General features: G+C 38.4%; 1 non-coding gene across 1 annotated transcript; it reads left to right on the top strand.

Annotated features, from left to right (window-relative positions):
* Nucleotides 1-115,686: 115,686 nt before the first annotated feature.
* On the top strand, nt 115,687-115,793 carry LOC145122964 (small nucleolar RNA R71). The gene has a single exon (XR_013714847.1). It is a non-coding gene; the product is annotated as a small nucleolar RNA R71 (small nucleolar RNA).
* The last annotated feature ends 28,386 nt before the right edge of the window (nt 115,794-144,179 follow it).

The raw sequence follows: 144,179 nt of genomic DNA, 5'->3' as shown, positions 1-144,179 counted from the left end.
AATATTGAGTGCTTGAGCAGTATTTAAAGAACATGATGACCTAAGGATCTTCTTTACCAGCATCCCTCTTGTCCCTAAACAGCCTCCATGAAACCCTAACGCCATTGTTGAGTGTTCTTGAGCTTGGAAGGTCTTTTGAATGCTTTTTGGTGTGTGTTGTCTCGTTTTCAAGGAAGAGAAGGTTGGAGCAAGGTGGTAGTTCATGGAGAAGCTTCTAGATCTGGATTTTCTGCTCCATTTCTAGCTTGTGCAAGGTATAAAGTCTTGATCTTGATCTTTAGAAGCTTAGATCTCCATGTTTTAGCTTTTGGACCCTTTTTGGTCCCATTGATGAGCTCTTGTGGATTAATTCTGTTTTTGAAGCTTAGAGTTGCCACTCTTGGTTTTCATTGGGTCCTAGAGTTAAAAAGTTGCAACCTTTGAAGCTTAAACCCAACCATGCATGAGTAATGGCCATTTTCATGGAAGTGGATTGTCATATTTTGAGTTTGGGCTCATTTGGGGCATGCAAAGCCACCAAGTTGTCGACTTTATGAGTTAATATGTTGTATATGATTCAGATTTGTGTTTGGGACTCCTAGACTTAAGTGGTTAAGGACTTAATGGAGAAAGGGTTTAGTGGGTGAGTACGCTTGGCGTACAAGCTCGTACGTGCATCGTACAAGCCATGCAACGTGTACGCTTAGCATACAGCCGAATACGCCCCGCGTACTCTGGCAGTTGGGCTTGGCGTTGTTTGGGCCTCGGTTTGGGCCGTTTTCTTGGAGCTTGTTGCTTTGGGCCTTAGTGGGCCATCTGAAATGAAGCTTTTGGCTATGAATATGATTAGGCTTCAGGGTAAGGCCCATTTGAGGGGTTTGGGCCCAATTTGGAAAATTAGGCTATTAGTGGGCCATTAGTGGGCCTTGGGAGATTATTTAGTGTTGGGCCTTTTATATGGTGGATTTGGGCCTTAGTCATGGATCAAATTAGGCCAGGGGTAAAATGGTCATTTTGCCCCAAGAATGGATTATTGGACATTATTGGAACGCAAGTATTGATTGGGTGTTATTTTGTACAGATAGCTCGAGGAGTCGTTAGGACCGCACCTAGGGATTTCTTTCTGTGAGATTCAGCATTTGAGGTGAGTTTCCTCACCAGGATATGGCGGGTCTAAGGCACCAATGTCGGCCCTTGTTGATATGTTAGGATGCTAGGAGTCTGCATGACCCTTTCATGTGTATGTGTTGCAATGTATACCGGGCGGGGCTCGATGCCAAGCGACGCCTGAAGACTGGAACATATGCTAGAGTTTATGATCATTATGCGTATTAGCATGATTATATGATATTGATTGTATGTGTATAGCGGGCAAGGCCCAATGACAGGCGAGGCCTGAGAATAACTGATCTGTATACCGATCGAGGCTCGATGTCGGGCGAGGCCCAAGGTCGGGCGGGGGCCCAGTATGTGATTTATTATGTATGGTATGGGGTATGTTGGGGAATTCACTAAGCTTTGTGCTTACGATTTTCAGTTTATGTTTCAGGTACTTCCGGTTGCAAAGGGAAGAACTCGGGTTGACTGCATCGCACACACCATTGGGATTCTGCATATGATGTTTTACTCTGGCTTTATAAGATATTTGATACATTGGTTATTTGAGATGTATGGATGATATTTGGAAATACTATTTTATCTATTTGAAAAATGAAATTTTTGGGACCATATTTTGGGATGTTACAAGTTGGTATTAGAGCCTTGGTTTGAGGAATTCGGGCACACTTTCAGGTGTGTCTGAACTCAAACTGAGGATTTGGTAGAATTTTCAACAGAAAAACATTTTATAATAAGGATTCCCAAAAGAGATAAAGGGTGTGGTGCATGCAATCGACCGAGCTCAAGTAAGTTTTCCCAAAATACCCATACATGTTATTTGATATGCTTGAATCTGTGAATCTCATGCTAGCTAGGGCTAAGGATCTGCTCAGTTTTGCAAAATAGAATGCTAGGAGAGATGCATTTGTATGCATGTTGTATGAGCTTGTAGACTTGCATTCTATAACTGATTAGTTGGTGATAGGATGGCTTGATTAGGTTATGCTTGGTTCTGGTACTTGATGCTCGAATGCTGCTTGCTTTGTGCTTTTAGGAGTTCTAACTAGCTTCAGTTAACTAGTAAACAAATATGCTAAGTTACATATCATGGGAACTAAATAATTTTAGAAGGTTAGGTTTTAACTATATTGCGCAACTCTTGTTTGAGTCCAACCGTTGTAGTGTGAGACCTATCATTTGAAGAATTATCTAGTTTTAGTGATATGTAATGGTATTCATGAGCTAGTTAGAGGAAGTTAGCGGGAGTTCCTTCTGCAACTGGTGGTGGAGAGTGGTGTGGAGTTTGCCCTAGGAAAACCTAGGATGAGATCTAGTGCTGGGAGCCTTATCTGTGAGGAAAAGTTAGATCGATTTAGAATAACTTGGTTGAGTCAAAGCAATACTTGAGGAAAGTACGGATAGATATGGAAGGTAGTATGGGCCCGTACTACTAGAAGCATAGGATCCGTACTCGATTCAAGAAGGGCTGCGATGAAATGAGGGAGCTTGTAGGGCTGTGGTTCCTCGGTATTTTTGATGCGTATTCTGATGGTTTTATGGTATATTTTCAGTATGGTGGTGTTGCGAGGCAGACCAGTGGGCAGTTCAGGTGTCGGGGAGGGTTCAGGCTCAGGATCTGGAGCCGGTTAGCTTGATGAGCAGACTAGGCAGTTTCTCTCTTCAGAGAGTACTCGTTGCATTCTCGATCAGACTCTTGCGATCTTCGGCTCGGTCACAGAGGGTATCATGGAGGTTTTGGAGGAGCGGTTGAGCATGTTCCGTTCTGAGATGATGGTTGTTTCAGGAGCTCGATCTTTGACATTCAGGGAGTTCCGGGCTTGTGGAGCTCAAGACTATCATGGGGTGAAGGACCCCATTACGAGCATGCGTTGGTTAGCAAATATTACTAACGCCTTCCGCACCAGTCGTTGTCCTGAGGGGGACAAGGTCAAATTATTCTCCTGCCTCCTGAAGGACAGGGTGTGGGACTGGTGGGAGGAGGTTGGTAATGTTGTGGGTGATGATGCTATGGATGGGATGACTTGAGATGACTTTTTGACCAAGTTTTGAGCTGAGTTTGCGCCGCTTATCGAGGTGCAACAGTTGGTGCGGGACTTCCAGGATCTCCGCCAGACGACTGAGACGGTGGCCGAGATCACCGCTATGTTTAGGGAGAGGGCGCTTCTGGTTCCGCAGTATGTGGCAGATGGGGAGATGAAGTAGGCCCGATATCATGAGATGCTGAGGAGCGACATCTGGTAGTTTGTGAGCCGATCCAGCTGCAAGACGCTGAAGGATAAGATCACTCGAGCCAGGGAGAGGGAGATTGACCTGGAGATGGAGAGGAAGAGGAAGGCAGATGAGGTTCAGACATCAGGGGGTTCGGGAAATAGGCCCAACGTATCAGATTCCAGATCGAGGGGCCATCAGGGCCGTAGCCGCTGTGGCAAGTGCGGCAGGACGCACAAGGGTGCGTGCAAGAGTGGTAGTGGTGGTGGTTTTGGCTGCTTTAAGTGCGGCCGGACCGGTCATTATATCAGGGATTGTACTGCTACCACCACCCAAGGATCAGATCTGATTCGCTTTCATTGCAATCAGAGGGGCCACAAGAAGGCCCAGTGTCCGAGTTTGGCTGCAGCAGGACCGGTGTCAACACCCGCTCCTGCGACTTTGAGGATTACTGACGTCCGTCAGGTACATGCAGACGCGCCTGCAGCGAAGAGCAGGGCTTTCCAGCTGACGGCAGAGGAGGCGCGTGCAGCTCCTGATGTTGTGGCGGGTATGTATCTTCTCCTTATCTATTTATGTTGAATTGTTGCTTATGTTTATGTGTTTTATTTTAGGATCGTTCCTTATGAACGGTATTTATGCTCTAGTATTATTTGATTCGGGGGCTACCCGATCTTTTGTGTCGCTTGCGCTTAGCAAGATATTTGTTGGAGCTCCAAGGGAGTTGTATCGTCCTCTTGATGTGTAGATTGCTGATGATAGGACGGTTAGGGTTGCGAGAGTTTATCGGGATTATACTCTCTAGTTGTTCATCGAGCGGTATCCGGTCGATCTGGTTCCCATTCATCTGCATGGGAGCAAGGTCATCGTGGGCATGGATTGGTTGATCCCTAATGAGGAAGTGATTGACTGCAAGCAGCAGCTAGTGCGGGTTCGGACCCCAAGTGGGGAGAGTTGGTGATTCAGGGTGAGAGACCGCAGCATGGGTCGGTTATGTATTCTGTAGCGAGGGACAGACGCTATCTTCAACAGGGTTGTTCGGGTTTCGTCGCCTATGTCATGGATACCCGTGATAAAGGTAAGGCAACCGTGAAGGATGTGTTGGTCGTACGGACTTATCCGGATGTGTTCCAGGAGGATTTGCCCGGGGTACCTCCAGAGAGACAGGTGGAGTTGATTTGGTTTCAGGTGCGACTCCGATAGCCAAGGCACCGTATCGGATGGCTCCTCCCGAAATGCAAGAGTTGTCTACATAGCTGCAGGAGCTGTTAGACAAGGGATTCATTAGGCCGAGCAGTTCACCTTGGGGTGCCCCGATTATGTTTGTGAAGAAATAGGACGGGTCTCATCGTATATGTATCGACTACCGGGAGTTGAATAAGGTAACGGTGAAGAACCGTTATCCCCTTCCGAGGATTGATGATCTTTTCGACCAGCTTCAGGGTGCATCTTGGTTCTCCAAGATTGATTTGCGATCCAGTTATCATCAGATGCGGGTCTGGGATGAGGATGTGCAGAAGACAACTTTCCAGACTAGATATGGGCTTATGAGTTCGTGGTGACGCCATTTGGGATCTCCAATGCTCCTATCACGTTCATGGATCTCATGAACCGTGTGTGCAGACCGATGCTGGATCGGTCTGTGATAGTCTTTATTGATTATATCTTGGTCTATTCCAAGACTCGGGAGCAGCACATTGAGCACTTGAGGGAAGTGCTGGAGACATTGAGGAGGGAGAGACTTTTTGCAAAGTTCTCCAAATATGAGTTCTGGTTGCGCTAGGTGCAGTTTCTGGTGCACCTTGTCAACTAGAAGAGTATTCTGGTCAATCCGAAAAAGGTTGAGGTCGTGCTGCAGTGGGAGGTTCTGAGGTCTCCATCTGAGATTTGGAGTTTTCTTGGTCTGGCGGGTTACTATCAGAGATTCATCCAGGATTTCTCCAAGATCGTTGTTCCCTTGACCTGACTGACCAAGAAGTCGGTGACATTTTGCTGGAGGCCTGAGCACCAGGAAACTTTTTATACTCTTAGGAAGCGGTTTGTGCGAGGTGTCGATTCTGACCCTGCCCGAGGGTGTTAATGATTTTGTGGTTTATTGTGATGCCTCGATCACGGGTTTGGGTGCAGTGTTGATGCAACGGGGGTGCGTGATCGCTTACGCTTCAAGGCAGCTGAAGCCTCATGAGGTGAACTACCCGACACACGATTTGGAGTTGGGGGCTGTTGTTTTTGCCCTCAAGATTTGGCGGCATTACCTCTATGGGGTTCGTTGTACTATTTACACTGACCACAAGAGCCTGAGGTATTTGATGGATCAGCCAAACCTGAATATGAGGTAGCATCATTGGTTGGATGTTGTGAAGGATTATGATTGAAAGATCGTTTATCACCCACGAAAAGCCAATGTGGTGGCCGATGCTCTCAACCGCAAGGCGTTCACGGCTCCGATCAGAGATATATTCTTGATGATGACAGTGATTACTCCATTGTTGGAGCGGATCCGCGAGGCTCAGATTGAGGCTATGAAGGAAGAGCATCGGAAGAGTGAGTGCATTGTGGGTTAGGTGGTTTCCTTTGATTTTGATAGTCGTGGATTGTTGACCCTACATTGGAGGGTCTGGGTTCCTTATTGGGGTGGTGTATGCCAGGTTTTGTTGGAGAAGGCCCACAAGTCAAGGTTCTCCATCCATCCCGGGGCGACGAAGATATATAGGGATCTTCGTCCTGATTATTGGTGGTCTGCATGAAGCAGGACGTAGCATGGTATGTGGAGCGGTGCTTGACCTGCAGGAAGGCTAAGGCCGAACATCAGCGACCTCATGGCAAGATGTAGCCGTTGGAGATTCCCGTATGGAAATGGGAGGACATCACCATGGATTTCATCACGAAGCTTCTGAGGACCGCACGCAGAGTGGATTCTATCTGGGTTATCGTGGATCGTTTCACCTAGAGCGCACATTTCTTTCCGATTCAGGAGAGTATATCTGCAGAGAAGTTGGCTGAGATTTATGTCCAGGAGGTAGTGGCACGTCATGGGATATCGATATCAGTGGTTTCAGATAGGGATGTTCATTTTAATTCCAGGTTTTGGAATAGATTTCATGACGAGATGGGCACTCGTCTCCTTTTCAGTTGAGCATTTCATCCGCAGACTGATGGTCAGAGTGAGCGAACTATTCAGACTCTTGAGGATATGTTGCGTGCGTACGTGTTGGATTTCGGTAGGAGTTGGGATACGTATCTTCCGTTAGCGGAATTTTCATATAACAACAGTTATCACGCTATCATCGATCGACCTCCTTTCAAGATGCTCTACAGGAGGAAGTGCAGGACCCCGATTTGTTGGGGTGAGGACGTTCAGCGGGTCATGGGGAGCACCGAGGTGGTGCTCAAGTCCACTGAGCTGATTCAGCAGGTTCGGAGTAGGCTCCAGACAAATCAGAGTCGGCAAAAAAGTTATGCTGACAGGCGCCGGTCAGACTTGGATTTCCAAGTGGGAGATATGGTTCTCCTGAAGGTGTCGCCTTGGAAAGGTGTCATACGGTTCAGGAAGCGGGGCAAGTTGGGCCCCAGGTATATTGGTCCCTTCAGGGTTATGGCTCGGGCGGGCCGAGTGCATATCGTTTAGATCTTCCAGCCAAGCTCAGTCAGATTCACAACACATTTCATGTCTCTCAGCTGCGGAAGTGTTTAGTGGATGATTCCGCAGTTGTACCTTTGGAGGATATTCCGGTGGATGAATGCCTGAATTATATTGAGAAACCGATGGCAATTTTAGATCGAAAGACGAAAACGTTGAGGAACAAGGTTGTGGAGCTGGTGAACGTGCAGTGGCTGCACCATAAGGGGTCAGAGTGGACTTGGGAACCCGAGGAGGAGATGAGGGAGCACTATCAGGAGTTGTTCGAGACGGCGGACTTCGAAGACGAAGTCTGATTCAAGTGGGGGAGAATTGTAATGCCCGATAATTTTCAAGGTATTAATAATTATTTTGATTAATTAGTTGTTATGTTTTGGGCCTTGATCCATTGGATCCTTTCTTTTAGGGCTTAGGGTGTAGTATGCGGGGCGTACCACCTAATGTACGTTGGGCGTACTGGTGAGGAATGAACGCGGGTGCCATGCACGTACGCACTGCGTACAAAGGAGTACACGCAGTACGTGGCCAGTCCCTAAAACCCTAATATTTAGGGTTTGAGCACTATTTAAAGAACATGATGACCTAAGGATCTTCTTTATCAGCCTCCCTCTTGTCCCTAAACAGCCTCCACGAAACCCTAACCCCATTGTTGAGTGTTCTTGAGCTTGGAAGGTCTTTTGAGTACTTTTTGGTGTGTGTTGTCTCATTTTCAAGGAAGAGAAGGTTGGAGCAAGGTGGTGGTTCAAGGAGAAGCTTGTAGATCCATATTTTCTGCTCCATTTCTATCTTGTGCAAGGTATAAAGTCTTGATCTTAATCTTTAGAAGCTTAGATCTCCATGTTTTAGCTTTTGGACCCTTTTTGGTCCTATAGATGAGCTCTTGTGGATTAATTCCGTTTCTGAAGCTTAAAGTTGCTACTCTTGGTTTTCTTTGGGTCCTTGAGTTATAAAGTTGCAACCTTTGAAGCTTAATCCCAACCGTGCATGAGTAATGGCCATTTTCATGGAAGTAGATTGTCATATTTCGAGTTTGGGTTCATTTGGGGCATGCAAAGCCACCTAATTGTCGACTTTATGGGTTAATATGTTGTATACAATTCAGATCTGTGTTTGGGACTCCTGGACTTAAGTGGTTAAGGACTTAATAGAGAAAGGGCTTAGTGGGTGAGTACGCTAGGCGTACAAGCTCGTACGCGTAGCGTATAAGGCATGCAGTGTGTACGCTTAGCGTACAGCCGAGTACGCCCCACGTACTCTGGCAGTTGGGCTTGGCATTGTTTGGGCCTTAGTTTGGGCCATTTTCTTGGACCTTGTTGCTTTGGCCCTTATTGGGCCATCTGAAATCAGGCTTTTGGGCTATGGATATTATTGGGCTTTAGGGTAAGGCCTATTTGAGGGGTTTGGGCTGAATTTGGAAAATTGGGCCATAAGTGGGCCTTGGGAGATTATTTAGTGTTGGGCCTTTTATATGGTGGAGTTGGGCCTTAGTCATGGATCAAATTAGGCGAGGGGTAAAATGGTAATTTTTCCCCAAGAATGCATTATTGGACATTACTAGAACCCAAGTATTGATTGGGTGTTATTTTGTACTGATAACTCGAGGAGTCGTCAGGATAGCAGCTAGGGATTTCTTTCTGTGAGATTCAGCATTTGAGGTGAGTTTCCTCACCAGGCTATAGCGGGTCTAAGGCACCAATATCGGCCCTTGTTGATATGTTAGGATGCTAGGAATCTGTGTGACCCTTGCATGTGTTATGTTCTGCTATGTATACCGAGCAGGGCTCGATGCCAGACGAGGCCTGAAGACTGGAACATATGCTGTAGTTTATGATCATTATGTGTATTAGCATGATTATGTGATATTGATTGTATGTGTATAGTGGACGGGGCCCAATGACAGGCGAGGCCTGAGAATAACAGATCTGTATACCGAGCGGGGCTGGATGTCGGGTGGTGCTGGATGTCGGGCGAGGCCCAAGGTCAGGCCTGGGGCCCAGTATGTGATTTATTATGTATGGTATGGGGTATGTTGGGGAATTCACTAAGCTTTTTGCTTACAGTTTTTAGTTTATGTTTTAGGTACTTCCGGTTGCAAAGGGAAGAGCTTGGGTTGACTGCATCGCACACACCATTGGGATTCCGCATATGATGTTTTACTCTGATTTTATATGATATTTAATACATTGGTTATTTGAGATGTATGGATGATATTTGGAAATACTATTTTATCTATTTTAAAAATGAAATTTTTGGGACCATATTTTGGGATGTTACAGCTCCGTTCGACAACACCATTTTGTTGCGGTGTGTAAGGAGATGAAAAATTGTGTGAAATCCCTAATTCAGCCAAGAATGAATCAAGAGTCTGATTCTTGAATTTTGAACCATTATCGCTTTTGATTCTTCTAACTTTCTTTCTCAAACTTAATTCGATGTTCTTTATGAAATCTATCATCACTTGAGCAATTTTGGACTTCTTACGAAGAAAGAACACCCAAGTAAACCTAGAAAAGTCATCAACAATGACCAATATGTACTTCTTCTTATTGAGAGTTTCAACAGTCAAAGGTCCACAAAGGTCAATGTGAAGAAGTTGCAGAGGTTCAATGATCTTTGATTCGATGACGATGGGATGACCTTGACGATGTTGCTTTCCCTATTCACATGTTGCACATAATGAATCGTTATAAAATTTTAAACAGGTAAGCCACGTACAAGATCATGTATAATCAGTTTGTTAAGATTCTTGAAATTCAGATGAGAGAGTCGACGATGCCACAGCCAGCTGAGATCTGATGAGGCTTTCGAAAGTAAACAAACAGAGGGAACTTTCATGATCATATTCATGATTCAACTAGTTGAGCATTCTAAACCACAATATGAATCTTGGAACATAAAGAATATTGTTGGTTTGAAAGTCAGGAAGTCTAAAAAGGTTGAGGATTTTATAAACATTCACTTCATAGCTGTTCGTGGTCACAATCATGAAACTGATGAGTTTACTATGGCTGGTCTTCCAATGATGAATCTGTTTGATTGGATTTCAATTCTCAACATTCTTTCAAGAGACCATGTCAAGTATGAATCTATTTGTCCCCATATAAAGAGGTTGGTTAAGGTGTATATTATTGAAATCGCAAAGATTGATGAAGAGATTTCATCTATTTTGAACAAAAGGCCTATCATGAAACCTATGGATCCTCCTTAAAAATCTTAATTCTATGAAGGTTGGGTTATCCGAAAACAAAAACCGGGGAGTGGTGTTCAAAGTGAAAGAAAATGAAGTTCTGAAGGAGTGCATGTTTTATTTAATTGATAAGTACTTGTACTCTTCTGTGGCTTTAAATCAGATTTTGTCAAATGCTAAAAAGTACAAGAAAAATTCTTCTGATGATGTGAGATGTGTTTCCGATCTGATCAAGTGGTGGATCGGTGTTCTCTCTATTTTGTAGAATATGATGCCAAAAGTGTTTGAATTTGTGAAGAAATCGGAAGTAAAGACAACTGCCGTAAATTGGCACAAATGGCGAGATTGTAGAGTTCATATTTTTTGTTGTGTCATTTTGTAATGGGTATGTTCGTAGTTTGATATTGTATTTACTTTGTGTGAGTCATGTTGCGATCTCGCAAATTTTTGTTACCTTAAGTTCGCAACTTAGCTGTTGACTTGAGATGCCTTCCTAATATTCATGTGAAGCCTATATAAAGGAATATTGATTAGAAGAACGGGTAAGAGTTTAGCGTATAGAATGATTCTTTACTATTGTATCGAAATATTTTGACTTACTCGGGGCATATAGTTGAATTCAAGTCTCTCCTGGATGACTATGTGAAGAAAGATAGCCCTACAGTTACATACAGAGACAATAGCAAGGGAATCACAAAAGGTTATGGTACAATCAAGTGCAAATGAGTCAAGTTCAAAAATGTATCTTATGTCAAAGGTCTTCAGTACAATCTCATCGCAATCAGCCAACTGTGTGATGCTGAGTATGAAGCTCATTTTAACAAAAGGTAAGGAAAAGTGATTGATCAAAAGAATGGCATAGTACTCGCTGCAAGTCACAAAAATGTCATCAATGTCCTGGACATGTTTTCTGCTGACAATTCTCTTAGGCGTTGATTCATCTCTCGTTCACCGTCTTATCTGAATTGGTTGTGGCACAAGAGACTCTCTCACCTTAACTTCAAGAATATTTCCAAGATATCTGGAAATCAACTTGTGATAAGGATACCTAAGATGAAATTTGAAAACGATAAGTTATGTTCATCGTGTGAAAAAGGGAAGCAAACAAAATCCTCATTCAAGCCCAAGTCTTGTTCTTCTATCACTGAACCTCTTCATCTTCTTCATATAGATTTGTTTGGTATTGTTCCTATAAAATCCAAATATGGAGATAAGTTCACATTGGTTATTGTTGACGATTTCTCGAGATTCACCTGGGTTGCTTTTCGAGAAAGAAAAATCATGTCGTTGAAGAGATCATCTCCTTTATAAAGCAGTACGAAGTTTTGTATGGCCACAGAGTCGGGAAACTGCAAAGTGATCATGGAATTGAGTTCATGAATTCTACTTTAGAGGAATTATGTGATGCTACATGTATTTCTCACAAATTTTCTGTTGTCCGGACACCTCAACAAAATGGTATGGCTGAAAGACGAAACTAGACTCTTAGAGAGGCTGGTCGAACTATGGTTGTAGAAGCTAGTCTCCCTCTATCCTTCTGGGCTGAAGCTATTAATACCGCATGGTATACTCAAAATAGGTTAATCATTGTGAAGTTTTATGGGATGACTGCTTATGAGTTGCTTAAAGGAAGCAAGCTTGATATTTCCTACTTTCACGTTTTTGGGTATGTCTGCTATATCTTGAATAAGAGGGATCAGCGATCAAAATTTGAAGCAAAAGCTTATAAAGGTTTCTTTTTGGGATATTCAAGTGAATATGAGGCCTTCAGGGTCTTTAATCTTTCAATACAAGTCATGGAGGAATCGATTCATGTTATATCTGATGAAGACTCTTTCATTCAAGATCGAAATGATCATCCTTCAAACATTCTTGAAGCACTTGTTCTCAGTCCATCCGAATCTCTTTCTGAGCCAATTGTCCCAAACATTGACCTTGGTCACAATCTTTTATATGATGTTAAGGACCCAACTAACGTTGATGCTGAAGTCCAACCTCATAATGCTAAAAATCCAAACCTCGATGCAACTCCAAACCATGAAGAATCTCTCCTTGATGATGAACCAATCAACAATAATGATGCAAATCACAGATTTCATCGTGATCATCGTGAATCTTAGATCATTGGAAACTTTAACTAAGGGGTTCTTATTCGTAACAGAGCCACCAACAATTTTTGCATGTTCGTCAATTTCATGTCAATGATTAAACCCAAGAAGGTGACAGAAGCATTAAGAGACGTTGATTGGATCAAAGTGATGCATGATGAGTTAAATGAGTTTAAACGACACAATGTGTGGATGCTGGTGCCGCACCCTCACGGGAAGACCATCATTGGTACCCGCTGGGTGTTCAGAAACAAAATGGATGAAGATGGGTTTGTCACAAGAAACAAGGAAAGACTAGTTGCTCAAGGTTTTTGTCAATTGGAAGGATTGGACTATGATGATACATTTTCCCCTATAGCAAGACTTGAGGCAATAAGATTGTTTCTTACATATGCATCCTTCATAAAGTTTAAAGTCTATCAAATGGATGTCAATAACCCCTTTTTGCATAGTGATCTCTAAGAAGAAGTTTTTATGAAACAACCATCGGGCTTTGAAAGTGAAGAATATCCAAATCATATGTATCGTTTGGACAAAGTTGTATATGGACTCAAACAAGCTCCCAATGCTTGGTAAAACACACTACCAACAATCTCTTTGAGAATGGATATAAGCGTGAAACCAATGATAACACTCTATTTATCAAGCATTCAGGGTCTCATATTATTCTTGCTCAGGTGTATGTGGACGATATCATTTTTGGATCCACTAATGAGACACTAGGCACTGAATTTGCTGAAGTAATGGCCAATAAGTTTGAAATGAGCATGATGGGTGAACTAACATTTTTCTTGGGTCTGTAGGTTAAGCAACTCACTAATGGGATTTTTATTTTTCAATCCAAGTATATCTCTAACCTCCTGAAGAAGTTTGGTTTCTCTGATTGTAAACCATCAAAGACCCTGATGAAAACATCTATGACTGTATTTGTTGATCCAACTGGCACTGACATTAATGCAACAATGTACATAGCAATGATAAGCTCTCTGATCTATCTCACTGCCAATTGTCCAGATATTATGTTTTCCACCATATTGTGTGCCCACTATAAGGAAAATCCCAAAGAATATTATCTCCTCGCTGTTAAAAGAATCTTTCGTTATCTGAAGCATACATAAAATCTTGGGCTATTGTATCCACATGACTCAGAATTCTTTGGATTCAAAATATGCTTCAAGATTATGGATCCTCATTCACCAAGACTCCTATTTTTTTGTGACAATAGGAGCGTTATCTTGATGATTCGGAATCTAGTTCAGCATTCCAAGACCAAACATATCGACATCCGTCATTATTTCATCCGTGATATTGTTCAGAAAGGAAAAGTTGAATCGTTCTACATTCCAACCACTAATCAATTGGCCGATATCTTTACCAAGATACTGGATGAGAAGATATTGAACAAGTTGATTGTTGAACTCAGAATGCTTTTAATGACATGAGTTCCATTTTCTTATTTCCAAGATACGTTTTGTGTATTCAACATCCTCTCTCTTATTTCTTGTTTTAATGAATTGCAACTATGAAACTTTTGACAATCCTATGTCCGTAAAAGCATGATGCTATATGTGCATAAATCTCTCTAAGTATCTCATCGGTGAGACCATATGCTGAGATGACATTGAGTCACCCACTCACACTGACTTTTATGAATTGACATATCTTTCAGCATGAGTCTGCCTAGTCCATATCATTTTTTACAGGGTTTGGGTGGTTATTTTCTTGGTTAAACATATCTTCCCTGACCTTGTCCCTAGAAGCATGCTTGTCGTATGCATCAAGTCACATGTTCTACTGAAACATCGAGCATTACCCAGTGGCTTACCCTGATTGCATTGTCATCAACGTAAGAGATACTTGTAAGGTCCTCTATGGACAAAGGTTTACTTCCATTATTCTATAATAGATCTTAAGGATTCATTGTATACTGTCATACACTGATAAAAGTTTGAAACTCTATGCCGATGGTTAGCCTGTGTATTGTAGTATATCACACACACACCAATCCTTTCTCACCCTGTTTTTCTTCTTAAAAGTTTTTATGATTCAGTGTAAGATGCCAGACACTTATGAAAACTTGAAAAATATGTGTCGATGGGTATATCATGTATTGTGGTATATTTTACACGCACCTACCCACTCTTGCCCTTTTTTCTTCTAATAGAAGAAGTTGATGATTCAACGTTTAAGACCATATGCTGATGAGACTTCACAAAACTATGTCAATGATCTATAGTATCACAACATACTATTAGGAGACATCACCACCTCATCCCCATTCCGCTGCAAATCATGATACCTTGATATCTTCCGCTGCAACTTGTAATACACTGTTTTCAAATGGTAATTCCTCAACGGTAACTTTAGATTAGGATAAGAATGTTAACTGTTACCTTAGGATTCGAGATTTTTATGGTATTTTTCATCCACAATGATTATGTGAAAGCTGGGGGAATTTTTGAATATAAATAGTGGTTTTCTCTCTCCAAGGTCACTCCATTTCCCTTTTCAAGCACACTCTCTTAAAAACCCATTTTGATTATCTCCATCTTCTTCAAAAGTTCTACTGCCTCAGTTCAAGTTCTTCAAAGACATCATCAATGGCTCGAGTTCTATATACTTTCATTCATGCTGCAAATGTTGTCAAGGCTCCAAATACCCTAATACCCCCATTGTCATCCAAGCCAACAATGTCGCTTTCTCAAACACCATTCCACCACAAAATCAAAACTTAGGCATCTAACACTTTGTTGAATATTTGAAGTGATGCCCTGTTCGCTATGCCCTAATTGACATTCCAAATACATTCTTCCCAAAGCAAGTATGTGAGCTCTATTACTCATATAATTTTGACACAAATGCTCAAACAATCTTTGGAACTATCGGAGATGGTCATTCAAGGATCGACATATCTCCAGCCTTCATACGATAAGCTCTTCTTCTTCCCCATTCAGATGCATATGATGAGACTCCTTCTGAAGACATATGCAGATCGATTCTTCCTTAAATTGGGTATAATATCTCTCTTCAGGGGTAAACGAGACCCTACAAAATATGTTCTTCGCCAATGTCTTAATGCTAACTGGAAATATGTGACGGGGGTTATAGGGAAATGTCTGGGGCACAAAACTGGCAACTTGGACCAATTAAAATTTTTTGAGTTATGAATTATATATGCTCTATGTCGTGACGAAAACCTATATTTTAATCAATTTTTCTTCGATCAGATGATGGAGTTTATCAGTGGCAACAAGCATCCCACATATGTGCCATATCAATGCTGGATTGCTCTTCTTTTGGCACACAATGGAACGACTATAACATCAATCACGGGGCAACTATTCTAGCTCCAATTCTCTCCTTAAAAATAATCAATGTAGACCCTGAAGAAGTAGATATTCAACTATTTCAGCAAATGCTTCTTTGGGTAGAACATCTGTATAATTATGAGGACGTAGAAGCTGAAGAAGATGAGGATGAAGATTCCAATAATTCTTCTAGCCAGGGTGAAGATGAAGAAGAACAAGCAAACAATTCTTCCAACGAGAGTGAAAATGAAGATGAAACCAAATCCTCCAGTGTCTCAAGTGGCTCTTCCCCTTACGATAGTGTAGACACTAAAGTAGTTCCTATGGCTGATCAAGAAACAAAGGTTATCACTCCCACACCTTATTCAGTTTGCACTTGGAGAGAATGAAGATGAAGTTGAAGGTCACTTATCTGACTCCCTAATGTCAACCAAGGTTTCTCCTCCAAGACTGAATAAACACATTAGTTTTCACTATCCATCTCCCTCTCCTTCTCCTGAACCCATCACACAGTGTGAATCAACTCCTCTACAAACTGGTCCATCCTTTCCAATTACATCTCCATCCAAACCCATCCCACAACATGAGACAACACCACCACTCGCTGATACATCTATTCCCCTTCTTACCAGTATCATTCCTCCACGGTCATATCCACTTCATGCGGATGCTAATGGTGCTACTTCTACATAGTCTTCTCCCCTTCAAACTGCTGCTACCTTTCAAGGGGAGTCTAGTTCATCTGATTTCCATTAATACATTCTCTCCAAGCTTTCATTGTTGGTCAACTTGACTGAGTCATTGGGACAGTGTCTGAGTAATCTTGAGGCTAATGTGGTTCACATTAGAGCGGGCAATGGGTCGACCTGGGTTCGGTTCGGGTTCAACCCATTTATTAACTGGGTTGGGGTCAACCCATTTATTAAATGGGTTGGATTCAGGTTCAACCCATTTAACTTAATTGGGTTGCAAATCTCAACTCAACTCGCTAATTTTGGGTTGGCTTCGGGTTGGGTTAGTGGGTTGGGTCGATTTTTGCCAGCTCTAACTCACATAAAGTGAACCATCTCCATGGTAGAAGACACTGAAGATATGGTTGATTCTCCCTCTGGTTCTCATCATGATGATCAACCTCCTCCACCTCCTCAATCCCCACCTACTCGTAACAATCCTCAAGCTCCATTTCAACCACCTCCTCCATCAAATCCTCCTCCTTCAACTCCCTCTCCACCTCTCAGAACTCCTCCAAGCTCTCTTCTAGAGTCTTCTCCACTTCATGATGATGCCAAAAAGGGGGAGAATGATAAATCAATTAAGTTGATTATCAGCCTGATACTGATACTGATGATGATGAAGGATTTCTGGATATGAATTTCATGTCACGAGCTGTGCATCTGAACATTATTTATCCAAAAACTAATCCTGAGAAGGAGATTCCTAATGGCACTGATAGTGATGTTGAGTTTGATGATGATCACCTCATCACAAAAAAGGAAGACCACCTCCAGAGGGGGAGTTCATGACGCTGGTGAAGGCTCCTCTGCTTCTCCCAACAAGAAAAGGAAGCTCACGGTCAATCTAGACACTTTGGACAGGGACTGGAGATTGCCAGTCGAGGAAGTCTAGCAAATTCTCACTGAGCATAATGCCTCTATGAAATAGGAGAATGATGAACGTCGTTCCTCTAATCTTGCACTAAGTATGCTTCTTCTGATGGAGGCATCAATGTACAACTGTCAAATCTCCATCGATTTAACAATTTGGTCGCCAAACGTAAAAGGATCTCGGAGCTGAATGATCGTATTGACTAGAAGAAATTCGAGAATGTTCTAGCTCGAAGAATTAAACCTGATCCTAATATCAAGGTTATTTGTACTAAACCCAAGGATCAAACACTGAAGATCCACCTGATCAGAAAGAAAGTTGACTATGAATACACTGAAATTGTGTTTGCTCGTGAATTAGTCAAATATGGTTACACCGACTGGACTCAAATTCAAGAGTTAATTTCTTAGCATAAAGGTATTCATGCTCACGAGCTGAAATTGGCACTACAACAAATGATAAATAAAGTAAAGAAGCTTAATTTAGTGCCTTCAGCTCAACCTTCTCGACCTTCTACCACAACGTCAGCCCCAAAGCAAAGGCAATCAAAATATTCCAAGTTCCTTATTCATTTTGGCACTGTCTACATCAACAATAGGTTGCCAATGGGTGTTGACCCGATTCAACACTTGTTTATTCGAGAGCCTGAGCATGCTATTTTCTATCTTGATGGACAAAATCAGATGTGCTTTCAACACACTGAAGAACTTTACGCTGCTCCCACTGAGCATCTGTTTCATCTTCGACTGGAGTGCATGGTGCATGAAGAAGTGGAACACGATTATCACTGGTTGATCTCACTAGAACTTAGCAATCACATTGAAGAGCTTAAGAGAGATAGTTTTCAGTGGATGAAGCAAGAAATATTGGATGAAGCCGACGAATGCAATTAGAGTTAGTTTTGACATCATCGGATACGGGAGATTGCAAGGTCGAACCTTATAATCTGATGAGTCAAATACACGCTGACCATCAGCTCCAGCACCAACGCCAGCGTCAACTTATGAACGTCACTAGCGTCAGCGTGTGATAACTAGTAGTAGTGTATTTACTTTGTATTATGTAATTATAGTAATAGTAGCTATCGGTTAACTGTTCCTTAATCTCAGTGATTAGGATCAGTCTGTTTACTTAGATTAGAATCAACCCATTAATGTCGGGATTGATTGTTACTAGTGTTACTATATATTTGTGTAATCGGGTTGTGCTAATTGTAACCCAAATCGCCACTTTGTGTCGATTCTCTTTGTGAGGAACACTTCTTAGTGAAAACATCTTTGTGATAACTTTGTTCTTAGTTCTTTCTTGTTTGTATCCGATTAAGCGAACCTTCAGCTTTAATTAGGTATAATACAAATGGTTAAAGTAATGTAAGGAAAAACATAGATGCCATGGAAGGAAAAAAAAGAATGGTTACATTAAAAAAATAGGTAATAGAGATAAACAGATTGCCTTCTTGTATCAACATTTGGAATTACATCCAACACACACAATTATAAACCACCAAAACTCAGCTAAACTCATGTAAACACAATTATAAGAGATAACTTTGATTAAATACACATATGAATAGGATGGTATAAATTTTACCTTGAACCCCGAGTCCCAACTAATCTTCACACCTTAAAACTGCTTTCTTCCGCCTTTGTGGCTCACCATTTATCCAATATTCTAGCTTCTTGAGAGTGTAGGCTCTGTTATCAGAGAAAGGTGTTCCTTCAAACCCTAATAGAAGCTCACCAAGCTTAATTGAATAAAACAAGATTTACCTGGGAAATCTTATAGGATTGCTGGTGATGTAGGCCACATCTAACAGAAGAAGAACTTATAATAAGGAGAATTTATAAGCGGTATTTCATCTTTCACTCTAACTAAACCTCGATCTCTCAAAATTCAATCCTTAAATAGTTTTTTCTTCGAATTAATTCAATTCTTAGTTGCCAATTGTGTCCTACCTATATGAAAACAATAAACAAACCCACGATAAGCCCTAATTTGGAAACGCAAAGCACCACAAATATATAGAAATATACAGAGGGCATAAAAAAACATAAAATACAGATGAATGTTGCCTGACATAGGCTTTTGGCAGCAGTCAACAACCCCTAAAAGAAGAGAAAGTCGTTACCTGTAACATGTAATGTTAGTCCCAAAAACCATAAACATTAGTAAATGAACAAACTGACATCAAAAGCCAATCACATAAATATAATGACATCAACTATGAATAAAAGAGAGTCATGATTTCTCAACCTAGCATATAATCTAGATTTAGACATTGTGTAGATTTTTTTGTCGAGAATTTTAAAATCCATGATCAATAATTTATAAACAAATTGAAGAAAACATAGAGAAGGGGAGAGGGGAATCTTACATCAAGAGTCCAATTTTATATTTTGGAAACGTTTGGATTTTTCTTATCTAATGTTTTTATCAATTGATAGATTGTGTGCATGAAGTAAGGAATAATAAGAACTTGTACTTGTGTATGCTACAACCAAGATGGTTCAAGAATATAAAAATAAAAGTCCCCTTAATCATCAACCCTGTGCCTAACTGAAAATTGTAAACTAATTAAGATATTGGGTTAGATAAAAAGAGGATTTTAAAAAACATCGAGTTTCCAAATTATTGACGTTTAAGTTAAGTCTAAAACTTGTATAAACATGCTCCTTGACAACCTCATGATTCATAAATGTGGATGACTTTGCAGTATCTTAAATACATTGATCAAGAAATCCAAAGAGAACAAACAGGGTTGAGGCCGAATTGTGGAGAATAAGAAGTTGCAAGATGCATTAAAAAAATTGTCTTCTCTGTCGCTTTTCCCTTCCCCAAAGTAAGGATCTTTGGCATATCATTTGCCCTAAATCTTCATTATTTTTCTTCATAGACAATATTTTAGGGTTTTGACCAAAATTTTGAGAGAAAAAGATGGAATTACATTTCAAGTTTTGAATCCCAAAAATCACTATAGGAGAGATTAACTTGCTTGCTCAATTCTTGCCTAATACATTGACTATATTGAATTATTGCCAAACTGAATCCCGATTTAATTCGGGATATGTATCCCAAAAAATCAGGGATTAAATTATTGACTGCCAAAAAGAATTGGAATATCATCATCATCAAAATATAATAAGATACAATTGGAGATGAGACACCGGACTTCATGGAATTAAAATGGATGGGAAAAGTACAACTCTATAATAATGACACGTGGCATTGAGACTCCTTATAGTAATGACGCGTGTCCTAGAAAGCTATTCTTTTATTAGTAGAGATAGATAAAGATATATATAGTAAATACTTTGAATATTGAAAGTAATAATCGGTGTTATAAATAACAATTGCTCAATTTCCAACTATCTAACTGAGTAACTGTATGTCTTTTTTCTCAATATTACCATTTCTTTTTTCGTAAAGCTATTGATTAGATTTAATATAAAGAAGTTTAAATCACAGGGAATTGATGAAGATCTAAAGTACTATTTCTCAACAAGTAGATGGTGGCATCAAAATTAGGAAGAGGACGGGAAGGCTTATGATTTACATGTTAACTACGGGAAAGAAAACTCTGCTCTTGCAGATGGATTGTGTTAGCTCCAATTCATTTTAGATTTGGGACAATTTGATTTTGGTCCCGTACCTTCTCTTAACATTGGTTTTGTTAACCTGCAGGAGACAATTGGGTCAACTTCGAGTGCAGAACTTGAGTTAATATTAATGGTTGCAATCCCACCATTTGGGTTTGCTTTGATGGAAATCTTCCGGTGTCATGCTATTTTTTATGTGCCAAACAATTGAATTCTAAGCTTAGATATTATATTATATTTTTTATGTGCCAAACAATTGAATTCTAAGCTTAGATATTATATTATATGGTAGCCATGTAGGCAAGGGACTCATAGATGTATATTAATGTCCATTTAGATGCATCAAATTTAATTTAAAAGTTGGCACCGAATACGAATGAAATTAAATGAAAGCATATGAGATAAGACAATCTATTTTATTGTATTCGATCACAACAAATATTAATCTTCATATTTTTCATATTTGTTAATTGGTTAATTGAAATTATTACCTTGGATAATCAAATACCTTGTTAATGAATATTTTTATCGTAACATTTTGCTTCCGTACCACCAATATAAAATATCAATATGAATTTTTATTTAAAAATTCAGTGGCCATCACTTAATAAGAAATGTAATATAAGAAATTCATTGTTCTTTTGGCATATTGATTTTCAAATTGATACTGAAAAAATACATGAAAAAAATTAATTAATTTAACTCTATGATAGTATTGTTCTTTAATGAACCAAAGGCTTAGGTAGGACCTACCTAAAAGTTCTCGATTTCATTTACAATGTATATAGTAGAAAAACTAAGAAGTACTTTAGAAAAATAGAGGACTTGTCTTGAGTTTGTTTTTTTTTATAATTTTTTAAAAAACCATTTTGAAAAAAGAAAAATATAAGTTATTAGGGGCAATTTGTTTTTTTAAATTATGAGATTGATAACAAAAAGTTAACCACTCTTAATCGTCACTCTCAAAATATTAATAAATAAATAAGTTGCTCTAATAAAAAGAAGCCCAAATGTCAAACACTCTCAGTCTCCTTTCGCCGCTTTATCAATGAACTAATAATCAACTAGTTTTTCGTTAAACCGTACGGGTTTTTCAATTATATTTCAATCGGTTTTAAAATTTTTTAATCGGTGACGCTTGATCGTTTTTAACCGATTGAACCGGTTCAGTTCTTTTAAGGTACATGATTTGACCCGACCCGACCCGATCCCCAAAAGTGTTGTTGATTTTTTTTATTGGCTTCACTTAATTTACGACTCACATGATTTTTTGTTCTAGATTCGGCAGTAAATATACTATTAATAAAAAATTTTAATTATTTTATATATGTAAAATTAATTCAAATAAATTCCAAAAAGATAATTGGTACATTAAAGTAAACCTTAAAAAATGGTCTTTGTGTTTGTCATAGGACTATTTTTAAAGTGTATATTTTGTAATAGAAAGACGTTTCCTAATAGATTTCCCAATATCAAATCACCATTTTGCCTTATCCTATAAATTATTATTATTATTATTATTATTATTAAACTCTGATATTTATGACAAACCACCCCATTAAAAAAATCAAAGAGATGTAACCACAGGAGCATCGATTTCTATAAAAAAAAAAAACTCTCTCAATCTCTACGATCAACATAATTATAAGTCAAATAAAAAATCATTTTCATCATGAAACCTTGTAGAGAAATAACCTCATTGTAGAAACTTGGTTTGGTTTCCGAACACGTAGCGTTCACAGAAAATAAGAACCGGAACCGCTCCCAAATTCCAATTATATTGGAAATTTTGGAGCCAAAATAGGCCCAAGTATCAGTTTTTAATTAAATAACATTATTAAAAAATAACCATTTTATATTTTATTTTTACATATTCATCATAAACTTACTAATATACATCTATTATTATATAAAAATTTTTGTTTCTAGTTTTAAATTTTTCTTATTGTTATATTTAATATTTTTTATTGTCCACCTTTTATATATATATATATATATATATATATATATATATATATATATATATATATATATATATATATATAATTTTTCAATAGAGAACCATAATTATTGATTCTTTAAGGAATCAAATCTTTTTTTCAATTTCTAGAGCTTATTCTTTATCAAAAAAAAATTTAAAAATATCTAAATTCATATATTAACATTGTGAATGTGAAAAATATTTTTCGGATTCACCGTGTGAATCCGGATTCACATTGTGAATTTTCAAAGATTTACATTGTGAATTTGACGTAAAAAAAAATTCGAATTTGATATTATTGGAAAAAGGATAAAAAGTTTTGAATTTCTGTATTTTTAGTTTTTTTTGATAAAAAATAAGTTCTAAAAATTGAAAAAAAGATTGGTTTTTTGGTTAATTATGGTTCTCTATTGAACCTCAAAATATATATATATATATATATATATATATATATATATATATATATATATATATATATATATATATATATATATATATATATATATATATATATATATATATATATATATACCAATTCAAAATATTGAAAGTCGATATAATTAAAAATATTTGCAATTTAATAGTTAACCACTCAAATATCTATTTCTTGCTAACTTGCTTCCGTTCTCCTTTTTCTGAACCAGCCCTCCCAGTCTAATGTATATTGCCCAAAAATTGGGTCCAAACATATATTGCCCAAAACTGGCCCAAACTCGACGTTAAATTACATAACTTTTTGACATTGTGTCTGAAACAACAATACTTAAAAAGTAATATAAAATTATTTGTATTTATATCTATCATTGAAACTAAAAGATGGTGACATAAGTAAAATTTAAAATTAATTGATCATAACAATTATTAAAAAATAACACTAAATCTAGAATAATATTCAGTTTTATTTATGTGCAGTCAGGGGATAAAAGTCATTGAGTAAGGGGGTGTTTGGGATTGTTTTTGAGTATCAAAAGTTCTTTTTATAGGACTTTTTCTAGAAGAAATTTTTACAAAAGATGCTATTTAAAATGTGTTTGGATTAACAAAATGACTTTTGGTGTAACATTTATATGTAAAGTCACAAAAAATCACAAAAAATCAGGTTTTAGTGAATGTTTGAAACCCCTCCATTTACTCTTTGCAAAAAGTCATTTCAAAAGAACTTTTCTATTATCCAAACATCTTTTGGCTTTTTTTTGACTTTTTGAAAAAGTTAAAAATTAAAAAGTCATTCTAAAATCAATGCCAAACACCCTTTAATATTGTTCATAATAATTGAGATTATATATAAATTTAGTATAAAAATTATTATTTCAATGTTAATGTCAATAACATAACAATTTTAAACAACATATATTTTTTAATATTTTAACAATACTTTTTTAATTGCGCATCGTACGGGCATTCACCTGGTTATACTAATAAACCCTAAGCCGAAAAGGAAGAATTACACAAAGTTTATAGCATTAATTAAATTTTTAAAAAGTCTATTCAATTAAATTACATAGAGTTTATCAAGTCCAAAAAGTATAACACAAACAATTAATCAAACTATCTCTTTGATTAAATGAGAAAATAACTCAAAACTCAATTTGTGAATACAATCTCTCTTACCCTACACGGCTAAACAAGATATATATATATATATATATATTCTAATCTACCGACTTGTAATTAGATCACAATTAGGAAACTAGGAATCGACTTGAACATAGTTTCCTAAAACTAGGTTGCTTTTGCTTGGTCTCCAAGTCCTACTCGACTTAGGATTCTAACAATCACCCCCGAATCTCTAAGTCCTTCTAGAGACGTCTTCAATCCCGATCAAGCTCCGTATTTCCTTGAACTTGGTTTGAGCTAATGGTTTGGTAAGAATGTCCGCCCTTTGTCCTTCACCGGGGATGTATTCCACCTCCACTTGATTGTTTTCAACACAATTACGAATGAAGTGAAACCTCGTGTGAATGTGTTTACTTCTTCCATGAAAGACGAAATTCTTCGTTAGTTCGATAGCTGACTTGTTATCAACTCTAAGAACCACTTTCTCTTGTGCTTTGTTCATGATTTCTCCGAGAAAATCTTGAAGCCATATTGCTTGACATGCGGTCGTCGTGGCTGCCATGAACTCCTCCTCGCAAGATGATAAAGCTACGGTATCTTGCTTTTGCGAACACCATGTTATCGGAGATGACCCGTAGTAGAAAATGTGACCGGTTGTGCTTCTTCCGTCATTCGGATCAACATTGTGACTACTATCACTATAACCAATGAGTCGGTTTTGTCCCATCCTCTCGTACTTGATTCCATATCCCGTTGTTCCTCGTAAGTACCTTAGTATGTGTTTGATTGCTCCGCCATCTGACTCTCTTGGACTTTGCATGTATCAACTAACAACTCCAACCGCATATGCCATATCGGGTCTTGTTTGCAAGAGATATCTAAGGCATCCCACCACCTTTCGATATTGTGTCAGGTCGATTTCGGGTTCCTCTTCGGCCTTTGATAATTTATTTCCCGGTTCCATTGGAATGTGGGTCGGATTGCAATCATGTAAACCGACTTCTTTTAAAATGCATTTAGCATATGCTTCTTGGTTTATAGTAATCCCCGATTCTTCTTGCTTAACTTCAATGCCAAGGTAATAAGTCAATCTTCCAAGATCCGACATCTCAAAGTTCTTGGACATCTCTAATTTGAACCTCTTGATCATGCTTAAATTTTTACCTGTGACAAATAAATCATTAGCATAAATTGCTAAAATTAGCAAGTTAGATCCTTTACTTTCCTGGTACACCGATGGTTCTTTCATGCACTTTTTAAATTTCATACTTTTCAAAATCCCGTCAAGCTTCGTGTTCCATGCTCAGGGTGCTTGTCTTAGACCATATAGTGCTTTCGTAAGGCGATATACTTTATGCTCATTGCCTTTCTTTATATAACCTTCTGGTTGCGATACATAAACGGTTTCCTTCAATTCTCCATGTAAGAACGTCGTTTTAACATCTAAGTGGTGAAGCTCCCACCCATTAGTAGCGGCTAAGGCTATAAGAAACTGGATGGTTTCAATTCGAGCTACCGGAGCAAATACTTCTTGAAAATCAATACCAGGTTGTTGCACGTAACCTTTAGCAACCAACCTTGCCTTGTATTTATTAATGGTGTCGTCTGCATTTTTCTTCAATTTGAACACCCACTTGAGTCCAATTGGCTTCACCACAATAAGCTTGTTCACGAGAGTCCAAGTATTATTCTTGTTTATCGAATTAATTTCCGCATCCATGGCTTTGACCCACTCTGGTTCTTTCATTGCTTCTTTAACCGATACCGGCTCGTCATTGGTTGTAAGAAGAAGTTCTTCGAGATTATCAAGATCGAGCTCATAATCTTGAAATCGTCTTGGAGGTACTCTTGTTCTCGAGGGTCTTTGATTTGCAGCTCCTTGTTGAACTTTATTATTTACCGGACTTGGTTGTTCATTATCTTGTACTTCCGCTCCGTCTCCAATCTCATGATCCGATTAAATCGGCTCCATTGGGTCATTGTTTACCTCGTTTCCTTGATTGTTGTTTGTATCGCCTTCTAGGTAGTCCCATGGTATTATGAATGAGCCTGGCTCTTCATTGTTGGTTCCTGCTTCTTTAATCCAATCCCACCCTTTGGTTTCATCAAAAAATAACATCTCGACTCACGATTATTTTTTGTGTAACCGGGTTAAATAACCGATAAGCTTTCGTACCCGGCTTAGAACCAACATGCACTAGTGGTCTTGATCTTGCATCCAACTTCTTTAGATTAACCGGTTCAACTTTTGCAAGTGCTAGACACCCAAATATACGAACATTTTCTAAATTCGGTTTTCTTTTATACAACTTTTTGTATGGAGTTGTATCACCAAGGACTCTTGTGTAAACACGATTAATTAGATATGTAGAGTGATTTACCGCTTCTCCCCATAAGTAGTTTGGAATATGCATTGCCTTCATTATACTTCGTGTCATGTCCATAAGTGTTCGGTTTCTTCGTTCCCCAATTCCGTTTTGTTGTGGAGAGTATGGGGCGGTAAGGTGGCGTTTGACTCCGTTTTGATCACAAAAAGAATTAAACTCGAGAGAAGTAAACTCACCTCCTCGATCACTTCTAAACACTTTCAAAGGCTTTCCAATTTCGTTCTCCACCAAAGCTTTGAATTTTTTGAAGTGTGTAAACGCCTCACTCTTTTATTTCATGAGATAAATCCACATAAATCGTGAAAAATTATCAATTAGTGTAAAAATATACTGATTTTGACTATTGGTTGCCGGCGTGATCAGACCGCATAAATCACCGTGAACTAGTTTCAATGGTCGTTTTGCTTTGTATGTTGTCATAGTCGGGAATGACTTTCTTGTTTGCTTGCCCACTAAGCAAAACTCACACAATTGATTCTCATGATCAAATTTGGGTAACCCTTTCACTAAACCTTTCTTGGACATCCTTTTCATTGTCTCGAAATTGATGTGCCCAAGTCTTGCATGCCATCGCCACGTATCTTCACTTAGTCTCGAATGAAGGCAAATAGGAACTCCAATTTGTAATTTTATTTTATAAAGTCAGTTTCGAGTTCTTTGTACTTTTATTAATAAGCAATTATCGGCATCGTGCATGGTCAAATAGTTGTCTTTCATTCGAATATCACACCCGACTTCGGTTGCTTGTCCGAGACTAATAATATTGTTCTTGAGATCCGGTATGTAGTAAATCTCCTTCATCAACCTTTGTTGACCCCTTTTGCTTTGGAAAAGTATAGCACATTTTCCCTTGATTTTTACACACGAATTATCTCCGAATTTTACCCTCCCGGTTATGCCTTCATCAAGTTCGGAGAAAAATGAACGGTTTCCTGTCATGTGATTGCTCGCCCCGTAATCCAAGTACCACACATCGTTATCTTGTGAGTCGTAGTATCACATTTTCCTCATTTAAAAATACGGTCTCGTGTAAAAATACGGTCTCGTCGGTATCGTCATATTCGGCAAAATTACTTTCTTGTAATTTTTTAATTCGGTCCGGACATTGAGACACGAAATGGCCCGGTTTATCACACCGGTAACAAATAATTTTGGACCGGTCTTTTTTTGGTTTGCGGTTTGGATCAGAATTAGAATTGGACTTCCCACCTTAGGCTTGTGTTGAATTATTGGATTTATTTCCGTGTGGGTTGCGATTGGATTTGGGACCATTTGAACCATTTGATCCACCTGACCCAGATCCGGATCCGTCTCTTTGATTATACCCACCCGATCCACCAAACCCTTTCCATTTGCCCTTCGTCCTCCATGATTTTTCCGATTCAAACTTCCACCATGGTCGACAAATAGTACCTTCGTCTGATCCTCACCACCGATCTCGTCCTCCCTAATCCGTTCCTCATATGCTTTTAACCGCCCTACTACATCTTCAAAGCCAATGATTTTCAAATCCAACACCTGTTCCAAAGAGGCGACAATATAGATGTACTTTCTCGGTAAGGATTTAAGAAATTTCTTAACCATCTTTGATTCCTCAATCATTTCACCAAGTGCTACTGATTGAGACGCAATTTTGGACAGCTTTCCGGCAAAGCTATCGATCGATTCCGATTCCGTCATCTTCATCCTGTCAAATTCGGAGGTTAGGGTTTGTAATCTTGCTTCCTTGACCCGGTCGGCCCCAACGTGACGAGCCTTGATTGCATCCCAAAGAGCCTTCGAAGATTCGACTTCTCCGATTTGCATGATTAACGATCCCGGGATCGCCTGATACAATAATGTCATTGCCAGGTAATCATTGTCATCGTTTTTCTCTGTTCCTAGGTCGATAATACTCCATGCTTTATGAATTCTTAAAACAACCTTCATACGCAGGGACCAAACTGTGTAATTTGTGGAATTGAGCATGGGACATTGAACTGAGGTCGCTCCACTCTCCTTCTCCCTCACTGAAGCACCGCCTGAAGACCCTTCATCTCCTGCCATGTCGACCACCTTGTTCAATAAGTAAGTAAATCGATCTCAAAGCCCTATGTTCTTGGCTCTGATACCAATTCAAGTCCAGAAAGTATAACACAAACAATTAATCAAACTATCTCTTTGATTAAATGAGAAAATAACTCAAAACTCAATTTGGGAATACAATCTCTCTTACCCTACACGGCTAAACAAGATGTATATATATATATATATATATATATATATATATATATATATATATATATATATATATATATATATATAGTGAGGTTCAATAGAAAACCATAATTAACCAAGGAACCAAGGAACCAATCTTTTTTTCAACTTTTACAACTTATTTTTTATCAAAAAAAAAAAACTAAAAATACAGAAATTCATAACTTTTTATCATTTTTCCAATGATATCAAATTCGAATTTTTTTTTTTTACGTCAAATTCACAATGTGAATCTTTGAAAATTCACAACGTGAATCCGGATTCACACGGTGAATCCGAAAAATATTTTTCACATTCACAATGTTAATATATGAATTTAGATATTTTTAGATTTTTTTTTTCGGTAAAGAATAAGCTCTAGAAATTAAAAAAAAGATTTGGTTCCTTGAAAAACCAATAATTATGGTTCTCTATTGAACTTTTCTATATATATATATATATATATATATATATATATATATATATATATATATATATATATATATATATATATATTCTAATCTACCGACTTGTAATTAGATCCCAATTAGGAACTAGGAACCGACTTGAACATAGTTTCCTAAAACTAGGTTGCTTTTGTTTGGCTCCAAGTCCTACTCGACTTAGGATTCCAATAGTTTATAGCATTAATTGAGTTCTTAAAGAGTTTATCCAATTAATCAAAATTATATAGATTTTATATCATTAATTGAGTTTTTAAAAAGTTTATTCAGTTAACCTTTACTTATCACTCCAATTAAAAAACAAAAAAATCTAGTGTGTAACCATAAAATCAAAGATAATAGTCTTTCTTGTTTTAGTTATTCCAAAAATGATGTCATTATGAAACCTCCAAATTCTTAAAACTCCGTGAGATCAACAACATTAAAACAATTTTTTTTTTTTTTGCAAAGAAGTAAGTCCAAATCGATTCTCCCAAGATTGAAAATCATTGAAGTTGTCAAGTTAGGCATGGAAAAAAAAATCTCACCAACAAGCTATTTGTGACCATATATCAACGGCAAGCGAACAAGTAAAAAACATATGGTCGAATCTCTCAACGACCGAATGACAAGTGTTGCACAAAGTAGTATCCAATTCAGTCTCTCATTTCTCAAGATTACATTTTATGGGAAGTTTGTTTGATTACATATGCTAACTCATTGCATAAACCTTGACCGAGACAAAGGTTATTCCATTTAATAGGTGTGACATCAACAATAAGACCTATCTCGTTGAGGAGATAAAGTAACGTTTCAAAATAAATCAAGATGCTTTAGCCATTGGTCATATTCGCCTCTGTTTGATGCCGAAGATAAGAAGACCAATCATCAATTGAAAGTCGATCAAAAACCATAACATTGACTATTGAGATCAAACTGAAAAACTCTAATAAAACAAATTCTAAATGGACTATCGTCTAACCACATGTCCTCCAAAAACGATGTAAGCCTAACATCACCCACTTTCTACGAACAAAAAGAATGAATATTATCACCTTTTTCGTTCAACTACTTGGCCGACATAAGATATCAATCCAAGGTGAACTTGGATGACCAATAGCAATTTACCATTGATATTTTTATGATAGACACCTAAAGTGCTTTTGGGTTGCGTAAAAACTTCATTTCCGTTTGAACAATAGTGCTCTATTAAACGTATAAAGACTTTCCACCCCAAAACCACCATCCTTTTTTTCTTGCCATCAATTTTATCCACTTTATCCAGGTGAGTTTTTTCACACTCATCTCGGCTCCTACAAAAATCATATTCCAGAGAGATTCCAAAGTATTATTAATAAGTATTAAATGGCCACATATTGAAAGAATTTCGACATTCCAATTAGAAAGTCGCACCGTGAAGTTATCAACCACTTCTTTCCGATTTGTAGACACTATAATATTTGAACCAACAGGGAGACCAATGTATTTGAATGGTAATTGTAAGTCCGAACACTCAATCGCCTCCACTAAATGCTCAACATCGTCAGAATTAACTTCATTTCCCATCAACTTACTTTTATGTCGGTTGATCTCTAACACGGAAGTTAGGAAGAAACGAAAAAGTAATATAATAATATTCATAGCTTTTGTTTCAGACCATTCACTAAGAAATATGGTATCATCTGCATAAAAATGAAAATTTTCCATACAACCCAAGCCAACTTAAGTCCCTCGAAAAACACGTATTTTAGAAGGCTCTTTCACCGTAATGAGAAACCTTCCATCACAAGAATAAAGGAAACAATGATAACAAATTTCCTTGTCTTAAGTCTTGTTTGAATTAGAATTCTAAAGTTAGGGATCCATTATCGAATCCATGGAAGATGTTAAGAACCCACAAACCAAACCTTGCCATCTTTTTTTTTACCAAAACACATTTTTATCAAGACATCGTCTAACTCCCAACAAAGCAAGTCACAGGATAGGATTTCTCAAAATCAAATTTAAAAACAAAAAGTTGTTTCCGTTTTTTTTTTTTTTGTGCTAAGGGAGAATCCCATTCAACATCAACACACCGTCTAAAATTTGACGTCCCTTGATGAATGTTGATTGTTCAAGACTAGCCACCACGTCAATAACATCATGTAACTTATTAGCAAATACTAGTAAGTTTGTATTGGCAAACTATAAGACTAATTCGATCTATAGTATGTTATATTGCTATATTCTTTGAGTCTTGAACTTTAAGAATGAGAGATATAAAAACCGGGTTACAACCTTTTGGGGTATTGTTCGACATTTGGAATTGTAAAATCCCAGCCATCACATCATTTTCAAGTAATGACCAACAACGTTTAATGATATCAAACGAAACACATCCGACCCAGAGCTTTGTCATTATCGTAATGTAACGTCCCACCAATAATGTCATCAAATTTTTGTTTTTAGATTAGTAATTCATTAATACATATCATTTTCATAAAACCAAGGTAAACTAGATTTATCAAAACATCATTAAATCAGAGTAAATCACAGAATACGGAAACATGTGGTGTGTGCTTTGCAATCATCCCGAGCTCTTCCATTGAAAACCAAAGTACGTGAAATATAAACTGAAAACCGTAAACACAAAGCTTAGTGAGATTCTCAAGATACCACATACCATACATAACTAAGTACATAACGGCCCCACCCACTGAGATACGGGCCCTGCCCACACTCACATTACGGGCCCTGCCCACACTTGCATATCGGGCCCCGCCCATTGAGATACGGGCCCGTCCACACTCACATGACCCTATAATCATATAAACATTCAACACATGCGAAAATCACAAAGATAATAGCATAATGTATAATCATCGGGGCCCGCCCACATACCAATCATATATGCATAATCTAATACCAGCATACCGAATAACCATCGGGCCCCGCCCACTAATCATACAAAACACATACACATGCAAGAGTCACCCAGACATCTAACACTATACATAGCAAACTATGGGCCGACATTGGTGCCTTCGACCCACTAAACATAGTGAGGAAACTCACCTCGACAGCTGAACCCAGGAATAAATCTCCGACCGCCGATCCGCTAGAATCCCCGAGCTATCAAACTAATAACACCCAATTAACAATTGGGTTCCAAACCAAATCCAATAATCCACATATATATGGGGTAAAATGACCATTTTACCCCTCGCGTAGTTTGGTCCAAGACTAAGGCCCAAACTCATAATCAAATGCTCGCCAACCAAATAATCATCCAAGGTCCACTTATGGCCCAATTTTCCAAATTGGGCCCAAACCCTTACAATGGCCTTACCCTAAAGCCCATTAACTTTTCCCTAACCCAAAACACTTGTTCTTAGATGGCCCAACAATGCCCCAACCCAAAAGACACCACAAGCCCAAAATACCCAATGGTCAACCCTGGTCAACTGCAAAAAGTCAAAGTCAAGGTCAACAGTCCATGTTGACCCAACACGTCGTGTTGCCCCTTGGACACGCCGTATTCTTCCATCATCCAGATAATCGGGAAATCCCTAGCCAACACGCAATGTTAGCTTGCAAACACGTTGTGTTTGCTCGAGATTTAACTGCTTAACCAATAAGCACTTAATCCTTAAAGACATAGACCCAAAACATAGATCTGACCTCCTTGAGCTGGATTATCACGTAAAGTTGCCAACTTTATGTCCATATATGACTAAATGAAGCTCTTAAGCTAAAAAGGGACTTAATAGGGGACTAGAAGCACGCATGACACCTTTCTTCTCATAAAGCTTGCACCTTTATGCTCAAGTATACCAAAACAAACTTAGATCTGAAGGAACAAGTCCTTAAACAACTTAACTCCTTAGACAACCAACAATGAGCCAAAAATCATAACAAAACCCCATAAGAGAAGATCTAATCAATAACAAAGCAAGGTATGAACTTGATACCTCAAGGAGACTTCAACAAGTGGTGAGATCCTGCATCTATGGCCTTCCTTCCAAGCTAGCCACCTTCAAACTCCAAAGCTCCTTTAAATGAGCACAAAAATCCACAAAATCAACTCAAAACTTCAAGAACACCACCAAGAAAGCTCAATACTCGATTTAGGGTTTTAGGTAACAAAGGAGGCTGGTAAGGAGGTCAGTCAAGGGGAATTAAGGCCTTTAAATAGGGTGCAACACCCTAAAAATTAGGGTTTCCTTCCCAGCTGCCAACACACCGTGTTGGTTCATTAAACTCCACGCTTCTTCAAATCTAGATACGACGTGTTGGTTCCTCCAACACGCCATATCCAACCCTAAAAGGGTCTTTACTCCCAACAATTTCTCCTCAAGATTCCGGGTGTTACACGTAATCCCAAATCGCTTGCTTTCCTCTCTAGAAAACGTCACCTCAATGCTCGAAATTTGATCATGAGATAAAATATTTGATAAATCGACATCAGTACTTGGCCAAACCCTTTCAAAAGGGAAGAAGGTAATTGTATAATACTTTGAAAACTCACTTTCAACACGCATGTGTTCAATGACCTACTCATATTCTATAATAATACCTCAAATAGCCACTTGATGCCATGTTTGTTCAAAATCCCATGAAAATATTTAGAATTTTTATATTGTTCAATACCCTAACAAACCTTCACCTTTAAGCTAGATCAATATAGTCCACCCACTCAACATCTTCTGACTCCTTGATATATATAATGTGTTCTTCCATCTCCACCGATCTAGTTGTTCAGACTTTTTGTTGGAGGATATTTGAGTAGGGTGATGGTGGAGAACTGGATTTCTCTTGGATCGTGTATTTCACTTTCCGAACTGATATTTCCACCCTATGTCTGGGTTACAGGAAATCCAGTCTAGGATAATCCGAGAGGACACTTGTGTATCTAGGCACAAAAACACAAGCCAAATCGCTAGAGGTTCTGAGTTCGTGTAGAAGAAGAAGAGATGAGAAGGGTATAATCTGCAGCTCAATAGAAGAGTCGTATTTATACTTAACAGATTAGGGTAAATCTTCTAAATTAGTTATATCGAAATTAATAGTATAATCAATGGTTATCAAAATTAACGAGATTTGTCAATTTTATCATATTTACCCACTATGTAAATCTTCTAAATTAGTTAGCAGAATCACGAATTTAATGGTATAATCAATGGTTACCAAAATTGATAAGATTTATCAATTTTACCATAATTACCCATTAGAATTTGGTTTTTCCATAATGTAATTAATTTTAAATTTCCGGATACCTTTTAGGGTGCTGCCCCAAACCCTCTGGGGGCACTGCCCCTCGACCCTGCCTTTCTGTCATACCAGCTTATAGTTTGATCATATATGCATGCACTCCGCATTCACCAAACATATAGTATAGAGATAAAAAAAGCCCTTAGCTCGCATTTAGTTCCAATTACACAAAATGTCAGGTGACAGTAGAATCACCAACACTTTCATGCGTTGATCATAATCTTTAATTTTGATTTTAATAGAGTTTATCGAATTGTTATAAGCACTTCGACGAACCCTTAGCCAAGAATGTATGTTGCTTCTAAGTACTTGAAATTACTTTTTTAGATTCAACAAAGAATTCTCAACCATGACCTCCTCATTACTCCGAGAAATTTTCAAAACATCGTCAAATCCCTCCATGATGAGCCAGGAATTGAAAAACCAGAAGCGGTTCGACCATAATAGGTGACCAATTCCTTTAAAATCGGTCTATTATATGGTATATAAAAGTGTGCCCTATAAGTGTAGGAAATAATAAAAAATCCTTTCATAAGCAAGAACTGATCAAATTTTCTCATCTTCGATGCCTTTTTATTAGACAATGTGAAATTACAACCACCTAAAACAATGTATACCAACTCAACATGGGGTAAAGCATTTATTAAATTTATCAGCCTATGATTGTTGAAAAACTAATCCTAGCCATTCACTAGCATTAATTCCTTACAACATTATTACTAAAACTTCTTCATCGATCGATAATTCTGTGAATATTTTCAACCATAACTCTTGTTTTTTCCCACATATTTAGGTAATACATTGACACTTAAAATTTTCATTTTATTTGACACCTATATATCATCATCCACAACAAAATTATCACTACATTCAATTTTTTATTTATGGAACTTTGAAGGATCCCACACATATGGAATACCTCCTGATTTCCCTATAGACAACAACAAGAAAAAAATATTTACCCACACTCCTATAACAAACAATAAATCCAATTGACACATCTTTATCGCTTACACACTTAGGAAATTCACTATGTTTCTTTAACACAACTCTTTTGCCCAAATTCGTTTCTCTACGCTTCTAATCCTTTTTAAGTTTATGGAAAGGAAATTCATTTTTTAACATCATGAGCCTCAGAAAAGTAGCTACCCACTCACTAAACACTCTCATACTCTACTCACTACGTAAAATATAAACCGTTATACATGTACCACATGTGGGGTAGTAAATCCCACGTGCAATGTTGTGACATCCCCATTTTCACGGCCAGAAAAGACCGATTTTGTTTATGCTTTATAAAAATCAGAGTACCTCTTTTAATAAAAATGTTGCGGAATTTGTTCCCAGAACAACATGATAAATACGTTATCAAAGCATTTCAGAAGAAATGTATTTTTATCCATTTTAAAACATTTGGGATGTCATCGTCAATACAGAAACATAAGCATAAACAGATCTTACATTCACTTACACTAGTGATCTACATCTCTTATAAATCCCTCAGTGTAAAGTAGCTTCATATCAACACCTGTGATACAAATAAGCTTGAGTTGGTCAGGTTGGGAAACCTGGTGAGTACATAGGGTTTTCAACCCACAATAATGTAATTATTATGTTTAAACATCAAACAATCAACCCAATTACCTATCCCCGTTATCTTCTTTACTCGTAAGGATCTACCCTAAGAATCAGTTATTCATCGTTCATTCATTCCTAAGGATTATCCTAAGGAATAGGCACGCATTCTATCGTTGCCAATGACACAGTTGTCAAGCACGGCTGCTAATATTATCATTTAGGCGCAGCTGCCAGAATTGTGACATTCTCTATGAGGCACAACTGCCATGGTTATGATGTTCTCTATTAGGCGCAGCTCCTGATACTATCCTTGGTTGGAGCGCATCTGGTAGGATGTTTAGAGTACATCGTATATTATAAACATCTACAGGTTGTGGCGCAACTGCCAATACTCATCTATAGGGTACTAAGTCCATTGCTGCCAATGTTCACCTATAGGGCACTATGTCCATACTGCTAATATTCCTCTATATCAGCTTTCATCATTAATCTACCCATGTTTTACCCAACATATTTTGTAGATATAAATACATATACATTTTAAATCATTAAAAACATGTATAAAATCGTTCATCCAACGTAGATAGCAAGTATACAGATAATATGCACACATAACACGTAATTTATATAAAATATTTCATATCTATGTGTAAGATGAAAGTAACTATGCACTCACTTGTTAAAGTGATGATTCTAAACTCAGGCAGCGCTTCACTTTTAACGATTCTATTTTCCTTCGACGAAACCTAGCATTATTATCGCTAAATTTTAGTCTAATATTTACCGTGACTAATTATTAGTCTTAGCATTACTATTATTATATAAGCGTTTAAACAATATTTTCCAACCACTATGTACAGACATGGGTCAAACATAAAACACCGGAGGGCAGGACCATTTTGGCATATAGCACTTCTGAAATCCAACAACCCTATGCGGCTCTTTAAACCAGATTCCTCGTACCGCGAGTAGTTAAAAAGATATTATAACGACACTTATATAAGTCATAATAATAGCTCAAATATTTATTATAAGTTCATAATAACAATACTAATTTTAAATATAAGCTATACTAAAATAAGTAAGCATAACTTACTTACAAGGGGGTTTTAGCTAGGAGTCGGGCTCTGTAGGGGATAACTTTGTCGCTGAATCTTTCTAAGAAAGATTCGTGCAGCGCTTCAGCGCTCACCTTACTATCTAAAACTACAGAAAGAGAAGTCGAATCACGAGGGACCGAAATGCTCGGGGAATAAGAAGAGAAAGACTCTTGAATCAAGAGAATGGTGCAAGAAATATGAGAGCCCAATCCTCTTATTTATAGTAATTGAATTTACAAAAACTATCCTCCATAATTACTTAATGACCTTATAGTTATATAAACGACTAAACACCCCTTCATAATACTATTTTAAATAGATTTAACGATATTTGTACTAAACTAATGTCGAAAGTACTCAACACTAGTCTTATAATAACCGCATCGTCGATACCTTTCTAATGATATATACATTTGTATATATATGTGTACGTATATATGATTTATACTTTATTTTAATACGTAAATATGCTATTATAATTTGTAACTCGTTCATACAAACTCCATTTTTGACGTTCTTTATATCCACGTGTTGGTATTTACGAGTACTACAACTTTCATTTAGACGCCGTCAGCTAATTCTCATTCTATCTCAGATTTACAAAAGTGTATCGAATTTATCGCGCTCGAAGAGTAGAGACCAAGTTTCGTCCATATCTTTAACATACGAGCTCTACTCTCGACATTCTTTATATCCACGCGTAGGTAAAAACAATATCTAAAACTTTCATTTAGACTTCGTCGGCTAGTTCTCGACCGATCTTAAATTTAACAGTAGGAGGAGATTATATTGTTAAATGTCCGCGTAAAATTCATAACTTCTACATACGGACTCTGTTTTCGTCTGTTTTTTTACCGTTGAGTTCCTATTAATGAGATCTTCAACTCTCATTTAGGTCGCGTAGGCTAAAAACCGCTCGAACTAAAATTCGAGTTTCGGGTCGTGCACTGCTATGCCAAATCTTAGAAAATTCATAACTTCCTCATACGAAGTCAGATTTGGGCATTCTTTTTTTGTATGTTCTCGGTTTAATGTATACTACAAATTTTGTTTAGATCACTAAGGCTAAAAAGTCTTCTACCATAAATTCACTATTTACGTCTCTCGGTGCCGTGTCGGTTTTGCCGTAAAACTTCGACGGGCCATAACTTCTTCGTTATAACTCGGATTTCGGCGTTCTTTATATGTACGGAACCCTTGTAACATATACTACAACTTGGTTAGGATTAATTCTTCTAAATAATCTTCCATAAAAAACTCATTTTTGATTCTCATCGTCTCTAAATTGACTAGCCCAGATCTGCGGGCGTTACAAATGTTGTTGGCATTCCACGTAATCAAACTTATTTCTAAATTCATTGCATGAATGCACAAGTATATGTACAATACTCACATAACACATAGATTTATCATTTAGATAAAAAAGAAAACTGAAATAGAACTTCAAATAAGATTGGAACATGTATAAATGAAAATAATTCACCTCACCTAGATGTAGACACTTCACTTTATTTCTAGTAGTATTTGGATGTCAACTTATCACTTACACGTCAAATTTTAACTAACTACTTAACTACTAAATTTTTTTGTAATGACAAGTAGTATATGTGTTACATCCAATATTAGGGTATGTATTCCAATTGATTAAGTTTTTGGGTTTTTGGAAGATTAAGGGTTTCTTGCCGAGGTGCGATGTGTCACTTTCAGGGGATGGTGCGCTTGCCACGTGATAGGTGCAACACAACTTAACTTATGCAGGACGCTCTTACTATTTCGGCCAAACCCTATGCCTTAGGATTTAGGCCCTATTTAATGGTACTAACCCCTATGGTTTTGTCATTTCTTAGCCTCATTCATCTCATAGAAACCCTAGAGTGAAACCCTAGCCTCCCTTGTATGTTTGGGTGATATTCATGTGTTTTAGTGTTCTTGAAGAAGAAGATAGCATTGTGGCATAAAGAGGAACTTTCTTCAGAAGATTTCTAACCTTCCACCTTGATTCTAGACCTTTTTAAGTATTCAAGATCAAAGCTTTATGCAGTTTGAGTTGTGGCTCTAAGATTCCAAGCTTATTGTGGGTCTCTTCATGTTGTTTAGGTGGAGTTTGGAAAACTACAAACCCAAAGGTTGTATCTTGGGGTCTTCTGGACCCATTGTGGTTCTTAGAATTGATTTTGTTCTTCTAGTTTGTACCATGCAAGCGTTTGGTTGCACTTTAGTTTCATTTTAACCTAGAATTAGAGATGTTGGTATATGCGTCATGCAAATGGATAAAATTGGAAAATTTATCCATTAAGACCATATTTTGTTGACAGTTGGAAAGTTGGAGCTTAAGTCTTAAAGGATTATGTGACATCCCCATTTTCACGGCCAGAAAAAACCGATTTTGTTTATGCTTTATAAAAATCAGAGTACCTCTTTTAATAAAAATGTTGCGGAATTTGTTCCCAGAAAAACATGATAAATACGTTATCAAAGCATTTTCGAAGAAATGTATTTTTATTCATTTTAAAACATTGGGATGTCATCGTCAATATTGAAACATAAGCATAAACAGAACTTACATTCATTATCACTAGTGATTTATATATCCTTAATCCTTCAGTGTAATGTAACTTCATATAGACACCTGTGATACAAATAAACTGAGTGGGTCAGGTTGGGAAACCTGGTGAGTACATAGGGTTTTCAACCCACAATAATATAATTATTATGTTTAAGCATCAAACAATCAACCCACTTACTCATCCCCATTATCTTCTTTATTCTTAAGGATCTACCCTAAGAATCAGCTATTGCTCGTTCATTCATTCCTAAGGATCATCCTAAGGAATCGGAACGAAGTCCATCGTTGCCACGGTTTACACAACGGGCACTAAGTCTGCATAGTCGCCAGGGTTTAGGCACCAAGTCTGCATGGTCGCCAGGTTTTAGGCACCAAGTCTGCATGATCGCCGAGGTTTAGGCACGAAGTCTGCATGGTCGCCAGGGTTTAGGCACCAAGTTTGCATGATCGCCAAGGTTTAGGCACCAAGTCTGCATGATCTCCAAGGTTTAGAGTACACCGGGTGAACACATCGTTCACAACACCTACAGGTTGCGAGCCTGCTAATGTTCCACTGGACTATTTAGAATAGTCTGTGGTTGTCATCCATACTCTGCTAGATGACGGGGCCACGCTTGGGTAAAAGGCTTCTCTCATTGTTCACCTCTCACCCTTATCTCATGGTCTATATCACCTCTTATCTCAACATTCAATTCATATTTCATCTACCCATGTTTTACTCAACATATTTTGTAGAAATAAAATACATATACAGTTTAAATCATTTAAAACATGTATAAAATCTTTCATTCAGCATAGACAACAAGTATTCAGACAATATGCACACATAGCACATATTTTATATAAAATACTTCATATCTATGTGTAAGATGAAAGTAACTATGCACTCACCTGATAAGGTGGTGACTCGGTACTCGGACAGTGCTTCGTTCACTTAAAACAACTTCTTTCGATAAAACCTAGTATCATTACCACTAGAGTTTAGTCTAAGGTTCGACGAGACTAATTATTAGTCTTAGCATTATTTTTATTATATAAGTGTTTAAACAATATTTTCCAACTACTATGTACAGACAGGGCCAGACATAAAATACCGGAGGGCAGGACCATTTTGGCATATAGCACTTCTGAAATCCAACAACCTTATGCGGCCCTTTAAACCAGATTCCCCGTACCGCGAGTAGTTAAAAAGATATTATAACGACACTTATATAACCCATAATAATAGCTCAAATAATTATTATAAGGTCCTAATAACATTACTATATTTAAATAAAAGCTATATTAAAAATAGCGTAGGCGTAGCTCACTTACAGCGGGTTTTCTCGAAAACCAGGCTTCGCTTGGAGCAGCATTTCAGAGTCGAAAGACTTTTTTTCTCGGGGCTTCGGGAGCCTCGGGGCTTCGTTCGGGTGCTAGGGGGTTTACCTAGGCTTAGGAGGGGTTAGGGAGGTAGTGAGAGAAAGTAGAGAGAGAAAGTAGTGATGGAAGGGGTGAGAAAGCCGGCTGCCCTCGTAGCCCTTTTATAGGCTGGTCCTCGGACGTACGCTGGGCGTACATGGCCTCGGATGCGGGGCGTAGCCTCGGATAAAACCAATAGGTGGTGACACTTCGGTGGGGCGTCGTGGCTCGTTTTGGTTCGCAGAAGACAGCAGTACGCGAGGCGTTCCGAACCTCGTACGCGAGGCATAAGGAGAACACTGGGTGTCCGAAGACCTACGTTGGGCGTACCCCTCGCACAACCTTCGTGATTTGCACTTCCGACTTCAAAAATTCGTATCTTTCGCATACGAGCTCCGTTTTCGACGTTCTCTATATCCACGCGTAGGCGAGAACGTACTCTACAACTTTCGTTTAGACTCCGTCGGCTAATTTTGTCTTTATTTTTAAAGTTATATTTTTAACAGGCCGGGATAAGGTTGGTCCGTTGAAAATTCATAACTTCTTCATCCGATGTCCGTTTTTGTCTGTCTTTTTATTGTTACGCTACTATTAACGAGATCTTCAATTCTCGTTTAGGTTGTGTCGGCTAAAAATAGTTCAATCTAATATTCGAACTCCGGACTGCATACTGCTAAGCCGAAACTTAGAAAAATCATAACTTCATCATACGAAGTCAGATTTGGGCGTTCTTTTCTATTCACGCTCTCGTTTAACGTGTTCTATGACTTTCGTTTAGATTTCTAAGGCCAAATATCGCTCTATCGTAAATTTACTATTTACGCTTCCCGGTGCCGTGCCGGTTCCGTCGCGAAACTTCGACGGGTCATAACTTCTTCGTTATAACTCGGATTTCGGCGTTCTTTATATGTACGGAATCCTTGTAACATATGCTACAACTTTTATTAATACTATTCATTCTAAATATCCTTCTATCAAAAAGTCGTTTTCGACACTTATCGTCTCTAAATTGACTAGTCCGGATCTACGGGCGTTACAGATTAAGGACCTAAAGTTAAGAGATTGTCTAGATGTTGAGCGTTGTGTGCCTATTGGGTTTCACAAAGTGATTATTGATATTTCATGACTATTTTGTTGTTTAGTGAGCGCGTCGTGTATGGTCTTAGTCACGGCGTGCTTTGATTGACTTTGACCGTTGACTTTTTGACCAAGTTTGACTTTTAGTTTGTAACAACGAAAATTTCCAAAACAAATTTTCATTTTTAAAAGATACTTTCATTCATAAAACATCATAGTAATCCAATGTATCACATGTTATCACAATGAACAAATCCCAGAATCTCAAAAACATAATCTCTATGAGTGTGTACGGATCATGCCGGCCCCTTCCCGCGATCCTCGCTAGTACCTGAAACACATAACACAACAACTGTAAGCATAAATGCTTAGTGAGTTTCCCCAATATACCACATACAACACATACGCCACTCGAGGCTATAATACGACCCTCTGGTCGATGTGTCTCAGCGGGACCCTCCAGTCCCGTAGCTCGTTGGACCCTCTGGTCCGGTCATAGCTCGTTGGACCCTTCGGTCCGGTCTGTATCGTTGGACCCTCCGGTCCGGTCTATACAACACATAGCATACACATATCACAACGCACATAATCTCATACATACACATAGCACACAAGACCCTCCGGTCTACACGTAAATACCACTCTAGGTAATGTATAGTGAGAAGACTCACCTCGGGTATCTCGGATGACCTCGCACACGAATATACTGATCTAGCCCCCGCCTAATCACATACACAATATCCTCAAATAAATAGTGGCTCACAAAGGCTAGATTAAATCCCTTTCTATAATCCCTCAGAAGGGTAAAATACCATTTTACCCCTCTCATGGCTCAAAGACCCTAACATTCACCAAACCCTAAAAGTCAACGGTCAAACTTTGACCCGACTCGTCGAGTGCACTAGTGCGACTCGGCGAGTACATGCATGTCCACTTCGCCCCTGGATCTCACTCGACTAGCTGAGTCAACCCTTTCCTCAATGGGTTAAAACAGGTCGCGAGTCGCGGGGCAACCCGACTCGACTCGTCGAGTCCCTTATGGGCTCGACGAGTTGCCTCCATAACATCTCTCAAATGACCTTCTAAGGTCAGATCTGCTTCCCTAATTATCAGATCTATCCTTCAAGTGTTCAAATGTCACGTAAAGGTGCAACCTTTACGTGCATGCAACCCTCAATAAGTCACAAATGGAGAAATAACTCTAAAAATGGCAACCTAGTCCCCAATCTCTCATTTGCTTGCATAAAGCTGAATGCTTGGGACTTCCTGGACCTAAAAGGGTCCAGATCTCTATTACAACTCGAAGAAGGGGGTTGGAGGCATCCAAAACCCCCAAAAAGGAAGGATTCAAGCCCTAACCCCAAATCAATGAAATCCATACAATAGAGAGAGAGAGATCCGATTTTATACCTCAAGGTGAACTCCTTGCTTAGCTAACTCAGAATAGCAATCTCCTTTGATCCTTCTTGCTGGAGCTCCTCTCCCTTCTTGCAAAATCACACCAAAAGCTCAAATGGTCTCCTCTCTCTCACTCTACACGCTCAAGATCGATGGGGGTTCTCTCTCTGGGATGGTAGCCGCCAATGAAGGCCATAAGGGCCTTTAAATAGGGATCAGGCCCTGAGATTTAGGGTTTCATTTAACAGCGCGGACTCGCCAAGTCCATACATCTACTCGTCGAGTCCAGTCATTAATCCAGTCAAGAACTCGCGATCCTACTCGGCGAGTCTGAGCGTCTACTTGCCGAGTCCCTCCATAAAATCCAAGATTAATAACTAAAATAAGATACCTGGGAATCCGGATGTTACATAGTTAAACTTTGAGGATTGAGTTGTAGACTAAGTTTTCACCACTAATTGGTATCTAGGTGGTTTGTGAGACCAATTATTGTGAGTGTGCATGTGTAGTTGTGATTCATCAACTTTCGATTCAGGTGAGTTTATCTCATTATACTGTGTGTTACAATATATATCATTTGCATGATATGATGTATGTGTATTGTATTATGTTGATTATTCAAGTAGGCTAGAATAGTCTACAATATGTTGATTGCTTTATTATATGATATATTGATATGTATATATGAGGAATTGATGGTGGATCAACACTAGAACTGAGAGCCTAGAATACTCATTGTTGATGCCTAGACTTGCATTAGATCCATTAATCACCGTCGATGACTAGACATGCACTAGATATGTTAGTCGCCGTTTAATTAGGTGGATTGACACTAGAGCTGAGAGCCTTTATTTGTATTCATTGTATGTCTATTGCAATATGTGGTATTTGGGGAACTCACTAAACTTTGTGATTATAGTTTTTGATTAAATGTTTTTCAGGTAATTCCTCCGATCATGGGAAGGCTTCGGCTTGACAGTATCATACACACATTGCAGATGATTGTGTTTTTAGATTTCTTCTGTTTATGATGATTTTGATACATTATTTCTCATGACTCGATTTTGTGATTTAAAACAATTTGATTTTCTATCTTTTATGAAAAATGAGTGTTTACTTATGTTAAAACATAAAGAAATTTTTTGTTTGAAATTTGTGACGTTACAATTTAAGTCTTACTTTACCACTTGGATATGTACCCCTGGTTATTAGAAAAGTAACATAAGTGGTTTGAGGTCAAACAGATCAACAAAACAAACGTTACAACACTTGCAATATTATCTCACTTGAGTTGATTTTGATTTGAAATTCCACTCGATTAGGCGGATTCCCTGCAAGCACTATTATGAGGTTTTTGCACTTTTAAGATTTTAAAACCTATTAAGTTCATACCTAACTTCTTCTATTTCACTTATATTGAACTAATATGATAATATAACATTCATTAACATGGTTTAGAAATCATTTAATATGTAATTCAACATCCAAATCCACATTTTACATACTAAATAAAATTCTAATTCATCACTTTAACCATGATTCAAAAGAAAATTTTGGATATTAATAGGATTGTTTTCCATAAGTCTCCAAATGAATTTATAAGTTCCATTTCAACGTTTAATAAGCCAAATCACCATTAGATCTTCATACAATGATTCCATTTGATGATTTTAAAATAAATTTATAAAATAGATTGATATTCCAAGTTTCCAACTACCATATCTATTCAAATGAAAATCTAAATTCAAAACATAAAATGAACTCATTATTTCTACATTAGCTTCAAATTACTTTCAAATAGATATTAGAAGTCACTAGTCTTATGTTTTGGATTTAAAAACATAATTTAAGGTTAGAAAACATATTTGTAAGCTAGACTAACTTTAAGTTTATGATCTAAAGCCTTCAATCAACATTTCACCAATATAGGGTTCAAAAACTCCTAAATTTTATTATGAAGTTTGTCACACCCCCAAACTAGAACGGCGGAAATGTCTGGGGGTGGATGACTTCATATACAGTATCATAACAAATGAATAGTAGTGATCAAAGCATTACAACCATCATACTGAATATTTAATAAGTTTGCATTGTACCCAAAACATTGTTTACTTGATATCAAATACGTATGGCAAAATAAAATAAACTGACGTGGCGGCGCCCCATCCTCCAAAAACTCTTTTGATTACCTGTTTACTGGTTTCCAGAGAATACAAGTGATTTTGAAAAGTGTCAACAATTAAGTTGGTGAGTTCATAATAGTTTTGTATGAGAAGAATTTGTAACTTTTCCTTGTAAAAATGATAGAGTGTACTTTCAGAAAATCCAATATTTTCTTAAAAAAATGAGCTGTAAGTCTTAAATCCAAAGACTAAAAATGTAAGTAGTGTTGTATTGGAAAATAGTATTATAAATTTTTATCTTTATATAAAACTACTTGAATGTAAGTTAACCCCGTAAACCAAATGTTTTGTTAATACCCAATGCGAGTTATCATAACCATACTAGCGACTAGTGGCCTGCTACGACGTTCTTCAGGCGTCAGAATGTTAGACATTTGTCACCCTAGACCTGCCGGTCTAACTGTAGCTAACAGCTTGGGTGTGGGGTTGCCAGTCCCGTATATATCTATACACAAGTGTCACGCTCTCCCTACAAGAGACTCTGGTTATAATGCAGGACTTTAGTATGTACTCTGGTAGGTACGGTGAAGCCAAATGTCTCACAAAATTGTATCAAATGGTTTACGTCTAGTGTAATGAAACCCTCCATGAAGGTATTACCCTTCCATAGGGGCCATATAGTGTAAAGTAATTATACCTTTAATAATTATATGATTAGTCCAAAATGATAGTGTAGTATCTATGATTCCCAAATATACCAATTATAGTTTATTATGAATGTTTTGCTAAGTCCATTTATATATTCGTATATATAAATACGTATTAGTTAACATATCTAGATGTTTTAAAAGATTTATCATATAAACTTACATCGAACACAAGTATGTGAACATTTGGTACGATAAAGTCGTTTTTCTAGTTTTTGCCCCTTTTTAACGATATTTATCGGTAACTAGAAAAATATAACTTTGTAAAACTTATTCTTACCTTTTTGGGGCATTTAACTCAAGTTAACTTTATAAGTTTAAAAACCATATATTTTTAGTCAAAACTCACAAAAATGGTGCCATAAACTAGTTAGGACCATTTTTGCTAGAAAAAACTCATTTTTTTTTACATAAAATGATAGTTTTTAGAGTTTTCCTTTTTGTAAAACTAAATCTTTGATATTTTTGACTAGTTTCAAGACATATGTCCCAAATAACATATCTTGGTTTGTTTCACACGAAATAATGTAATAGCTTGGTTAAAATCATTTTTGCTAGAAAAGTCGTATTATGTTCAAAGAAAATCTTAGTCTTTGTAGTTTGTAATTATAACTTTTCTTATGAATATATATAACATAGTTTATGTTTTGTTTCTCTTAGCTTTATATCTCAAAACTAACATACCACAAATAAATGTTCTAAAAACTAGTGATAACCATATTTCATGCAAATATGCTTTATATTCAACATATGAATGAAACATGTAAGTATTTGTGTTATAAACCAAACTTTACTTGTATTCCCCCCCCCCCCCCCCTAAAACATGAAAAACTCGAAAATATAGGGGTATGAACTCACATTGAGTGTGGTTGTGGTTTGTTGAAGAGATGATGGTGAAGATCTTTATGCCTAGAACAATTGAAAGTGGTTGATGAACTATTTGAAGATGGTATTATCCTATGAGTTTTAACAAAGGATAATGTGTGTAAATAAGATAAAACTAACATGAAAGTGTGTAGAAAAACAAGATTAACAAGAACTACTTACCAAATTTCTATGAATCAACTTGGAGAATTAATCCTTGCAAGTTTTGGACTTGTTTCTTGAGAGAATATGAAGAACTTTGAAGATGGTGGGGGTTTGAGGAGTTCTCGGTCGTGGTTAAAGAGGGAGGGATGAGGTGATGTTTGCATTGTTATTTACTGGATAATAGTCTCGATATATGTTCGGTAATATTTTGTGTTGGAAAGGATGAAACCTCATGTCACAAAGTCAACCCTTTTTTTCTTCTCTTTCCCACCAAAAACCTCATAAAGCCACCGAAATCACATGTGATTTCGGTCTAGCACCACCGAGTTCACAAGGTGATTTCGGTCCATGTACCAACCGAGATCACATGGTGATTTCGGTCTAAGTACCAGCCGAAATCACAATGTTTTGGGTCCTAAGCCAAGAACCCTAAAGGCAAGGTATAACTCACGACTTATGTCCTAACTCGTTGACTTGTTTGACTTTTGCTGACCCAGAACTGCCAGTTGTCACAAAGTTGAAATCAAGCATCATTTAAGGAAGTTGATGATATATTGATAAAATGTAATCCAGACACTTAATATAACATCGATTTTACCATCGAATTTTAGATTTTTGAAAATCCAAAATCCTAGGGGGGGGGGGGGTTACTCCAATGAAGAATAAAATTATAATTATATCTTCTAAAGCTCAATATGGATGATGTTGAGCCCCAATCCTTCAAGAACTTCAATTTAGGTTTGATCTTCCTTTTAGCTTCAAAAATTTCCATTCTTCTTTATCAAACTCTCCAAAAGAAAGTGAATATGCATAAACTTATACTTTATCACATATTTGATAGGTTTTATACAAACAATCCTATGTGTGCATGCAACCCTAATTGGATCTATGTTTTCACTATAAGACATACAACTTTATGAACACAAAATAAACCCTAGCATGTTCCTACAATTTTCGAGAATCATATAGAAAAGTAGAAGACATACCTTTGTTGTTATATTGCAATAACAACTAGTTTCCTTGATCTCTTAAACTCTTGAAAGCAAGCACCACAAATGTAGTGCCTCTAATGGCTCACAAACACCAAGAAGCAAGAAAGCAATTATGAGAGAGGAGGGAGGATACTAATTTCGGCCCTAGGGTTTCCCTTGGAAGCAAGTGGTCGAAAATTGAAGGCTAGGGTCTTTATTTATACTGTAGGGTGCTAGGGTTTCAGTCTAAACCCTAATGGATAGCTTAGCCACCAAGCAGCCCAAGGAACCTTCTGGAATGAGGCCTTGGACGAAAATATGATGATCCTTCATCATAATTTCGTTCCCCCTTAGTCCATTAGGTTTCCCAGCCCAAAACTTAACTATCACACATTTGACAGTTTATACCCCTTTATTTAAATAATCTCTTTTAGTCACCAAATTAATTCCTAATTAATTTATGACTAATACTAATTAAATAAATATGATTTCTCATTTAATATATTATTCTTATAATATATTAATAAACCATAATATCCTCTCTCTCATATCAAATTACCTTGTCAAGTTGCTTTGGTGAAGGTAACCCAAAAGGACCATGCACACTCGGGTCAAGTACATACCAAATATAGTTACGGACTTAGACACTAATCCAACAGTCTCCCACTTGGATAAGTCTAGTAACTATATCTCACATATGACTTCAGAATCCGATTAGCAATCGTAGCTTTCAATAGCCGCTGTCAACTCTGATCAATAATCTGTCCTTCAGATAAGGGATCGTATAATCCTCTGTTCTAGATATCATGCTGACAATACTTATTGTCCAGCATTTTGTTTCTCGATCTCTGATTTGTTCGACATAGAACTCAGTTGAACACATCAACTTCATCCTAACCGGGCCCGACACATAAGTCAAACCAAATCATCGAGTGGCCAAGATATCGCTTTTATTCTCTTAGAATAAAAGGAACAGAAAACTTCGACTTATATGCTTTTATTATCTACTAGCTAAGTTACACACAATAATATGTTTTATAACATCAAGTTACTGATGCGTTTTCGTATTATCAATATATAATCAACTAGCAAACAATAACCAAATCTCTAGGTCTTAAGATTATATGATATTATCATCTTACGATCACTTGTGATAACTTTCATGAAGTGATATTAGCAAGTGCGGGTTTATTCCAATGCTCAAAACATATTTCATAAGCACTCATAAACTTTGTAGCAAACCTTTGCAATGTCCAAAGCCTTTTAGACAATCTACAAACAAATTTATGACAATCTTCTTTCATATCTACTTCCAACATATGAGCGATTGTGGACTGTTTGAATAATCTTATTATTCAGGAAGTCAAAACATGCAAAATCGAAACAATAGATAAATAATCAACATAAGATAGTAACTTTCTTATAAATAATACACCTTTATTTAATCATCAAATGTTGAATACAAAATTATCCATTACAAGTTTCCTACCTATCTAATCTAAACTAATATCGTCCTTTAGCCCAACGCTCCTAGCGTGCTGCAAATGCTGACCCTACTCAGTCCCTTCGTAAGGGGATCTGCTGGGTTATCTTCCGACGATACCCTCTTCACAACGAGGAGTCCCTCTTCTACCCGATGTCTAATAAAATGGTATTTCTGTCGATATGTCGAGATCTGCCATGATCTCTTGGTTCTTTAGTTAAGGCAACCGCTCCTTCATTATCACAGAAAATTTCCATGGGCTCCTTTATGGATGGCACAACTCCAAGGTCTCCAATGAAGTTCTTCAACCATATAGCCTCCTTTGACGCCTCGCTTGCCGCAATGTACTCTGATTCGCACGTTGAATCAACTACGGTCTCTTGCTTGGAACTTTTCCAAGTCACTGCTCCTCCGTTCAGGGTAAAGACCCAGCCCGACTGTGATCGGTAATTATCCTGATCTGTCTGGAAACTAGCGTCACTGTACCCTCGCACCCTTAAGTCATCACTCCCACCGAGGACTAGAAACCATTCCTTGGTCCTTCGTAGGTACTTAAGAATATTCTTGACAGCAATCCAATGTGTTCTACCAGAGTTCCCTTGATATCTGTTGACCATGCTCAAAGCGAATGCCACATCAGGGCGAGTACAAGTCATAGCGTACATAATCGATCCAACTGCGGAAGCGTAAGGTACTCGGCTCATATCAGCTATCTCTGCCTCTGTACTCGGGCTCTGAGTCTTACTCAGTTTGGTATTGCATTGGATTGGCAACTCCCCTTTCTTGGAATTTTCCATACTAAAACGTTTTAGTACCTTTTCCAAGTATGTATCCTGACTGAGTCCTATCAGTCTCTTACTTTTGCCTCTCACTATCCTTATTCCCAGAATATATGCAGCCTCTCCGAGGTCCTTCATAGCGAAACACTTCCCAAGCCAGGACTTGACCTCCTGCAAGGTTGGGATGTCATTTCCTATGAGCAGTATGTCATCGACATACAATACGAGGAAGCTCACTATACTCCCACTGTCCTTGACATACACACATGACTCATCTTCGTTTCGCAGAAAGCCAAACTCTTTGACCTTCTCGTCAAAACAAAGATTCCATCTGCGAGATGCTTGCTTCAATCCATAAATGGATTTCTCAAGCTTGCACACTCTATTTGGATACTTCGCATCGACAAAACCCTCTGGCTGATTCATGTAAACATCCTCAGCCAACTTCCCATTTAGGAAAGCGGTTTTTACGTCCATCTGCCAGATTTCATAATCATGAAACGCAGCTATTGCGAGCATTACCCTAATAGACTTTATTTTAGCAACTGGCGAGAAGGTCTCATCATAGTCAACTCCAGAAGTTTGAGTAAAGCCTTTCGCGACCAATCGCGCTTTATAAGTGTGCACTTTCCCATCCATGTCTGTCTTCTTCTTGAAGATCCACTTGCACCCGACTGTCTTACGACCTGGTACATTATCAACCAAATTCCAAACTTGGTTGTCATACATGGACTGAATCTCGCTTTCCATTGCCTCTTTCCATTTAGCAGACTCTGGGCCTGCCATGGCTTCCTTATAGCTATTAGGTTCGTCCAGATTTACTAGTGTACTATCACTAATAAACGTATCCCCGTCAGTAGTAATATGGAAACCATAAAACTGGGGTGGAACACTAACTCTATTGGAACGTCTAAGAGGTAAGGACTGGTCAATTGGTTCAACAGGAGTTTCCTCCTCAGGTTGAGCGCCAGTGTTAGAGGTTCCTTCATCTCCTGACTCTTGAAGCTCTTCAAGGTCAATCTGACTCCCACTGTCTCCTTGACTTATGAGTTCTCTCTCTCTGAAAAGCCCTCTCCTAGCAACAAAGACAACATTGTCACTTGGTCTATAGAAGAGATAGCCAAAAGACTTCTGTGGATAGCCGATGAAATAACACTTCTCACTACGAGGTTCTAGCTTGTCGTGAGTCTCTCGTCTTACGAAATCTTCGCAACCCCAAACCTTGATATGTGCTAACGAGGGAGCTTTCCCTGTCCACATCTCGTGAAGTGTTTTGGCAACCTTCTTGGTGGGAACTAAGTTAAGGATATGGGCGACAGTCTCTAAGGCATACCCCCAGAATGAGATTGGTAACGAAGCACGACTCATCATAGAACGAACCATGTCCAACAAGGTTCGATTACGTCTCTCAGCCACACCATTCAACTGTGGCGTTCTAGGAGGCATCAATTGCGAAACTATTCCACATTCCTTTAGATAGTCGTGAAACTCAAGACTTAGGTACTCTCCTCCTCGATCAGATCGAAGCATCTTGATTTTCCAGCCCAGCTGATTCTCCACTTCATTCTTAAACTCTTTGAACTTTTCAAAGGTTTCTGACTTTTGCTTGATCAAGTAGATATATCCATATCTGCTATAATCGTCTGTAAAAGTCACGTAGAAGCGACAAACGTCCCTTGTGGTGGATCTAAAGGGTCCACATACATCTGTATGTATGAGATCCAATACACCCTCAACCCTTTCACATGTGGCAGTAAAGGGTGACTTGGTCATCTTCCCAAGTAAACAAGATTCACACACGTCATCGTCCCTAAGGTCGAATGACTCCAAGACTCCATCCTTTTGGAGTTGGGCTATGCGCTTCTTGTTAACATGGCCAAGGCGACAATGCCACAAGCATGCTTTGTCCTAACTTGTGGACGAATCGATATTCAAAACATCATTTCCTAAATTATCAATAATTAACACAGATTCATAAATCCCATTACAAGGTAATGCATTGAAATAAAAGACACCATTCAAATAAGCATTAATAGAACCATTACTATTATCAAACGAATATCTGAAACCTTGTCTAAACAATCCATGAAAAGAAATGATGTTTCTTGCCATATCTGGCGAATAGCAACAATTATTTAAATCTAGCCTAACCCATTACTCAACACTAAGGAATAAACTCCGATCTTGGTTACTGGTGAAGACTTCTTGTTTCCCATGATCAAGTTTATCCTTCCATGCTCCACTTCCCTACTTTTTCTTAGCCCCTGCAAATCAGAACAAATGTGGTAACCACATCCAGTATCAAGGACCCATTGTTAGGGTCGAAATGTTGTAATAGTCGAAGTTTTTATTTAGGGTCTTCGAACATTTATATAATGTATTTTACTAGGGCATAATATTCGAAGCTTCATGTTTAGTCCTTAGTATATTTTTTGTACGCTTTTCTCTTCTATAAATAGGAGTAGTTACTAGTGTCTTAGTAACGAAGTCTTTACAGAATATTGATTGTACTCTATAAATTTTGCAAAAGCGTAATAGAGCCAAACAGATCATATTTACATCGGTGTTCAAATCTTTCAATTCTACTTTGAATTTACTCTCTAATTCGTTCAATACTTGATTCATTGTCTCATCAATTGGTATCAGAGCAGGAATCATATCTCTGATCTGATTTTCACTTTGTTCAAAAGGTTTTTGAGTCAACTTTTTGATTTAAAAGTTTCCGCACTTTTTGAAAGTGAAAAATTGTTTAGATCTAAGTATGTGATTCGATTCTGCACTTAATTCATTGAATCGAGTATTCTAAGAGTGATTGTGATTTGAATCATATAGTTTGTTGTCAAATTCTCAAAGTTTCTTCAAAAATTCTCAAGGATTTATTCCGTACAACAATGGCGTCATTCAATCTGAATTCCATGACTTTATTTTCTCATCTTCTAGGATCATCCACCAAAATTCCTATGCTCATCCCTGAGTATTACGATCAGTGGGCTGATCGTATGCATGATTATCTCAATGGATTGGATGAAGAACTGTGGAATTGCATTTCTGGCAATCTCAATCCACCAACGAATGTTCAACCAATTGGTTCTTCCTCTGGAAACTCTGAAGTTGAAAATCAATCTGATCGTTTGAAAAAGCTGGAGAAAAGGTGTGTAAGAGAGCTAAGAGGAGCTTTGCCTCCAGTTGTTTACAACTACGTGAGGAGTTGTACAATTGCAAAGGAAATCTGGAACAATCTCAAGGAAAAATTTCAGGGAAGTGAGAAGACGAAAGTTAATTCTGTGAAGCAATGTTTAGTGGAGCTGAAGGACTTCAGACAGAAAGATGGTGAAACAATTGAAGTTTATTACGATCGTCTTAATGAATTGATATATCGATGCAATCGATATGGTATCACTAGATCAGCCATGGAATTCAATCTGATATTTGTTATGGGACTTCGAAAGGAATGGCGTAGTGTGAGAATGATGGTGAAGAATCAACAGAGCTTTGATACGTCAACATTGAATGACTTGTACAACCAACTTAAGACTCATGAAAGCGAAGTGAACGAAATAGCTGAAGAATCGAAGGCTATGTTGGGAGGTCCACTAGCTTTGGTTTCGAAGATCTCTGAAAAAGATGCTGAGAAAGATGCTTCGGATGAAGATGAAGGGTTCATCATGAACTCAGATGATGAGGCAGTTGCCTTTTATTCAAACAATCGTGTGAAAAAGTTCTTCAAAAAGCCTTTCAATCCGAAGGCAAAGTCGTCTGAGACAAAAGGGAACTTTCTGAGTAAAAGTGCTGGGGAAGAGAAAAAGAAAGATGAGATGAAAGATTCGAAGTCTGTTGAGGGAAAGTGTGAGAAGAAGCTAAAGGGAGATGTTGGGATTGATTGTCATTATTGCAATGGTGCTAATCACCTTGCTAATGACTGTATGCTTCGAAAGAAGGATGAGAGAAAGAATAAGGTCAAGGATGAGGCGTACTATGCTGAAAAGTTGGAGGAGGTTCGTGCGAAAGCCAAGAATTTGTCTCTGGTTGCAAAGGATTCGAATGAGGATGAAGATGGTACTTATCAAATCTGGTCATCTGGATCGGATGATGAGGAAATGCGAAATCCAACCCATGGAGCTATGTTTGCAAAAATGGAGGAAGAATCAGAGGAGGAAACATACGAAGTGCATGGAAGATGCTTCGTATCAAAAGCTGCTGACAAATCACCAATGACCACAAAGGTACGAAACATTCTTGAATCTTTTAATATTCCAGTACATGCTTATAATTCTGAATTAGTATCTTTTGATGAAACTGTTACTTATTTTGATTCGATTGTGGTATCTGCTAGCAATGAGGCTAAGAAGCTGTCAATGCAATTGCTAGAGACACAGAAGAAATTAGATTCGAAAATCACTAAGATAGATTGTCTAGAACTTCAAATAACGAATATCATGGTTGATAGGGACAATTTATCTAGTGATAATAAACTGTTGTTAGCACAAAGAAACATTTACTGTAATGCTGCTAAAAGATTATATGGGAAAATAACTGAACTTCATCATTCATGCGAAATCAGTAAAGAACAATATAGAAAATTGCTGCCATTTTTAGCTTATGAAAGAGCTAAGGTAGATAACATTTCGTATGACTGTGAAAAAGAAATAGCTGATTTTGACAAAGTTCCGAATGACAAGTATAGATATGGAATTGTCAAAGTTGATGAATGTCTTGATTCGAATGATTTAGTTAACATTGTAAATGATACTTTGACTAAATCTGAACAAATTCACATTTTGAAAAAGACTGAGAATTCATCATCTGATTCTCAATCTAATTTTGCTGATATTGAAGACAATTCTGACAATATTAGTGAAATTAGTGAGCTTGAAGATGTTGATTGTTCTCAATTGTCTATTGTTAATGTTGCTTTGAATTCTAAAGGGAAAGAAAAAGTTAAGGATTTGATAGTTGAGAAAGAAACTGATATTCCCACAACTTCGAAAGTTAGTGAAATGAACTTCGTGGATCTCAAAGATTACCAAACTGATGATAGTGATGATGAAGATGTAGAGAAAGTTTCGAAAGAAAAGAAATCTTCAAAGAAAGAAGTAATTCCACGAATAGTTGTTGACCAAGTGTATGGTGATACACAAAACTTCGAAAAAGTGATGAATGAAAAAGGTGAACATTATCTTGAAACAAACACGGTGGTTTTTCCAAATTTCAAATGCACAGATGATGTCATTTTTCCAAATCAAGTTTTCGTAACTACCGGAAATGTTGAGAATATCAAACCAGAGTTCAAGAAGATGGTTGAGGAGGATAATTCAAAAACAACTGAGGAAGGTTTTTTCGCAAATCGAAACACAGTTGAAAACAACTTAACAAAGAATTCATATATTTTTCAACGACAAAAACCACAAAAACAATGGGTTGAAAAATCAAAAGTTGAAAAAGAGAAAGTAATTCGTGTTGAAAAGGAAAATGAAAAAGTTGTCAAATTAAACTCTAAGGAATTTAAAGATCAAATTGACAAATTTTCGAAGGAAAACAACATTTCAAAAAGACAAGCACGAAAGAAAATATTTTGGCAAAATATTGAGTCTCAAACGATGTCTGAATCACAATCCATCAAAAAGGTTTTCAAAGTTAAAAATGATTCTTTTTCAAAAACTCAACAATCATCTCAATCAAATCAAACAAGGTCTGAAGTACATAAGCAAACAAAGTTTTCGAAAGTTTCTGAAACTAACAAAACAAGAGATTTTTCAGAAAAATCCAATTCAAATCAAAAAGTTTTTCAATGTCAACATTTTAAATCAAAAATTGATACATCCTATGCTTACTCTTATGTTACCAAACCCAAAGTTGATTTTGTACCTCAAAAGCCAAATTTTCCTAATTACACAAAGAAAGAAACTATGAGGATGTCACGGGAAAAAGGAATGACTTCAAGGAAGAACATTGATCATTGGCTTGACGGAAGAGGAAAAATGTATCAGTCAAATAAATATTCAAAAGAGCAAATTCATGAAGCATACGAAAAGTATGTCAATACTTCTTCGAATGGCAGCTCATCATCTAAGGATTCGAATATCTCAGTCAAAACATGGAGACCTGTCATAAAAGCAAAGACTGTTCAATCACAAACTCAAGATGCGAAGGGAAAAGTCAGTGAACATTCGAAACTATCAAACACTTATGTTTCAGTTCCTTTAGATGATGAAGTGAACTTAATTAATAGTCTCAAAACAAAAGTTTGTGATTGGGTTAAAAGTTCTTCATTTCATTCGAAATTGAAATCTAATTTCCAAGGACCCAAAAAGCCTTGGGTACCTAAAATTTTTCATTGATTACAGGTATTGTGTGACGAGCAATATGATAACAAATGGTACATTGATAGTGGTTGCTCTCGTCACATGACTGGAAAGAAGGAGAATTTAAGAGATTTTCGAAGTCTCAAAAATGTTGGAGTAGTAAAGTTTGGGAACAATCAAAAGTGTCAAGTCATGGGATATGGAAAAATTACAAATGGACAATTCACAGTGAATCGTGTTGCATATGTTGAAGGTCTTCAACATAACTTGATTAGTGTTTCTCAACTTGTTGTGGGCACTGGCAATCAAGTTCTTTTCAACGAAGAAGGAAGTGTTATTTCTAATGTTAACACAAACGAAATATTACTGAAATCTAAAAGGAAAGGTGACATGTTCACTTTGGACTTCAATCCAATTGTAGGCAAACCAGCAGTATGTCTTCTTTCGAAAGCTACATCTGATTTAAGCTGGTTATGGCATCGAAGACTTTCACATCTCAACTTTCGAAACATAAATAAACTTGTGGTACAAGATCTGGTAAGAGGTTTACCTATACTTAAATTTGACAATGATTATTTATGTGCAGCTTGTGAAGTTGGAAAGCAACATAAACAAGGTCATCCAATCACAATTGAATCGAAAATTGTTGCACCTCTTGAGTTGATAAATATTGATTTGTGTGGTCCTTCGACTGTTTCAACTCTCAACAATAAACGGTACATTTTAGTTATTGTTGACGATTTTTCCAGATTTACGTGGGTTTATTTTCTCAGGCTCAAATCTGAAGTTGCACAAATTATGATTGACTTTATCAAAAAGATAGAAACCACGTTGAAGAAGACTGTTAGAAAAATCAAGAGTGATCATGGAACTGAATTTAAGAACAAAGTTCTTGATTCATTTTTGGTGGACAAAGGAATTTCACATAATTTTTCATCACCATATACACCACAACAAAATGGTGTTGTAGAACGAAGGAATCGCTCATTATGCGAAGCAGCAAGAACCATGTTGGCATATGCGAATTTACCTCAATATCTATGGGCTGAAGCTGTTTCAACTGCATGTTTTACTCAAGACAGATCGTTCATTCATCGTCGATTTAATATTACACCATACGAAATTTTGAATAATCGTAAACCTAATGTGAAGTTTTTTCATGTTTTCGGATGTAGGTGTTTTATTATGAATCTCAAGGATCATCTTTCGAAGTTTCAAGCAAAAGCTGATGAAGGAATTTTTCTTGGATATTCGCACAATTCAGTGGCATATCGAGTGTTAAATAAGCGAACATGAAAAGTGGAAGAAACGTTCAATCTCACATTCGATGATTATTATGTTAAAACAAATGAACATAAATTTACGAATCATCCAATTTTACAAGAAACACAAGTTGAAACTGAATCTATACAAATGGATGATATTGATTATGATTTGATTTTTGGAATTTCAGATCATGCAGTTGATGCTGAAGTTCATGCTCCTGATAATCACATACCATAATTTTCAAAACTTACTGATGATTCACCATCGACTCCTCAAGAAGGCGAAACTATGAGTGATAGTCCACTGGAGGGGGAGCAATTGTATTCGAATACTTTAGATGATGAAGAGCATTCTTTCGAGGGGGAGAAAGAACAATTGAATGCTGAAATTGAGGGGGAGCATGCTGTTGAGGGGGAGCATAATGTTGATGATACTTGTTCGAATGCAAGCTCAGAAAATGATGAAATATACAAAGATGCCCCTTTAGAATTTGATCCAGCATATCCACCCATGGAAAAATGGACAAGAGACCATCCGAAGGATCAAGTTATTGGGAATCCACAAGAGGGAGTTCTGACAAGAGCTCAAATTCGTGCAAAGAATGAGGTATTGAATACTCATCAAGAATTTTGCATGTTTAATGTTTTCATCTCTAAAATTGAACCAAAAACAATTAAGAATGCAATGGAACACTCAGATTGGGTTGTTGCAATGCAATCGGAGTTGTCTGAATTTGAACGAAACAAGGTTTGGAGATTAATTCCTAAACCTGAAAATGTTTCGATTGTCGGGTTAAAATGGATTTTTAAAAATAAAACCGACAAAGATGGAAACATTATTCGAAATAAAGCCAGACTTGTTGTAAAAGGATATTCACAACAAGAAGGAATCAACTATGAAGAAACTTTTGCCCCTGTCGCAAGACTCGAGGCGGTTCGAATATTTTTGGCTTATGCAGCTCACAAAGATTTTGATGTTTATCAAATGGACGTGAAATGTGCATTTCTCAATGGAGAGCTTGAAGAAACAGTTTATGTGGAACAACCCCCAGGTTTTATTAACGAAGAATATCCTAATCATGTTTATATTTTAGATAAGGCAGTTTATGGTCTGAAACAAGCACCAAGAGCATGGTATGCAACACTTACATCATTTTTGAAACAATCTAAATTTAAACAAGGATCAGTTGATCCCACATTATTTCAAAAGAAAGTGGGGAATCATCTAATGCTTGTTCAAATTTATGTTGATGATATTATTTTTGGCTCGACTGACCCTGCTTTGTCTAGAGAATTCGAAGATTCGATGAAAAGCAAATTTGAAATGAGCATGATGGGAAAAATCAATAATTTCCTTGGATTGAATATTCGTCAAAACAGAGAAGGGATTTTCATTAATCAGGAAAAATATACGAAAAATCTGTTAGAAAAGTTTGGATTGAAGAATAGCACAAAGCTTCGTGTACCAATGGCAACATGCATAAAGCTAACACCATCGTTGGAAAAACCTGCTGTTGATATAACGTTGTATAGGAGCATGATTTGTTCATTACTTTATCTAACAGCAAGTAGACCTGATATCATGTTTTCTGTGTGTAATTGTGCTAGGTATCAGTCTAATCCACGCGAACCACATCTTACTGCAGTGAAGAATATTTTTCGTTACCTTAAAGGCACAGTTTCGTTAGGATTGTGGTATCCTTCGAAAACTGGATTCTTCGTTCAAGCATACTCAGATGCAGACTTGGGTGGTTGTAATCTTGATCGAAAAAGCACAAGTGGAGGATGTCAATTTCTTGATGGCAAATTAGTCAGCTGGCAGTCGAAAAAGCAAACGTGTGTGTCAATTTCCACAGCTGAAGCAGAATATGTGGCTGCTGCTGCTTGCACTTCGCAAATAATATGGATCCAAAGTCAATTGCGTGATTATGCAATTAATATGAAAAAGATTCCATTATATTGTGATTCTCAAAGTGCAATAAGAATTTGTCATAATCCTGTGCAGCATTCAAAGACTAAACACATAGCTCTTCGTTATCATTTCATTAAAGATCACGTGGAGGATGGAAACATTGAAGTACATTTCGTGAAAACAACTGATCAGTTAGCTGATATATTCACGAAAGCTTTGGATGAAAAATCTCTAATGCGAATAATAGAAGGTCTTGGAATGATCGATGGCAATTCTGTTCCATACGAAAAAGAAGAATGATAGGCGAAAAAGAATGAATCAGAGGCGCTGAATAAAAGATAACACAAAGTAATTCAGCATTCAGAGATTACTGTTCATAGTCAACGCTTCGAACGCTTCGAATTCGCATGATTGTCACTTATTTTCAGCGTTGAGTTAATGGTTACTGTTCATAGTCAACGCTTCGAACGCTTCGAATTCGCATGATTGTCACTTATTTTCAGCGTTGAGTTAATGGTTACTGTTCATAGTCAACGCTTCGAACGCTTCGAATTCCCATGATTGTCACTTATTCTCAGCGTTGAGTTAATGGTTACTGTTCATAGTCAACGCTTCGAATGCTTCGAATTCGTACATTTGTCACTCTTCAAGGAATGCCAAATATTCGTCTGTTTAAAAAAAAAAAATTCAAAACAACAAAAATATTTTTATTTTTAGACTTTTGTTGCAAATTATGATGATTCAGGGGGGACAATGCAGGCAGTTTTAGGGTCAGGTAAAATTTTTCGTATGAATTAATATCTTTTTCATTATTCGAATTAGTTAGGTTGTCCCTAGAAGCATGCTGCTGCATGTCGTCCAAAGCCTCCATGACTCAATGTGTGCGTACAAAAGCCTTAATGAAATGTTTCGTACGAAAATTTCTTCCCAATCAGGCTTATATTCACATTAGTCTCTGAGCTACCTTACTCTTCTCACAATGAGTTAAGAGTTTCCTGTTTGGTCCAAAACATAACAGAGGTACTTTTCGTGTCTTACACCAATCTTTTTCATCCAAAACATTCTTACACGATCACACACAAAGACGTATATCCGAGAGGTCTCTGATCAAACCCATCGAGACTTAGATATATAAAAACTCTGTGTTTATGATCTGACATCATGAGTCCGTGATGGAAGTGAAACCCAAAAATCTTACAAATTAAGGAATTGACAGGGAACATTGTTCCAGATATATACGAAACTTTTGTTTCTGTACCAATGTTCGAAACTCCAAATCATATTCATTTCGAATGAGTGGTCTTGATCAAGCATTCGAAACCCACGATGTTTGTTACCCAACAAGATCCAGTATACAAATTTTTTTGAATATGATTTCCGTGTGAGTTTCATTCGAATGTCCTAGTCATGTTAAAATTTTTCAAAGCCGACTTGTCACTGACTACACTGGTCATACAAGTAATTTCTGTTATACTTTATCACCTTATGTTTAGGTTGACATGTAACGAAATTTTGAACCTACCCACGAAGCATTCTTAAAAGAAGCCCTTTGATACTTATCAAAAAGTATTCGATTGTAATTCACGGGAACATACACAAGCTGTTGATCATCTCTATTGATGATTAACGAAGCAACCTTTGCCCGGGGTTTAACTGCCTTCATGTCAAATTAAATTTTTGACATCACAAAATTTAAATTTTTTTTTTTTCTTGTCTAAACTTTCTTTGGCACACTACACACACGAAATCCTTGAGGTTCTGAGTAATACCAACTCAGGCTGATGATTTCGAACATCTGGCAAATGACTTCGCTTTTTATCCCAAAAGTGAAAGAGCCTTGCCTCCATTCGAAGGGTTCTAACGGTTACAATTCTATTAAGGGGATAATAGCAGGCTGTGTATACGTGACGTATGGTATTTTGCCCAGTTTTCCAGGTGATGTGACAGACACTTTTTGACGCATGGCTACCTTTCCGCTGTACAGGTCCGATTTTCAAGGTGCCACGTCGGATCTCATTAAATGCATCCCGCTTCAAATTCAAATCATTTAGGGTTACATATAAAAGGGGGTTCAAGAGTACTTTATACGTTTATGCGATCAAAACTCAAAACTTCCCAAATTCTCTATTCTTCATCTTTTTCAAACCCTAACAATGGCGACTACTGCTCATGTCGATCCTTCTACGGAAGATACTTCTTCTGCACCAGTTATGAAGATTCAATCTACCAATTATTATGTGGATGGTGAACTTTCTCAATGTCCAGAAGAATTCAAGATGCTTATTGTTTCTTTAAAACACTCTGTTTTATCCAAAGCAATGTTCAATTTCTTTTCTGTTCCGGTATCCTGGCTTTCTCAAGCAGGATCTACTGCCACATACAACAAAGCCTCTGATTCGATTACTTTTCACCTAATCAATGACAAAAAGGTTAGGCTTTCCAAGAAACTGTTTTGTCAGATTCTTGACATTCCAAATACACCTCCTTTTGTTGAATTTCAATTCTCCCAAATAATTCATATGTTTAATGAAATGGGATATCAGCCCCCATTGTCAAAGATATGTGACTTTAAGAAGTCTGGTCTTCCAAAATTATGGAATTTTTTGTTTGGGATATTTTTGCGTTGTTTAACCGGAAGAACAGTTGGATTAGATAAAGGAAGGATGGAGGTTTATGCCATGGTGGCTGGTTTATACTATGATCTTCCAGCAGACTACTCTACACAGCTATGGAAGGAATTCCAAAAAGGAGTAGAACATACGAATGTTATTCATGGCATTTCGTGTGCTAGGTACTGGAGTCTAATTCTGCAACATTTTTACAACAAGGAAGGCATCTTGGTTTCAAATGAAGATGAGAAGGTTACTTTTCAATCTTATCACTTTCCGAAGGAAGTTGTTGACAATGATGATGAATTTCCAAACGTTGCTCGGATTCCAGACGCGATGCTTAAAAGGGTGGATCCTACGAATCCTGTTTTGATTGCATATCTGAAAACATTTGATTCTTCTATTCCTACGGGAATTTTGTTGCCACGCGACGAAAAGAAGATTAAAAAGTCGAAGAAAGCTGATCCTGCTTCACCTGAAAAGAAAACGAAGGGTTCAACATCCTCTAAATCTTCAAAGAAGAAGACAGAAAATGTTGCAGTGACAGTTGAAGCAACACAAGTGATTGAGCCAATAGTGGAAGAGACTCAAGAGAACGTGATTATTCCTTCGAAAACAGGGATGTTTCGAAGAATCAAGATGAAATCCATCCACAAACGAAAGTCACCTTCACAGAAGTTGATTCGCAAGCCTCAAATTACTCACCAAGGAGTTTTAATTCGTGAGGTACCTGTTCCTGTTTCTCCCGGATCCAAGAAAAGAGCAGCAGAAGATATGGCAAAACACTTGTCACAACCGAAAAAGAAGAAGACGAAGAAGACTCGAAAGATTGTTTTATCTACTGAGTCTACAGAAGAGGATGAACGAATACCAGAAACTCCAGAGTTCACTTCTATTATTACAAGTTCCATTCCTGAGAAGACTGTTATCATACCACCCGAAGTTTCGATTACCAAGTCAATTTTTGAGGATGTTCGAACTTCAGGCATCCCTGCACACGTATCTGATACGGATGCAAATGTCAACATGGGTGGAGGTGGTTCGAAAGATGCAAATCAAGGTCCAATTATCTCTACTCCTTTCGAATCATTGGTTTCTATTACACCAACATCTACTATTCCTCTCACATCAACCACTGTTTCACCAACCTTTGAACATATCATCAATCAACCAATTACTTCCATTTTTTCCTCTCAATCCACTGATACACCCAAACCATCTTCACCCACTGAAACTGATAATGAAGGGTTTGGTGGAACATTCGAAGACCTAGAGTTTCATGATGAAGAAGAAGAATTTCCTGATCATATGTTAATGACAATGAAGCAATACAAAATTCTTAATCAAAAGTTGAACTCCATCATTCAATCTCAAGCTGATCTTGGCGGAGGTTCATCTATTTCAAGTTTGGAGGTTGATTCTATGCTCAAGATGTTTGAATCAAGAGTAATCAACAAAGTTTCTGGAATGATAAAAGCCTCTGAGTCTGTTATTTTAGAAAAGGTTGATTATACAGATCATAATTCTGAGCTTCGTGTTAAAACTCTCAGATCTGATTTTATGGGAGAAGTTAAGGATCTGCGAAGCATAACAAAAGAACGACATGTTCTTTTTGTTCAGGAAGTCAAGAAAGTGAGGGAGGATGTTAACTCCCAAATTCACGAACTTCGTGAAGACATGAAAAAGGAAATTTTATCTGTTCAACATGATTATGCGTCCTTGAATCAGAAGGTCGATATCATTTGTGATGCTGTCACTCGATTTGTCAAGCTATACGAAGGTTTGAGTCCTATAACTCAAATCTCCAAGTCTGAAAGTGAAAATTTTGAAGGTGTGATCAAGTTGTTAAAGGAGTTGAAGGAGATCTCAACGAAACCGGTTTCGTCATCGTTGATTACTCCAGAATTTTTGTCCCAAAAGTTTGTGCAGTTCGAAGCCATACTTAACAAGAAACTTGCTCCACTATTTCGCATATCTAGTCTTCTTCCCACAACTACTGCCCCTCCTGTTTTCACAGGGGTGCAAGGGGGAGAAAGGAAGTCAACAGAAGAAGAAGTGAAAGTGGTGGGCAAGGTATTTCCATCTAGCATCCCTTCAACAAAACCAGTAATTGTGTCTGCTCAACCAGTGACCTCAACAATCGTAACAACATTACCAATTACAAGAACAATTTCGAAAGGAATTGTAATTGGTAAACCTTTGGAATCTGGTGGAAGTGGTTCGAAGCTAAAAGACATAACTGAAAAATCTGCTTCGAAAGACAAAGGAAAATCAATTCTGGTTGAAAAATCTAAAGAAGAAAAGAAGGCTGAAGCTGAAGCTGAACTCGAGAAAATGAGGCTTATTCAAAGCATCATGACTTAGAGGGCTGGTGATCCGAAGGGCATGAATAAAGGTGATCCAGCAAAACATTACAACTATGAAACAATCGAAGCCTTGGTTGCTTTTAATCACATGTACTCATTTGATAAGAAGCCAAAACAGAGTTATGTGGTTACAAACACTGATGCATGCCAGTTGGATTTCCCTATAAATGAGATGATGTTCATCATGCCTCAGTTCAAAGCTGAAGGGAATTTCAAAGAAAAAGATGAAGGGACTCATATGAAAATTCGTTTTCATGCAGTACTTGGCAAAGCCCCTGAGGATGTATGGTCACTGATCAAGATCAAGAAGGTGATAAGCATGAAAAAGGATGTGGTCTTTGAAAACATTGTTCAAAATGTTAAATATGTTGTGGCCAGGGCAAATGGAAAAACATGCGAATTCACTATTGCAGATTTTCCTCTGATGAACTTGTATGACCTTATACAAGTGGCATTGCTTCTGAAAGACAAATCCTTTTCTTTTCTGCAAAATACAGATCCAGAGGAATTCAAACTTGGAGTTGCTCACATCAAAATCTTCATTGAGAATTATTATGAGTGCCTAGCACTGACTGATGTGGAGTTGGCTACTGCAAAAGGAATGGAAGTAAAAGTTCCAATGGCTCCTTCGTTGACTCAGACTGAGTTAAAGAAATATGCTGATGGAGAAATATGTTTAAAGCCATTTGGAATAGTTTTTGCTGGAAAGGATAAAGCTGGAAAAGCGAAGCGGTTTTTGTTCCAAGCTAGCGAAGTGGAGAGATATTCTACATCTCAATATACGAACTTGATTGTTCGTATGAACCACTGCAAAAAGAACAATGAAGGAGACAAGAAGGAATTGAAGAAAATTATTTCTTGGTATACTGAGGTTCGAAGAGTTTTGTTGTACTCCATTACTCTACTTACAAACTGAAGACTTCGACTTTGATTACAAAGGGGGAGATTGTTAGGGTCGAAATGTTGTAATAGTCGAAGTTTGTATTTAGGGTCTTCGAACATTTATATAATGTATTTTACTAGGGCATAATATTCGAAGCTTCATGTTTAGTCCTTAGTATATTTTTTGTACGCTTTTCTCTTCTATAAATAGGAGTGGTTACTAGTGTCTTAGTAACAAAGTCTTTACAGAATATTCATTGTACTCTGTAAAATTTGCAAAAGCGTAATAGAGCCAAACAGATCATATTTACATCGGTGTTCAAATGTTTCAATTCTACTTTGAATTTACTCTCTAATTCGTTCAATACTTGATTCATTGTCTCATCACCCATGAAGTAGCAAGTGATGAGTTATTAGATTTAATTAAATACATACTTGCAAAGGTGGGCTTTATCTTCCCATCCTTAATGTCCTGCAGATATTTGGGGAAGCTTCGTTTCCAGTGGCCCTTCTGGTGGCAATAGAAGCACTCTGTTTCCTTGGGGTCAGAAGAGGGCTTAACAGAACCTGCTTTGGTCCCACTAGAAGAGGAACCATCTTGAGTCTTACCCTTATGGTGGCTCTTAGAAGGAGACTTCCTCTTCTTACCCTTTCCTTGGCCAATTGCCAACACAGGAGCAGCTACAGTAGAGGATGATGCAATAGATTTGTCCTTGAGGTTGCTCTCAGCTGTCCTCAGGAGCCCTTGAAGTTTACTCAGGGTGACCTCTTCCTTGTTCATATGGTAGGTCATTCTGAACTGGTTGTAGCAGGAAGGCAAGGAGTGGAGGATGATGTCGATAGCCAAATCCTCATCAAACTTAACATTAAGTTTGAGAAGACGATCAACATACCTTTGCATTCTTTACAAATGAGCAGTTAGGGATTCTCCACTCCCCATCTTAGCGGTGATCATGTTGGTAATGATCTCATAGCGCTCTTGCCTCGCGCTCTGGTGGTACCTGTCCAGCAAATCTTGATGCATCTCATATGGATACATGTCCTCATAGGACTTTTGGAGTTCGAGGTTCATGGTGGCCAACATGATGCAATGAACTTTCGTTGCATCACGCTCGTGGGCCTCAAAGGCGGCCATCTCTTCAGGAGTAGCTTCTTCTGGGTTGATCTTTTCTAGCTTCTCGTCGAGGACATATTCTTTGTCCTCGTAGCGAGTTATCATGCGAATGTATCTCATCCACTCGTTGAAGTTCGAGCCATCAAATGTCACCTTTTGACACAGGTTCATCAACGAGAATGACCCAGAGGTGTTGTTGTTTGCGTTTGCGTTAGACATATGAAATAGAAATGAACAAAGTTTGATTAGAAATGAATCCCCAATTAAACACCCAAATGAGAAATTAGTGCTAGGATCCAACAACATTATTTACAACTTAGAAAAGGGATGTCGTAATCTAAAAGTAAATAATTTGAAGGTAAGTGAATGACGATTCACTAATTCTCACCATGAAAAACGAAAAGAAATTAAGTTTTAAATGTATTTGAAAATTCCTAGATTTCTTTTGAGATTCATTGAACATTTCAATGGCATGTTTAAATCTCGATATGCACTTCAAATTTGCGACTGGGATGCCGAGGATCGCAAACAAGTTTGTGAATAACCATGCGAATCAACATGGTGCACTCAATGTCTTCATCACCTAATCAATGTGCTGGTTTGCCACGCACGCTCCATTGATCTATGATAAAACATCGAGCCACCCTTTGTCACCAATGTCAATCCCAAATTAGTGTGCCGGTTAGCCACGCACGCTCCACTAACGTTTGACAGGGGTACAAAGTGTAATTCCATGGAATAGCATCAATTTCACATTTTACCCTAAAGTAACTAAGATTGGGAATTTATAAAACAATGTAGTTACTTTAATATTTCCATTATACTTATAATGAGGAATTAAGTGCCATATCCTATCCGTTCGGCTAACGACCCTCCACCAGTCAAGCAAGCAGTGGATGTGAGTGTACATCCATTAAGCGCCATTTTATAGGCAACAACCTTATACCCACCTTATAGACTGACTTCGTGAATGAGGCCTACTAGCGATAAGACTAGCTTATTCTTATACATATATAATAATTAATCTTATGATATCATAATTATATAAGGGTGTATTTTAAACATTTCAAAATACTAGTGTTTTAATTATATTTAAAATTTTCGAAAATTAAAAACTATTTAATTTTAAAATTTTTAAACACCAAAACTTTGATTTAATAATTATCCTAAATTAAACAATTAATTTAAACTATTAAATCTTGAAGGATCATCTTTAAATTAAACAACTAATTTATCGTAATCCTTTTTATCCCCTAGATTTCGAAATTTATGGAAAGGATATTCAAAATCTTCAATTATCTAGTTTAAACAATTAAATTGATAATCACAAAGATGGCAATATCCAAATCCCTAAAATTTTAGGATCTTGTCTTGGGGACATGGGATTTTCGAAAACCCTAGGGTTTCTTAACCCTAATTTCGAAATTATGGAGGCTAAGTAAAAGGGTTTAATAACCCTATCAAAAAATCGCCAACTAGGGTTTTTGAAACCCTAATTGCGAAAATTGCCAAGCCTTAGGGTTTACTTGCCATAAACCCTAATTTGTCAAGTTTATATTATGTATCAAATCCAATTGAAAACAAAACCAAAAGCTCTGATACCACTGATAGGTTTTATACAAACAATCCTATGTGTGCATGCAACCCTAATTGGATCTATGTTTTCACTATAAGACATACAACTTTATGAACACAAAATAAACCCTAGCATGTTCCTACAATTTTCGAAAATCATATAGAAAAGTAGAAGACATACCTTTGTTGTTATATTGCAATAACAACTAGTTTCCTTGATCTCTTAAACTCTTGAAAGCAAGCACCACAAATGTAGTGCCTCTAATGGCTCACAAACACCAAGAAGCAAGAAGGCAATTATGAGAGAGGAGGGAGGATACTAATTTCGGCCCTAGGGTTTCCCTTGGAAGCAAGTGGTCGAAAATTGAAGGCTAGGGTCTTTATTTATACTGTAGGGTGCTAGGGTTTCAGTCTAAACCCTAATGGATAGCTTAGCCACCAAGCAGCCCAAGGAACCTTCTGGAATGAGGCCTTGGACGAAAATATGATGATCCTTCATCATAATTTCGTTCCCCCTTAGTCCATTAGGTTTCCCAGCCCAAAACTTAACTATCACACATTTGACAGTTTATACCCCTTTATTTAAATAATCTCTTTTAGTCACCAAATTAATTCCTAATTAATTTATGACTAATACTAATTAAATAAATATGATTTCTCATTTAATATATTATTCTTATAATATATTAATAAACCATAATATCCTCTCTCTCATATCAAATTACCTTGTCAAGTTGCTTTGGTGAAGGCAACCCAAAAGGACCATGCACACTCGGGTCAAGTACATACCAAATATAGTTACGGACTTAGACGCTAATCCAACAATATTAACCATGAAAGTTTGAAGTTCCCCACTTCATTTCCTATGTGGTTTCTATTAACCTTCTAATTATAAAAGTTCCCCAAAAACTTATGATAAAATTATTAACATTGTTGGTCTAAATATATTGGGAGGTGATTTTTCCAAGGAATGATTTAATACTTCCAAGAAATAATTAATATATGGACTATTTTACCCCTCAATTCATTTAACTAATATATGGATAATTAATATAAGAGTTGATAATATGGGATCTTATCTATTTTTACGTGAATAAGAATCCTTAATCTAACTACCGGTTTTTTTTAAAAAAAAAACTCACACATCGCCTTGGAAATGAACAGATGTACGACGATCTTCTCCAACCCTCTACTTCCGTTCATCTTCAATCGGTAAGCTTCAAAATCATTACTATTAGTCACAAAAAATTTACAAATAACAAAATAAGATGCGAATAGTTAATTGATATCTCCTTGAATTAGTTAGAAAAATTATTACATCTTCAAATCACAAAAAAAAGAATAAGAAAAGTTACAGTGACCACATGTGCTTTTAGTTTGAATAATTACATGTTTTTCAATCGTGATGTTAGTTTCGAATCATGTAAGAAGCAAACATATATTAAATTTTGAATATGATTGTTTTTCTTGAATAAAAACCTTTTTAATTAATTGTCTTAACAATATCAAATACATGTAAAAAGACAAATGCACAAAATTTTACTACTAGTGACATTAAGTTCTTCTGTTATGTTTGTTTTTTTTTTAGTTTAAAGGTTAGATGAAAAATGAGCAATACTGTGACTTTTTTTTACCTGAAAAGAGCATTAAACAACTATTTTGTGTAGTTGTATTTTAGACTTTTCGATTAGGTTAACACCATATGAAAACTTGAATTGATTATTATTATGTTAAACTTGAATTGATTATGATTTAAAACTGAAACATGAATTGATTATGATTCAAAATGTGTTAAAATGATTTTCATTCTGTTAACATATTCATTTAAAGTGTTAAACTTTAATGTGATGTCTGATTGTGTAAAAATTGATTCAACAGAGGGAATGGATTCATCAAGTTCTACGGTACAAAATGAAGAACTCTATTTAGCTAACTCCAAATTCAAATCGTATGATGAATTACTGAAGAGTTTAAGATATTTTTATTATGCTAAAGGATATGGAGTATCTATAAAAGACTCAAGTAAAGATAAATATGTCATGTTGCAATGTGATAGAGGCGGTTCCTATCGAGATAGAATGTGTATTGGAGATAAAAGGAAGAAAAATATTGGATCTCGTTTAATCAACTGCCCCTTCCAGATTGTAGGTAAAAAAGGAAATGATGGTTTTTGGATACTTAAGGCAAAAAACTTGACTCACAACCATGAAACGTCTACTGATATCTCTGGGCATCCATCATTTCATCGATTATCACCAAATGACGTACAAAGTATCAAAAAAATGACGCTTTCTGGCATACCCCCAAGGCAAATTCTTTCTTCTTTGCGTCAACAAAACCCAAACCTTCCAGCAGTCTCATGAACTATATACAATCTGAAGGCTAAAATCCGCAAGTAAAACTTGGAAAATCAATCAACGGTTAGTGCTTTATTTGAAGAGTTTGAGAAAGAGGATTTTATATATGATATTTTACATAACTCAATAGGGCATATATCCCATTTATTCATTGCACATCCTTTGCCAGTTAAATTGTCAAAAGTTTTCTCTAATATATTTGTAATGGATTGCACATACAAAACAAACAAATATAACATGCTTCTACTTGATATCATTGGGGTTTCATGTTTTAGTACATCTTTTTATTCTGGGTTTGTATTTCTGGAGAGAGAGGATGAAGATAGTTATATTTAGGCATTAAGTGTGTTTAAGAAGACTCTTGAAAACCGTGAACCATCTGTGATTATGTATGACAGAGAGTTAGCATTAATGAATGCCATAAATATGGTATTTCCGAACACGACAAAACTTTTGTGTATTTGGCATATTGAAAAGAATGTGCTGACATATTGCAAAAAGCATTTTGCACATGGAGAAGAGTTTGATCTATTTATGTCAAATTGGAATAATGTAGCATATTCAACAACTACAACTATTTTTGAGTAAAATTGGGCCGAATTTGAGTTGTTTTATCAGACGAAGAAAGTTGCAATTGAGTGCATAAAAATACATGGTTGCCTTGGAAGGAAAAGTTTGTTAGTGCCTGGACAGAAAAATATTTGCATTTTGGTAATCGGTCATCATCAAGGGCTGAAGATGCTCATGTCAGACTGAAACAATATTTACAAGTATTAACATGTGGCTTTCAAGATGTTACTGAAAAGATTTGTCTTGCAATCAAACATGAATTCAGCGAGATTAAAGTGCAACTAGCAAATGAGAAAATCCAAGTTCTTCGTAAGTATGATGCACCTGCTTTTAGAGAGATTTTGTGTCATGTATCTCATTTTGCATTAAAGGAGATATATACGCAATATGAAAAAAATAAAAAATGGTAATATTTACAAAGCTTATAGTTTTACATTTGTTGCACAACATTAATTTTTACATTAACCTTTAATATATTTTTGGTTTCTAGATACAATGACTCCTTGTACCGGTCATTTTATGGCAACAATGGGTCTTCCTTGTGCTCACAAGATAAAACACTTACAAGGAATGGCAATTCCATTGGATCTCATTCATCCACATTGGAAGATTGATACATTACGACTGAATTTAGAAGATGATTCACATAATGATGGCACTAAAGAATTTGACGAGTTGATCAATGAGTTATCCACAAGATACAAAATGTGGCCTCTAAGTAAGAAAGAATTTGCTACTTCTATGATTACTAAACTTTTGACTGAATCTGATATGTTTTTTGAGCCTATGATTCGTCAACCAAAGGGTAGACCTCCAAAATCAAAAAAGAAAAGAGGAATGACTTCTACAGCATGAGAACCTTCAAGATTTGAGTATGTGGAATCATCACAAACACTACAAACTTCAAGTTCTACTTGTGTCTTCCAAAGGAACAATGAAGTGTATGATAATGTTGGTCATATAAGTCATGAAAACAATTTACTTGATCTAAATTCATACCCAACTTTTTCAGGTGATGATATGCCATATGAATAGTTTGACTATTTGATATGTATTAGTTTGAATATTTTTGTTAGGCTACATTTTATTATGATTTGATATGTATTTGTTTGAATATTTTTGTTCGACAACATTTTACTGTGATTTGATATGCATTAGTTTGAATATTTTTTGTTGGGCTACATTTTATTATGATTTATATGCATTAGTTTGAATATTTTTGTTGGGCCATATTTTATTGTAATTCGATATGTATTGGTTTGAAGTTGTATTTTTTGTTAAATAATTTACTATACATTAGTTTTATCTAATTAATATGTTTATAACATCTATTAAAAAAAATAAATGCCATAAATTTTATTCAATGGGTTAATCTAAATTTTGAAAGTGTAAAAAATAAGAATACCTAAACAACCTTTAGTACCCAGACTTCTCTTATACATTTAAAAAATATTAATATTTAATTGAGGTATTGATGTCGTAGAATCATTTTTGAACCACATATAGGTGTACAAATTAAACTACAATCAAACTGATTTTAAAATCATTACAATCAATCTTTCTCTGTCAAAAGCTAGGGTCATGTAGTGTGATGGTGGTGTAAGTAATGAATAAAAACAAAATAAAATGTATAAGTATTATATTGGTTAAATATTTTCAACAAGATACATAATTGTGAGGTTGTGAAAACATATAGGGTAATGTTATCGGCGTTAAAAGGGATTAAAAGTTTGGAAATATCTTTCTTTCTTTATACATTATCCTAAACTAAAATTAAATTAAATTGAGGGGTAAAATAGTCCATATATTAATTATTCATTGGAAGTATTAAATCATTTCTTGGAAAATTCAGCTCCCAAATATATTTAAAACAAGATTAAACCTACTTTGTATAAATTTGGCAAGTTTAGTCGTCAAACTTAAATTCTTATGTTTAATCATAATTTAACTCCCTAATACCATATAGCTTTTAAATTCACTATAATTATTTATTTCATTATTTATATATATTTTTTATTTTTTTATATTTAATTTAAAGTTTTCAAAATATTTTCACTTAAATGGGCAAAAAATTAATCCGAAAATACGTGTGTTATAGAGACCAGTTAAGTTTCATAATATAATTAAAGATATCAAACACTCAGTGCACTTTTACTTTTCATATACAACATATAAATTAGGAATCTTATACTATAAAACTTAGATGATTTTCTCCATTGATTTTGGGTTCCGTTAGATCCCGCTGACAATGGTGCCAATTGCTATTGTAGGTGGCTTTGTGCCACCATATACACATACACATTGAAACATCTAGATTGGGTTAGTACATTTACAACTTTGTTAATTTCATTCCACCACTTCAGATTTCAAATAGAATTTGACATCATTATACAAGTATTTATGATTAGTAATCATTTGAACAATCGTTGATTGCTTTACGTTTTGGACCAATAGACAAGGGACATCATCCTATGTGATATGTCCTACTAAAACGATGAATGAAATGTTGTCCATGTGAGCATCGTCTTCCGGTGCTCTTAAGATCAATAAATAATTAGAGATGGGGTGAGCATGTTGGAAATAGTGTCCAAGTTCATTAATTATTTTGGTAATATTTCTAATAATAGCAAAGTGCTTTTTGGGCCTTTTGACCCAAATAACATTATGGAAATGGAGATAAATAAGTTATAAATTTATTAAGTACTTAATAAATTAACGGGATTTTTTTGGAATTAATTAAACTATTTGAATTAATTAAAGAGCTTGAATATTAATTAATCGAAGAGATTAATTGGAATATTCCAAATGCTCCTCGAGACCATAAGGTGAATGGGTTTGGCTGCTCCCTGATAGTGATAAGGTAGGTTTCTGATAAGGTAAGGATAAACCCTAAGAGTTTGCATCCTTTAGGGTTTCATCAGCTGCCTATAAATATAATGTTAGGGATTAAACCCTAAGATTGGAGTCCTCTCATAATTTTGTCCAAGCTCTCTCCTTTTCTATCCACACACGAAATTATAACCTCTCTCATAGGGTTAGGAATTTTGAATAAACCCTTGACTAGGGTTTTGACTTTTTGCTTTTGATGTTTGTGAGCCCGACTACATTAGAGGGGTTCCACTTTGGATCCTGTAACGCCCGTGTTTCTGGGCTAAGCATTAAAGACGATGTAATAGTCTAGGTCAACTATTGTAACGTGTTTTGAAGTAATAAGAATGAATTCTGTGAATTTATGTGTTTTATACTTAATTATTATGATATAATAAATTAAGGATAAAAATAAGCGTCGAAAGTAAAATGTTAGATATAGCTGATATCTATGAAGAAAGTTGTAGCGGTCGAAACAAGGATTCCGTAGATATAAAGAATACCGAAATCCGAATTATAACGAAGAAGTTATGACCTGTCAAAGTTTCGCGACAGAACCGACATGACGCTGTGTGACGTAAAAAGTGAATTTATGATAAAATGCTTTTTCGGCTTAGCGATCTAAATGAAAGTTGTAGTACACGTTAAACCGAGAGCGTGCATAAAAAGAATGTCCAAATCTGACTTCGTATGAGGAAATTATGGATTTTCTAAAATTTGGCTTAACAGTATGCAACCCGGAATTCGAATTATAGATCAAATGCTTTTTAGCCGACACAATCTAAACGAGAATCGAAGATCTTGTTGATAGAAGTTCAACGGTAAAAAGACAGACGAAAACGGACGTCGGATGAAGAAGTTATGAATTTCTAACAAACTTTTCCTGTCCCGGCCTGTTAAAAATATAACTTTGAAAATAAAGTCAAAATTAGCCGACGGAGTCTAAACGAAAGTTATAGAGCACGGTCTCACCTACGCGTAGATATAAAGAACGTCAAAAACGGAGTTCGTATGCGAAAGTTACGAATTTTTGAAGTTTGAAAAATCGAAGTACGCCCAGCGTACTCGTGTTTACGGTCCAAAGTTTTCCACGTCGCCTATTCTCTCGCATGCAACACGTATCTCGCACACTTGACACGTCCGGAGCCATGTATCACGGTACGCCCAGCGTAGTGGCTGGTGAAGTAGTACGCCCCGCGTACCAGGATATTACGCCCAACGTAATTCGAGGCATCAGCCTCCTATAAATAGCGTGCGAAGCCCGCCGAGTTATGTTACAAAATCTTTCATCTTTCCACCCTCTACTTCCTTTTTAGCTACATAAAATACCCCTAAGCCTAGAATATTATCCTAGCATCGTAAGTAAGCCCCGGAGAGCCCGAAGATCCCGAGAAAAGAGTTTTTCGAGACAAAACTCTGCCCGCGTGAAGCCTGGTTTTTGAGAAAACATCTCGGTTTCATCAAAAAAGATTGTTTTAAGGGACGAAGTGCTGTCCAATTATCGTCAAATAAAGTGAGTGTGTAGTCACTTTCATCTTACACATAGATATGAAGTATTTTCTATAAAATACGTGCTATGTGTAATTATATTGATTGTTTATTTGAGATGGGTGTTGAATAGATGTTTTATACAAGTTTTAAACTATATATGTATTTTTATCTACAAATATGTTGGGTAAAACATGGGTAGATGAAATAGTTGATGTATGTTAAAAAGATGAGAGGCCTCGATGTTGTTGTTGTTGTTGTTGTTGTCATCTAGCGGAGTATAGACGACGACCACGGACCGTTCTAGACAGTCTAGTGGAACGTTAGCAGGATCGTAACCTGTAGGTGTTTTTGAACTATGTGTTCATTAGATGTCTTTGAACTATGTGTTCATTAGGTGATTTTGAACTATGTGTTCATTAGATATTTTTGAACTATGTGCTCATTAGATATTTTTGAACTATGTGTTCATCATGTATTTTTGAACTGAGTATTCACTAGGTATTTTTGAAATAAGTGTTCATTGGTTGTTTTTGAACTAAGTGTGTTCATTAGGTATTTTTGAACTGAGTGTGTTCACCAAGTATTTTTGAACTAAGTGTGTTCACTAGGTGTTTTTGAACTAGGTGTTTTTGAACTAGGTGTTCATTAAGTATTTTTGAAATGAGTGTTTACCAAATGTTTTAAACTACGTGTTCACCAGTTGTAATTTAAAAACCCTGGCAGCGACAGACTTTGTGCCTATTCCTTAGGACAATCCTTTGGAATGAATGAGTGAATGATAGAGGATTCTTAGGGTGGAACCTTAAGAAACTTCAGAACTATCTCTTAAGCAGTGTTGTTAGCCCGATGATGATGATCCTTTAGCTAGGTCCCTTTTATTAGATGTTTAGGGACATAAAGTGAGGATAACGGGAACGGGTAATCAGGGTTATTGTTGATTGATGAAATCAATAAATTTATTGTTAGTTGATGAAATTAATAAATTTATTGTTGGTTGATGAAAATTAATAAATTTATTTATTGTGGGTTGAAAACCCTATATGCTCACCAGGCTCCCAAACCTGACCCACTCAGTTTTTTATATTACAGGTAGTGGACCCAAAGCATAGTTGGATGATGATGACAGATTTTAGGATTATAGGCTAATAGATGTAAATAACTGTTGTAAGGCTTATAATGTACTGTTTATGTTTTTGGTCTGTATCGGAACATGACATCCCGATGTTTTGTTATATAATGAAAATACATGTCTTTAAGAAATGCTTTGATAATTTTTTAACATATTTTGTTTTTGGGACAAATTCCGCAACACTTTTTGGAAGATTACTCTTATTTTATTTTAAAAGCATAAACTAAATCGGTCTTTTCTGGCCGAGAAATTGGCGATGTCACAGATCCTTCATCCTTTTCAAGCACCGGCACGTACGAGATCCCAAGCGAGTCATCAAGAGGTTAGTATGTTTCTTTCTAGTTGATTTTTTAAGTTCATTGTTACAACTAGTAAAACCTAAATCTAGGGTGTATGTACAATTAGGTAAATCTTTGATTATTTCTACTACCTTTAGATAGTGTGTTGATGCTAATAAAACCCAACATAGAAATCTGTCTCAAGCGTGACCTCTTTGTAGTGTTAATCATATGCAACAACATGATAATTTGAGATATTGCATAGTTTTAGTTTGTATGTTTTAAGTATCTCAATAGTGGTCATTAGTTGACATTAGAAGTTGTTTCCATAAAATCGCTTATAACATATGATACATATTGTTTATGGATCTCATACTATATACTTTTTCTATCTTCATATGATAATGAGAAAGTTTTAGCAAAATAAACTAAAAAAATAAGAAAAATATGAATATTTTGTTTTCATGTATTACGAAAACAAATAAGGATACATTTTTTTGTTGTCAACTTTGAATATGTTTTCAACATGGTCGAACACGTCAAGAAGTCGAGAACAATCTATAACTGAATTGGATTTCCAATGCAACTTTAATCATCTTTAACGATGGTAATCCATTTCTTCTTCTTCTTCTTCTTCTTCTTCTTCTTCTTCTTCTTCTTCTTCTTCTTCTTCTTGATATGTTCTATGACATTATCCTTGCATTCATTAATTGCCTTTCACATTTTGACGTCCATCTAGTTGACTTCTTAACATCTCTTGATAGTAGTATCAAATAATCTAGCATCGTCGGTTGTATGTTTTTACCATGATCAGCATACTTATATATCTCGGAAAAGATTAAGACATTGGTTATAAACCAAACAAAAGCAATTATCACCTTCTCAACGATAATCAACTTTGTCAATATTATTGGATGAACTTGCAACTCCTTTACCTTTGTCAGTATTAGTATTATTAGGTGACATAGTCTATATTGTTTGAAAACAAAGTATCTAAATTGGTCTATTGAAATAGTCAACGTTTAAGAGTTTTTATTGAGAACGATAATGATATTATGATTCGAATCGAAATACTTCCTATAATAAAAAGACTTACTTATTAAAAACACTTGATTTGTATTCTCATCAGAACCGTTAAGTATTTTAATCTGACTCCAAAATCACAATTACTATGAATCTCATTTTAATAAAACCATTTATTTTTTTTTCTCTCTCTTTATATATATATATATATATATATATATATATATATATATATATATATATATATATATATATATATATATATATAGGGTTAGGATAATTTAATAACTCAAAAGTTCGTGAAAACCCAAAACTTTTATATTTTTAAAAAATACTTTAAAACATCTATTTTTTTGACAATACCATAGCCATTAAGTCTCTTATAGCCATTAAGTCTCTTATTAAACACTTAATTTGCTGAAGAAAAAATTTTAAAAAATGATTTTTTTTGTGCATATATACACAAAAAATTCAATTTTTCCAACGAATTTAATGCATAATAAGATATTTAATAGTTGGTATTGTCAAAAAAAAAAAAAAAAAATAGATGTGTCAACATTTTTTTTAAAGTTCTTGGGTTTTTTTTACAAATGTCTAGTTTATATATATATATATATATATATATATATATATATATATATATATATATATATATATATATATATAAAAGGTATAGGACCGTATTAACACGGACGCAAGAATATTGAGCTTGAAAATAGCAAACACAAATATCTATCTATGAAGTACTTCCTCCACATAAAGCAACATATATTATTTATTTATATTTGAAGAAAAAAGTTAAATACATATTAAAACATAACTTTATTTAAAAAAAATAAAATAAATGTATCGAAATGTTTCTTTTCTTTTTCAGAACATTGTAAAACCTCTTTTATAGACCTAATAAAATCATTGTCATTAGAGTTTTGTTCATAATAGAATGATACTAGCAATATCATTACCGCATAAGGTGTTTTATCTTTTATTACCTTAACTTGTTCCTATTTTCTTTATAGTTCTGATTGAGGCAAAGCTTTGTTATCCATCATCAACCTAGTTTGGTGCATCAGTTTCTCATTACAAGATTCCAAAAAAGCCACATTGTGTTTTTTATCTTTCTCGAGAATTATGTTAGTTGTTATGTGAAAGAGCGATGAAAAGATAGAGGGAGAGAAGGAGAAGGAAGCAAAAAAAATGAAGATTGTATAGTAATGGGTAGAATAAATGGATTTAGATGGGTAAGAAAAATCAATTTGAATTGCATATGGTTCTTAAAGCAACCCACGTATTAAGTAAATGGTTCACATAAATAGTAGTTAATGCTATTAATAATTCCATTCAATCAACTTGTTTACAATCTCGAAGTGTGTAGACATAAAAACTTCTCATCCACACAGAAAATTATTGATGTGGATACCATGTATCCGTTTTTATATGAAGTTACGATCAGTGTACACTAGCACTTATCCCTAAAATAACACTACCACAAATCCGTCAATGGCAACTTCAACCATTTGTAACAAAACTGAACTTGAAAGAGAAATCCAACATGCTTTGGAGATAGATCGTGAAAGTATTAAAAAGGTGCAAGACACATGGGACATAATAGATGCAATTCGAAAATTGAAAATAGTAATACTCTCAGTTGTTTCTACTTCCCCTAATTCCGTAAGAAAACATATCACATAACTATATCTTGCCAAATTAATCATGATAGTCATGCAACAACAAACAACTTTGGAGATGTGTTGATGGTGCTTTAGCGCTAAGTAGTTATATCGGTCCAAAATCAAATATCGGTGAAGGAATGATATTTGAGATATATGTTATCGTGGTGGGGTATCGGTGGGATATCAGTATTTATATATCATGCTGAATTAATATATAAGTACTCAACTCTAATATCATCATCAACATCATTAGCTAGGAACTAAGTACTTTTCACAAAAACATGATCAAACATATAACAACAAGCAAATTAACACTTAAATACTTAACATTTAACACAAGAACATTATCAGTGAAGACTTAAAACCATGAGTCCATGACTTAACCTTAACATAACAGCAGGTCTAAGTAAGTTAAGATAATGAGACTTAAAACCTTGACTTAAGACTAACAAAAACAAGTAAAATTACTTAACCGAGATCTCACCTGGAAATCACCTGGAAATATCGGTAAATATCACCGATTTTTGCGGTTCCTATATTCTGGACCGATATTTGACACCGCTATTATGAAAGGTACCGATAACCAAGATCCCACCTGAAAATCACCTGGAAATTGCTGATATTAACTGCTTAGTTTGAGCATAGAGTTAGTTTTAATATATCACCACTTGAAAATCTCATGAAAATATAAAAAAATATTTTCGGTAGCAACATAATATGTTTGGTAGGAATAAATTTTTTGGACGAACATGTTCGAGTTTTATACTTTCTAATTTTGAAACACAATAACATTTAAAAAACATTGCAAAAAAAAAAACAAAAAAAAACCTATCTCATATTTTTATCCTTTCATGCACTCACCAAACATATCAATTTTTTCTTGATCCTCTCACCAAGAAAATCGAACAACTTCGTTAAAGACTAAATAAGCTTCACATATTCTGTAAAATACCAAACCTAATTTTTAAGACAAAATTGCAAAAATGGTCCCTGTGGTTTGCCAATTTCTTTGGGTAAAGTCCAAAAAAAGTTTATTAGCAAAAAAGGTCCTTATTTGGTGGTTTACCTGTGGTTTTGGTCCCTATTTCGTTAACTTTAACATTTGAGTGTTAACTTTTTTAAAATGATAATTTTACCCTGAGGGACTATTTTTGCAGTTATCTCTTTATACCAAATTACAAGGACCATTTCTGCAATTCTTTTTTTAAATTTAATAAATTATTATATATTAATTATTCTTTCTTTTTTATTTTATTGAACTATTATACATTAATTTTTTTATTTTATTTTTTTATTGGAATACCTTTTTTATTTTATTGAACTGTTATACATTAATTCTACTACCTTGCGCCACCACATCATCTTGTCAGAAATTGTCGATCGTTGCCTAGAATCCGTCATTCTCAACCAAAACTACACTAATTGACTACCCACACTACCGTCAATGGCGACAATGTTAGATATAGGGTTTCCAAACTACCAGATCCACCGCTAGAGCTTTTCAGGTAGTGCATGCTTGAAGCTTTGATGTTATAAGGTTGTGCATGGGTTGTGGAAGGCAACGAATGGAGGAACTGACTAGGTAATATGATTTTGTCGCGTAAGCTGGTAAAATGCAACAAATGGAGGAACTGACAGGGGTGTTTGGGTTGGACTTCTTGGTGGTTCAAATAGTGATGGTTCTAGTGGAAAATGATCAGCTTAGTGGCAAATATAAAGGATTCTGACGGATTGTGAAGAGGTTGTCGCAGGTGGCTACTGGATAGCGGGATTGGGTGAAACAGGATGGTAGTGTTTCCGTCGGACCTCCGATGAAGGTGATTAGCGGTGGTCCCGACGATTTTCGACAATGGGATGCGGTGCTTTTGCGTATTCCGAAGACTTTGTGGTAGAACCAATAAATTAAAAAGAATTAATATTATACATTTAAAAAAATTTAATGATCCACTAAAATATTATTTATTATATATAGAATATAATAAATTAAATGTAATAATCCAATAAAGAAACCTAATAATTTTTTTTTAAATTAATCCAATAAAAAAATAGTTAAAAGAATTTATTAATATAATATAATAATATTTATTAATATAAATATTATATATCAAACATAAAATTAACTGATATATAATAATCGGATAAAAAAATTAATCCAATAAAAAAATAAAAATAAAAAGAATTAATGTATAACAGTTCAATAAAATAAAAAAGAAAGAATAATTAATATTTAATAATTTAATAAATTTAAAAAGAAGAATTGTAGAAATGGTCATTGTAATATGGTAAAAAGAGATAATTGCAAAAATAGTCTCTCAGGGTAAAATTGTCATTTTAAAAAAGTTAACAACCAAATGTTAAAGTTAACGAAATAGGGACCAAAACCACAGCTAAACCATCAAATAAAGACATTTTTTGTTAATAAACTTTTTTTTGGACCCTACCCAAAGAAATTGGCAAACCACAGGGACCATTTTTGCAATTTTGTCAATTTTTAATATTCACATAACGTAAAAAGTTTATTATTACGCTCTTTACTATAACTTTGTAACATCCCGATGATAAGGTATGAAATTATTTCTGAATTGTGCATGATTCCTTTTTGGTCATGGCGTGGTGAAGCCTCACCACGGCATGGCGATAAGCCTTTGGACCGCGAAGTTTAATGGGCGACCAAGGTGTGGTGGTGTTGTACCACAGTGTGGTGGCGGCTGATGGAGAAAATCCTAAAGTTTAAGGGTTGAGCCCTATTTAAGGATCCTTACCCCCCCCCCCCCAATCATAGCCTCCCTCATATTAGCCTCCATTACCCCAAATCGTTCCTTGCAAACAGTAATCATCTTCCTCCATTTTTGAGCTAGTTTGGTGCTTTTTGAAGCTAAAGAAGGAAGAAGGAGGAGGAAGGAAGAAAAGATCAAGCAAGCAAGTCCCCATTCTTCATCTTGGCACTCTTCTGGACCTTTTTAAGTGTCCAAGACTCGATTTTTATCATTCCAAGTTGTTAGATCTTGAGTTTTGTCCCTTTAGCTTCTTGTTCTTGAATGTTGGAATGGTTAGACCTCATAAAGTTTACAACTTTACGAATCTCCAGGTCAAGGTGATCTAGTAATGTCTTGGATTTGGACTATAATCAGGTCTTGATGTCATGCATAGATATTAGGGCATAAATCCTCATTTTGACCTAATATGGGTTCAAGACATGCATTGGGCATAAATGTCTATAAAGCACCAACCTTTGGGATGGTTTAGGTGTTAGAAGCACTTCTAGAAAGGATGGACTTTGGACTTTAAGGATTAAGTGCTTATTGGTTAAGCCCTTGCATTACTAAGCTTTATGGTTTGGGTTTTGGACCTTTTTGGGTAGTCCCAATGGATAAAGTTGGAAACTTTACCCTTCTAGATCGCATTTTGGTCTAGATCTGAGATTTGGAGCTCTTGGAGTCGAAGAAAGCAGCTGAATGTATTAAGTTGTTGAAACTCAGGCAACCACGGTGTAGTTGTAAGTCAACATGACGTGTTGGCTGGGGTTTTTCCCGAATGATTGGATGCTGGCAGAACACGGCGTGGCCGAGGGGCAACACGACGTACTGGGTAAACATGGACTGTTGACTTTGACTTTTGACTTTTGACTTTGACTAAGTTTGACCTAAGGAGTATTTGAGGTATTTTGAGTTGTATCTAAGGATTGGTCACTGTTTGATGAATAGGTGACGGGTAGAGCTGATATTCAGAGTCGGGACCTATTCAACTACTGTTCAGATTGAGAAGTGAGTTTTCATCACTATACTTACGGGTCGAAGGCACCAAGTCCGACCTATTGGATTAGAAATATTGTTATGTGATAATATGTTATTGTGTTGTAATGATTTGTTAGATCGGTATCCTGGTATATAGGATGATGCTATGCTTAGTGATCTATAGATTTGTTCGATTGTCTATCGACTGGTTATATGTTGGTCGATGGTTGAGGTTTTACTGTTATGTGCGTGAGCCAGTAGACCGGAGGCATTCCAACCCGATGGTTGATTAGGCCTGAGGGTATTCCATCCCGAGGATGACTGGACCCGTTGTATATTGGCATTCCAATCTGATGGTTGATTGGGACTGGGGTATTCCAACCCGATGGTTGATTGGACCCGATATGATTGCATGGTATATGGTGAGACTGGACTGCTTTGTGCATGAGTCAATAGGCCTGGGGTATTCCAACTCGATGGTTGATTGGACCCTACATGTTTGGTATTCCAACCCGATGGTTGATTGGACCAAACTGCTTATGATATGAGGGTATTCCATCCCGAGGATGACTGGGCCCATCATAGACATGTCTGGTATTCCAGCCCGAGGCTGATTGGGCCAGGCATGAGTATTTGAGCATGCTTGTTGTATATGTTATCTGTTTGTGTGGTGGTATTTTGGGGGAACTCGCTAAACTTCGTGCTTACAGTTTTGGTTTATGGTTTCAGGTACTTCAGTGGACCGATGCAAAGCGAAGGCGTGACCGTACACATCCTTGGTTTTACAACTGATTGGATTTTGGGAGACTCTGATTTTAAATAATGTTTTGGAAATAATAGTTTGTAAACACTTTCATTTTTAAATGGGTCGCTTTTGAAAAGTTTAAATTGTTGATATTTTTAGGATGTTACAAAGCCATGCAAAACGATTATGCCTAACCTCAAATACAAATACGTATCTACAAATAGGTATGACCAAATACCCGTTGAAGAGAATGAGAGATTTGGGAAGGAAGACGAAGAAGATTAAGATTTTGAAGACAAAGATGATGAAAATGAGTTGTTTTATTTAGACTATGAATTTCTTTTAGTTATTTTTTTTAATTTCATTTTTGTTGGATTAATTTTTTTTATTTGGCCTACACCACCACCATCCTAATTTATTTAAAAAAAATCTCACCCATCTCATTATTGTCAGACTAAGTGATGGTGGTTGTGTTGTCCAAAATATGTTATCTTCCAACTATTTAAAATAAATTGGAAGATGTGGGGTGGGTGAGATCATTTTTTTTTTGGGTTTTTTGATTTAAAATAAAAAAGAAAGTAGTTAAAAAAATTAAAAACAATTAAAAAATAGTAATCCTATAAAATAATATTTATTAATATATAAACAATATAAATTAAAAACAATATATATTAATAAGTTATAATCCAATAAAAAGAATTAATTAAATAAAAAAGAAATTAAAAGAGATGCATAATCTAATAAAGTAATATTTGTTAATATATAAATATTATATATTTAATATAATATTTATTAATATATAAAAATTCCATAAAAAAGAAATAATCTAAAAAATCATTAACTAATTAACTAATTGTAATTAATAATCCAATAAAGTAATATATATTAATATATAAGTATTATATATTAAAATAATATTTATTAATATATAATAATATAATAAAAAAGTAATCCAACAAAAAGAAATTAAAAAAAGAATTAATTAAAAGAATTAATGTATAACAATTAAATAAAATTAACAAGAAGTGATGCATAAATAGTATTTTGAGGGTAATTATCATTTTAAAAAATTAACAGCAAAATTGTTAAATTTAACATTTTTGGTCCAAAAATATACAAGATATCAAAAATTGGACCATTTTTGCACCACAAAACATTTTTGGACTAAAACCACATAATTTTGACAACCACATAGACTATTTTTGCAATTTTGTCTTTCGTGTAAGAGCCACATCCCATGCAATCACGATCATCTTTTACATTTTTCTTTTCGTATAAAAACGATTTCCCTATTTGTGTGTCTATCATACTTAAATTACTTTATCTTCTAGATTTAATCAAGACTTATTAGAATTCCAACATATTATTTAATTTTGGAAAGCAGTTTACATTTCGACGGATGGTAGTTGGTTTCATTTTAACGAATAGTTTCCTTAATTCAATTATTTTCTGTAACGTCCCAAAAATAATGACATAAAATTTTTGTTTTTAGATTAATAAATCATTAATTCATATCATTTCCATAAAACCAATGTAATCAAGATTTATCAAGGCATCATCAAATCAGAGTAATTCACAGAATGCAGAAACATGTGGTGTGTGCTCTGCAATCATCCTGAGCTCTTCCATTAGAAAACCGAAGCACCTGAAACATAAACTAAAAATCGTAAGCACAAAGCTTAGTGAGTTCCCCAAGATACCTCATACCATATATAGATAAATCACATACTGGGCCCCCACCCTCCATCGGGCCTCGCCCGGTCTCGAGTCCCACTCAGCCTCAGACACCGCCCGACATCGAGCCCCGATCGGATGATAGATCTGTCAATCACCAGGCCCCGCCTGACATTGGGACCCGCCCGATACACATATAATTATATAACCATATAATCATATAAACATATAACCTTACTAACACATGCAATAATCACAAAGACAATAGCATACCATACAGTCATCGAGCCCCGCCCGGCATCGGGCCTCGCCCGGTAAGCATAAAAAAATAGATACTTATAACTAGCATTCAATATACTCATCAGGCCCCGCCTGGCTTCGGGTCATGCCCGATAAACATGCCATCATACAGTACATGCGAGAGCCGCGCAGACATCTAGCATACTAACATATAAACCATGGGTCGACATTGGTGCCTTCTGAAGGGTTTTGAGCATTCTAACACTCCTAAAATGTACATGCAACCCTAGAAACCTTGGATCTATGTTTTACTAAGATATATGCAAATTTGATTTTTCAAAGGTTCTTAACCTAACTAGCATGGCATGGGGAACTTTGAAACATAAAAGCTAGTGGAAGAACATACCTTTTGTTGCTTGGATTCCTTGAGAACTTTGTGAGCCTAGCACCCCAAATGTGATGCCTCAAATGTTTCACACAACACCACAACTCTTGGAATAACTTTGAGAGAAGTACACTATCACTCAAAATCGGCTAGCCCTCTTGTTCTACACATAGTGCCGATTTTGGTAGCCCATGGGGTCCTTTTATAGTTGAGTCACAAGTAGGGTTACAACATGTAAACCCTAATTGACATGGCTTTTCATATTCCATGATCCATGGGTTTTAGCCTCCATGGAGCATCCTATGGATTTAGCCCAATCCAATAAACCATGGATCATTAGCCCACTATAAAAGAATGGATGATTTACACAATCAACCCCATATATTTAATTAGTCTCCTTTTTTATCACCAAATTAATTCTAAATTAATTCTTGATCAAAATTAATTAAATAATATTATTAATTGATATTAGAACCATAAGTGTCCTTTCTCTCATTTAGTCTATCCAAGTGTTGCAATGCCATGCAACCCAAATGGACCATGCCAACCGGGTCAAGTACATTCCAGAAATAGTTATGAACTTAGATACCTAATCCAACAGTCTCCCACTTGGATAAGTCTAATAACTATAACTGCAAGAATGACTTCAGGAACCGATCAACAATCGTAGCTCTTTCAAAGTCTCGCAGAACTGAGATGATGATGATACGCCATTTAAGATAAGTGATCATATAATCCTCTGTTCTAGATATCAGTCGGACAAATACATGGAACAATGTCTTACTTATTGTCCAGTAGTTTGTTTCCCGATTTCCGATTTGTTTGACATAGAACTTAATCGAACACATCAATTTAGTTCTGACCGGGCCCGGTACATAGGTCACAACAAAATCATCGAGGGGCCCATATATCGCTTCTAATCCAAGAAGGAACAGATAAACTTCGACTCATATGTTTGGTCTACTACTTGTTGAATTATATACAAAGGCACGTTTTATAACATCGAGTTACCAATGTGTTTTCGTACAATCAATGTATAACCAACTCATAGTCAACAACTCATATCTCTAAGTTTGAAGACTTATATGATATTACCGTCTCATGATCAATCGAGATAAATTCCATGAAGTGATACAAGTGAGCGTGGGTTGAATCCAATACTCAGAACTTATGAGCACTCATGAATGTTGTAGCAACTCTTTCTATGTCCAACACTTTAGACATCTACAGGCCAGCTTCATGACAATCTTGATTCATATCTACTTCCAACATATGACCGACTGTGGAGAATTTGAATAATATGATATACCATAACATAATTATTCTGGAAGTCAAAACATGCAAAATGAAATGATAGTAAACAATTGACAGAAGATAGCAACACTTTACTTATAAATAAACAACAACTTTTATTTATCATCAAATGTCAACTACACTTTACAAATTTCAAAGCTATCTAATTTCTAAAACTAATATCATCCTTTAGCCCTATGCGCCTCGCATGCTGAAGATGCTTAACCCTACCCAGTCCCTTCGTGAGGGGATCTGCTGGGTTCTCATCCGATGATACCCTCTTTGCCACGAGGATTCCTTCTTCTATTCGATGTCTTATGAAATGGTATTTTCTATCGATGTGTCTGGATCTCCCGTGATCCCTTGGTTCCTTAGCTAAGTGATGTGCACAAAAGTACCCACTAATTTTAATATTTATAACCTAACAAACTTAGACCAACTATGCACCTATAGGCAGTGTACCTAGTCAGATTATAGTATAGCTTGGGTAAGTCAGGTGTCGATCACAGGGAACGGTGTTACTAATTAATCTACTTGCTAGCAAATTAACCTAATTATTAACAAGTTTAAAAAGGGTTTTATCTGATTTTACAAGATCAGACGAACTTAGCCCAAATTCAATCAATAAGTAAAAACACTCTTGTTTAGTTCGAATCCACTTCGTCCTTATGGCTAGCTAATAATTATGGATTATCAAGTTGGTTTTAATTATATTAGTAATTTAAGTCTAATTTTACCAATATTTAATTAATTCATGTAAAACTATGTATGGTCACACACGATTAAACATAGAACCAATTATGATTATGAATATGCTATGTAAGATTTATTATGTAAACGCAATTATAGTCATAATCTACGTTCTCTAGCACAGCTAAGTTTATTTGCTTTAATTACTAACTAAGATTGGTCAATCCTAGCTCTAACAATTTAATGTTCACTAAATCATTAGGTAAACAAGTTCATGCAGTTAATGGTCACTAAGCTACACAGAACATGGAATCAAGCAACTAAGGAAACAACCATAAGCATGCTAGGTAATTATAAATCAAACACAAGCAATTTACCAACTAATTAAATCCATACAAAATTAAGCTATTCATAAGTTAGAAGCTTCATCTAGCTAAACAAGAGTAGCTAGATTCAGCTGCTCATAATAGCAACTAACACACTAATACAAATCAAAGTATAAGGAAACATGTTCATAAGTATCAAATAAGTGAACTAAATTATGGACCTTCACTCTTTTGGTGTTGAAAACCTTTTTCCAGGACCTTTCTTCTGCTAAAAATCGCCTTCTGGAAACCCTCTAATCAGCCAAAAAGTCCTTCAAATCGTAATGGGCAAGGGAATTTATAGTATTCTGATTTCCCGAGTTCACGTTGTGAACCATAAGGATTCACGTCGTGAATATGATATAACCGTGTTCGGCAAGGACTCTTCCACCCACATGCATATCTTCTAGAGTTCTCGACTCACGTCATGAATCATGAATTGTTCACGTCGTGAGTACGTCTTTTGGGTGATTTTCCGTTCTTCTTTCCTTCAATCCTCCAAAGTTCTATATTCTGTCAATTTCAGTCCCTATCTTCGAAGATGTTTCTGTTTGGCTGCAAAATAACAATTTAAACTCATAAGTACCATTATTCTATGCAAATAACCAAAATATTAATAGAAATGTAAATAAATATTGCCTAAAAACATGTATAAATATGGCGATATCAAAATACCCCAAACTTGTTCTTTGCTTGCCCTCAAGCAAATTTAATTATTAAATAAAACCTTCATCACCAATATCACATAGAACGATCCAACTCAAGTCTCAGCCATTATGCTAAAACCTCAACGCATGCATTTGTGTCTAAAATTTTTCCTAAGTAACTCCCCTCAATTCTAAATACTCACAATCCTCATAAACACTTGCCCACTTCTTTTGAACAATGCTCATTTTATGCAACCCTCCGAATCCATCCCCAGAAATCCTACTTAACCTCAAAGTATTTTTGTAAAGCTACCCAAGCATACATAAACTAGAGAATTACAACTTTTTAGAAGATACCACATCTTGGAGCTCTTGAATTCTTCTTTTCTTTGATGCTTGATCTTTGATTTCTTTAAATTCACTTATTTCATGATTTTTGGCATCTTCAACTTCCAACTTTTAGAATTTTGATCTTTTGATCTTCAAACTTTGATACTTTTATGCTCCAAAATTCTTCAATTTCTTTACTTTTGGTAATTTCTCTCTTCTTTTTTTACATGTATCTCACTTTTTTTATATCACTCAAAAACCTACATACTTAAGCAGGGGCGCTTAACTTCAACCTTTATTGGTTAAGGTATAGCTTTCCTGGATACATTTCAGGTTTAGGCTGCTAAACATATCGCATCCCTCAAACTAAGCGAGATTGTGTTTTTGTCCCATGATTTCACTAGAATAAAGGGGGCCACAAATGCACTATAACGTGTATTGGCTCAACTAAACATTTGAGCCCTTATCAGATCATCCCAATGCAACACTAGCAACTTAAGTTCAAATTATCACTACTAGATCCAATTAGTAAAAATTTAAAAAATTTAAAATTTTACCAAATTATCTAGCAATTCACTTTTTCTACCCCGACCCCACACTTATTACATACAATGCCCTCATTGTATGCATAAAATAAATAAAAACAATAAAGGGAGAAAAAGGAACAGACTCCCCTGGGATAGAAGTGGCAAGATCGAACTCCAAAAGTGTAGTGGACAGGTGCATCTCGAATATTGAACTTCATCTAGAAAAGAACTTGGACTTGTACTCTCGAAAGATGTAAATAAGCCAACAAGCGAAAACAATGAATCGAAACTTCAATCTCCCATAAGAATGGTGTAAGTCTTCAAAATGTGTATAATAGAGGAAATAGCCAGAATGCTCGTCATAAAACACCGAATTTTGGTGATAGTGGAAAATTCACGACGTGAAAAGATAGACTCACGATATGAATTTGCAGGAATGAGTTGGTTATACATTGATTGCACGAAAACGCATTTGGTAACTCGATGTTATAAAACGTGCCTTTGTGTATGATTCAACAAGTAGTAGAACAAGTCATATGAGTCGAAGTTTATCCATTCCTTTTACCTTCGGGATAAAAGCGATATCTGTGGGCCCCTCGATGATTTAGCGATGACACATGTGAGTGCTTGGCCAAGCCAGGACTGATTTGATTTGTTCAATCAGTCAGTCATCATAAATCGAAAATCGGGAAACAACAAATGGACAAAGAGAATGATTATAATCCATGTCTCAGTCCATATGATATCTAGAATGGAGGAATATATGATCCCTTATCTAATGGACAAGTCATTGACAAGGTCAGAGTTCGACAGCGGCTTTAAGAGCTACGATTGCCAGTTAGGTTTTGAAGTCATACTCAATAATAGTTTTAGACTTATCCAAGTGGGAGATTGTTGGATTAATGTCTAAGTCCATAACTATATTTGGTATGTACTTGACCCGACCCGGCATGGTCCATTTGGGTTGCACTTCACCGGCACAATTTATATGGATAGTCTTTTGAGAATAGTATATTTATGATTTATATTAATATATTATAAGTTCTAATATATTAATATGGAATCATATTATTTAATTAGTATTGATCAAGAATTAATATAGAATTAATTAAGTGATCAAAAAGAACTAATTAAATATGGACTCTTATATATATGGAATGGGCCAAATTCATTTAGGTTGGGCTAAGCTTTCATGGATGGTCCATGGAGCTTTTAACCCATGGATCCTATGTAAATGAAAGGTCATGGGTATTAGGGTTTACATGGATGTAACCCTAATCCTCCATAATATATAAAGGGTCCTTGGCTCACAAAATTGGCACAAGTGTGTGAAAATAAGAGTGGGCCGATTTTAGTGTGCATACATATTCTCTCAAGTTCTTTCAAGGTGTTTTGGTGATTTGTGATTCCATTTGAGGCTTCCACACTATTGGGGCTAAGCTCTTAAAGCTTGAAGACATCAAGCTACATCAAAAGGTATGTCATCTAACTAGAACTTTGTAGTATAGGTGCTTCATAATATGCTAGTTAGGATGAAACCTTGGAATAGTTAATATTTGCATGTATAATAGAGAAAACATAGATCCAAGGTTTATAGGGTTGCATGTACACCATAGGAGTGTTAGAATGCTCAAAACCCAACAGTGGTGTCAGAGCCATGGATTGTTTTCTGTTATATTGATGCAAATGTTTTATTTTCAAAGTTGGAAAAAAAGAAAAAAAAAAATGACGTTTGTCAAATTTTAAGATAATTACTTGTTTTTGTGAAAAACTAATTATTTGTAAAATTTGAATCATTTGCTATATGAGTTGAATTAGGTCAAATTTAGTAAAAGATAAAATGATATGATTATTTTATTAGTTTTAAAAGTTTGATCTAAAGAGTTTTTTGAAACCTCCATAAGTTATGGATATGAAAAGGTTTTTAAAAAAAATTAATTCAAAGTTTTTTATGGAGTTACAAAACTTGGTCTTAATGTTTTAAAGAATTCCATAACTTGTTCTTAAGTTATGGAACATGAAAAGTTTCATCATAAAACAAGTATTTAACTCCATAAGTTATGGAATCCAAAAGTTTTCAAGAGTTACAAAACTTGCCCTCAAGTTTTGGAATTTGGAAAAAGTTTTTTTTATGATAAAAAAAAAGAATTGAATTCTAAAACTCTTGGGTTCATAACTTAAACAATTAATTAAATGGTTTTAATTTTGAATTTAATAATTGGAATTATGATGTTTTTATTGAATAATTCAATTAACTCTTATGGACTTTATTAATAGATAATTAAAGTTTTTAATTAAAAGAGAATTAATAATTCCATAATGACATGGTTTAAATTTAATTAAATTAAGAGTATAGTTTAATTAATAGATTAAACCACCAAGTATTTTAAATGTCTAAAATATACCCTTATACTATTATAATATTAAAAGTTTAATATATTATATGTATAAGAGCAAGTCGTCTTACCATTAGTAGGCTTCATTCACGAAGCCGGTTTATAAGGGGGGTATAAGGTTACTGCCTATAAAATGGCAGTTTAATGGGTGTCCACTCTCACCCACCGCTTCCTTGACTGGTGGAGGGTCGTTAGCCGAACAGATAGGACAAGGACTATAATTCTCCCTTCATTATAAGTATAATGATAAATACTAAGTAACTAAACACTTATAAATTCCCAATCTTAGTTACTTAGGAAAATGTGAATAAGGTGCTAATCCATGAAATTACACTTTGCACTTTGTTTAAGCTGTTAGTGGAGCGTGTGTGGTTAACCGACACACTAACCTGGACTTAACAAGGTAGGCAAAGGGTAACTTAATGTTTATCATAGTATCGTTGGAGCGTGTGTGGTTAATCGACACATCGATTGAGGGGTAAATATTAAGGGTACCAAGTATATTTGCATGGTTACTTCACACCTTGTTTTATGATCCTCGGCATCCCAGTCACAAAACCTGAAGGGCACACTCGAGATTGAAACATGACATTGAAAAGTTCAATGAATCTAAAAAGAATCTAGGAGTTTCAAAACCAATTAAAACCTAATAATACATTTCGTTTATCTTGGTGGAAATTGGTGAATCGTCATTCACCTACCTTCAAATATTTTATAGCTTGGATTACAGCATCCCTCTTCCAAGTTATAAAATAGTTTGTTGGGTCCTAGCCTTAATATATCATATTGGGTGTTATATTAAGGACTTAAATCAACTTTACGTGAATTTCTCCCATTGTTGATGTCTGGTTTAGACAACAATGATCTTCCCAAACCAAGCTTTCCTAATGAATATGACTTCCCGAGTTTGGCTCATGGAAGTCATACTTCTCTTCCTCCACCTCCTCCAATTATTCTCCCTAACCCACAAGTTCAAGGTCACTCAAGCCCTAATGGCAAGCAAGGTCTATGTGTGATCACATCTTAGAGATGAAGTCACATATTGACAAGCCGGGAGAGTTGAGTGTCAAAGTCTTGAGAAAGTTGGATGTTCAATCACTTTCTAAGTCACATAGTAGTTCCTTTGGGACTACTATGAAACAGACTATGACATGAACCTTAATGATCATATCTATTTGCTTGGTGCTGCTGAATCAGCAATGATTTGGAACGATAGTAAAGCAAATTTGATTAGAAGATCAACTTCCCAAAAACTTTATGGACAGTGACAATGGTGACACTGGAAATCTAGAAAAAGCATTCTCTTCCCAATGGAAAGGGATTGGCCATAGTCAACCCAGTTGACCAAATGGTAAAGAGAAAGGCTAAGTCTGAGATAGTCCCATTACCAAAAGGGTCCATATGTTTATTTTGCCAAAGGAAGGGGCGTTGATTGCAAAGCTGCCAAATTTACCTAAGGATGTTAAAGTCAATAAGTTTGACTCTACATCAGGTAGAGTCCACTATCTAACTCTGTTAAGTTTCTATTCTGAGATTCTTGTTACATGATGTGACTGGGTCACATGTTGATGTTTTAAGAATCAAAGAAAAGTGAAGAAACTTAAAGGAAGTATATGCTGATTCTGATCGCGAAGATGGATCTCGATCGCATGGTTATGTGATCAAAATTTTGAGCTGTTGCTTAGGAGTTATGATATATTGCTAAGGAATAGATAACAACAATTTTCCAGGTGGATTGTAAGGATAAGTTTTTCCGCAAAGTTTTAAAATAAAAGAAAATTGTTTAATTTTATTTATTTGAAGTATCCTTACAATGGAATTTGTGGAAAATTATTGCTTATATGATTCCACTGACAACAATATTGGAAAATGGATTTGATTCTTTCATTTGTGGTAGTGTCTAAATTTACCAAATCAGGAAAGTTCCTCATCGCCCAAGTTTCAAATTGGACCAAAACTTGGAATCATGCAAGTTGAATAGTATGATGAATGAGAACTTTCAAGCATTGGAAAATCAAGACTAATTACTTGTTCACATGGATGTATGAGTCAAGTGAAGGACTAAAGGGATCGACTACACATTCTTGTGCACTGGTCATCTCCACCACAAAGCTCGTTAAGACTATTTGATTTACTAAAGTTTAGTAAATATGGTTATACTTACAAGTTTAAGTATAATTCTGAAACATTGGAAAAGTCTCAATGTATGGCAGAACGAATGGGAAGATTCAAATTAGGCAGAAAGATAAAAGTTTCTCAAATCTGAAAAGATGGGAGAGTACTTTAGTATCATGTTTGTGATCATCTTAATGATTTAGAAATCATATCACAATTAGTCCTCTAAAGGTCATCTTAGTGCATTCTTATGACTAAGAAGAGGAATCATGAATTGTTGAAATGGTTAGATCAGGAAGATGAGTCATACTTCGTTCCAAAACAATTCTTAGAGTCATACTCGAAGATTGTAACTTGAGTGACATATCTTAAAGAAAGGTTTAAAACACTTGTCAAATGTAAGAGTAAAAGTGTCCTACTCTTGTACATTTGAAATTGGTAAGTTGTGATGTTTTGGATAAAACAAAGACCAACTAAGGCCAATTGTGTGAAGTGTTTGTCTTGATAAAGAATCCACACTATCTCTTGAATATTTGGCAAGATAGTCTTATATGTCAAGAGGATAGTGAGAGTCTTAAAGATCCTAAAAAGAATTTCAAGAACTAATCAAGAATAAAACCTGAGGTTCTTCACTAGCACACGACTTGAGGTTTATAACCTATCGTGTTGACATATTCTGTGCCCATTCCAGTTAAAGTTGGCTTTGCATAGAAGTTCTGAAAGTTCTCAATTGGTTGCATAACAACTTGGAAGCAATGGCAGGCCCTGTACTGCCAGGTGGCAAGAAGTTAAGATTGCATAAGTTCAGTCCATATGAGTTTGGATTTGTCATTATCCTTGTCTTATGATTATGGTTTTGATGATTCACATGGATAAGAACACATACACCATAAAATCTAAGGGTCATAAGGTTTCTCTCCGATTCATGAAAATGATGGTGAGGAAACACTTCCACCAAGTAGATTTGAAGCAGATGGAAAAAGGTCTAAACAATTGAGACTATGATTACGGCATCCCTTTTCATAGTTCTGAAATTGTTTAGACACACATGCATGCTATCTAAGGAAAGGTGTATGATTTTGATAAAGTTTTATCAAAGCATCTCGTATCAGAAATCTGAACTTTGGTAAGAAAGTCAATAAAGTATTGATTTCTAGAAGTCCAGCTGGTTTCTGAGTACATGTCAAAGCTAGTGGGAGCATAAGTGTTATGCTAATAATCATCATGTTAGTGGGAGCATGATAATTATTGTTAGTGTTGCAAGTTAGCAATGTTAATTATAGAAAACAAAAGTTTCAATTCGTGAGGCTGCAGGGATTGAAAAAGTTGTTTTGCTATAATTAAGGGAGAGGATATACTTCATTTCATTTCTAAAGGCTTAGATTGAGACCTTAATCATCTTTAGTCAAGAATATATATATGAATTTCATGTTGGATTGGTTCAACTTGAGGAAATTCTATATATTGCGTTCTCAAAATTCGATTATGATTACGGCATCCCTCTTCATAGTCAAATTTTGAAAACATGGCAAATAAAAATATTGTAGCAAAAGACTGGTCTAGAATCATGTCTTTATGTGAGACATCATGAATCGTGTACCATTTGCTTTGGGTACAGGATCGATTGCATGTGCTATAATATTTGTCATTTCTAAATTTTTCCAAATGCACAGAGGCATTAAGAAGGGAAAAGGTCTAGAATTGGATATGACTAAAATGATTAAGCAATTGTCGAGGACAATCTGAGGTTTACCAAAGATTGGTTGCTCAGGGACAGTTGGAAGAATATTGCTAATTTTGGAAGGACCATATTGACATATTCTGAAAAGAGGCATCTCTTATTTAGAAGTGATAGTCAAAATGAGAATATGGAGTTGTCTCCATAGGTGGAAGTTATCTGTGTAAGATTAGAAAACTTAATGCAAGATGCATGTCCAAAGCAATGTACTTTGAATATGAGACTTAGTTTCCATGGAGTTGATCTCCATTGGAATACCTTATAATGACTGTTGACAAGTCTTTGTGACTTTGTACATATTCATTACAGGAGGGTCAGTGCATATAAGTTTAAAATCTAAACAGATTTCGATAAATGATAGGAATTTGAAATTCTCACATTTTTCGATAAGGATTTGGGAGTGTGAAATTAGAATCATTGAAATTATGTTCAATTGGTTTATTTCACAAAGTAAGGATCATAGACAAACATAGAGTGCATACTTGGTGTATGGCAAAGCTATTGTTTAAGAAAAACATAGTGTACATGCTTGGAGCATGGGACAACTAGTGTTTTTAATTCAAGTATAAAGTTGATAAAACCGAAACAATGAATAATGAGTAATCAGTATGGTGATAAATAAAAGTGTTTATTTATATTCATAGGGTTTGATACCATATTTGATTCATTTATTCTTGTGTTTCACTTTGCATGTTTTGACTTCTAGAATAACTAAGTCGCTCTTCCTGAATGATTAAGTTATTCAAACCATCCACAGTCGGTCATATGTTGGAAGTAGATATGAATCAAGACTGTCATGGGTTGGTTTGTAGAGGTCCAAGTTGGTGGACAAAGTGGTGCTACAACACTCATGAGTGCTCATAAGTTATGAGTATTGGATTCAACCCGCGCTCATTTGAATCACTTCATGGATTTTATCACGAGTGATCATGAGACGATAATATCTTATATTCTTCAAACCTAGAGATATGAGTTGTTACTATGAGTTGGTTATACATTGATTGCACGAAAACACATTTGGTAACTCGATGTTATAAAACGTGCCTTTGTGTATGATTCAACAAGTAGTAGAACAAGCCATATGAGTCGAAGTTTATCCATTCCTTTTACCATCGGGATAAAAGCGATATCTGTGGGCCTCTCGATGATTTAGCGATGACACATGTGAGTGCTTGGCCAAGCCAGGACTGATTTGATTTGTTCAATCAGTCAGTCATCATAAATCGAAAATCAGGAAACAACAAATGGACAGAGAGAATGATTATAATCCATGTCTCAGTCCATATGATATCTAGAATGGAGGAATATATGATCCCTTATCTAATGGACAAGTCATTGACAAGGTCAGAGTTCGACAGCGGCTTTAAGAGCTACGATTGCCAGTTAGGTTTTGAAGTCATACTCAATAATAGTTTTAGACTTATCCAAGTGGGAGACTGTTGGATTAATGTCTAAGTCCATAACTATATTTGGTATGTACTTGACCCGACCCGGCATGGTCCATTTGGGTTGCACTTCACCGGCACAATTTATATGGATAGTCTTTTGAGAATAGTATATTTATGATTTATATTAATATATTATAAGTTCTAATATATTAATATGGAATCATATTATTTAATTAGTATTGATCAAGAATTAATTTAGAATTAATTAAGTGATAAAAAAGAACTAATTAAATATGGACTCTTATATATATGGAATGGGCCAAGTTCATTTAGGTTGGGCTAAGCTTTCATGGATGGTCCATGGAGCTTTTAACCCATGGATCCTATGTAAATGAAAGGTCATGGGTATTAGGGTTTACATGGATGTAACCCTAATCCTCCATAATATATAAAGGGTCCTTGGCTCACAAAATTGGCACAAGTGTGTGAAAATAAGAGTGGGCCGATTTTAGTGTGCATACATATTCTCTCAAGTTCTTCCAAGGTGTTTTGGTGATTTGTGATTCCATTTGAGGCTTCCACACTATTGGGGCTAAGCTCTTAAAGCTTGAAGACATCAAGCTACATCAAAAGGTATGTCATCTAACTAGAACTTTGTAGTATAGGTGCTTCATAATATGCTAGTTAGGATGAAACCTTGGAATAGTTAATATTTGCATGTATAATAGAGAAAACATAGATCCAAGGTTTATAGGGTTGCATGTACACCATAGGAGTGTTAGAATGCTCAAAACCCAACAAGCCTATCCATAAGCCCGACCTCCCTCAAACGTGCCCATTCAATAGTGGGTGCAACAACAATCTCCCGGTTGTACAACCATCCTAGCCGGTTGTTCCAACGCGTATATATATATCCCGTGACATATTCGTTGGAAAGACGTAAAACGGGTGGAGACTAGAAACCCCAGTTGGAACTTCTCTTCTGGGACCCATTCCTATAAAAACAAACAGCAAACACAGCCAAAAGAAATAACCCAACAGATTAGAAATAAAAGAAACATGAAACTGTCCAGTCCAGAATTCACGTCGTGAATTCCTAGGAATTCCCGTCGTGAGTTCGTCATCGCAAACTGAAACTGTCCATTTCCTGTAGAAATCGGGCCAATACAATGCTTGGGGTTTACTCCTATGCTAATTTCAACCACAAATCATCAACATTCCAAGGCTATTACGAGATTTTTAGAGAACATTTTCGACATTTCAACTAATTACAAACCCTAACCCTAAGTGTCAACTATTAATTAAGAAGTAGTCATAAGAATAAAGAAGTATTACCTTAGATTGAAATATTACGTAAGCAAAAAACGAAAATGGAGTGTATGTCGGCCAAAATCGGAGCAAGGGGGGACCAGATTTCGTGTTCACTTCGTGGGAATAAAGAATGAGTTGGTCAAAGGGATTTTGTGTTCTTTAATCTGTGGTCCCGTGTTTGTTACTGTTCACGTCGTGAATCCTTAAGGATTCACGTCGTGAGTCCTGTCTGGGATTAATTTTGGGCCATTCATTTTTCATCAGAAATGGATTAGTCTTGGGCCATTTAGTTTAATAGAAAATGAGCTGATATGTATCAACGATTTACTGTCCGGTTCATTCAGAACTCACCTCGTGAATCATACTGATTCACGTCGTGAATACTGTATGACAATTTATTATTTTTTTAATCCAGGTTTGTCTATTAACTAAATTCTTAATTATTACCACTTCATTTTTAGGGACCCCACACTCAGTGTTTAATTATGAATAAAGTGAGTTGGATGATATGATCTATGTTTCTAAGACTAAAATGCAAAAACTAAAAAGAAAAAGAAAAAAAACGCAAACAATACTCGGGTTGCCTCCCGAGAAGCGCTTCTTTTTTAGGAGTCTTGAGCCGGACTCCGTGCCTCCTACGTCGACTCGTCAGAAGAGTCCACCACCAGGATCTTTTTCTCGTTGAAACGCCTCTTGTAAGCTTGCACTCGACGAATATATGCCTTTTTAGAATTCTCCTTTTTAGCCTTGACGTCGTTTCCATCGAGCTTGCGTTTGATCCCTTGAATCTTCAATTTTCCACCATTTTTAAGCTCCATAGTATCTTTCTCTTCTTTCACCACTGGACTTGTGACTTTTGAAGTAACATCCTCTTCATCACTCGACATCTCATCATCTTCCTTGCTTACCCAACAAGTTGGATTCGTGTAGGCAATGACTTCAACTAAAAATGGAACAGATGCTCTCAGTTTTGTTCTTTTAACTTGTTGAATTGTTTTGATTTCTTCTTCCATGAGTTTCTCTAATTCTTCAAGCTCATTCTCTTCATCTATGTTGAAAACTGTTGAATCATAAAAGTGACCCTCTTGAACTCAGCTACCGCAACCATCTTTCTACCGCAACCGCTTCAGCACCCGGAGTCAATCTTGTTCATCAGCAACCGCATCAGCAACCTGAGTCAGCTACCGCAGTCAACTTAGCTAGATTACGTTATTTGTCTTTTATGTAATACACTCTATTATCCAGTATGCCTTGCACGGCTGCTTATAGAGTTGTAATCTAGTGTAGTTTCTAAGTCTCTATAAATAGAGACTTACTCTCTTTGTATTCATAGAGATAAGAAAAGGAACCGATAACTTATGAATTCTATCTGAATACACATTCTGAAGTTATCTCTCTTATCTTTCTTCACTCATATCTTCTTACTTAAATCTTATCATAATCCTGCTGATCATAATCCCTCTTCGGAGCAAGTCTTTAAGACTTAATCACTAAGCTTGATCTTCCTTATTAACTTGGAGTGAATGCATTCCTTGTTATGAATCAGCTTAAGTGTCTTCTTGATATAACAATTGCTGTCATTTCCATTCCTTTACATTTCCGCAACTAACTCTCTAACTATCTAACTATATTATTGTTGAGCTTTTAGATCCTTTGAGATTAACTATTCCGCATTATACTTGTTCTAACTTTTGTTCAAGTGTGTCTCCAAGTTTTTCTCTCAACAATTGGTATCAGAGCCAAAGTGGTTGCTTTTTGAAAACGGAACTCTGATTTTTCAAAGAGCCTTCTATACCACTAAAGCTCATTTCTTCAAAACAAAAAAAAAACAATTTCAAATGGCACAATCATTATCTCTAAATGTTTCCAACAGTGTCGATGGTTCTAACCGAGCCCCAATACTAGTCGCAAATGAATATCATCACTGGTCACAAAGAATGGAAAGATACTTGAGAAGATTGGTTAGAGATGTATGGCGATCCGTAGAAGAAGGACCACATGTTCCAGTCCTTACACCAGTCCAAACTGACGGCGCTGCAACCAGGCTAGGAGGAGGTCAACCAGCCATGAGCCGTCCCACCAAGGATGATCTCGATAAAATGGAAAATGATGCTGTTGCTTTTTATGAAATCTCTTGCGGAGTTGCTCCTGACAACTTCGATATTATCATAAATTGCAAATCAGCGAAAGAGATCTGGGATGTTCTCAAAAACCTGTACGAAGGCTCAGAACAAGCACAAGATAAGAAGCTTACTACCGCACTCAACGAGTTCAACAACTTCAAAGCTCATACTGGAGAAAGTTTGGAAGACTCCTTCAAAAGGTTCAACCTGATAGTCACCAAGTTATCCAATGCGGGCACCATCCGCAGTAACCATGAAATCAATCTTCAGTTTCTTAATGGTTTGGGCAGACATTGGACTACGGCCAAGATGATAGTCCAAGGCGATAGAAAGATTCACTCCCTGTCACTTTACAAGCTCTATGGAGAGCTGCAAGCTCAAGAATCCACCGTACTCAAAGACTGTGCTGACTTCGGAGGACCACTTGCTCTCATAGCACAAGCTCCACCGCAGTCACCTTACCCTTCCTCGTATGACACTCTACCGCAGTCATACGAAGCGGATTCTGAATATGATGATGAAGAAGATTTTCAGAAGGCTATTGCTCTGGTTAGCCAACAGTTCAACCGTCTACCACCTCCTTCCTTCCGCAAGAATCAGCAGTTCAACAAACCTCCATTCAACCGTAACTTTGGTTCTCAGAATAACTACTCTCGATTTCCCAAAAGTTCTCATCCACCACCGCAATCTCAGAATATTCAACCAAAGGAGGTACCGCAGTCTCCTCAAATCACTGACTCTGGTACTCCTTCAGAAGACAAGACTGATGTTGTAATTTGTCACAAATGCAACAAAGAGAATCACTTTGCACGAGATTGTAAGGCCAATGTAGTAAAAGACAGAGCATTCTACCTTAGAATGGCTCAAGAGTTGGAAGACAAAGAAAAAGCTGAAAAGGCAAGGGCATACGTGGCCCATGTCAAAAGAGACCATCAAGTCTGGTCATCCGGAGACGAAGATGAGGCCATCAGCATTGTCAAAGGAAAAGGGAAAATCTGCATGCTGGCCACTGCGGATGATGATGGGTCTACAATGTTGAACAAGAACTACTGCTACATGGCAAAGGATGGAACACTAAGCATCGTCGAACAGGTAAAACTCATGATCCAAACTCTAAACTATAGCATGCATGACTGTCAGCCTTACATAGATGATCTTAATGACACTTGTGCTGCCGTCCTTACAGACTATAATAAAGCCTTAGATGAGAAGAACATTGCGTCCCAAGAGATGTTCCACGTGAGAGGACGACTGGATAACAAAAGACTTAATATGGATATGTTAGAGAAGGACCTAGAGTTAGAAAAAGATGCAAGAATGTTAAGTGAAACCCAATTAGAGATAGCTTTGAACCAGAGAGATTTAGCTCAGAGAGAAATTCTACGCTTAAATCTCTTAATTGAAAAATTGTTTAATGAAAGTGAAGCTATTGAAAATTTGGTAAACAATGGAACCGTGGACAATACATACAATTGGGGTTGGTCAAATGGATATCCTACCTCAATGGATTCCTCACCCCGGTTCAACAAAGACAGACTGTATGTCCCTCCAGACCGAGAATTTCATTTCCCTGTCAATGACAAGACTTTTCCCGAAGATATTAAAACTCACTTCGGTAGACTGCACTACTTAAGCAATAATTGTGTCATTGAGGAAATTGTGCCGGAGGTTTCGGGTCACACATGTGATCAAATTCCTATCTGTGGCACCATCTATCCAAATTCTCAAACTTCATCCGTAGTTGACGAAGAGATTGTTGTTGAGGGCCCCGAAGTCTCAAAAGACTTTCCATCTCTGTCCTCAGACCGCAGTGTCTCTCACTATAGTCAAATGTCCCACAAATGTCCCACCGAAGTCCCATCTAAGACTTACTCAGCGGTAGTCAAGTCATCCCTACCGCAATCATCAGTTCAAGGAACTGTAACTCTTCAGCCAATATTTCATGAACTACCTATAGAAAATTTTGAAGTAGGTCAATGTTCCCAAATTCCTGAATCCTCAAGCTCTGATGACTCAACTCCGCGTTTTCAAAATCATTCCAAGAATTCCAGGAAACCGCAGTTGAACAACAATGACTGCGGTTCACCAAAATCTTTGGCAAAAAAGGCTTTTAAAGAAGAAATCAGATCTCGCGGTATTAATAGACAAATTTTTTCAAAAAACAAGAAGCAAGTCAGATTTCCTAAATCCAAAAGTCCAAAAAAATTTGTTTTCTCTCACTACATTTCAAAAAACTCTTCTTTCAAGAAAACAAACAAAAAGGAAAGTTCAGTTTCAAAAGTCATTCCTACTCCTTCTGACACAACCCAAAAGGGTGTTCAATCTTTTCGAAACTATGTTTTTCAGGTCTATTCTTCAAATGATCCTAAATGGAAAGGTATTTTACCCACTCCAACACTTTTAAAGTCACGTCAAAATTTCAAATGGAAGGGTATCTTACCAAATCCATCAAAAAGAATTCAGAAATCTACACGTGCTAAAACCTTTCATAAACAGACTTTTTCAAAACCCAAAAAACACTCGTGTCAGGAATAACCCATCTTGGACCGGTAACAGATCCAAAACATCCTTAAAACCGCTGACCAATCACAGTGTTAGATCAAAAGACAAAATCTCCTTTTGTAAATGTCAGTGTAGTTGTCAAAAGGTTTTATCTCATGTCAAATCGAGTCAGAGTCAGAAACCTCGTATTTTTTCAAAAAATCACAACACTCCAAATCTACTCAAACACCCAGGACTAGGCTCAAAAGTTGACAAGAGACCTGTCCCTGCAACCTCGGACCATGCATCACTCAGAAACACATCAATTGTCCCAGGCTCCAAACTTGTTTGGATGCCTAAACTAACCGTGTAATTCTCAGGCTTTGTGCAAGGAGGAACAAGAAGAAGAGTGGTTAATTGACAGTGCCTGCTCCTTGCACATGACCGGAAGGTTAGAGTACCTTCGGGATTTCAGGCCTATATGCAATGGTGGAAATGTCACGTTTGGTAACAATGCAAACGGTGTCATCCGAGGTTACGGTGTTCTCACTACGGGGAACTTTTCCATTCAGAAGGTTGCTTATGTAGAAAGCCTTAAACACAATCTCATCAGTGTTGGCCAACTATGTAAAGCAGGACATCATGTTGAATTTGATGATCAGTTTTGCTACGTAATGACGAGTGATAGAAACACTTGCCTGATCAAATCTCGATCCGAAGGTACCATGTACCCTTTGGATGTTTCTCTAATAATTGGTAAACCGCAATTGTGTTTCTTGTCCAAAGCTGTATCCGAAGTCAGCTGGCTATGGCACCGTAAGCTAGCTCATCTCAACTTCCGGTACATCAACAACCTAGTCACTGGAGAACTAGTCCGCGGTCTCCCTATTCTCAAATTTAGCAACGATACTCTCTGTCCGGCTTGTGAATGTGGTAAGCAGTCTAAAGCAAGTCACCCTCTGATAATGGACTCTTCTATTTCTGAACCACTGGAGCTATTGCACATTGATCTCTGCGGTCCATCAACCCTAGCCAGCCTCCACCACAAGAAGTATATACTGGTTATTGTTGATGACTATACACGCTTCACATGGGTCTTCTTCCTCAGACTCAAATCAGAGACACCGCAGATCTTCATCAACTTCATCAAAGAAATCGAACTTCAGATCAAGCTTCCAGTTAGACGCATCCGTAGTGATAATGGAACCGAGTTCACTAATCATCTTCTTAACAGTTTCTTGGTGTCCAAAGGCATTTCTCACAACTTCTCAGCACCCTACACACCGCAACAAAATGGTGTAGTAGAAAGAAGGAACCGCACACTAGTAGAAGCAGCCAGATCCATGCTTAACTTCGCCCAACTTCCTCTCTACTTCTGGGCTGAAGCAGTAGCAGCCGCATGCTTTGTCCAAAACCGAAGTATCGTGTGCAAACGCCTCAATAAAACACCATATGAGGGCCTTAACAACCGCAAGCCCAATGTTCGCTTCTTTCATATTTTTGGGTGTAGATGCTTCGTGATCAACAACAGAGATCAGCTCAACAAGTTTGCACCGAAGTCCGACGAAGGCATATTCCTTGGTTACTCCACTAACAAGGTTGCTTATCGAGTGCTCATCAGGCGTACAAGGCTGATCATTGAAAGCTTCGATGTGAAATTTGATGATTCTCACATCCGCGACGCCCCTCCATCTACTGAAACCACCGCAATCATGGAAAGTGACATTCCTGCCTCTTCAGGTCCCTTGAATCTAGTTGAAGTCAACTATGAGGATCTTTTCGATCCTATTGAAACGGCGAAACTATCCGAAGTTCTTGTGTCACCCGCAGCTCAACAACAACATGCTGATGTTTCTGGACCATCTCTATCTGAAGTAGCCTCTCTCAATACTTCCACCTCTCCGGTTGAGGGGGAAAGATCTACTCCGGATCTAGCCGTAACCGTCGAGGTTCCAGTACTTGATGTTATTCAAATTCCTGTTCGCAGAGAGGCATTACCATCAAACGTATCTTCGGATTCGGATGATGAACTCATAGAAAATATCGACACTAGAACTGATCCAAAGATTGTCACTCTCCCATCCGCAGTCCAGGGGGAACCTTCTCAGGTTCCAGAGGAACTCCTATCTGCAACCCAGGGGGAACCTCTCCCAACTGCTCAAGAGAATTACGTTCCAATAGATCAAGATGACTCAGCAGGATGTTCTCAAGTCCAGGGGGAACTGTCATCTCCAACCGCAGATTCCTCTGACATTCAAGATATTCCCTCTACCGCAGCTGCTGATCATCTGCTGCCACGTCTTCATGTATGGACGAAAGACCACCCACCAGGTCAAATCATTGGGAACCCATCCGCAGGCATCCAGAATAGATCTTCCAAGGACCTATCTGATCACTGCCACTATGCATCATTTATGTCCTCGGTAGAACCCAGAACGATCAAAGAAGCATTGCTTGAACCTGAATGGATAGCTGCAATGCAAGAAGAGCTTGAAGAATTTCAAAGAAATAAAGTTTGGCAGCTCGTTCCGAAGCCACGTGGTCACTCCATTGTTGGCACTAGATGGGTGTTCAAAAATAAGTTGGATGAATCTGGTGCAGTAGTCAGAAACAAGGCAAGGCTAGTTGCAAAGGGGTATAGTCAACTTGAAGGCATTGACTACGATGAAACGTATGCTCCGGTAGCACGCATGGAAGCTATCCGGATCTTTCTAGCATACACAGCCCACAAAAACGTCAAGGTACACCAAATGGACGTTAAGAGTGCCTTTCTCAATGGGGAACTAAAAGAAGAGGTTTATCTTCAGCAACCTCCAGGCTTTGAAAATGTTAAATTCCCAGACCACTGCGACAAGCTTGAAAAGGCAGTCTACGGTCTGAAGCAAGCCCCAAGAGCATGGTATGAGACTCTTTCTGAATTCCTTGTCTCATCCGGGTACAAGAGATGAGTGATTGATCCCACACTATTCAGAAAAGCAAATGGCGACCACCTCATAATGGTACAGATATATGTGGATGATATCATCTTCGGTTCGACTGATCAAGGCATGGTGGATGAATTTGCTAAGCTCATGACCAACAAGTTCAAAATGAGCATGAATAGAGAGATTAATTTCTTTCTAGGTCTTCAAGTGAAACAAGTACCGCAAGGCATATTCATTCATCAAGAAAAATACACCACTGAACTATTGAAGAAATATTCTATGGACAACTGTTCATCTGCTAAGGTCCCCATGGCCTTCGGTTATAAGATCTCTGCTGATCCCTCAGGCGAATCTGTGGATCACAAGACTTATAGAGGCATCATCGGCTCTTTGATGTACCTCACTGCAAGCAGGCCAGACATCGTCTTTGCAACTGGTGTATGTGCAGGGTATCAGGCTGACCCAAAAGTCTCACATATGACCGCAGCCAAACAGATACTACGGTACCTGAAAGGAAGCAAATCTCTTGGTCTATGGTACCCCGCATGCAATGACTTCAGCCTGCAAGCTTTCACAGATGCGGATCATGCCGGATGCAAGCTCGATCGAAAAAGCACTTCAGGAGGATGTCAATTCTTGGGGTGAAAGACTAGTCAGCTGGTCCTCAAGAAAACAAAGTTGTGTCTCTCTATCAACTGCAGAAGCCGAGTATGTGGCCGCAGCCAGCTGTTGCTCTCAAGTCCTTTGGATGAAAACTCAACTAATGGACTACGGGTATAGAATGCTGCGGATACCGATCTATTGTGACTCTGAAAGTGCTATTGCTATTTCTCACAATCCAATTCAGCACTCCAAGACTAAGCACATTGAACTACGGTATTATTTCATCAAAGACCACATATTAAAAGGTAATATTGAACTCATCTTTGTCCCTTCTCATGAAGAGATTGCTGATGTGTTCACAAAAGCGCTCGATTCAACAAAGATTAACATCTTCCTGCAAATGTTAGGAATGATGAATCCAGACCTGGAATTCTTTTTGAATTGTTAGCTACCGCAGACCATCCTTGGCCTCCGTTGCGGTTCTAACTGAGAATTACATGGGATAGATGGTTTTGGTACCGCTGTCTAGGTACCGCAACCATATATCATACGTATCTCTCATGGGTCTTTATGGTCTGTTATTACTAATCTTTGTACAAGTGTTTTCCTCAGTTTCTCACTACAGTCCTTCCTTGTTCATCCGCAATGACGTTTCTCAACCGCAATGAAAGTTTCATCTGCAATGGCGTTTCTCAACCGCAATGAAAGTTTCATCCGCAATGACGTTTCTCAACCGCAATGAAAGTTTCATCCGCAATGACGTTTCTCAACCGCAATGAAAGTTTCATCCGCAATGACGTTTCTCAACCGCAATGAAAGTTTCATCCGCAATGACGTTTCTCAACCGCAATGAAAGTTCCATCCGCAATGACGTTTCCAACTGCAATGAATTTTCCATCCGCAATCATCATGATAATTTCTCAACAGTTTTATCAACTCTTGAATCTTTGTGTGCTATTTAATGATCCTTCATTAAATTAAACATTAAAGACAAAAAAAAACATTCTCTTTAGAAACTCTCACATTCTCTTTCTAAATAATCCTTGTATCAGACCTATTTTAGGGATGATGACAAAAACAACGTTTTTCAATAAACTCATCCTTAATTTGTCCTTTCCTCTCCCCAATACGTCCCATCCGTTACAACTTCCTCTCCCATCACCCCCCTCGATCACCTGACGTATTGACATGCGTCTGACTTTACATTAAATGCAAAACCCCTTTTGGAAATCTCCCAAAATCTCTTCAAACCCGTTTTAATTATGTGTGGCTGAGATTTAATCCAAAATTCATAGATTCCCCCCAAAACCCCAATCGACATTTTACCCTATCCTTACCATTTACCTAGGGTTAAACACTTTTTTACCCCCCCTTTATAAACCCATCTTCTTCCCCAACAATACTTTACGTTTTCTGAATATCGATTCTTTCTCCCAAATTCCTCAAAACCTTCAAAACTTTCAAGAACTCTGTTTTCTTCTCTCAAATCTTCAACAATGGTGAAATCAGGTGCATCAAAGAAGCAATCCAAGGCTTCAGGTTCTGTAAATCCAACAGGTTCCGACTCTCCAACAATCGCTTCAAGTAATTTCAGAGCAATATTTGAAGATCATCCTTCATATAATGCTCCCATCAAGCTTATGATCAAGTTTCTCAGGAACCACCCTCTGTTCGGTCCATTCGATGCATTTACAGACGTTGTTCCAGTTTCTACTCTATTCAAATGTGCATTCTCTGCATATCGCCCAATGGAAAACCCCCAAGAAGTTCACCTCAATCTCATGAACGATTCTTTGGTCATCTTGTCCAAAGAAAAGTTCTTAAATGCCATTAATCTTCTGGTTCACCCCTCCATCAAGATTTTCTCACCTTCAATGGCAGATGTTACATCCGCACTCTACCAGATGGGGTATCAGAAACCAATTCGAGGGAGTGGTGAGTTCAAAAAGAATCAGTTGCCTGCTGTATGGCAGTTTGTGTGTCATTTTGTCATCCGCTGCCTATCCGGCAGAACCGGAGGCATCGACAACATGGGACTGAAGCTACTGGAATTGGTATGGAGCATCTACACAGGCCACGACGTAAACTATGGACAAATCCTTTGGGACGACTTCCTCCAATATATTCCCAAAGAGCACCCAAGGGAGAACCCAACCGAGCTCACATTTGCACGGTTTTGGTCACTTTGCATCTCAGACTTACATGCGGATGCTGGAATAGACATGGGTAGTGACATCAACTTTTTCGTCACTGAGGATCTTAAAAGGTACAATCCTTCTTCTGATCAAACGATATTTGGACCGATCCGCAGACTCCCTACTCATATCCTTTCTTCTCTTGGTCTTGAGACTGCTGATGTCTCAGACCACATTGAGGCTACGGAAGGTATTGCCCCATACCCTCCTACCCCGCCTCTTCCATCCGCAGCCATTATCCCTGAGGGTACCGCATTCCCCTCTTCCACTACACTATCCAATCTTTCTCAAAGAAGAAAGCAGTTGGCAACCAAGAAACAAAGAACACCCAAGAAGGATGCTCCTAAACGAACCGCACCCACCAAGAAACGCAAAACAAAACCTGCCCCAATCATATCTAGCAGTAACTCAGATGAGGATAGGCATCCAATCTCTATCTTCAAGAAAAGGAAAACAACCAATACCACTATCCATATGCGTGACCGGACCGATGCTGAAGCCTCTCAACAGGCTCCAGTAGTCCTTGGGGTGCCCGCACACCCATTCGACACCACCATCATTTTCCAGTCAGACTCAGAAAATGAGTCTGATTCTCAACTACGTGGAGACTCCCCCCAGTGCACTCCCAAGAGGACGACACTGGTTCACGCCCTAAGGTCTCCAGGGCTTCCCGACTGCATTTCTTTTCACCAGAGGAGTTGCGCTCCATCCTTCTTTCTGTCACCCAAACACTACAAACACCTTCCCACCCGCAGGGCACTTCTTTCGCCCATGCCAGAACTAAGCAGAGGCCACACTTGACCACGGGTCAAGGAGACCGAGAAAGCTCAGGAAATCCTACTCTGCTTTCATCTTTTACAGGTGGTTTAGGCACGGTGAGCACAAATGTGCAAGGATCCGTGGACCCGAAGGACACTTCGGTGCGCTTTGAAGGATTTGACCATGATGCATCCAATGACTCTTGGTTACAGTACAATCCGGTAACTGAGTCAGACAAGAAGAAGTATGCTGCGTTCCAAAGGGCTTTCCAAGCCCGCAAGGAACAACAAATCAAGCAGCAACAACAGAAAGAACAGGAGATCCAGTCTGTGGCTAGATATTGGGCAAATGTCATCAGCAATGCCAGTACCGTAGCCACCATTCAAAAAATTCAGAACTGGATGGATCAGATGGCTGAAACAATTTCCAAAGCTCAAGCTTCAGGTGCAGCCGCAGGTACCTCCAAAGTTCCTCCTACTCCAACTCCCATTCCATCTCCCACTCCTACAGTCAATCCATCACAAGACGAAGAACCTACAATCGAACTCAGTTCAGATCCCACCTTCGGTCTTGATGATGAAGACATCCAAGAAGTAAACAAGCCAAGCCCTTCTGATGATGACCTCATGATGTTTGAAGAAGAGGAGTCCAGCGGTTCTCAACATTCGACTTCCAAGCCTAAAGAGAAGAAGAAAAAGAAGAAGAATGTTGTCACCCGGAAGGAGTTCATGAGCCTTCAAGCCAAAATCGATCAGATCTTGGCTGCGGTCCAACCTACTCAATCGCAACCTGAAGACACTCCAGGACCGCAGTCACTGATTGAAAGAATAGAGCGTCTGGAAACAAGGGAACGCATGGCTGCTGAACGAATCTCTCTCAAAGTAGAGATGGAAATCCGGTCCCTTGACAATAACCGCAAGGCTGACCACAAGGACTTCATGGCTGCAGCGGAACGCCTCATTACTAAGGTGACCGCAATCAAAACGGATCTTCAAGCGGCCATCACGGATCAAGCTTCTCAGTCTCAAAAATTGATAGATGAGACTCATACTGCTTATGAGTCCACTATCTCTGTTCTTCAAGCAACCATCAACAGACTGCAGAAATCCCTTTCCTCCAACTGCCATGGCCCTGAGATCCTCCAGCTCACCAAAGAAATCCACAAGTTGCTCTTCAGCTCCTCCACTCCAAACAACCAACATTTGGCAGAAGCTCTCAAAGCTCAGTTCCAAGAAGTCTTCAACAAGGTGGATGGACTTAAGCAATGGCTTGAGGAAGCACCGGGGTTGCATCCCTCAAGAGGGGGAAGTGATGAAGAACAAGAAGTCCATCACTCTGATACTTCTATTCATCAGAGTCCCCCCATCATCACTGAAAAAATTCCCACACCACCGCAACCATCTCAACATACTCCATCTCCTCACACTTCACCTCCAAAAGATACTCCCAAAAAGCCAGAGACTCCTCCGCACTTCAAGAACTTGGCTGAAAACATGTCTTCTCCTAGCACCACGGACTCCCCTGCCACCGCTCAAAGGAAGCATGATTGGAAAGCAGCCAAGCTGGCAGAATTAATTTGGAGAGAATGCGGGTTTGACACCATGATGGATGAGTCCTTGATCAATTCTTGGATCAATCCTCACCGCAGGCTCCTAGATGAAGATTACAGACCGCACCTCACTTATGCTGAACCCCCTGCTGATGGATACTGGGATATACCAATTTCTCAAAATGCCAAGTACTTCATTGTATTTGAGCAGTTTGACCAAAGCCTTCCAGATCACAAGAGACTGCCAATGGAGTTTGAGAGACTTAGTCTTTTTCATGCTAAACATGCCTCCTCCATTGAAAACATATGGTCTAATGACAGACCATCCGCAGTCAAGAACTACAAAGTCAGGAAATTTATGAAGGCTGACTACATCCAGTATACCCTCACCAGAAGGGAGCATGACTACATCCGCACCCAGGCAGACTTTCCTTGTATGAATCCGGAAGAAATCTTCCTTATTGCCAGGGTGTTCCAAAACAAGTCAGAAAAGCACCCTAAAATGCAGATAGCGCTTGAAAAAGCCAACTCTTTTCTCAGGGATACGGTCTGTGACTTTGCCAAGATAGATGCGGATATCTACCCCACCATCCTCAAGAAGTTTGATCTCCCACCTTTTGAACCTGTGCCAATGCCTTCCGAAGGCTTCCAAGAAAGATCTCTAGGCGCAACAAACTACCCTGAACTTGGAGTCATATTCAAAAGGAAGACTGACAACGTCAAATATTTCATTCCTATGACTGCCATGCACCGCCTGACCAAGAAACAACTTGACATCTGCCAGACTGCAATTGAAAGATCTAAGCATACTACCGCAGAAGTCAAGTTCGAGATCACAAGAAGAATCACATGGTTGGAAAACGTCAGGAAGTTCTGGTGGATATTGATCAAGTTCCTCAAACTTGATTGCTGAACCGGAGTTAAAGAGGTCACTTAGGGGGAAATTGTTGAATCATAAAAGTGACCCTCTTGAACTCAGCTACCGCAACCATCTCAGCTACCGCAACCATCTCAGCTACCGCAACCATCTTTCTACCGCAACCGCTTCAGCACCCGGAGTCAATCTTGTTCATCAGCAACCGCATCAGCAACCTGAGTCAGCTACTGCAGTCAACTTAGCTAGATTACGTTATTTGTCTTTTATGTAATACACTCTATTATCCAGTATGCCTTGCACGGCTGCTTATAGAGTTGTAATCTAGTGTAGTTTCTAAGTCTCTATAAATAGAGACTTACTCTCTTTGTATTCATAGAGATAAGAAAAGGAACCGATAACTTATGAATTCTATCTGAATACACATTCTGAAGTTATCTCTCTTATCTTTCTTCACTCATATCTTCTTACTTAAATCTTATCATAATCCTGCTGATCATAATCCCTCTTCGGAGCAAGTCTTTAAGACTTAATCACTAAGCTTGATCTTCCTTATTAACTTGGAGTGAATGCATTCCTTGTTATGAATCAGCTTAAGTGTCTTCTTGATATAACAATTGCTGTCATTTCCATTCCTTTACATTTCCGCAACTAACTCTCTAACTATCTAACTATATTATTGTTGAGCTTTTAGATCCTTTGAGATTAACTATTCCGCATTATACTTGTTCTAACTTTTGTTCAAGTGTGTCTCCAAGTTTTTCTCTCAACAAAAACCTCTTCTTGAGCATGACTCCCTTGGAAACCATCTTCTATTCCAAAAATTTCCTTCTCATCCCCAATTCTCAAGGTGAGCTTGGACTCGCGTATATCAACCAGAGCTCCAGCAATGTTAAGTAACGGGCGACCAAGAATAATTGGTACATTGGGATCTTATTTCATATCCAAAACCACAAAGTTTATTGGAAAAACGAATTTCCTAATTTTCACGAGAATATCTTCCACAATGCCCCGGGGCTATGTCACTGAACGGTTCGCCATGTGAATAGTCATCTTTGTAGCCTTCAACTTCTGAATATTAAATTTTTGATAAAATGAATAAGGCATCAAATTTATGCTAGCCCCAGAATCGGCTAAAGCATAAACCTTCATATTATTCCCAAACTCACATGGGAGAGTGAGTCGTCCAGGATCCCCCATCTTCTTAGGTATCTCTCCCAACACAGCTTTTGAGCTTTGCTCACTTAGAATCACCTTAGAATTCTCCTTTATTTGCTGACGAGTGTCTAACAAGTCTTGTAGGAACTTAGCATATTCTGGAACTTTTGCAAGTGAATCAATAAAAGGAGTATTGATAGGAATACCCTTCAATTGCTTGATAAACTCCAGAGGTTCTCTCTCCAGTGGACTGAGATTAGCTCTAGACGGGAATGGCAAGGGTGGTTTATAAGCTAGAACAGATACTGATTTTTTATGTTCAGACCGAGCCCACGACGTGAGCATAGCGGGCTCACGACGTGAACTGGGTATTCCAGCAGATTCTTCAATTTCGAGCTTCGACTTCTTTAGCTTTGGATCGGCCTGCTGTGGCTCCACTTCTAAGGCTTCTAGGAACTCAGAAATCGCCTCTTCTTCAGTATCTATGGCCATTACGTGAGATTGAGTCTTCTTTTCAGGAACTGGTGGAGACAGTCTTTTATTTACCAAAGTAGTGAGTTGACCAAGTTGAACTTCAAGGTTATTGATGGAAGCTTGTTGATTTTTTAATAATGATTGTTGGTCAATCATCATAGCATCAGTAGCATCATGCCTTTTTTCTGAAGCTTCCATAAACTTTATTAACATGGTCTCTAGATCAACTTTCTTCTCAGCTGGTGGTTGCTCTCTTTGGTAAAAACCCCGGCCAGTTTGCCTAAATTTCTCTTCTTTTTGCTTCTTGTATTCATCGTAAGGCAGCCACTCCTTCTTTGGTTTCCTCCCATCTTCATCGTATTTGTCCCCACTCGAATAGCAAACTTGAGCTTTCATGTTTCCATATTCATCCATATTGCAATCCTTTGTCAAATGCGGGCCACTACATCTCTCGCAACCAACTCGAATTGCATGAATTGATTGGTCCATTTGGGTCAATCTCCTATCCATAGTGTTAAGCATTGCCATCACAACAACCATCTCTTCAGTTTGTGCACCTCCACTGCCTTTTATTCCATCGCGCCCTGGGTTGTGATACTCACGAGAGTGCTTTGAAAATTCTTCAGTCAGCTCCTTGGCCTGATTTGGGTTCTTCTTTGTTAGTGGTCCTTGTGAATCAAGGAGTTGTCTAGTCATGACATTCACCCCATCATAGAATATCGACATTTCTTGCTGAATATTTAGGTCATGTTGAGGACAATTCCTTAACAACCCCTTGTAGCGCTCCCATGCCTCGTATAATGACTCTCCCGGATTTTGCTCAAAGTTGGCAATCGCCTTCTTGAGTTTAGAGATTTTGGAGGGTGGGCAAAACTGATCTAGAAATTTCTCACGCAATTGGGCCATGTGGTGATTGTACCAGATGGAAGAGCCTTCAACCAGTCTTTTTCCGCTCCTTTGAAAGTGACTGGTAACATCCTTAACAAAGCTGTCTCCCTTGGGATATTAGGAGTATTAAAATAATCCGCAATATCATTGACCTCGTCTAAATGCTTGAAAGCATCCTCATGATCCTTCCCATAAAATGGGATATCCTTTAGTGCAGAAAGGATATGTCCTTTCAACTCGAATGTGGTATTGGCAGGAATCGTAGGATGTACTAAACCCGACCCCACATCATCTCGAATGCGCTTCTTGTAATCCCCCATGGCCATCTCATCAATGTTCGCCATTTCGTTCTCCGGCTCGTTCTCGGGTTCACTTGTACGAAGTCCAAATTCTGTTTCTCATTCGTACTCGGTCTCGTGTGGATTAGGAAATTGATCGAAGACTTCAAACTTGGTCTTTGAGGCTGAACTCGATTCTCCCGTTTTCTTTCCTGACTTCCTTGAAAAGGCTGATTTCAGTTCTTGTACAGGCGACTTCTTATTATTCTTTTTGTGCAGCGTAGACTCCGGATCTTCCAGTGGTGGCACCAAAGGTGTGTTGGATCCTCTGGTCATCAACTCCTGCAAAACAAACAAAATAAAAAACGTAAAACTGAACTAAAAGAGAAAAACAAATTAAAAACAAAGAAAAAGAGGATCACATAATTCATGTCGTGAATACTATAATACTCACGTCGTGAGTTCTGTAATGCCAGAAAAAAACTGAAACTGGAAAATAACTCTTTGCAGGTTTTACCCCACAAAAAGGATCGATTAATCTAAAGCAAATAAATAAACAATAAACTAAGCCGTTCCCCGGCAACGGCGCCAAAAACTTGATGTGCACAAAAGTACCCACTAATTTTAATATTTATAGCCTAACAAACTTAGACCAACTATGCACCTATAGGCAGTGTACCTAGTCAGATTATAGTATAGCTTGGGTAAGTCGGGTGTCGATCACAGGGAACGGTGTTACTAATTAATCTACTTGCTAGCAAATTAACCTAATTATTAACAAGTTTAAAAAGGGTTTTATCTGATTTTACAAGATCAGACGAACTTAGCTCAAATTCAATCAATAAGTAAAAACACTCTTGTTTAGTTCGAATCCACTTCGTCGTTATGGCTAGCTAATAATTATGGATTATCAAGTTGGTTTTAATTATATTAGTAATTTAAGTCTAATTTTACCAATATTTAATTAATTCATGTAAAACTATGTATGGTCACACACGATTAAACACAGAACCAATTATGATTATGAATATGCTATGTAAGATTTATTATGGAAACGCAATTATAGTCATAATCTACGTTCTCTAGCACAGCTAAGTTTATTTGCTTTAATTACTAACTAAGATTGGTCAATCCTAGCTCTAACAATTTAATGTTCACTAAATCATTAGGTAAACAAGTTCATACAGTTAATGGTCACTAAGCTACACAGAACATGGAATCAAGCAACTAAGGAAACAACCATAAGCATGCTAGGTAATTATAAATCAAACACAAACAATTTACCAACTAAATAAATCCATACAAAATTAAGCTATTCATAAGTTAGAAGCTTCATCTAGCTAAACAAGAGTAGCTAGATTCAGCTGCTCATAATAGCAACTAACACACTAATACAAATCAAAGTATAAGGAAACATGTTCATAAGTATCAAATAAGTGAACTAAATTATGGACCTTAACTCTTTTGGTGTTGAAAACCTTTTTCCAGGACCTTTCTTCTGCTAAAAATCGCCTTCTGGAAACCCTCTAATCAGCCAAAAAGTCCTTCAAATCGTAATGGGCAAGGGAATTTATAGTATTCTGATTTCCCGAGTTCACGTTGTGAACCATAAGGATTCACGTCGTGAATATGATATAACCGTGTTCGGCAAGGACTCTTCCACCCACATGCATATCTTCTAGAGTTCTCGACTCACGTCATGAATCATGAATTGTTCACGTCGTGAGTACGTCTTTTGGGTGATTTTCCGTTCTTCTTTCCTTCAATCCTCCAAAGTTCCATATTCTGTCAATTTCAGTCCCTATCTTCGAAGATGTTTCTGTTTGGCTGCAAAATAACAATTTAAACTCATAAGTACCATTATTCTATGCAAATAACCAAAATATTAATAGAAATGTAAATAAATATTGCCTAAAAACATGTATAAATATGGCAATATCACTAAGGCAACTGCACTTTCACTATCACAGAAAATCTCCATAGGGTCCTTTATAGCTGGTACAACTCCAAGGTCTCCAATAAAGTTCTTTAGCCATATAGCCTCCTTTGCTGCCTCGCTTGCCGCTATATACTCTAATTCGCAAGTTGAATCAGCCACTGTCTCCTGCTTGGAACTTTTCCAAGTAATTGCTCCTCTGTTTAAGGTAAAGACCCAGTCTACCTGAGAGCGGAAATTATCCCTATCAGTCTGGAAGCTAGCATCACTATACCCTACTACTCTCAAGTCATCACTCCCACCGAGGGTAAGGACCGAGTCTTTAGTCCTCCGCAGGTACTTGATAATGTTCTTTACCGCAGTCCAGTGAGCCTTGCCAGGGTTCCCCTGATATCTGCTGACCATGCTCAACGCAAAGGCCACATCAGGACGAGTACAAGTCATAGCATACATGATCGAGCCTACAGCGGAAGCATATGGTACTCGACTCATCTCAGCTATCTCAGCCTCTGTACTCGGGCTCTGAGTCTTACTTAGTCTGGCGTTACTCTGGATCGATAACTCTCCTTTCTTGGAATCTTGCATGCTGAACCTATTCAGCACCTTATCCAAGTAGGTACTCTAACTAAGTCCAATTAGTCTCTTACTCCTGTCTCTCAAAATCCTTATCCCTAGGATATAGGCAGCTTCTCCAAGGTCCTTCATAGCGAAACACGTCCCAAGCCAGGACTTCACTTCCTGCAGAGTTGGGATTTCATTTCCTATGAGTAGTATGTCATCCACATACAATACCAAAAAGCTAACTATACTCCCACTAGCCTTGACATATACACAAGATTCATCTTCGCTCCTCGAAAAACCAAACTCTTTGACTTTCTCATCGAAACAAAGATTCCATCTGCAAGGTGCTTGTTTCAATCCATAGATGGATTTCTCAAGCTTACACACTCTATTAGGGTACTCTATACTGACAAAACCCTCTGGCTGACTCATGTAAACATCCTTAGCCAACCTTCCATTAAGGAAAGCGGTTTTGACATCCATTTGCCATATTTTATAATCATGAAATGCAGCAATGGCTAACATAACCCTAATAGACTTAATATTTGCTACTAGTGAAAAGGTCTCATCATAATCAACTCCTGGAGTTTGAGAAAAGTCCTTTGCAACCATTCGCGCCTTATAAGTGTGTACATTACCATCCATGTCGGTCTTCTTCTTGAAGATCCATTTACACCCGACTGTCTTACGACCTGGTACATTGTCAACGAAGTTCCAAACTTGATTGTCATACATGGATTGTATCTCGCTGTCCATAGCCTCTTTCCATTTAGCAGCCTCCGGGCCTGCCATGGCTTCCGTGTAGTTGTTAGGTTCATCCAGACATACCAGTGTGTTATCATTGATAAGTGTATCACCTTCCGCAGTAATATGGAAACCATAGTAATGCTCAGGTGCATTCCTAACTCTCGTGGAACGCCTCAGAGGTACGGACTCTTCAGTCGGATCAACAGGAGTTTTCTCCTCAGGTTTATTGCTAGGATTTGAGGTTCCTTCACCACTTGAATCTTGAATTTCTTCAAGGTCAATTTTCCTCCCACTGTTTCCTTGGCTTATGAACTCTCTCTCGCGAAAGATTCCTCTCCTTACTATAAAGACCACATTATCATTAGGTCTGTAGAAGAGGTAACCAAAGGATTTCTGGGGGTAGCCGATGAAAATACACCTCTCACTTCGAGGATCGAGCTTATCATGAGTCTCGCGCCTCACGAAAGCCTTGCAACCCCAAATCTTGATGTGGTCTAGATTGGGAACTTTTCCAGTCCACATCTTGTGAGGTGTTTTGGCAACCTTCTTGGTAGGGACTAGATAAGGATATGGGCGGCAATCTCGTGAGGTGTTTTGGCAACCTTCTTGGTAGCGAAGCTCGACTCATCATGGAACGAACCATATCCAAGAAGGTTCGATTACGCCTCTCAGCCACATCATTAAGCTGTGGTGTTCTGGGAGGTGTCAATTGTGAGACAACCCCACATTCCTTAAGATAGTCAAGGAACTCTGTACTAAGATACTCACCACCTCGATCGGATCGAAGCATCTTAATGTTCCTGTCCAACTGATTCTCCACTTCCTGTTTAAACTCCTTGAACTTTTCAAAGGTTTCTGACGTATGCTTGATTAAGTAGACATATCCATATCTACTATAATCATCAGTAAAAGTCACATAGAAGCGGTTAGCATCCCTTGTGGTGGTTCTGAAAGGTCCACACACATCAGTATGTATGAGGTCCAACAAACCCTCACCCCTAGCACAAGAACCAGTGACGGGTGACTTTGTCATTTTTCCAAGCAAACAAGATTCACAACTATCATCCGACTTTAGGCCAAATGACTCCAAGACTCCATCCTTTTGGAGTTGGCCTATGTGTTTCTTGCTTACATGTCCAAGACGACAATGCCATAATGATGCTTTATCCAAGCTAGTGGAAGAATCGATACACAACACATTATTTCCTAGGTTATCTACAACCGACACAGTTTCATATACACCATCACAAGGTAATACTTTAAAATAAAGAACATTATTAAAGAAAGCATTAATACCACCACATTCATTATCAAACGAAAAGGTAAACCCTTGTTCGTACAAACCATGAAAGGAAATAATATTTCTCTCCATTTCAGACGAATAACAACATTTATTCAAATCTAATGTTAACCCACTACTTAGCAACAAAGAATAAACTCCAATCTTGGTGATAGGTGTAACTTTCTTATTCCCCATGATCAAGTTTATCTTCCCATGCTCCACATTCTTACTTCTTCTAGTCCCTACAAATCAGAACATATGTGAATACCACAACCTGTATCAAGGACCCAAGAATTAGAATATGGTGAGTTATTAGACAATATAGTGTAAATACATGCATGGTTGGGTTTCTCGTTCCCATCCTTAACATCTTGCAGGTACTTTGGGCAGTTTCGCTTTCAGTGCGACTTTTCATGGCAATAGAAGCATTCAGCCTCTTTAGGGTTGGCAGAAGGAGTGACAGAACCACCTTTGGTTCTACTTCAGGAGGAGCCATCAAGGGACTTTCCCTTGGTACCCTTCGAAGGGCTCTTCCTCTTCTTCCCTTTACCTTGTCTGATTGCTAAGACAGGGGCTGCGGTAGGAGTAGGAGTGGTAACAACCGATTTACCTTTAAGACCACTTTCGGTGGTCTTCAAAAGTCCTTGAAGTTTGCTGAGTGTAACTTCCTCCTTGTTCATGTGATATGTCATTCAGAATTGATCATAACACGAAGGTAAGGAGTGAAAAATGATGTCAATTGCCAACTCCTCGGGGAAGTTCACATTCAATTTCAGCAAACGGTCCACGAATCTTTGCATTTTCTGCATGTGGCCCGTGATGGGTTCACCAACACTTCATCTGGGTTGTTATCATGGAGGAGATGATTTCATACCGCTCTTGATGAGCACTCTGATGGTATCTGTCCATCAAGTCCTGGTGCATCTCAAAAGGGTAATAGTCCTCATAGGACTTTTGGAGCTCGACTGTCATCGTGGCCAAAATGATACATGCCACTTTGGTGGCATCTCTCTCATGAGTCTGGAATTCAGCGATCTCCTCAGGAGTAGCAGACGACTCATCAAGTTCCTTAAGCTCCTTGTCGAGGACATATTCCTTGTCCTCATACCGAGTGACCATGCTAATGTTCCTGATCCAATCCATAAAGTTGGATCCATCGAAGATGGCTCTCCCACAAAGGTTCATGAGAGAGAAGGAGCCTGTAGGGTTTGAGCCAAAAGCAGCATTGTTGGAAGACATCTGAAAAAGAAGAAGGACAAGTTTAGATTAGATATAAAGATAGTCCTTAATAAGACACCCAAATGTAATATTAAGGCTAGGACCCAACACAATATTTTATAACTTAGAAGAGGGATGCCGTAATCCAAGCTATAAAATATTTGAAGGTATGTGAATGAAGATTCACCAATTTCCACCATGAAAAACGAAATGTATTATTAGGTTTTAATTGGTTTTGAAACTCCTAGATTCTTTTGAGATTCATTGAACTTTTCAATGGCATGTTTTAATCTCGAGTGTGCCCTTCAAGTTTTGTTACTGGGATACCGAGGATTACAGAACAAGGTGTGAATTAACCATGCAAATTACTTGGTACTCTTAATGTGTATCACCTAACTTATGTGCCGGTTAACCACACGCGCTCCACCGATCTATGATAAACCTGAAGCCACCCTTTGCCTACCTTGTTAAGTCCAGGTTAGTGTGCCGGTTAACCACAAACGCTCCACTAACGACTTAAGCAAAGTGCAAAGTGTAATTTCATGGGTTAGCACCATATTCACATTTTCCTAAAGTAACTAAGATTGAGAATTTATAAAACATTTAGTTACTTTATAATCATTATACTTTTAGTGAGGATTAAAGTCATTGTCTTACCCGTTCGGCTAACGACCCTACACCGGTCAAGGAAGCGGTGGGTGAGAGTGGACACCCATTAAGCTGCCATTTTATAGGCAACAACCTTATACCCCCCTTATAGACCGGGTTCGTGAATGAGGCCTACTAACGGTAAAACGACTTATTCTTATACATACATATATATATATATATATATATATATATATATATATATATATATATATATATATATATATATATATATATATATATTATTAACTTATAATATTATAAAGTATAAGGGTTGAATTTTAACTTTTAAAATTCTAGGGGTTGGAACTAAAGTTTTTTAGGGGACTTTACATGTTCCAAAACTTGAGGGCAAGTTTTGTAACTTTCATAACTTATGAGTTAATGGTTTATTAAAATGAAAGACTCTTCATTTTATGTAACATATGTGTTCATTAATGGACTTTAAAAGAAAGACTTTTGGTAATCCATAACTTGATGACAAATTATGGATTCCATTAAAACTCATCAGAATCAAGAATTAAACTAACAAAATAATTCCTATGATCTACCAAACTCATAAGTTCATGAACATTTATATCAACAATTTCAAGAATCATAAACAACACATACAAAACTTGAAATTTTGATAATAGCCATTGTAAATGGATTGGCATAACCATTACACCATCTAAAACAAGTTTTATAAGACCAAAACAGTTTAGGGTAATGTTTATAAGACCAAAACAGTTTAGGGTAATGTTTCTAGTCCATTTCCAGCAGCAAAACTCGAAAATCTGCATTCAGGTCCTCCTACTCGTCGAGTGAAAGAACCTACTCGACGAGTAGGATGAAATAACACATGGACTCGGCGAGTCCCCCCATGGACTCGACGAGTTCACTCAGCAAAATGCAGAAATCTTGAGTTTTTTCAAGAATTTGCATCAAGTATCAAGAAAACAAGCCTAGGCTCTGATACCACTGAAGGGTTTTGAGCATTCTAACACTCCTAAAGTGTACATGTAACCCTAGAAACCTTGGATCTATGTTTTACTAAGATACATGCAAATTTGATTTTTCAAAGGTTCTTAACCTAACTAGCATGGCATGGTGAACTTTGAAACATAAAAGCTAGTAGAAGAACATACCTTTTGTTGCTTGGATTCCTTGAGAACTTTGTGAGCCTAGCACCCCAAATGTGATGCCTCAAATGTTTCACACAACACCACAACTCTTGGAATAACTTTGAGAGAAGTACACTATCACTCAAAATCGGCTAGCCCTCTTGTTCTACACATAGTGCCGATTTTGGTAGCTCATGGGGTCCTTTTATAGTTGAGTCACAAGTAGGGTTACAACATGTAAACCCTAATTGACATGGCTTTTCATATTCCATGATCCATGGGTTTTAGCCTCCAGGGAGCATCCTATGGATTTAGCCCAATCCAATAAACCATAGATCATTAGCCCACTATAAAAGAATGGATGATATACACAATCAACTCCATATATTTAATTAGTCTCCTTTTTTATCACCAAATTAATTCTAAATTAATTATTGATCAAAACTAATTAAATAATATTATTAATATATTAGAACCATAAGTGTCATTTCTCTCATTTAGTCTATCCAAGTGTTGCAATGCCATGCAACCCAAATGGACCATGCCAACCGGGTCAAGTATATTCCAGAAATAGTTACGAACTTAGACACCTAATCCAACACCTTCGACCCGCTAAACCCAGTGAGGAGACTCACCTCGCACTGCCGGAACACATAAGAGATCCCTAGCCGCTGGCTGACAGATCCCCGAACTGTCAATAAAAAAACAACACCCAATTAACAATCGGGTTACACTTCATAACCATAATCCATACTCGGGGTAAAAAGACCATTTTACCCCTAACCTAGCTTGGTCCAAGAGTAAGGCCCAAACTCACAATTTCAAAGGCCTAAAAGCCAAATAATCAACCAATGCCCAAATATGGACCAATTTTCCAAATTGGGCCCAAACCCCTTACATGGGACTTACCCTAAAGCCCAACCAATTTTTCTAGTCCAAAACACTTGTACTCATATGGCCCATTAAGAACTCAAACACCCAAGCCCAAAAAGGAAGCCCAACCACGAAGCCCAAATGCAAAAACTCACCTGATTGAGTACGCGGGGCGTACTCAGCTGTACGCTAAGCGTACTCGCTATTTGGCTTGTACGCTGCGCGTACGACTTGTACACCCAGTGTACTCATTCATTAATCCAAAACCCTTCTTAAGCTCTTAATGCTCAAGACCAGGAGTCCAAACCACATATCTACTTCTTAAAGAACGTCTAGAACCATAAAGTCAATTACTTAATGACTTTGCATGCCCCAAAAGAACCAATCTTCAAGATAAAGCACTAAACGTTCACCAAATGGACACTATCTCATGCATGGGGGATTCAAAACCCTAAAGGAGACAACTTTATGCATCTAGAACCTCAGAAACACCAAGAGTGGTAACTTATAGCTCCTGGAGTGGTAGCAAACAACTAGATCTCATTCTTGGCACCAAAATGAACCAAAACTCATACATAATAGATCTAAGCCAACAATGAACAAGATCAAACCTTTTTACCTCAAACAAGCTGGAAATGAAGCAAATAATCCAAATCCATAAGCTCTTCCTTGATCCACAACCTTGCACCAAACTCCTTCTTCTTGAATGTGAGCCAAAACATACCAAAATGCACACCATGTGTAGCACCTGGTTCTTGGTATGTATTTTTATTTAAATATTTTGCATTTTTGGCCTTGGACTCGGCGAGTTGAAGGACCGACTCGCCGAGTAGAAGCGGGATGAGGCGCGGGATTTAAGTGATGGACTCGTCGAGTCGGGTCCCGGACTAGACGAGTAAGCTCTGACTGGACAAAACCCTAATCTGAGGGTTTGCACCCTATTTAAACAACCTTATGCAGCCTCCATCGCCCCTTTATGCTCCCAGAAACCCTCCATAGCAAACCCTAAGTGTTTTGGTGCAAGATCTAAGGCTTTTGAGTGATTTTTGTGGGTTTTGACCTCAAGGAAGAAGGAAGAACATAGAAGGATCAAGAGGAGACTGAAGGATTCGAGTTTGGTTCATCATTTGCAGTCTTTGAGAGGTATAAAGTCTGTACCTTGATCTTTCATTTGATAGATCCCTTTTTGGGGAGATTTAGGGCTTTTATAAGCCATTTTTGGTAACCAACCATGATTGCAAACATGGTTGGGGGTTGAGGCTTTGGAATCAGGTCTTTATAGGGGTCACAAGGCAGATTTGGATTGCTTTTGCACCAAAGGAAGGCCCCATGCAACACTAGAGCTTATTTTATGTCCTTTTGAGCTCAAAGTCCCATGCATGCACGTAAAGTTTGTAACTTTACGTGCTAGAACAATTGAAGGAGCTTAGATCTATCTTTTGGTCAAGTGTTGTACATCAGAAATCGAGGATTTAGGGTGTGGATGTTATCGACTCGGCGAGTCCGTTCTTGGGACTCGACGAGTCCAAGGCTTTGAGTCCCATATCTGTTGAGGGTCAAAAAGGACTCAGTGGGTGTTAGAAGGGTTGTAGCAGGACAGAAAGAGTGACCCAACGCATTGGACTTAATTTTAGACCTGGAGTTCATGGGACTCGACGAGTGCTAGAACAGACTCGGCGAGTCCAAGGCAATCTCCTTAGGTTTGAAGATGAACTCGACGAGTTGTTCATACAGCTCGGCGAGTCAAGGTCAGGACTTGTTCATCAGTTGAAGGTGAATTCGGCGAGTGTTCATCCGACTCGGCGAGTCGGATGAAGGTTCATTGATGTTCGTAAGGAAGGGGAACTCGTCGAGTCGTTGCCAAACTCGACGAGTCGAGTCGTGGATAAGGACGAGTAAAGGGAATGGAATCGATGAGTTGACGGACCGACTCGGCGAGTCGGGTCAACTGGAAGTTGACTTTGTCTTGGACTTGGTTAGGGGTAAAATGGTCATTTTACCCTAAGAGTAGATATCAGTTTCTCACTGAGTGTTTTGTGGGGATTGTAGCCGGAGGATTTCCGGAGCAACAGCAAACAGAGGTTTGCCGCCCGGAGTATCAGCAGCTACTCGTACGAGGTGAGTTACCTTCCAGTAGGGGTGGGTCTAAGGCCACAATGCCGACCCACCAAAGAGGAGTATTTAGAAGATGATTGTCTTTGTGATAATTATCTTGGTTTGGTTACATGCTTGGGTCATGAGTTTTATTTGTATTATATGTTACGTGTATGATAGGGATTGGTTTCCCTGATAGCGGTCCTTAGGACCGAAGGGTAGGTCAGTACCTGGATATGCCTGACTGTATGTTTATATCATGTTGTTGTATGCTAGTGGTAGGGGGTGGAATAGTCCCCAGATACCGATTGAAAGATACCGATGACAGTTACCGGTTGAAAGATACCGATGATGATTACCGGTTGAAAGATACCGACGATGACTACCGGTTGAAAGATACCGAGGATATTGTATGGTATGTGATGACTACCGGTGGAAAGATACCGATGAGGATTATCGGTTGAAAGATACCGACGATGATTACCAGTTGAAAGATACCGAGGATATTGTATGGTATGTGGTATGATGGGGGAACTCACTAAGCTTTGTGATTACGGTTTCGGTTTTGGTTTCAGGTACCTCTTCGTCTAAGGGGAAGGAGCCGGCGGCGTAGCATCGCATCGCACACACACACATGATTTCCGCATTAAGTTATCTGGGATTGTACTCTGATATGTAATATTTTATGACTTGGGTTTTCAGACATGATGCTTTGTTCTATGAGATGACGTGTTTTCACAATGTTTTCTTATGAATGTTTTTATGAGTCAGTTAATTAAAAAGAAATTTTTGGACTTGAAAATTGGGTCGTTACAAGTTGGTATCAGAGCCCTGGTTTGGGGGATTCGGACACACCCTCAGAGGTGTCTGGACTCAAACTGAGTGGCTAAAAGGTTTTTACAAGGAAAATGGTTTTCTAAAATCTAAATGGAAGGATTTTAAGAAAGTCGAAGTGTGTGATGCATGCGACCGGCCGGGCTCAAGTAAGTTTTCCCCAAGATACCCATACTTGATATGTTATGCTATATGGTTTTGATTCAGAAAACTGCATGCTAGAATAGGACTAAGGATCTAGGAGGATGCCTTGTGTGCCTGATATATGATTTTGAGAATTGCATGCTAGTTAGGGCTAAGGATCTAGGAGGATGCCTTATATGCCTGTTGTATGAGCTGTAGGCTAGGACTGTTTAGTCAGCAGTAGGATGGCCTGTGTAGGTTATGCCTGATTTGGTTACCCAATGCTCGAATGCTGCTTGCTTTGTGCTATGGGGGTTCTGGCCACCTTCAACTAGCTAAGGAACGAATATGTAACAGTATCTGCAAGTTAGTTAGGGGGAAGTGGTGGGGACTCCTAGTGCAGCTGATGGCGGAGGGTAGGTCGGAGAGTGCCCTAGGAAAGCCTAGGATGAGGTCAGTGGAAAGGGGTATCGGTGAAAAGGGTTTGGTGAAGTCGAAGCAGTCCTTGAGGAAAGCACGGATAGATGTGGAAGGTAGTATGGGCCCGTACTACTGGAAGCAGAGGATCCGTACCCGAATCAAGGAAGGTTGAGACATAACCGGGAACCCTGGAGAGTGTGTTAGACCTCTCGAGAGTATGTATGATCCTGACATTTATGCGTGTATTTTCAACATGGTGACCACGCGTCATGGAGCAGGAGGTTCCGGATCAGGATCAGGATCAGGCTCGGGTGCAGGATCCGAGCAGGTTGATGACGGGTTGCGCGAGTTCATCGCGTCTGCGATCACGAGAGGCATTCTTGAGTCGACCCCGATCATTTTTGGGTCGATCAAGGAAGGGATTGTTGAGCTGATGGAGGATCGCCTCCGGGCATTCAGGAGTGATATGGCGTCTGGCCAGACGAGTACGCGCACACTGTCCTTTAAGGACTTCCGTGGGAGTGGTGCGCCAGATTTCCATGGGGTGAAAGACCCCATTGCTGCTAGGAGATGGATCGCAGACATCGAGTCTGCGCAGCTGACCAACTTCTGCCCCGAGGGGTCGAAGGTGAGATATGCAGCAGGGTGTTTGAGAGACAGAGCTAGAGATTGGTGGGAGTCTGTTGGTGACTCATTGGGAGCCTTGGCTGTTGAGGCTATGACCTGGTCAGAATTTGTGACCAGATTCAGGGCAGAGTTTGCGCCAGCTGTAGAGCTTCAGCAGCTGACCAGGGATTTCTTGGACATGAGACAGACTACGGAGACTGTGGCGGAGATCACCGCCAAGTTCCGGGAGAGGGCATTGCTGGTGCCCCAGTATGCGGGTGATGAGGACATGAGGAGGACCCGCTACCATGACATGCTACGAGCTGACATCCGGGAGCATGTCAGTTTCTCAACTTGCCCTACCCTGGATTCCATGATTTCCAGGGCTAGGGAGAGGGAGATTGATCTGGAGCACATCCGGAAGAGGAAGGCAGCGGAGGGGCTGACGACGGGGGCTTCGGGGAAGAAGCCCAAGGGATCCGATGGTACGCCGAAAGGCCAGTCAAGACGGGACCGCTGTGGGAAATGCGGTCGGTCACATGAGGGAGCTTGTCGCACTGGGCCGGGTTCAGGCTGCTATAAGTGTGGCAAGGTTGGGCATTTTGGCAGAGATTGCACTGCCCCTACTCCTGCGATTCAGATATCAGACCTGATTTGCTTTCATTGCAATCAGAAGGGCCATAAAAAGGCCAATTGCCCTAGATTGACAGCAGCAGCGGCGCCGACAGTGGCGCCGACTCCAGCGACAGCACGGGTTGTGGATGGCCGGAAGGCCAAGTTGGAGGCTCCAGTGGTTCGGAGCCGAGCGTTTCAGCTGACAGCCGAGGAGGCACGCGCTGCACCTGATGTGGTGACGGGTATGACTTCTTGTTTATGATTTTATGATATGCTGCTGTGATATTGATATGTTATGTATGCGCTCTGGTAAGGATCGTTCCATGTGAACGGTATTCCAGTTCAGGTATTGTTTGATTCGGGTGCTACCCGATTGTTTGTCTCTCTTGCGCTTAGCAAGAAGTTTCCTGAGTCTTCGGGCATGTTGGATTGCCCTCTAGAGGTCGAGATTGCGGATGATCAGTCGGTACGAGCGTCAGAGGTCTACCGGGATTGTGTTTTGAGGCTGTTCGAGGAACGTTACCTGGTGGACTTGGTTCCCATACCTTTGCGGGGGAACAAGGTTATTATTGGTATGGATTGGCTGAGCCCAAATGGGGCAGTGATTGACTACGCACAGCAGTCAGTACGGATTAGGACCCCTAGTGGGGGAGAGTTGGTGGTTCAGGGCGAAGGGCCACAGCGAGGACCAGCTTTATGTTCGGCAGCAAGGGCTAGGCGCTACCTCCAGCAGGGTTGCACAGGTTATGTCGCCTATGTTATGGGAGGCGGGTAGGGTGACGGTGGGCGATGTGCCCGTACTACGAGAGTTTGCGGATGTATTCCCCGAGGAGTTGCCTGGAATACCTCCGGAGCGACAGGTGGAGTTCAGGATCGACCTAGTCCCTGGTGCGGCTCCGATAGCCAAGGCACCGTATGGGTTGGCTCCTCCTGAGATGCAGGAGTTGTCTACACAGCTACAGGATCTGTTAGACAAGGGATTCATTAGACCGAGTAGTTCTCCCTGGGGAGCCCCGATTCTATTTGTGAAGAAGAAGGACGGGTCGCATCGGATGTGTATAGATTATCGGGAGCTGAATAAGGTAACGGTGAAGAACCGTTACCCACTCCCGAGGATTGATGACCTCTTTGACCAGCTACAGGGAGCGTCTTGGTTCTCCAAGATTGATCTGCGTTCAGGGTATCACCAGATGAGTGTCAGAGAGGAGGATGTGCAGAAGACTGCGTTTCGGACGCGCTATGGCCACTATGAGTTTGTGGTGATGCCTTTCGGGCTCACCAATGCTCCTGCCGCGTTCATGGACCTCATGAACCGCGTGTGTAGACCGATGTTAGACCGGTCCGTGATAGTGTTTATTGATGATATCTTGGTTTACTCCAAGACGCGAGAGCAGCATGAGGAGCATCTGCGAGAGGTTCTGGAGACTTTGAGAAGGGAGAACTTGTATGCTAAGTTCTCCAAGTGTGAGTTCTGGTTGCGCGAGGTGCAGTTTCTTGGGCACCTTGTCAACCAGAACGGGATTTCGGTAGATCCGGCCAAAGTGGAGGCCGTGATAAGATGGGAGGTTCCGAGGTCTCCATCTGAGATTCGGAGCTTTCTGGGATTGGCAGGCTACTATCGGAGATTCATTCAGGACTTCTGCAAGATAGCCGTGCCCCTGACCAGGCTGATGAGGAAGGTCGTGGTCTTTAGTTGGGGGCCTGAGCAGCAGGCTGCATTCGAGACATTGAGGCAGAGATTGTGCGAGGCGCCAATCTTAGCCCTGCCAGAGGGCATGGAGGATCTCGTCGTGTACTGTGATGCGTCCATCTCGGGTTTGGGTGCAGTATTGATGCAGAGAGGGCATGTCATTGCTTACGCTTCAAGGCACCTAAAGCCTCATGAGGCGAACTACCCGACGCATGATTCGGAGCTGGGGGGCTCTTGTGTTCGCCCTCAAGATTTGGCGTCATTACCTCTATGGGGTTCGTTGTACGATTTACACGGACCACAAGAGCCTGAGGTATCTCATGGACCAGCCAAATCTGAATATGAGGCAGCGTCGGTGGCTTGATGTGGTAAAGGATTATGACTGTAAGATCCTCTACCACCCGGGGAAGGCCAATGTGGTGGCCGACGTGCTTAGCCGCAAGGCAGCGCCGATCAGGGATATCTGTTTGAGGATGACAATGGTGATTCCGCTTTTGGAGCAGATTCGGGAGGCCCAGCAGGAAGCCATGAAGGAGGAACATCGGAAGAGCGAGCGGATTGTGGGACAGGTTTCCTCCTTCGACTATGATAGCCGAGGGTTATTGACTCTTCACCGTAGGGTGTGGGTCCCTTATCATGGAGGCGTGCGCCAGATCCTGATGGAGGAGGCACACAAATCTAGATTTTCTATCCATCACGGAGTGACGAAGATGTATAGAGATCTTCGTCCTGACTATTGGTGGCCCTGCATGAAGCGGGATGTAGCATGGTATGTGGAGCAGTGCTTGACCTGCAGGAAGGTCAAGGCCGAGCACCAGAGGCCACACGGCAAGATGCAGCCGTTGGATATTCCGCTGTGGAAATGGGAGGACATTACGATGGATTTTATCACAAAGCTTCCCAGGACCGCGCGGGGAGTGGATTCGATTTGGGTCATCGTTGATCGATTGACCAAGAGCGCCCATTTTATCCCGATTCAGGAAAGTATTTCGGCCGAAAGGTTGGCCGATATCTATATCAAGGAGGTAGTGGCGTGGCACGGGGTGCCAGTATCGGTGATTTCAGACAGGGATGTGCGGTTCACTTCCAGGTTTTGGAAGAAGTTTCATGACAAGCTGGGTACTCGTCTGCATTTTAGCACCGCCTTTCACCCGCAAACGGATGGCCAGAGCGAGCGGACCATCCAGACATTAGAGGATATGTTGCGGGCTTGTGTTTTAGACTTCGGAGGTAGTTGAGATACCTACCTTCCGTTGGCGGAGTTCTCGTATAATAATAGCTATCATGCGAGTATTGACCGTCCTCCCTTCGAGATGTTATACGGGAGGAAGTGCAGAACCCCGATATGTTGGGGGTGAGGTTGGCCAGAGGGTCATGGGGAGCACCGAAGTGGTCCTCAAGACGACAAAGAGGATTCAGCAGGTTCGGAGCAGACTTCAGACTGCTCAGAGTCGGCAGAAAATTTATGCCGACAAGCGCCGATCGGACCTGGAGTTTCAGGTCGGGGATATGGTTCTTCTGAAGGTGTCGCCATGGAAGGGCGTCCTCCGATTCAGGAAACGGGGCAAGTTGGGTCCCAGGTATATTGGACCCTTCAGGGTTATAGCCCGGGTGGGCAAGGTGGCATATAGGTTGGATCTGCCAACCGAACTCAGTCAGATTCATAGCACTTTTCACGTCTCCCAGTTACGGAAATGTCTGGTGGACGACTCGGCAGTGGTACCATTAGAAGATATTCAGGTCGATGACAGCCTGAATTACATCGAGCGGCCTGTAGCGATTCTCGACCGGAAGTCGAAGGATCTGAGGAACAAGAGGGTTGAGCTGGTAAAGGTGCAATGGCAGCACCGAAGGGCTCGGAATGGACTTGGGAGCCGGTGGATGAGATGATGGAGCATTACCCAGAGCTGTTCCAGGATCGAGCAACAGACTTCGAGGACGAAGTCTAAAATAAGTGGGGGAGATTTGTAGCACCTGGTTCTTGGTATGTATTTTTATTTAAATATTTTGCATTTTTGGCCTTGGACTCGGCGAGTTGAAGGACCGACTCGCCGAGTAGAAGCGGGAGAGGCGCGGGATTTAAGTGATGGACTCGTCGAGTCGGGTCCCGGACTCGACGAGTAGGCTCTGACTGGACAAAACCCTAATCTGAGGGTTTGTACCTTATTTAAACAACCTTATGCAGCCTCCATCACCCCTTTATGCTCCCAGAAACCCTCCATAGCAAACCCTAAGTGTTTTGGTGCACGATCTAAGGCTTTTGAGTGATTTTTGTGGGTTTTGACCTCAAGGAAGAAGGAAGAGCATAGAAGGAAGAGGAGACTGAAGGATTCGAGTTTGGTTCATCATTTGCAGTCTTTGAGAGGTATAAAGTCTGTACCTTGCTCTTTCATTTGATAGATCCCTTTTTGGGGAGATTTAGGGCTTTTATAAGCCATTTTTGGTAACCAACCATGATTGCAAACATGGTTGGGGGTTGAGGCTTTGGAATCAGGTCTTTATAGGGGTCACAAGGCAGATTTGGGTTGCTTTTGCACCAAAGGAAGGCCCCATGCAACACTAGAGCTTATTTTATGTCCTTTTCAGCTCAAAGTCCCATGCATGCACGTAAAGTTTGTAACTTTACGTGCTAGAACGATTGAAGGAGCTTAGATCTATCTTTTGGTCAAGTGTTGTACATCAGAAATCGAGGATTTAGGGTGTGGATGTTATCGACTCGGCGAGTCCGTTCTTGGGACTCGACGAGTCCAAGGCTTTGAGTCCCATATCTGTTGAGGGTCAAAAAGGACTCAGTGGGTGTTAGAAGGGTTGTAGCAGGACAGAAAGAGTGACCCAACGCATTGGACTTAATTTTAGACCTGGAGTTCATGGGACTCGACGAGTGCTAGAACAGACTCGGCGAGTCCAAGGCAATCTCCTTAGGTTTGAAGATGAACTCGACGAGTTGTTCATACAGCTCGGCGAGTCAAGGTCAGGACTTGTTCATCAGTTGAAGGTGAATTCGGCGAGTGTTCATCCGACTCGGCGAGGCGGATGAAGGTTCATTGATGTTCGTAAGGAAGGGGAACTCGTCGAGTCGTTGCCAAACTCGACGAGTCGAGTCGTGGATAAGGACGAGTAAAGGGAATGGACTCGATGAGTTGACGGACCGACTCGGCGAGTCGGGTCAACTGGAAGTTGACTTTGTCTTGGACTTGGTTAGGGGTAAAATGGTCATTTTACCCTAAGAGTAGATATCAGTTTCTCACTGAGTGTTTTGTGGGGATTGTAGCCGGAGGATTTCCGGAGCAGCAGCAAACAGAGGTTTCCCGCCCGGAGTATCAGCAGCTACTCGTACGAGGTGAGTTACCTTCCAGTAGGGGTGGGTCTAAGGCCACAATGCCGACCCACCAAAGAGGAGTATTTAGAAGATGATTGTCTTTGTGATAATTATCTTGGTTTGGTTACATGCTTGGGTCATGAGTTTTATTTGTATTATATGTTATGTGTATGATAGGGATTGGTTTCCCTGATAGCGGTCCTTAGGACCGAAGGGTAGGTCAGTACCTGGATATGCCTGACTGTATGTTTATATCATGTTGTTGTATGCTAGTGGTAGGGGTGGAATAGTCCCCAGATACCGGTTGAAAGATACTAATGACAGTTACCGGTTGAAAGATACCGATGATGATTACCGGTTGAAAGATACCGACGATGATTACCGGTTGAAAGATACCGAGGATATTGTATGGTATGTGATGACTACCGGTTGAAAGATATCGATGAGGATTACCGGTTGAAAGATACCGACGATGATTACCGGTTGAAAGATACCGAGGATATTGTATGGTATGTGGTATGATGGGGGAACTCACTAAGCTTTGTGCTTACGGTTTCGGTTTTGGTTTCAGGTACCTCTTCGTCTAAGGGGAAGGAGCCGGCGGCGTAGCATCGCATCGCACACACACACATGATTTCTGCATGGAGTTATCTGGGATTGTACTCTGATATGTAATATTTTATGACTTGGGTTTTCAGACATGATGCTTTGTACAATGAGATGACGTGTTTTCACAATGTTTTCTTATGAATGTTTTTATGAGTCAGTTAATTAAAAAGAAATTTTTGGACTTGAAAATTGGGTCGTCACACCATGAGCTCAAAAACACAACCATGCAGGCTAAGGGATGATTTCTAGGGTTTTGGGGACTTAGAAGTTGGTAAAGAGACTGACCAAAAAGACTTAATGTTCTTATATGGGACACACATCCAATAAATAGGGTTTTTCCTTTACCCCTCGTACGCCCCGCATACTCCTCGTACGCCCAGCGTACGAGGTCTCGCACCCCTGATCCAACCTTCGCAGTACGCTAAGTATACACCACATTACGCCCAGCATAGCGCCCTTCGCATTAGTATGCCCCACATACTCCCTAGGTACGCCCCGCGTACTAGGGTTTCCCCTCAAACCCTAACACATTCCAAAGGCCATAACTTCTTCGATATAAATCCGATTTTGACGATCAATATATCCATGAAAAGGTAATGAGAAGCTCTACACTCTAATCAAATCATACCCGCCTTACCACTTCCAGAACAATCCTCTAATTTCCATAAAAGCCCGAGCTGAAAAATTACCAAAATACCATTTGACTCCAAAACACAAACCGAATACCCGGATCATCCAAATTACATCGTCCACCTCCAAATGAGCCCAAAACTCAATTCTTCAAGGGTCCTAAGCCTGCTAATACCCAATCCCTGATCACCACCCCAAAATGGGAAACGATTCGAAACAGAGCGTTACAACTCTCCCCCACTTAAATTAGATTTCGTCCTCGAAATCATTCCTTAGAAACCCTGGCACGCCAAACAACCTGAGCAACACAGCCACAACCCCAAGCATACCACAACCTTCCCAAGGAAACCAAAACCAACCCTAGCAGGGCTCTCCAACCCGAAGATGAACGAATCCTTTCTCCACCTGAAAATAATTCCTTGAAATAACCACATCTACTCAATCTGAAACCTGAAGTGTAACACCTGGAATCCAGAAGGCTAATTAAAGGAAGAAAAACCCCAAGTAAAGAAGGTCTACTCGCCGAGTGCAAGGAAGATAACTCGACGAGTAGAAGAAAATCAAGGACACGGGTGGAAGGACCTACTCACCAAGTCGAGGAGGACCAACTCGACGAGTTGGTCTGGGTTTGGGAAACCCTAAATCCGGGTTTTGTACCCTATTTAAGCATCTTTAACCCACACCCCCGGCCTCATTTACAACCTCCATTGTCCAAACCCTAATCCACGAAACCCTAGTGCCTTCCATGAGCTTGTGAGCCATTTTTTAGTGTACTTGGTGTGTTTTGAAGCTAGTAAAGAGAGGAGAAGCTCAAGGATTCAGAAGGAAGCTAGTAAATCCATAAACAACATTCCATCGTCATTATTTTCTGGTAATAAGGTCTCTATCTTGCCTAGTTGTTTCTTGGATCTTTCTTATGGTCACTTTTATGGGGTTTTTGTCCAAGAAGCTTGATCTATGGGACATGGACGTCCCAAAGGATTATATTTTCAGATCTTGAACCATTAAGGGTTGTTATGGCTTAAAGGTGCAAACTTTATGCCATTGGAGCCCCCATGCAAGCTATAGGAGGAAATTTTGGCCTTTTAAGCCCCAAAAGGCCATGCATGGAAGGAAAGGTGGAAGCTTTTCGTGTTTATGAAGGGTCAAGGGTCCATATATATGTTTGTATGTTGTAGTTTGGTGTATGGATGGCTTGTGGACCAAGATCTAGGTCCTAAAGAGTTAAGATTTGAGTGAAATCCATTAAGCGAGCGTATTAACGGGTAAAGTTAGAAACTTTACCCTTCTAAGGTCATTTCCAGAGTGTATTCGAAGTTTGGAGCTTAGATATGAAGAATAGTGACTTAATCCATTAAGAAAGGCTTAACAGACTGAAGAACTCGCCGAGTCTAGGGAGGGACTCGACGAGTTAAGTTGGTTTGTCCCGATTATGTACAGAAGGAACTCGAAGAGTCTGTGAAGGGACTCGATGAGTTGGTTCGTGGTTTCGCGACTATGAGTAGCATGGGAACTCGGCGAGTCAGGGGGTGACTCGACGAGTTGAGTCAACTCGGAGCGTTGACTTTGACTTTGACCAAGGTTGACCTAGTTTGACATATGAAGGAATTTGGACAATAGTATGTGAGGGGTGGAATGGTCTTCTACCCCAGTGAGGGCTTATGGTTAAGTTATAAGTATCCCGGACATATCTAAGTTGTATGATGGTCGGTAGCTCGGGGAGTCGACAGATCAGCAGTTCGGGGATCTGCCAGCTAGCAATAATAGGTTTATTCGTAGGGTTCTGCAGTCAGCTTACGGGGTGAGTCTCCTCACTGTGTGTATGGGTCTACGGCCATAATGTCGGCCCATTTAGTTTATGTATGGTAGGAAGACCCTGGGGTTAGCCCTAGGCTTTATGCATGAAAGACCAGGAGGCGGCTCCTGGCACACAGTATGTTAATATGTATGGTAGGAAGACCCGGGGGTTAGCCCTAGGCATTATGTATGAAAAGACCAGGAGGTGGCTCCTGGCACACTGTAATGCCCGTGTTTCAGGCTAACCATTAGTAAGATGATGTAATAGTTAGGGTCAACCATTGTAACTCATTTTGAAGTAATAAAGATGAATTACTTGAATATTATGTGAATTATGTGATTTTATGTGCTTATATACTTGTCTGTAAAGATATAATAAATCAAGAATGAAAATAAGCATCAAAAATAAAATGTTAGATGACCCAATATCTATGATGAAAGTTGTAGTGTTCGTGACAAGGATTCCGAAAATATAAAGAACGCCGAAATCCGAGTTATAACGAAGAAGTTATTGCCTATCGAAGTTTTGCGACAAAACCGACACGACGTTGTGTGATGTAAAAAGTGAGTTTGCAATAAAATACTCTTTAGCCTTAGCGATCAAAACGAAAGTCGTGGTATACATTAGACTGAGAGCGTGCATAAAGAGAACGTCCAAATCTGACTTTGTATGAGGAAGTTATGAATTTTCTAAGATTTGACAAAACAGTGTACAACCCGGAGTTCGAATTTTAGATCGAACGATTTTTAGCCAACACAACCTAAATGAGAATTGAATATCTCATTAATAGGAGTTCAACGATAAAAAGACAGTCGAAAACGGAGTCCGTATGTAGAAGTTATGAATTCTATACGGTCGTTTAGCAGTGTAATCTTCTCATACTATTAAATTTAAAATCGGTCGAGAAGTAGCCGATGGAGTCTAAACGAAAGTTGTGGAGCATGTTCCCACCTACGCGCGGATATAAAGAACGTCGAAAACAGAGTTCGTATGCGAAAGTTACAGGGTTTCGAAGTCGGCAGGGTGCTGCAGTGAAATGGGTGACGTGGCACAATCTGAGCCATTGCTTTCTCCGCACCAGATGACGAAACGTGGCACCAACTCGACGAGTTGGACCAGCAACGCGACGAGTTAGGGGCCAGAAACTCGATGAGCTGGGCCAGAAACTCGACGAGTTCACCCCTTTTTCAGCCTATAAATACCACTCGAGGGTTCCTTCATTTTTCATACCAAAATCCACTTCTTCTTTTCTCTACTCACTCCCTAAACCACCCAAAACACCCCCAAAAGCCTAGGAAACTTCCCTAGCACTTGAAGAAAGCCTCGGAGTGCCCGGAGGCTCCGAGAAAAAGAGATTTTCGATTCGAAAACTCTGCCCCCGCAGAGCCCGGTTTTCAACCAAACCTCCCGGTTTCATCGAAGCGAAGCGCTGTCCAAGTTGGAATCACCACCTTATCAAGTGAGTGTATAGTCACTTTCATCTTACACATAGATATGAAGTATTTTATATGAATTACGTGCTATGTGTGTGTGTGTATATATATATATATATATATATATATATATATATATATATATATATATATATTATCTGTTTACCTGAGATGTATGCTGGATGAAAGATCTATACTTCTTTCTTTTCAGATCTGAACTTTTTCTTTCAGATCTAAACTCTTTCTTTCAGATCTGAACTTTTTCATTCAGATCTAAACTTTCTCACTTCAGATCTAAACTTTTCAGATCTAAACTGTATATATATATTTTATACCTTGAGATCTATGTTGTATGAAAGATTTAAACTTCGTTTTTATCAGATTTGAACTGTATATGTATTTTATATCTACAAATATGTCTGGTAAAACATGGGTAGATGAAATAGTTGGTGTGTGATGAAATAAAATGATGAGAGGCCTCGATGTTGACGATGTTCCAGTCATCTAGCGGAGTATAGATGACGACCACAGACTTTTCTAGGAAGTCCAGTGGAACGCTAGCAGGCTCGCAACCTGTAGGTGTTTTTATGAACGATGTGTTCATCGGTGTACTCCATCCCCCCATGGTTGCCTTACAGACCTATATGGCTGAGGAATCCCCTTAGCAGTAGGGTCCATCCCGATGAAATTCCTTAGGATAGGTCCCTTTTAATAGATGCTTTAGGGACGTAAAGTGAGGATAACGGGAACGGGTAATCGGGTTGAATGATTGTTGAAAATAATAAACTTATTTATTGTGGGTTGAAAACCCTATATGCTCACCAGGCTCCCCAGTCTGACCCACTCAGCTTCTTGTATTACAGGTAGTGGCAAAAGCATAGTTGGATGATCTGACGAGAGATTATGGATTTATAGGCTAGTAGAAAATAAATAGAATGTTGTAAGGTCTATATTGTTTTGAGGCCAATTTTGTTTTGTGGCCTATGATGTTTTGTTTATGCTTTTGATCTATATTGACGATGACATCCCGAGTTTTGTAATGTAATGAAAATACATTTATTTAAAAAATGCTTTGATAAATTTATATCATATTTTGTTTTGGGAACAAATTCCACAGCACTTTTCTCTGAAAGATTACTCTGATTTTATTATAAAAGCATAAACGAAATCGGTCTTTTCTGGCTGTGAAATTGGGGACGTCACACACTGTATGCTCATTAGCTAAGTAGAGTAGTATGTATGCTAGTTGTCTTTGTGATACTTGCATGGAAGACCAGGAGGCGGCTCTTGGCACTTGTCTGTAAGACCCAGGGGGTGGCCCCCGGCTTGGCAAGAAAGACCACCTGGCGGCCCGTGGCATAACAGCAAGACTATGTGCGGCACATAGCAACTTATTTGATATATGATTGATATGTATGGCTCATAGTATGTATGGCATGCATGACCCAATTAATTGATATGGTATGTGGTATTTGGGGAACTCACTAAGCTTCGTGCTTACGGTTTACAGTTTTGGTTTTAGGTACATTCAGTTTTCAGATAAGGAGATCGGGACGATCGCATCGCATTCACCCATATTATTCCGCATTACGTGATCTTTGGGATTAGACTCTGATATTTATTTTAAATGAAACGTTTTCAATGTTTGGAACAAAGTTATTAAGTGTTTTCTTATATTAAAAATGAAATTTTTGGTCTTGAATTTTTGGATGTTATATGAAGTCTCGAGATGGTCTGACTCCCTGACAGACCGCCCATATTGAACCATTGCTAAATCCATTCCACTTATCACCCAACTGACTACCCAACTTCTGATAACTTGAGGTTCCTGTTAGAAAATATCATCACAAAACACTTATACTTGATAGAAGGCTCATATAATCCTTCGAGTAGGAGACTTATTCCTGCAACGGTTAGACTCAGACGAGAGCTGCACAATAGGATCAAATCATTTACTATGAGATTATCCAATCCCAACTGCAAGTGATCTAACACCTCCTTCGAATAACAAGCTACTCCACACACGAGTTCCAAATCAATAATACTACCTTGACTTATCTGGATGCCCTTCACCAATAGAACCAATCCAAGACACAACCACAAGAGCTTGATCTATCATCAAAAATGAATCCATTCCTTACCCTTAAACCCTTCGATTGATGCCCTCGGCATATTGTAACATCCGGATTTTCAGGTATGTTTATTTTTAATTATTTATTTTTGAGGATCATTGATCTACTCGTCGAGTAGAAGCGGGGTGGCCACGCGAGTTTAATGAACTACTCGACGAGTCCAAGAGTAGAGTCGCCGAGTAGCCACTGTAAGTGGAAACCCTAGATCCCCGGGATTGGGACCTATTTAAAGGCACTTATAGCGTCATTTGCGGCCACACCCCTCTGAGAAGAAACCCTAAACGCCCCTTGAGCTTGTGAGAGAGTCTTGAGCCTTACTTGAGATTGTGAGTGCATTTTGGTGTGATTTTGCAAAGGAAAAGAAGGGTTCCAGCAAGAAGGACCAAAGGAGGTTGTCATTCTGAGGTCTTGGAGCAAGGAGCTTCACTTTGAGGTAACAAATCGACCCTCTCTTTCTGTATGGTGTAGATTGCTTGAATCTAGGGTTTCTTGACCCTTGTCTTCAAAGGATTTTGGAGTATTTGAAGTCCCTTTGTGGAATAAGCATTAGATCTGGACCTTAAGAGGTCTAGAGAGTCCCAACCTTCCAGCTTTATGCAGTCCCTTTGGAGTTGTGGACCTTGGTTGCCATTTTAGGAGCTATTTCACCAAAAGAAGCCCTAGGAGTGTTGCATGAGCGTAAAGGTTGGACCTTTACGTAATTATTGGGTACTAGAAGGTCAGATCTATAGGTTAGAGAAGCAGATCTGACCTCAGAAGGTCATTTGAGTAATCTCATGGACGAAACTCGCCGAGTCCATGAGCGGACTCGACGAGTCGGGTCGTGTTGCACCACGATTCGTGATCAGTGGTAACCGTTGAGAAAAAGGTTAACTCGACGAGTCGAGTGAGGCCTTAGGAGGATTCAGAGGACACGTATGGACTCACCAAGTCACCCGAGTGCACTCGACGAGTCTGGTCAAAGTTGGACCGTTGACTGGGGTTGACTTTTAGGGTTTGGTCAACATTTGGACTTTGGACCATTGGAGGGGTAAAATGGTCTTTTCCCCCTCTGATAGAATATAGGGAGGGATTAGTTTAGCCTTTGGGAGCCGTATTAATTAGAGATAATTACTTTATGTGATTAGGCGGAGGATAGATCAGATATTCGAGTCCGAGACTTTCCGAGATTACCCGAGGTGAGTCTTCTCACTATACATTACCTAGAGTGGTATCTATGTGCAGACCGGAGGGTCTTATGTGTTATGTTTGATTTTATGTGCATTGTGTTATATGTATGCTATATGTTATATAGACCGGACCGGAGTGTCCAACGATTCAGATCGGACCGGAGGGTCCAACGATTTAGACCGAACCGGAGGGTCCAACGAGCTAGACCGAACTGGAGGGTCCAACGAGCTACGAGACTGGAGGGTCCTGCTGAGACACATTGACCAGAGGGTCATAACGAGTTATAGCCTCGAGTGGCTTATGTGTTGTATGCGGTATTTTGGGGGAACTCACTAAGCGTTTATGCTTACCGTGTTATGTGATATGTGTTTCAGGTACCAGCGAGGATCGCGGGAAGGCGCCGGCATGATTTGTACACACTGGCTGAGAATTATGTTGAGATTATGGGATATGTTTTATTATGATAACATTTGACACATGAGATTTTGAGAATATTATATGAGTGTTATCATGTATGAAAAATGAAAAATTGTTTTAAAAATTTACGTTGTTACAAGTTGGTATCAGAGCCTTGGTTTGAGGGATTCGGATGCACCTTCGGGCGTATCTGAACTCAAACTGAGGATTTGAGAAATTTTGCATAAAAGAAACAATTTTCTAAAAAGAGAAAAAGATTTTTGAGAAACGCAGAACGAAGCAGTGTGTACAAGCAGCCAGCGCCCGAACGGTGATTTCCCAAAATACCCTTACATTATGTGTTATGAGATATTATGTGAGATGCTATGCTTGCTAGAGTAGGTTAGGTATTCATAGTTAGGACTAGAGTGGGCCTGATTTGTGATGCCTTAGCCTAGGAGTTACTGCTACTATGAGATACTTCGTGAGTGAGTAGGTGGCAACGAGGAGCCTATGAGTGGTCTACTGGAGAGTAGCCTGAGTTTAGTGAGATATAGAGTACTTGTGATCTGGGATCCTAGGAGGAGGACATGGGGTGAATACCGATGCGTTGTGGAAGGTAGTATAAGGGCCCGTACTACCGGAAACACCGGATCGGTGAGCAGTCCAAGTAAGAATCCTTAGGGGACTATAGAACAAGTAGGGTTGAGTATCGAGTGCGAGTATACTCGAGCGTGTCTCTGACTTCTTTTATGTTGTATTTTAGAGACATCATGGTTGGGACGCGCCACCACCCAGGAGGCAGTGGTACCAGTGGTACCAGTGATGAGGAGATCTGTAGGTTGATTCACGAGGAGGTGGCCGCAGCCATTCGAGCTGAGATTCCTGAGATGTTTGGGTCTATCAAGACCACTTTGATTGAGACGTTTGATGAGCGGTATGCTTCTCTTACCGAGGCTGCTGTTGCTGCAGCCACCGCAGCCGTCGCCGCTGCCAGGCCACAGGGGGTGACTCATTGTTGTACCGAGAGTTCAACAACACGAAGCCACCAGAGTTTGATGGGACTCAGGATCCGATAGCTGCGATGAGGTGGATCTCTGACATTGAGGGATGCTTCTGTTGGGTTTTGAGCATTCTAACACTCCTATGGTGTACATGCAACCCTATAAACCTTGGATCTATGTTTTCTCTATTATACATGCAAATATTAACTATTCCAAGGTTTCATCCTAACTAGCATATTATGAAGCACCTATACTACAAAGTTCTAGTTAGATGACATACCTTTTGATGTAGCTTGATGTCTCCAAGCTTTAAGAGCTTAGCCCCAATAGTGTGGAAGCCTCAAATGGAATCACAAATCACCAAAACACCTTGGAAGAACTTGAGAGAATATGTATGCACACTAAAATCGGCCCACTCTTATTTTCACATACTTGTGTCAATTTTGTGAGCCAAGGACCCCTTTATATATTATGGAGGGTTAGGGTTACATCCATGTAAACCCTAATACCCATGACCTTTCATTTACATAGGATCCATGGGTTAAAAGCTCCATGGACCATCCATGAAAGCTTAGCCCAACCTAAATGAACTTGGCCCATTCCATATATATAAGAGTCCATATTTAATTAGTTCTTTTTGATCACTTAATTAATTCTAAATTAATTCTTGATCAATACTAATTAAATAATATGATTCCATATTAATATATTAGAACTTATAATATATTAATATAAATCATAAATATACTATTCTCAAAAGACTATCCATATAAATTGTGCCGGTGAAGTGCAACCCAAATGGACCATGCCGGGTCGGGTCAAGTACAT

The sequence above is a fragment of the Lactuca virosa genome, chromosome 6, assembly GCF_052849685.1.
Source record: "Lactuca virosa cultivar CGN04683 chromosome 6, Lactuca_virosa_CGN04683_v6, whole genome shotgun sequence".
Lineage (NCBI taxonomy): Eukaryota > Viridiplantae > Streptophyta > Magnoliopsida > Asterales > Asteraceae > Lactuca > Lactuca virosa.
This window is presented reverse-complemented; position numbering and strand designations above follow the sequence as displayed.